Source organism: Myotis daubentonii, chromosome 8 (genome assembly GCF_963259705.1).
Source record: "Myotis daubentonii chromosome 8, mMyoDau2.1, whole genome shotgun sequence".
Lineage (NCBI taxonomy): Eukaryota > Metazoa > Chordata > Mammalia > Chiroptera > Vespertilionidae > Myotis > Myotis daubentonii.
The window spans coordinates 72,996,070-73,140,248 of NC_081847.1; the positions used below are offsets into that span (position 1 = coordinate 72,996,070).

The 144,179-nt window shown below is 44.7% G+C and overlaps 1 protein-coding gene, 1 long non-coding RNA gene and 1 pseudogene across 3 annotated transcripts; all 3 read right to left on the reverse strand.

Annotated features, from left to right (window-relative positions):
- Positions 1–36,832: 36,832 nt before the first annotated feature.
- LOC132239052 (uncharacterized) lies at positions 36,833–98,154 on the reverse strand. Of its 2 annotated transcripts, none has more exons than XR_009453967.1 (3): positions 96,941–98,154; positions 96,095–96,260; positions 36,833–36,894 (listed from the first exon to the last, which is right to left on the reverse strand). It is a non-coding gene; the product is annotated as an uncharacterized LOC132239052 (long non-coding RNA). The 2 variants fall into 2 exon arrangements; XR_009453966.1 differs by lacking the exon at positions 36,833–36,894 and adding an exon at positions 85,776–85,924.
- LOC132239946 (large ribosomal subunit protein eL6-like) lies at positions 66,811–67,749 on the reverse strand (annotated as a pseudogene).
- Positions 98,155–103,117: 4,963 nt separating the features above from the next.
- Positions 103,118–103,688, reverse strand: LOC132239053 (RNA-binding motif protein, X-linked 2-like). Its single transcript, XM_059704921.1, has one exon. The coding sequence runs from the start codon at positions 103,603–103,605 to the stop codon at positions 103,225–103,227; it is 381 nt and encodes a 126-aa protein (XP_059560904.1). The 5' UTR covers positions 103,606–103,688; the 3' UTR covers positions 103,118–103,224.
- Positions 103,689–144,179: the final 40,491 nt, after the last annotated feature.

Sequence of the window (144,179 nt, forward strand, 5' to 3'; positions counted from 1 at the left end):
TGCAGCCTCTGAACAGAAACACATGGTACCAGAGCCCATGGAGCCAAGCCTAAGGAAAGTTTCTCCATCCAAAACATGGATGCCTAGATCCCACTCCAGAGTGTCCAGTGTAACCCATCAGGGATGCTGGGCATGGAGCAAGAACCACTGACCTACTAGCTTGATGGGGAGTGGTAAAAGGGGTTCTGGACCTAGAAAGGGGATCCCTGGTTTATACCATTTTGTTGTTGTTGTTTATTGAGATATTCCCTTACCATACAACTTACTCATTTAAAGCATACAATTCAATAGCTTTTTCTATGTTCACAGAGTTGTGCAACCATCACAATCCATTTTAGAACATTTAATTACACCAAAGAGAAACCCCACATCCCTGAGCTTTCACTCTCCCTCAATTTCCCCATCACTGATCTAGCCTTAGGGAACCACTAATCCACTTTCTGTGTCTATAGATTTGCCTATTCTGGACATTTCCTACCAATTAAACCATACAATATATGGTCCCTGTTGACTGGCTTCTTTCATTTAACATTGTTTTCAAGGTTCATCCATGTTGTATCATATATCAGTATTTTATTCCTTTCCATGGCTGAATAATATTCCATTTATGGACATGCCACTGTTTATTTAGCCACTCATCAGTTGATGGATGTTTGGGTTGTTTTTCATTTTTTGGCTACTGTGAATCATCTTGCTACGAGCATTCATGTACAAGTGTTTGTGTGGATATATGTTTTCATTTCCTTGGACTGGAACTGCTAAATCATGTGGTATCTCTACCGATAACTATTTGAAATACTGCCAGATTGTTTTCCAAGGTAACTGCATCATTTTACATTCACACCAATGGAATGTGAGGGTTCTAATTTCTCCACATCCTCTCCAACACTTGTTATTTATCTGTCATTTTTATTACAGCTGCCCTATTGGGCACTCCCCACCTACTTCCTGTGAGATCACTAATTTCTTTTCTTTCTGACAGCTCTCAGTTTCCTTGTCTGTAAGATGAAATATGGAGAGTACTTAGTTTAACCTACGCATGGTGGGCACAGGTGAGGTCATTAATGAAATCCCAGTAGCTATGATCAGGTGAGGAGTTAAAAAGAGCAAGACCAGAGAAAGGGGAAAAACTCGTCAAGTCAGTTATTTCTGTCCAATGGAGGAGACATTGTCAAGGTCTACCACCTAGACCAGTGATGGTGAACCTATGACAGGCGTGTCAGAGGTGACATGCGAACTCATTTTTTTGGGTTGATTTTTCTTTGTTAAATGGCATTTAAATATATAAAATAAATATCAAAAATATACATCTTTGTTTTACTATGGTTTCAAATACCAAAAAATTTCTATATGTGACACGGCACCAGAGTTAAGTTAGGGTTTTTCAAAATGCTGACACGCCGAGCTCAAGAGGTTTGCCATCACTGAGTCCTAGACCAACCAGCATCTGCTCACTTAAATATGATTGGGCAAGTTACATAGTTTTTGAACCCCAATCTTTTTCAAGTCTTTAAAGGGGTGTGATAAGGTTTACCCTACACAGTGGAAGGTAACGTTTAGGTGAGATCACATGAATAAAGCACCTGGTACTTGACAAAGCAGGTAACCATCAGTTTTATTCTCGTTCACTTTCTTTTCCATAAGAGAAAAGGAAAGGCTCTAACGGAACAGCATCATGGGGTTGGGAAAGCTTGAACAAGTTGTGAATGATAAAGCCACAATTTCTTCAAACTTTAAGGTCATTAAAGGAGGAACTGTCACAGGCTGTTGGGATTCCTGCCTTAACACTAGAAAGACTGAAATTTAGTATATACCTATATTGCCCAAAAGCAGTCAAAATGACTGCATTGTGAAAGAATAATATCGGAGCACTCTTCACTTATGTTCCTTAGCTTTTCCAATAACTCACTTCTATTCGACATTTCTTTCATGAATTTAGGGCGCAAAAGAAATAAAATAAACAACTTATTAGAACAAGTATCACTGCATAAAGATTCGAATAACAAGTACTACTTTAGCTTATTGAGCAACTGCAACTTATCAAGTATCGACAATTTATCATGTACTTGTATGTTATGTGACGGTAATCGAAAAAAAAATGAAAACTGTTATTTCAATACAAAGCCGAACTGGTCATATAAGAAATTTACTCAATTCAATAATAAGAGTCACCCTAACCGGTTTGGCTCAGTGGATAGAGCGTTGGCCTGCAGACTGAAAGGTCCTAGGTTCGATTCTGGTCAAGGGCATGTACCTTGGTTGCGGGCACATCCCCAGTAGGGAGTGTGCAGGAGGCAGCTGGTCGATGTTTCTAACTCTCTATCCCTCTCCCTTCCTCTCTGTAAAAAATCAATAAAATATATTTTTAAAAAAATAAAAAAAATAAGAGTCATTTGATTATTTAAAATTTCCCAAGCAGTCAAAATGACTGCTTTTGGGCAATATAGGTATAACACATATATATACCGGAAATGAAGGAGGGGGAGGTAACTACAATTATTAATAAACGCATTTATATGCCGTACAAAAAGTCACAAAATTCTAAGACATTGTGTCCTTATATACATAATTGTTTTTCTAATTGAAATTAAAAAGCAGTCAAAATGACTTCCTTGGGCAATCTAGTGTTAATTACCCCTTCAGAGACAGAGCCACAGGCTCAGTAGCATATGGATCCATCCCAAGGAGGGAACTCTTTACCTTTACATTCCCTGGGCTCAATGAGGGGAGAGAAGTCAGGTAGAGATGGTGGTAATCACAGTCTACTGACTCTAGGCCCCACACACAGCTTGTCATAGCTCCTGTGGCAAGGAGGTGTTCAGAACTGCAGGTAAACCTCTTCAGAGGCCCACGGGAAGGACCTTTCTGGCTTAGAAGATTGTCCAATAATCTATTACACCAAAAGTTCTCAAACTTTAAAATGCATATGAATCAACTGGGGAGCTTGTTATGGTACAAATTCTGATTCAGTAGGGCTGGGTAGAGCTTAGGATTTTTTCTTTCTTTTTTTAAAATATGTATTTTTATTTAGAGAGTAAGGAAAAGGGGGAGAGAGATAGAAACTCAATGATGAGAGAGAATCACTAATCAGCCCCACACTGTGGACCAATTCCGCAACCCAAGCATGTGCCCTGACAGGGAATCGAACTGTGACCTCCTGGTTCATAGGTCAATGCTCAACCACTGAGCCACACCATCCGGGCTTTTTCTTTTTTATCTTTATTGTTGAAAGTATTACCTATGTCCCCTTTTTCCCCCCACTGGTCTCTTCTAGCTCACCCCCACGCCCCACCCCAGGCCTTCACCACTCTATTGTCTGTATCCATGTGAGAATTTTTGCTTTTGTAACAAAGTCTGTGGTGATGCCCATGCTATCAACTAGTTCAAAAACCATGCTTTTGAGGAGCAAGATATTACTCCTGCCTTGTTGTTGTTTTTATTATTCTATTCAAGCAAGGAAAAACTCAGCTCTGGAAGTGCCAGGAAGAGAAAAGGTAGGTACAGATTTAAAGAGAAACAGGGGTTTGCTGGGGCCTGGTATTTGCTCTGGGCCCAATCACTGCTTCCTTAACCATAATAGGTGAAAGGTATACCCATCCCTTCATACCCAAAACCATGAAATCTTAAATATTTGGTTGAAAAATTTAAAATGCACTAAAATGTATCAATTTCAATATCTTTGTTATGATACTGTACTATAGTTTTATGAGATGATACCTCTATATTACTCTTATAATTTTAATTCTTTGTATTATTTCTTATGATTGAATGTGAATCTATAATTATCTCAGAATTAAAGGTTTTTTAAAATCTACAATAAAAAAAATAAATGATTCTAATGAGAAAGTAACCACAATTGGTATATCACAATTTCCAATTCTGTGCTTTTAACAAAATTGAAGAACAACTTAATAGATTTGTTAATTAGCAGTTTATTAAAAGTAGTTTTTGGTGGTTAAAAAAATACTAGGAATAAAAAGTGATTCAAAGTTGTACTTAAGTGAAAATCAATTTTAGGTGTAGTAGAGGAAAGGAATGGGTTTGCTTTTTAAATATTTAGACTTAAAAACATGTCATTTTCATTTTATAATCAGAAAGAAAAGTCTGGCATATAACCATAGAAAATGTATTTGTTTCTAAATTTTGTAACATGGTTATTGAAAGAAATAGCTGAGGAGAAGGGAAAACATCAGAAAGGAAGACTGAAGAAAGTGGAGAAGAAGATGACATGCAAGAGACCCATAGAAACAGAATAGAAAAATGAGTGAGTGAGGCTAATGGGTCTCTGAGGTGATGTCTCACTGCCCTTTGAAACTCTGGTTCATAAAATTGAAATGATAGTTTCAGAGGCTTTTAACACTGAAAGGCCTCTCAGACAGTGGTAAATGTTTAACAGTCTGCTTGGGAAGGAGGTGAGTGGGAAGGCCCTGATTCACAGCATCTGCCAATTTCCATGGTGTAAATACTCCCCCTGAGGCCAATTTCAGGCTACCAACATGGTATTTGAACACTGGAGCCGCCTGTCAGCTACGCTGAGTTGCCTGGGAGGCGGCCAAGGCTAGGGTCCTCTGCTCCCCCTCTCTGAGCCTCAGTTTTGGTATCTAGAATCTGGGCACAAAAACCCAGTTGCTGGCCTCTGTCAACCCAGGTGCTTCAGAAAGGGGAGCCCCAGGCTGGACTCATTAGGGGAAAGGCCTGGGAGGTAAGGGCAGGGCTTTGGAGTACCCTGCATCATCCTACAGCCTGGGGCTCAGCAAGCAGAGGAGTCCCTGAGCCAAGTTAACCGCACTTCCCACCAAGTGGCCTGCCCTGGTGTGCCCACTGAACTGTCACTGCCGAGGAGCCCCGGGGGGTAGGCAGGGCAGGAGACAGGGCCAAGGCACAGACACAGGGGTGGATCTCCCTGTGAGCCCTGCTGTCCCCAGAACCCGGTCATGCCCCAAAAGGAGGGGCAAGAAGGTGTAAATTCCTTGAGGTTGCTGCTACCATGCATACAGACTGGCTTAAACAAACAGGAACACAGGCTCTCCCCGTTCTGGGTCCAGAATCTGAAATCAGGGTTTCTGGGGCTGTGCTCCCTCCAAGGGCTTCAGGGGAGGGTCCTTCCTACCTCTTCAGCTTCCGGGGCTCCTGGCCACATCCCTTCAATCTTCATGTGGGCCCTCCTCCATCCTGGCAGATCTTCTCTTGCATAATCACCTGCCCCCACCCCACTGTTCACCTGCCCACTTCCTGGTGATCAGGAGCCCCTACTCCTCTGTTCCGGTGCCCACTTCCGGCTGCTCACATGCCCCTGCCTGCCGCTTCAGGTGCCCACTTCCGGCTGTGCCCACTTCTGTCAGAACACGTGGTTCCACCCCTCTGCTCAGGTGCCCATTTTCAGCTGTGCCCACTTCTGGCAGAACACGTGACCCCGCCCCTCTGCACAGGTGCTCACCTCCAGCTGAGCCCATTTCTGGCTGACCACAGCCCCGCCCCCATGTTCCCTTGCCCACATCTGGCTGTAACCACTTCCAGCTGATCACAAGCCCCGACCCCTGTTCACTTGCCCACCTCCAGCTGTGCCCAATTCCGGCTGCTCACTTGCCCCTGTCCCCTTGTTCGGGTGCCCACTTCCGCCTGATCATGTGGCCCCGCACCCTTGGCAGCTGGTGGAGCCGCCTGTCAGCTGGGCTGAGTTGACTGGGAGGTGGGCCAAGGCTAGGGTCCTCCGCTCCCCCTCTCTGAGCCTCAGTTTTGGCATCTAGAATCTGGGCACAAAAACCCATTGCTGGCTCCTGTCTATCTGGGTGCTTCAGAAAGGGGGCCCCAGGCTGGACTCATTAGGGGAAAGGCCTGGGAGGTAAGGGCAGGGCTTTGGAGTCTGAGGCAATAACATGGAAACGGATTAGTATATCTCTAATCAAAAAGAATATAATTATCCTGCACACAGCTTTAGCTTTTCCCTATCTTCTTGCCACCCTGCAACCCAGAGGATATAATTTTCATAACGATGGTAGACAAAGCAGTTAGTAGGTGTTTGGATTCCTGGTAACTTCTTCAAGCAGCTCCATCAACTCTGGGCTTCTTATTATGTGAAAGAAATCAACTTCAGCTTCTTTAAACCACTACAGTCAGGTTTCTGTTACATGGAACCAACTGCAATCCCAGCTGCTGGACAATCCTTTGTCGTTGTTGGTGGTCAGGTGAACAACTTAGAAACATCTGAGTTTGATGGCTAAAATAAGAATTTGTTTCCCCATAGAATTCTATAGTTTGTATGTGTGTAAGGAAGAGATTTACATTTTAGCAACTCACTTTGCAACTTTAGAAGAATCAGTTCCTTTGACTGTCAGCAGCTGTCTGATTGCCTTATATTCATTCTTTGAAAGATTGAGCCTACTATATTTAGTTGGAATCAGTGTTATTCTGTATCTTTTTTTTAAATATATTTTATTGATTTTTTACAGAGAGGAAGGGAGAGAAATAGAGAGTCAGAAACATCGATCAGCTGCCTCCTGCACACTCCCCACCGGGGATGTGCCCACAACCAAGGTACATGCCCTTGACCGGAATCGAACCCGGGACCTTTCAGTCCGCAGGCCGACGCTCTATCCACTGAGCCAAACCGGTGAGGCAGTGTTATTCTGTATCTTTTGCAAAAATAATAAAATATCAGATTCCAGACTGGAGAATCCAGCCTCAAGAACCCAAAAACTGAGAAGAGAGAAGATGGCATAGGTAAATGCCTGTACTCACCACCTCCCACTACCACATCAAAATTACAAATAAAATACAGAACAACCATCACCCAGAACCGCTGGAAAACTGGCTGGATGGAAGTCCTACAACTAGAGAAGTAAAGAATAAAACACACTGAGACTGGTAGGAGGTGCAGAGGCACGGAACGGGCTAATCTGGCACCCACGGGTGCAGTTTTGTTAATCAGGAGGGAGATCATCTCTATGGAGGCCACCCAGAGAAGCAAGGGGTCCTTACCCCATACCAGATCCCCAGCCCAGGGTCCCAGAACTGGGAAAATAAATCCCTATGGGCAGTAAGAACTATGGGCTGTAAAAAACAGTGTGGATTGAGGCTCAGTGACACAGAGGCTGCTGGAGACCCAGCTGTTCTGCTTAAAAGGGGAGCACCATGGAGTGAACTTATAAAGTCCTGCTTCATCTGAGCTCCAGCACCAGGGCAAGGTTCTGGGGAACACAGACATATACGAGGAGGAACTGGATTGTCCGGCATCAGGACAGGAACTCTGGGGCAGCTTTCTCCCAGATGGAGATGCTCTTAGGGATCGTTGTTCCTATGCTGGCACCTCCCCAGTCTCAGGGCTGACTGGCAACCATTTCTATTTGCTCCACCAAGGGATTCCCTAAGACCCCACCTCATCCAATTTACAACCCCACCCAAGCTGCATGCAGCGGCTTTTCCATATGAATAGCCTGTCATTGTTCAGGGTAAAATCTCTCAAACAAGCTGCAGCTGGGTCAGGGAGCCCCAAACCTATAAATAAAAGGCCCAAGACCTGGAACCAGCACCAGCACCAGTTTGCTTTGCTTCATAGCTGGGCCTCATCTGGGCACTTCCAAACCCAATACAAAGAGGAGGAATTTGCAGATCTCTCTGTAGCTCCTGCTGGGCGGCCCAGGCAGTGGCTGACTTTGTACCTCCCTAGAGACCCAAGAGCCAGTGTACCCAGTGATCAGTGTCAGACCATAAGAGATTACAACTGTACACATCCATAAATCACACACTCAAGGGGCAGACTCAGTGAGCACCAAAGTCCCACTGAAGCTTAAGTCCTGCTCCATAGGGGTGTCTCCTGAGCAGCAACTCCTCCACATTAGTCGCAGCTGGTCCTCACAGACAGTTGGCCTGGAGGTCAATTCTTCCCAGTGACACCAACAGCAATCAAGTCTCAACTACTACAAGACTGTGCTCATAGCCCACAAAGGGATGCACCTAGAACTCTAAGCTCAGGTAACTGAGGAGGCTGAACCACTGGGCCCTACAGCACACCTACCACACAAGGCCATTCTATCAACTCAAGGAGACATAGCAGCTCTACCCAATACATAGAAACAAACACAGGGGAGCAGCCAAAATGTGGAGACAAAGAAACATGTCACAAATGAAAGAAATGGAAGAAAGCAAACTACTGGATATAGAGTTCAAAACCATGGTTATAAAGTTACTCAAAAATCTTCTAGAAACCTCCAAAAAAATGAAAAAAGACCAATCAGAAATTAAGCATACACTGACTGAAATAAAAAATAGTATACACAGATTCAACAATAGAGAATTCTGAGAATCAAATCAATAAATTTAAATATGAGGAAGCAAAAAACACCCAACCAGAAGAGCAAAAAGAAAAAAAGAATCACAAAATATTAAGATAGTATAAGGAGCCTCTGAGACAAATTCAAGCGTACCAACATTTGCATTATGGAGGTGCCAGAAGAAAAGAGATAGCAAGATATTGAAAACCTATTTGAAGAAATAATGACAGAAAACTTCCCCTACCTGGTGAAAGAAATAGACTTACAAGTCCAGGAAGCACAGAGAATCCCAAACAAGAGGAACCCAAAGAGTCCCGCCCCAAGACACATCATAATTAAAATGCCAAGGGCAAAAGACAATGAGAAAATTTTAAAAGCAGCAAGAGAAAAACAGTTAGTTACCTACAAGGTAATGCCCATACAACTGTCAGCTGATTTCTCAACAGAAACTATGCAGGCCAGAAGGAAATGGCAAGAAATATTCAAAGTGATGAATAGCAAGGACCTACAACCAAGAATACTCTACCTAGCAAATCTATCATTTAAAATTGAAGGTCATATAAAGAGCTTCACAGATAAGAAAAAGCTAAAGGAGTTCATCACCACCAAACCAGTATTATATGAAATGCTGAAGGGTATTCTTTAAGAAGACGGACAAGAAGAAAAAGAAAAAAATCAAAAATATGAACAAAATGGCAAGAAATACATACCTATCAACAATTGAATCTAAAAATCAAAATAAATGAATAAGAAATCTAATGAACAGAACAAAACTAGTGAATAAAATAGAATCACAGGCATGGAAATGGAACAGACTGTGGATTCTCAGAGAGAAAGGGATAGGGGAGGAGAGATTAAACAAAGATCTTATATGCATATATGCATTACCTATGGACACAGACAATAGGGTGGTGAAAGGCCTGGGGCGGATTGGAAACCAGGTGAAGGGGTGCAATGTGGAGGGGAAAAAGAGGACACCTGTAATTATCTCAACAATAAAGATTTTCAAAAAACAAAGAAGAACCCAAAAACTATCCGAGCTGATTCTATTACAAATACAACCAGAAATTATTACCTGCTTTGAGTAAAATTTATCAGATATTTCAAAATTAATCAGATATTTCAAAATTTATCAGATATTTCAAAATTTATCAGATATTTCAATGTCTTAGGTAAATTTTTCAGGTTACTTCCTCAAAGCCCCTAGGATCTGGGGCATAAGTTTGAAGTACATATCATTGCAAATTACATATGTTAGTTAAGTGTCCATTTTCTAAAGCTCCCACAGGCTTTTTTTTCTTTAAAGAAATAAACTTTATTAAAATTAGTCTAAAATAATAAAGATATTATATGCTAAGTAAAGTTGAAAAAACAATACATATTTAAAACAAGAATTTTACACTAGGTATTTAGTCTCTGCTTTTTGAAATATAAAATAGTACCGTTAAAATGGCACAATCTTGTGAAGTGCAATTTGCAAACAAATATCAAAAGTGTTGCCTAGCCTTAGTTGGTTTGGCTCAGTGGATGGAGTGTCGGCCTGTGGACTGAAGGGTCCCAGGTTTGATTCCTGTCAAAGACACATGCCCAGGTTGTGGGCTTGATCCCCAGTGTGGGTGTGCAGGAGGCAACTGATCAATGAGTCTCTCTCATCATTGGTGTTTCTACCTCTCTCTCTCCCTCTCCCTCTCTTAAATCAATAAAAATATTTTTTTAAAAAAAAGTTTTGCCTAAACAAAATAGAACTCCAGAGACATGGATACATAGAACGGACTGACAGATGTCAGAGGGGAGAGGGTGGGGCGGCCTGGATGAAAGAAGGTGAAAAGATTAGCTAAAAAAACATATATGCATAGCCAGTGGACATAGACAACAGTGTGGTGATGGCCAGAGAGAGGGGAGTGGGGGCTGTGTGGAGGTGGGTAAAGCAGAGGAAGATGGTTGACATCTGTAATAGTATCAACAATAAAAATAAAGTTTTTTAAAAAAAGTTTTGCCTACCCATTGCCCTCAGCAATTCTGTTTCTAGGACTTTATCATGGCTGAGTACAAAAACATAGCAGCACATTTACAGCAGCAAAAACTTAGAAAACAACAACAGGGAATTAAGTTGTAGTACACCATATGATGGGGGCATTAAAAATGGTTTTGTAGATGACTGCTTAACAATATGGGAAAATATTCATAATAACTGAAAAAGCAATATATATATATATATATATATGAAACCATTAGATAAATATGTTATGGAAGGACATGCACAAAAGTGGCTTTTTATAGCTAACTAGAGGCCCAGTGCACAAAATTCGTGCACGGGTAGGGTCCCTAGGCCTGGCCGGCAATCAGGGCCAATCGGGGCCTTCTGGCTGCCAGCTGGGGCCTTCCTTCCAGCTGCTGGCTGGGGCCTCCCTTCCCCAGCTGCCAGCTGCTGGCCAGGGCCTTCCTTTGTTCCGCACTGCCCCCTGGTGGTCAGTGCACATCATAGAGAGCAATCAAACTCCTGGTCTCCTGGTTGAACTCCTGCAGGGACAATTTGCATATATATATTTAGAGAGAGAGAGAGAGAGAGAGGGGCCTGGTGCACAAAAATTCGTGCACTCGGGGGGAGGGGTCCCTCAGCCTGGCCTGCACCCTCGTGCAGTCCAGGAGCCCTCAGGGGATGTCTGACTGATGGCTTAGACCTGCTCCCCACGCCACCACTGGTTGCCACTACCCCCCCGATCACCGTCCCCTCCCTCTGCCCACTGGCATGTCCCTTGGCTGACCTGGTGCCACCTGCTCGCCAGCCTCACCCCCCACCGACCAGTCATTCTGCCATTCGGTCAATTTACATATTACACTTTTATTATATAGGATTATTTTCTTTGTGTTTATGTTTTCAATAAATATGTATGATTTCTAAAAGAAGGACGGTTTGGGAGTTTTTCAATAGCTGCTGCTACTGCCGCCACCTCTTGCTACCGTGTAAATTATCCTTAATGTCTTTTCATATTGCATCAGAGGCTGGCAGGAAGAAAAATTATCAAATATGAGGATGGCACATTGCTGGGAGGGATGGTAGACACACAGGATAGCAGAGAATGATGACCAGAACAGACCAAATCAAATTTAAGAGGTCTAAGGACAAAGTCCTACTGGGGAGACCATGAGAGCCTGTCTGCACTGCCCCAGAATGGACAGGCTAATAGATGAGAGATAATCTCTCCCAAAGCCAGGCTACCTTTAGAGAAATTATATTAACTACATTTTAAAAGGACATAAACAAGCTGGAATTATGTCCTAAGAAAAAAGGGCCAGGACCCAGAGACAGCTTGAAGACGTGTAGGGAGAGAGACAGCTGAAGGAAGAGGATGTGTTTATTTAGCCGGGAGAGGAGATGATGAGTAGGGGATGAAATAGGGGACATGGGAGTGGCCCTCAAACATGGGAAGGACTGACATTCAGGAGACATTTTATCTGGAGTGCAGAACTAGATCTAATAGGTGGAAATTTCAGGCAGGGAGACCGATTTTCATTGAAAACAAGTTGGAATTATTTTTTAAAATCAAAACTACCCAATAATTGGGACAGAATTCCTTATAATACAGTGAGTTCTCCATCACTGAAGCATTTAAGCAAAGAGTGAGTACCTATTCAAGTATTCTGTAATGGAATGTCTGGATTCTGTAGGAAATTCAACTAGAAAACCTGTTTCCTTCCAGCTCAAAAATGTTATAATTCTAGACAGCAGCCCCATGAATACAGCATCAAGTCCCTACTCACCAATTCGTGCCAAAAATTCCCTAGTTAGCAATTAATTCCTTTGATACTAAAGTACTATTTAAGACAAAAACTATACTTTAAGCTGTTTTCAGTTATGATCACATCCATGTGAATAAGTCTATGTGGTCCTTTCCCAAGAATAGGTTTCCATGTTGGTTGACAAGAGGGATAATATGGTCCTGACCTATGAACACAGCCATATTTGGAAGTCACTGAGAAGGAGAGAGAAAAGGATGCTCCAAGGACCAAGTTCACAATCTTGTATACCAACACACCAACTTGGGTTTGAAACTCCATTTTAATTTCCACCCCATGGTCCAGTTCATGTGCCAATTACTCTCAGTGTTTCTTTAATCCAAGGGTGGTTAATGAGCACCAGACCAGGCTCTCGACAACTACATCTGAGAGTGCCCACTCCACAATTGCCAGCCAGCTGTGCTGATGAAATTAACTTGCTCAGCTGGCCCTCCAAATAAAGCCATTTAAAGAGCGCAATGTACCATAGAAAGCAATTTGTTTCTTTAAGATTTAGTACCCCACGTGAAGATTGATTTTGATTTGAAAGACAGAAGCTACTGCAAGGTGAATAATTTTAAGTTTAACATATTCCTCCTCTCAGGAGCCAAATGCATTAAAATTAGGTGCAAAGTGCTTCTAATTTGTCAATCACTCCTTGGATAATTCTGTTGTTGCATTGTCAGGGAAATTGCCCAAGAGACCTGGCTTTCGGCTCCTTTTATCTCCACTATTCTTTTACCTTGATTTTGGCTGTAGTATGCAAATGTGGCTCTACTGCTAGGGGTTGGGTAAAGAGGGACCTAGGATAAAGACAGCCTGAAGCCTACATTACATTTGTTAGGAGGTCAGAGGTGTGACAGGCCTCTTAAGTTTTGTCACACATTGGGTTGTAGGACAGGACACTCAATGGAACAGCTGACAGAAGGCATTCCTCCTCAACCCAGAGATCTTACTTGTCCTTTCTGTCCTCTGAAAAGCACATAGCGCCAAGGGTCTGTTCCGTATCAGACTCTGCTCAGCCCCTGGGCACACAGATGACCAAGGACAGATCCTGCCCTTGAGGAATTCAACATCAGAGATAGGAGAAAACCACAATTACTCCTGCAGGGAGACAAGTGCTGTGTTGGGGGTAAGCAAAGGACACTCTGAGCCCATTGTGAAGGAACCTCTCCCAGCCTGAGAGAGTCATGCAAGGCCTCTGAGGAAAAGATGATCTTAAATTATAACTGTATTGTAAAGTGGAAAATGCGGCGTCTTAAATAAAACTATTTAAAATTGGCACCATAAAAAAAAAAAAAAAAAAGAATGAGCAGTGAGCCAGACTACCCAGTTGACGTGGGACACTTCCAGAGGAAGAACATCTATAAAGAGCATGTGGAGTCATACCTGGCATTTGTTGGGTACCCCTGGCATTCCACTCACTATACTAGGCACTTCACAGGTATTTTCTCATTCAGTTCTCACAGTGACACCATGCTCTATTACAAAATAGGGACTATCATTACCCCTATTATACAGATGAGGAAACTGAGGCATGGAAAGGTTAAATAATATGCCCAAGGTAACCCAGCTTCTAAGTGTAAAAGTCAGGATTCAAACCCGAAAATTCCATTATAAAGTCTGTGTAAATGTATTGTTTTCCAAAAGTCGTGGGTTGTTGGTGGAGAGAAGGGAAGTGGTTCCATGTGGTGGTCAAAGCACAGGCAGACCTAGAGGTGATATAGGTGAGATAATGTAGGTAGAGTTCCCAGCACAGGACCCAACATGTAATAAGTGCTCAATATGTTTTAGCGGTGATATGGAGGAGTGCTTGTGGGAAAGTAGGGGGAGATGGAGCCAGATACACCAGCAACTCATGGAGGGTCTCATAAGGTCTAGACATTACCCTGAAGGTAGCAAGGATTCATTCTTGGTGAGGAAGTGACCTGCTTAAGGTTTGAGCATGGAAAGGTGACCACAGGGAAGGTAGATTTGCACAAGAAAGAGCAGAAGTGGAATCTTGGAGGCCAGGCAATCTAGGGGAGAAACACTAGAGCAGAGAGGGCAAGAGATGTTTTCAAAGAATACTTAGGAGAGAAACAGAGAGATCACAAGTGGTAAGGAAGGTTTCTGTGTGAAGGGTCAGGTGAATGGTAGTGCCATTCCCAGGACAAGCAATATGAGGAAGGAAATAATATATTCTATTAAGATATAAGATTGAATGACAGTGGGATGTGCATATGGGGATATCCAATAGATCTTTGGAAACATAGAATGGAACTCAACTGATTGGCATGGAATAAAAGTGCCCATCCCTACATGGCTCCAATAACCATTCAGGTTGACCCAGACTCCTGCCCAGAGTGTGAAAGGAGGTCTCAAACACAACCTTATCCCCCTCAATGGCTCAGTACTGACTACTTGCCCTGACCCACTGTGCATGTCACAGTGCAACCTGCTCTCAATTCTGCCAAATTATGACCACTTTATCTGCACCCCATCTCCCAATCACAGGCTCTGCTTCCTCTCTGTATAACCTTCAAATACCTTCTCTGACCTCCCCACCTTAGGACCCCCCTGAAAAAGCCCCAAAGCCTCCCAACCCAGCACCAGCCCCTATGGTCAGCGCCTCTGGGAGTCTTGACCTGGTACTTCAGGAGGAACATGAACAGCAATAGAGTGAGATGGAGTAGAGTTGGACATGAGGCCATTAGACTCCTTGCCTGGAGTCAACAATGCCCAAAATGGCCCACTCGTGCCCATAGCACAGTCCAGGGCCATGTCTTCCATGAAGTCAATAATCTCTTCAATCTCTTGGGATGATTCTGGCCCACACTTTAACATCATTCTTGCTGAAATCAGATTTGGAAACTGCCATGGTTTCCAAAGAAAGTGAAGAAAATGAACTTACCTTTTCCAAATATTCCATCTGCTGCCTTTGCTGGGAACAAGGTAAGCTGGAGCTACCAAGTGTGTGAGCCCACCCTGTCCTCCATGCTGCTCCAATCTCATGCCCACCTCTTGTTCTCAGGCTTCCTTCCACCTTTCATCCTGTCCATATCCCAGCATCTAGAATATCTCACACTGGACCTGGCACATGGGACTAAGGCTACCATGTTGGCTATGACTTATTAAGTACCTACTACGTTAAGCACTCTACTAGGTACTGTACTTGATACCACAGTATCCAGTCTACTCCAGGGCTAACACTCAATTGCTTCTTGTGAGTGGAGCTTAGACCGTATTCCATCCTGTCCAAGACTATACTTGGCCAAGTCTTTTGCATAGTGGCTTTGTTCTGACTGAATAAAAAAATTTTGTTTAGTTGGGGCAAAGGAAAGATGTGGGCAAAGGTGAGTTGGTTATGGGCCAGAAGCCCTGTGGAGAGAAGGATCAAGGCCAGAAGACAAACGAGATGCTCCTATTGAAAACATTGTAATATTGGGCATAGGCAGTGCATCTTTAAGAAGCAAATAACGAAGCACAGCACAGCTATGGGAATAGGGTCACTCTCCCCAATACCCACACACAGCCCAGCCCTTCTGGGCAGTTTGGGGGAGGAGAGGGTAGAGGCCTACTTCACCTGCTCCACAGTTCCCGCTTGGTCAGCCCTGATTGGTTCTAATTTGTGGACATGTTACAATCCTGGGAGGATTCTGCAAGGAACTGCCTTCCTGAGATGGACAAGATGTAACTACTCATATTAGTGAAACTGGAAATAAAGTTACTAATACAGTCAACATCCAATAACTAAAGGAATAAATAAACTCCATTTCATGTTTGATATTCAGACTTTTTGGCTCTCAATGTAGGCTCCTCTAAAAAGGTAATGAGTGCTCCAGTCCTGTAAACATCCAAGTAGAGATAGAATGGATGCACAAGCAAAGCTGATGCAGGGCTGATGCAGAGGAGGTGTGTTGCTCCAACTCCATGAATGTGTCCTCTGACTTGTCCAAGGTTGAAAGGCTAGAAAATGGTAGAGCTGGGACTGGAACCAGGTCTCTTCCAGCCAGGCCCAGCACCATAGTATCTTGGTAACAGGGAACAGATGACTGCCTGGATACAAGAATTGACCACACCTCCAAGAAAGAATAGCTATGCACAGCCAGCATCCTGCCGTACATAAAGTTTACTTCTTACCCTGCATAACCGATAACCATTCTGTCTTAAACACTTGATTCACCAATATTAACTCCGGAGGAGCCCTCTGCTGTTTTTTTCCAGAAATACCGCATTGATTGCAGGTTGGTGAAGAAATGGAAACTGGTCAAGGGCAACTGGCTAATAAGCCACTCCTTATTCTCTTCCCATATGAAAGAAAAGCAATTAAGAACAAGGAACCTGGGCCCACCAGCCTAGAGACTGCTGGGCGAGCACACAAATGAATCCAGCTGGTACTTTGTCAGAGACAGCTGGCACATGGGCACATCTGTTTCAGGAACAAAGCGCCTGATGTTGCCTGCCAACTACCAAAGCTCCCATCCCACCTCTTAGCCAAGCCTGAGAATGCTTTGCGCCCACATGGAGCTCTTGTCTCTGAACTGCTGAATCATTCTTGAATTTGTATAGTAATGGGCTGTCAGTGGGTCATCTTCCAGCTCTCTGTTCCAGTGGAGGCTTTGCAAGAAAAGATTTGATCATTTCAGGCAGCAAAGTCAGTGCTCCAAGCAAAGCGTAAAATGACAAATAGGCACATTTGCAGCAAAATCTCCCAGGTGGATTCACAAGCACCAATGATGCTCATCTTCCTTGTACCACCCAGGAAACAGCACCTTTCAAATCAGGGAGGCTCATTAGAGGGGAAGTTGGAGGGGACATGAGAGGGACTGTCTCAGCTCTCAACTGTACTTAAGACGGAGACTGCAGCTCTGCAAAGTGTCATAAAGAGGTGTTTATAATCATCTAGCAGGGCATCCTGCACTGGTGTGTAAAGAGACTAGGCTGGGAGGGTTCAGAAGCAGAGATAAAGAACAGAGATGGTAGGAGCAGTAAGATGAGTTGGGGGCCTTAAGCAAGAGGTCAAGTGCCCCAGATGGTCTGTGCAAGTAGTGATTGCTGATGAGCCCACTTCTGGGGCTGGAATTGACAGCAGACCTCTCCAACAGAAAAAAATACCCGTGGTCAAAAAGGAGCAAACAGGTTATCCATGAAGCACTGACCAGGAATGCAGCCCAGCAAATGACTGGACGTAGAGACAAAGACCCTCCCCAGGAAGGGGTGGTAGTGGGGGCTGAGTATCTGAGTCCAACTATACAGACACTCAGATCCAGCAAGGAATTACAATGCGAAAGGGAAACTGAGACAGGTGCCCTATGCTTTGATGAGAGAAGACTGCAGCTAAGAAGGTAACAGTGTCTGGCAAAAAGTAATTAATAATATTGCTCAAGTCAGAATCTGTCATGTATTATATTTTTTTACATTTTTATTAAGATACAACATACATAAAAGTAAAAATCTTAAGGGTCAATAAATTTTTAACCTATGTGTCACCCATGTAATCACCATTCAGATCAAAATATAGTACATTTCTAGCCCTGGCTGATGTTGTTCAGAGGTTAGAGCATTGGCCCATGCACCAAAGGGTCATGGGTTCGATTCCCAGTCAAAGGCACATACCTGGGTTGCAAGTTCGATCCCTAGCCCTGGTTGGGGCACTTGCAGGAGGCAACCAATCAATGTGGCTCTCTCATAATGATGTTTCTCTCTCTCTCTCTTTCTCTCTCCCCCTCCCTCCCTTCCTTCCATTCTCTAAAAATCAATGGAAAAAATATCCTTTGGGGATTAACAAAACAAAAAGAAAGTACATTTCTAGATATAGTACCATACTCCAGAAGGTTTCTTATGCCCATTCCCAATCACAAAAGAACCACTATACTGACACCACAGATTTCCCTCCTTGTTTTTGAAGTTCATATAAACAGCCTCATTTAGTATATGCTCTTCAATACTAGCTTTTTTCACTCAACATAACATCTGATAGTCACCCATGTCATTGTCTGTAACAGTAGTTCATTCTTTTTCGTTAATTTGTAGATTCCAAAGAATGAGTACCCTATAGTCTATATATCCATTCTAACTTGATAGACATGTGGGTTGTTTTCTAGTTTCTGGCTCTTGGGAATAATGCTGCTATGAACATACTCATACTTGCCTTTGCCATTGGTATATGGTGGACATATGCGCTCATTTCTCGGGTATGTACCCAGGACTCTGTTGGCTCACATGGTAGACATATGTTTAGCCTTAGTAAATACAGTTTTGCTGTTGTACTTTATATCTTTACTAGAGGCCAGGTGCACAAAATTTGTGCACGGGTGTGGTCCCTAGGCCTGGCCAGCAATCCGCATGAGCATCTGGCATGGAAGGGCAGGTCCCAGCTGGCATCTGGGCCCTGGGCAGCACCTGGGTCCCCCAGACCCCTGCATGCCCCTCTCTGCCTGAGTCACCAGGCCCCCACTGGTTCCCTCAGTGCCTGAGAGCCAGGCGATGGCCCCACCCCCTGCCACTGCCATTGGTCGCCGTCTGCGGGGCAATCGGTGGAGCCATTGGGCCCCACTCACACCCACCTTGGCCTGGCACCGCCCACTCACCTGCTCCACCATCCCGCTGCAGTCCCGCTCTTGTCAGGGCCCATTGGGGCCGGCAGCACCTCCACTGCCACCTGCTGCCAGCGCCACATTGCTGACGCCTGCCATGTTCCGCACCGCCCCCTGGTGGTCAGCACATGTCATAGCGAGCAGTCGAACTCCTGGTGGAGGGTTCAATTTGCATATTAGGCTTTTATTATATAGGACTAGAGGCCCGGTGCACAAAAATTTGTGCACTCGGGGGGGAGGGAGGTCCCTCAGCACGGCCTGTGCCCTCTCGCAGTCTGGGACCCCTCAGGAGATAACGACCTGCTGGCTTAGGCCTGCTCCCGGGTGGCAGAGGGCAGGCCCAATCCCTAGATGCAGCCCCTGGTTGGGCTCAGAGCAGGGCCGATTGGGGAGTTGGGGCGCCGCCCCCTGTCACACACAGAGCAGGGCCAATCAGGGGGTTGGGGAGCTCCCCCCTGTCACACACAGAGCAGGGCCCATCAGGGGGTTGAGGAGCTCCCCCCTGTCATGCACAGAGCAGGGGCCATCAGGGGGTTGAGGAGCTCCCCCCTGTCACTCACAGAGTAGGGCCGATAGGGGAGTTGGGGCACCGCCCCCTGTCACACACAGAGCAGGGCAGATCAGGGGGTTGGGGCGCTGCCACTCTCACACTCAGGGCAGGGCCGATGGGGAGGTTATGGCTCTACCCCGTCACACACAGAGCAGGACCCGTGGGGTGGGGGGGTTGGGGCGCCGCACCCTGTCACACACAGAGCCGCAGGGTGATCAGGGGGTTTGGGCGCTGCCCCGTCACGCTGATCCCGGTGCCGGCAGGCCTCGCGGCTCCGCTGATCCCGGTGCTGGGAGGCATATTACCCTTTTACTATATAGAATAGAGGCCTGGTGCATGGGTGGGGGCTGGCTGGTTTGCCCTGAAGGGTGTCCTGGATCAGGGTGGGGGTCCCCACTGGTGTGCCTGGCCAGCCTGGGTGAGGGGATGATGGCTGTTTGCAGCTGGTCACACACCCTTCAGGGTGGGGGTCCCCACTGGGGTGCCTGGCCAGTCTGGGTGAGGAGCTGAGGGCTGTTTTCAGGCTGGGACTGAAGCTCCCAACTGCTCCTTTTTTTCTTTTTTTTTTCTTTTATTCTGGGCCACCTTTAGCTCTGAGGCTCCAGCTCTTAGGCCTCCGCTCCTGAAAGCAGGTATCTGGTTTGTTTCGGTTCTATAATCGAAACTCTGTATCAACTCCAGCTCTGAGATCCCAGCTGACTGAAAGCTGGTTTCTGGGGTTTTGTTTAGCTCCTATATGTTACAATGTTTCTTAAACTGCAGGCTCAGAGGCCAGCAAGGCAGGCGGGGAATGTTGCAGTCCTCCGTCACTGAAGCAAGCAAGCCTCATGTTCAGTTTAAGCTGCCTGGCTGCCGGCCACTATCTTGGCTGGCAGTTAATTTGCATATCGCCCTGATTAGCCAATGGGAAGGGTAGCGGTCGTACACTAATTACCATGTTTCTCTTTTATTAGATAGGATAGCCATGCATACTATACATTGTAACTGTGCCCTCTGCTGTTTTTTCTCCATGGATTCTTTTAGCATTCTATGATGTCCCTCTCTGTGCCTGGTAATTTTCTTTATTCTGAAGTCTACTTTGTCTTATATTAATATAGCAATGTCAACCTGGCCAAAAAAAAAAATTAAATTTTCATTTGTAACAATTACAAGGAAAGGGCACTCACACACTGTGGTGAAGATATATGATAATAAAACTTTTTAGGTGACATTTGGCAGTATCTACTGAAAATGTAGATAGATGCCCATGGACCCAGTGATTTTAATTACAGGAATCTATCCCTCAAAAAAAATAATTACACATGTGCAAAAAATACTAAATGTGCAAGGATGCTGATTGCAGCATTGTTCATAACAGTGAAAAAATAGAAGCAACCTAAATGGCCATCAATAAGGAAATGACTCAATAGTCTATGTTGTATTCATACTACGGAGAAGCATTGCAGCAAGTAAAAGAACAAGGTCAATCCTTGTATATGACCATGACCTTAGAGAGGGAAAGAATGTTGAAGAATGGGCATGAGAATGCTATTTATATTTTTAAGCCACAAAACAGTGTTACACTTTCAATATAGCCTGTGTGTTAGTGTATGTAGTGACTACTTGTAGAAAAGCCTTGAAGGATAATACCAGAGCAGGGAAAGAACTGGGTAAGGCCCTGAGATTAAGATAGAAGGTCAAAGAAAACTTTACCCTAATCTACACTGTTTTATTTTTATATGAAGGTATTTTAATTCATTACTGGTATAAATAAAAATTAATTACTAGTACCAATGTTGATGTCTTATATACCATGGTAATGGAAAGATGTTAATGTTAGGGGAAACAGGGTGACAAGTATATTAAGAACTCTTTGCATTTTCTTTGTAACTCTTCTGTAAACATGAAATTATGTCAAAATAAAGTTTATTTAGAAAAACTAGTGAAGGTGATTGATGAAAATATTTAAAAAGAGAGCATAAGTAAATTACAAGGTATTTTTATTATAGATTACTATGTATCCACACTGTAATACTAACAACAATAAAGATAAATTTAAAATAATAATAATAATCTGCTATGAAATAATCTGCAAGACATCTAATCAAGAGGAAAAAAAGTCAAGTCTCAGAACAATGCAAATAGTACAATCTCAACTATATGCAAATTAAATAGAGTTATGAACATGCCAGTATATAAACGAATAGAAAAAGGTATGAGAGTCCATATTCTGAACCAGGGATCAGCAAACTTCTATAAGGGCCAGATAGCAACTATTTTCATATTTGTGGGATATTCACTCTTTGTCACAACTACTCAACTCTGACATGTAGCATGAAGCTGCCATGGACAATATGTAATTGAAAGGGCATGGCTGTTTCAATAAAACTTTATTTACAAAAACAATCTGCAGAATAGATTTGGCACATGGGTCACAGTTTGCTAACTCTTGTCCTAAACTGTTATCAGAGCAGTGAACTGCTTATTCTTAAAATAGTTTACAGAAAAAAACAACTTAATATTATTTGTATTAAAAGTAATAACAGAGGGTCCTAATGTAGCCCCAGGCATAAAGAACTGTTCAATATATGTTGTGCCCTATCCCCTTTTCTGTCCACCACCCTCTGCAGCTGAAATCACAGACTGCCACGCTGTTATAATAACTTGATCCATGCCATTCAGTTTTGAGGCTATGAGCTAGCCACCCATGGAGGGAAATAAAGATATGCCAGTTACGACAGGTTGGCCCTGAAATGAGCTCTGACTCCCCAGCAGCTTCCCTCCCCTCAGAGGCTTCACGGGAGGCCCAGCCAGGCAAAGGAATCTTCCAGAAGTCTCCAGGCCCTCTCAGGAAAACAGCTGAGGAATATGGTAACTGGCAACCAGGCTGAGTAACAATTATATTTGGAAGTGATTTGCAAATCGCATTCCCCTGGAGGTTATTAGTGGACTCATTAACAGTACAACAGTACATTACTTTCTGAAATTCTGATCTAAGCAGAAAATTAAAATTATTCGCTAAATGACCTAATAAAATTGAATAAAATGTGCTGAGAAAATGAAAACCGCAATAGATCATCCTGCAGAATTTGGCTAAAAAATAACATCTATTTTCTGTCACTGAGAGGAAGCTCGGTGCCCTTTGTACAGACCTGAATGGACCTGGTACACGAGCCTCGGTTACCCCACCTGCAGAATGACTCTCTAGGCCAGTGGTTCTCAACCTTCCTAATGCCGCGACCCTTTAATACAATTCTTCATGTTGTGGTGACCCCCAATTTCACTGTTAAAAATTGAACATAATTAAAGCATAGTGATTAATCACAAAACAATATGTAATTATATATGTGTTTTCCGATGGTCTTAGGCGACCCCTGTGAAAGGGTCGTTCGACCACCAAAGGGGTTGCGACCCACAGGTTGAGAACCGCTGCTCTAGGCAAAGGGGACTGAACCGGATGCCAACAGGAGGCTGAGGACATGGAGCCTGTAGTCCAGACTGAAAGCCCAGCACCTCCTTCCACCGCCCACATGTCCATCCCCCTAAACCCACCTAGTTCAGGCCTCACCTATCCTCTGGTCAACTATTTCCGCTACCATCTTACTAACCTCTTGTCCCCTGACTACCCACTCCAACGCAGTCTCCACTCTGTCAAATGCTCCTTCCAACGTGCAAGTTGAATTTTGTCACGCTCCTTAGAACATTTTCAGATGCACTCTCTTGCTCAAAGATCCAAACTCTTGCAGTGATTCTCAAAATGTGGCCCCTGGACCAGGAGCATCCCCTGGGCACTTGTTAGAAATGTAAGTTTCTGAGCCCCACCCAGACCTACTGAATCAGAAACTCTGGAAGAGGGAGGGGCCCAGCCATCTGAGTTTTAACAGCCTTCTAGGAGACTCTGACTCACGCTCAAGTTGGAGAACCACTCACTGCTCTATAGCATGGCACAATATCCTATCTAATAAAAGAGAAAAATGGTAATTGGCGTACGACGATACCCTTTTCATTGGCTAATCAGGGCTATAAGCAAATTAACTGCCAACTATGATTGGCAGTTAACTGCCAACTAAGATTGGCAGTTAACTGCCAACAAGATGGCGGTTAATTTGCATATGTAGGCACAATGCAGGGAGGCGAAAGGGAAAGCAGGAAGAAGCCCCCTGCCACTGACAGTGATCGGAAACCCAGGGGGGAGCTAAGAGCTGGGGGGCAGGGCAAAGGCGGCCCTGGGGCCGCCTTTGCCCTGCCCCCCAGCCATGATCGGAGAATCAGGCGCCTTTGCCGCCCTGGCCAGTGATAGCAGGAAGTAGGGGTGGAGCCAGCGATGGGAGCTGGGCACGGTCGAAGCTGGCAGTCCCGGGAGCTAGGGGTCCCTTGCCTGGGCCTAAAGCGGAGCCCACGATCGCGGGGCCGCTGCAGCTGCGGGTCCCCGCTGCCCGGGCTGGACGCCTAGGCCAGAGGCGTTAGGCGTGGGCAGGGGCGGAGCCTGCAACCGCGGGGAGCTGAGGGTCCCCTGCCTAGGCCTGACACCTCTGCCAGAGGCCTCAGGCATGGTCAAGGGGCTGATCCGGTGATTGGTGATCGGAGGGTGATGAGGGTCAACTCCTCTGGCCAAGGCGTCAGGCCTGGGCGGGGGGCGCAGCCGGGGATTGGGGGGATATGATGGTCCCCTTGCCCAGGCCTGAAGCCTGGGTCAGAGGCGTCAGGCTTGGGCGGGGGGTGGAGCAAGCGATCAGAGGGAGATGGGGGTCCCCTGCCCAGGCATGATTCCTGGGCCAGAGGCCTCAGGCCTGGGCGGGGGCCAGAGCCAGTGATCGGGGGGGAGATGGGGGTCCCCTGTCCAAGCCTGACACCTCTGGCGGAGGCGTCAGTCCTGGGCAAGGGGCCGATCAGGTGATCGGAGGGTGATGGGGGTCTACGCCTCTGGCCGAGGCATCAGGCCTGGACAAGGGGCCAATCCTGCGATTGGAGGGTGATGTGGGTCAACGCCTGAGGGCTCCCAGTATGTGAGAGGGGGCAGGCTGGGCTGAGGGACACTCCCCTCCCCACACACACCCAGTGCACGAATTTCGTGCACCGGGCCCCTAGTTATAAAATACTGATCTTCCTGATTTCCTACTCCTACTCCCACTCCCACCTACTTCACCTTCTATCTGTCCTCACAAAAGAAGCCTTTCGACCTCTCCAGAGAGACTGCATATTTGCTCCTGCTGCTCCCTGTTGGGAAGGTTTCCCCCTTTTGCTGAGCACCACTACCCTTCAAAGATCCTGCACTAAAACATCAATTCATTTTCCCATTTGAAAGGCCTACCCTAGACCTTGTTTGCATCTTCCTCCAAGTTAGCGGTTCAGCGGGTCTCAAAAGCAGCCTTGCCTGAGAGCCCCCAGGTCATTTACTTCCTTACCTGTCCCTACTTAGCTTTCTGTGTTCCCTTTAATGTCTGTAGACTCGCTGCCCTGCTCAACTATGAGGAACCAGCGGTCAAAACAGGGTCTTCTCAGGACCTGGCATGGGGCCTGGGAGAGAGTTACTGCTTAGAAAACACTTGCAAAGAAAAGAATCTTATTAACGTATGGTAAAAACCTCTAAAAATAAGTCTAATTCACAGACACTTTTGATTTTACCTGCCCCTAAAGAGACAGCGATATTCAAAACAGCAAGCCCCCTCCCAAACATCAAAAGGAAGCAGAGCTTTGTTCCATGCATTGTATGCAAGTGATTGAGCTCATCAGTGTTTTCAGCATAAGTTAACAGTTCACTCAGCTGGAAAAGATGTGGGTGTAAAGGTGTTGCCAAGCAGTAGAGGCAGAGTTTACAGCAGCTTTCTGAGGCCTCATTGTTCAGCAGCCATCCCTGCAGGGTGTGTGAGGCATAGGTGATATACTTATCAACCTAAGACACGTCTGCACTCAATCAGTTTAGTGAATATCAAAATCGACTCTAACCAGAAATATCTAAGCCCACTTAGTTCATTAATCTCCTGAAAACTAACAGATCTACTAGAGAACATGCCTGGGCCATGAACCCTAAAACCCAGGTATTGTACCAGTCCCAAACTCTGAATTCTGGGGCCCCAGGAGATGACCTATGAGAGGCCCTGGGGACCTAAAACCACAGTCTAAGAACTGAGGAAGCAGCTTTCAAAGCCATGCACTCAAACTTCCCATTGATGTGGGAAAGCTCCCTGGCTACATCCTATAAAAGCTGTGGACCAACGGTAGGAGCCCAGGCTCAGCACCTTTCCATAAGGTAACTCAAGGTTTGGCACTGTGTCCCGAATATCTAGAATATCACATCTTCAAGCTATGAGGAGAAACCTTAAATATCACTTAACTTAGTGGCTATGAACCCAAAGATCCCTGAGCTACTGTCCGAGAATTATAGTCTTCGGTCAAAAAGGCCAAAGAAAATTAGATATTTGCCAAAAATAAGGCTAACCAGGTTGTTACCAAATTACACATTATATTTTGGCAATGGGGGTAATAATCTCTTAAAACATTCCCACAAAAAAAGGAGAGTTGATTGAAGAAGGCCCCTTGTATAGACAAGATGAACACCAATGATCTAGTTTAGCCTGTCTCTTTTAGGGCTGAGGAAAGTGATGCCCAGAGAGAGTTGGTTATAAAGACCCACAGCTAGACGGCATAGCAAGTAGCAAGAAATCAGGTCTCTTATCTCCTAGTTTGATGGTTTTTCAACAATACACCACTTATTCATAAAATTACTGAACCCATGGAGAGCAGTTCTCAAATGATGCTTTCTAGTCCAGCAGCAGCATGCTCTGAGTACTTGAGTTCTGGGACCCATCCCAGACTTGCTGAATCCAAAACTATGGGCATGTGGTCTAATAATTTCTGGTTTTAGCAAGTCCTCCAGATGACTCTGACACACCTAGGAGTTTGGGAACCACTGCCATAAGGAAACAACACCTTTACCACCTGATGTTCTTCTCCATCCAACTTGAAAGGAGGCCTTGGCCCAGCAGAGATGAACAAACCATAAACCATAATTTCAAGACAAAACCAGCTTAGCCCAAACTGCCCCCCTGCATGTAAGTCTCCTCTATTGTACCCTGATAGATGGCTATCCATCTTTGGCTGGATGCCCGCAGCACTGGAAACTGGCCACCCTCTAAGATGTCATTGCCTTTATTGTAAAGCTCTTACGTTAGAAGTTTCTTCCTTATGGACAGCAAAGATCTGCTCCCTTAACCTCCACCCTCCACCTGTCTCAGCCCTGTGATCTCTGGGTGGCCACGCCAACCCTGCAAACATCACCTTCACTGAGGCCTCCATGGCTGCCCCAGTCACTGGGAAACGTTGTTGAGTCTGTGCCCAAATAACCTCCCTTTCTGGAGGGTTTCTTAAAAGGAATGTCAAGGAGCAGCCTCAGTTAAATGAGGAAGGAGGAGTGCTGTTAGCAATGGAAGAGAGAACCAGAGCTGGAGAAACAGAAAAAATAAAGACTTCTACTACCCTTGGGTTATGGGGAAATGACCTGAACAGAAAGAACTCCCATAAATGCAATGAATGTCTCCTTCTCTTTAAAAAGTCATATATGTAAACACACTGCATTGAATTATTAAAGTATAATAGTAATAATTAAGAATGAGCTAGGAAGGGAAGGTCTAGAACAGTGCGAATTCTTAGACCCACAACCTGATCTCAGGTGCCAGGATCACTCTGTTCTGTTCACACGGGTGGGTTAGGATCTGCCAGGGTTCTTGTCCCAGCATCAAGAAGGGTTCAGGAATCTGGAGAAGGGGCTATGCATAGATTAAAGAGTTCATGGATGAATAAAGAGTCCGGAAACGAAATATAATTTTGAAAGGCACTGGGGGTCAGCGGAGCTTAGCTAAAGGAGCTAAGATCTAAGGCAGTGATGGAGAACCTTTTGAGCTCGGCGTGTCAGCATTTTCAAAAACCCTAACTTAACTCTGGTGCTGTGTCACATATAGAAATGTTTTGATATTTGCAACCATAGTAAAACAAAAATTTATATTTTTGATATTTATTTTATGTATTTAAATGCCATTGAACAAAGAAAAATCAACCAAAAAAATGAGTTCGCGTGTCACCTCTGACATGTGTGTCATAGGTTCGTCGTCACTGATCTAAGGTCTTAAGTAAGGTCTTAGGTTCTCTTGTCGTCCCCAGGACCCCATGCTTTTTATTTTTTTTATTTTTTTAATTAAATGTTTATTGTTCAGATTATTACAGTTGTTCCTCTTTTTTCCCCCTATAGCTCCCCTCCACCCGGTTCCCACCCCACCCTCTGCCCTTACTTCCCCCCTTCCCCCGTCCTCATCCATAGGTGTATGATTTTTGTCTAGTCTCTTTCCGCACCCCCCACACTCCTTTCCCCCTGAGAATAGTCAGTCCACTCCCTTTCTATGCCCCTGATTCTATTATATTCACCAGTTTATTCTGTTCATCAGATTATTTATTCACTTGATTGATTTTTAGATTCACTTGTTGATATATGTGTATTTGTTGTTCATAATTTGTATCTTTACCTTCTTTTTCTTCTTCCTCTTCTTAAAGGATACCTTTCAGCATTTCATATAATACTGGTTTGGTGGTGATGAACTCCTTTAGCTTTTCCTTATCTGTGAAGCTCTTCATCTGACCTTCAATTCTGAATGATAGCTTTGCTGGGTAAAGCAATCTTGGTTGTAGGTTCTTGGCATTCATTACTTTGAATATTTCTTGCCACTCCCTTCTGGCCTGCATAGTTTCTATTGAGAAATCAGCTGACAGTCGTATGGGTACTCCCTTGTAGGTAACTGACTGTTTTTCTCTTGCTGCTTTTAAGATTCTCTTTGTCTTTTGCCCTTAGCATTTTAATTATGATGTGTCTTGGTGTGGTCCTCTTTGGATTCCTTTTGTTTGGTGTTCTCTGCACTTCCTGGACTTGTAAGTCTATTTCTTTCACCAGGTAGGGGAAGTTTTTTGTCATTATTTCTTCAAATAGGTTTTCAATATCTTGCTCTCTCTCTTCTTCTGGCACCCCCATAATTCAGATGTTGGTATGCTTGAAGTTGTCCCAGAGGCTCCTTACACTATCTTCATATTTTTGGATTCTTTTTTCTTTTTGTTTTTCCGGTTGGGTGGTTTTTGTTTCTTCGTATTTCAAATCTTTGACTTTATTCTTGCGATCCTCTAGTCTGCTGTTGGATCTCTGCATAATATTATTTCAGTCAGTGTATGCTTAATTTCTAGTTGGTCCTTTTTCATAACCTCGAGGGTCTTACTAGATTTCTTCAGGGTCTCACTAATTTTATCGGCGGTTTCTAGAAAATTCTTGAAAAACCTTATAAGTGTGGTTTTGAACTCTATATCCAGTAGTTTGCTTTCCTCAATTTCTGTCATTTGTGACTTGTTTCATTGTCTCCGCATTTTTTATGCTTCCCTGTGTTGATAGGGTGTCTTTCTCTGCTAGGTGTCCTATAGGGTCCAGTGGCTCAGCCTCTCCAATTACCTGAGGTGGACACTCTTGGTGCACCCCTTTGTGGGCTTTGTGCACAGTCTTGTTGTAGTTAAGCCTTGATTGTTGTAGGTATCACTGGGAGGAATTGACCTCCAGGCCAATTGGCTGTGAGAATCAGCTGTGTCTGCAGTGGGAGAACTTCTGTGCTGGATACACCCTTCTGGGGCAAGACTTGCTTCAGTGGGGCTTTGGTGCTCACTGAGTCTACCTCCTGAGTGTGTCCCTTATGGATCTGAGGAGTTGTAATCTGGATGGTCCCACTCAGACCACTGGGTACACTGGCTCTTGGATCACTAAGGAGGTGCTAATTTAGCCTCTGCCTGAGGCTACCCAGCAGGAGCCCAGCTGTGAAGCAATGCAAGCTGCTGTGGGGCCTTGGGTCTTCTTTTGGAAGTTCTGGGTTTCTCTGACCCAGCTGTAGTTTTTTAGGTAATTTTCAGATTGCAAAGGACCAGGCCTTTCATATGCAAAAGCCTCTGCGCACAGCTTGGGTGGGGCGGGGTCTCAAGGGATCAACAGGGTGGGGCAAGCAGCTATGGCTGCTCCTCAGTCCTACCCTAAGAGGCCTCGCTTCTCAGTGTCCCGGAAATCGCTTCAAGTACCTCTGAGAGAAAGCCGCCCTCGAGTTCTGACCGATGCCAGACAGTCCAGTTTCTCCCATATGAGTCTGGGTCTCCAGAGACTCGCCCGGAAGTGGAGTTCAGAGCAGTCCGGAGCTTGAGACTCCCTCCCATTGAAAAAGACAACCGTGTCCTCAGTTGTCAGCCCTTTCTGCATACGCAGTGTCCTCAGTTGCCAGCTCTTTCCGCATGCGCCTCCATACCTCTGCACTTTACTTCTGCACCTCCTCTGAGTCTCAGTGTGCTTTTCTCTTTCCTTCTAGTTGTAGAATTTCCACTCAGCCAGCCTTCCTATGGTTCTGGATGATGTCCGTTTTGTCTTTTAGTTATATTTTTGAAGTGGTTGTGCGAGGCAGCAATTTCCGGTGTTTACCTATGCTGCCATCTTGGTTTCTCTCCCCATGCTTTTTATTAACACAACTTGCCCTGAGGTGAGGCAGAGATATACACTTCAAAGGGTCAGGGTTTAGTACAGAGTCCATTGTCAGAAAGGGGGAATTAGCCTACAGCTGTTCAGGTGTTTGGCCAGGAGGAGGCAATAACGTAGATTAAGATGCCCTTTAACTGTCTGGCAGCCACAATCAATTTAATGTATCCTATTCAGGTTTGGGGAAATGCCTTTAGCTATTCCCAACAGGTGACTACATATGTGTGACTCAACTTTGTTGAGTCCCCAAGTCTCATCAACCTTTTGATGAAACTCTTGAAATTATGACATGCTGGAATTGCTTTCCGGCAAGACACATCTATCCAGGAGGAAGGTCAGCCTTTGCAGATCTTTCCTATTTATTCTTCCCATGTACATAATAACTCTTTGAAGCACTTTTTTTTTTATTTCTAAGATATCTCCACGTTGCTTCATTGGTTAAAGCTCATTGATGTCACTTGTTCCCAGGATACTCAACATTAACTCATCTATGGCCTCCAGCCCAGTCAGTATTTCACAGGAGGTGCTACTATTCTACCTTCACAAAGAACGCATAGCCAAAAATACATTCTACACACACTGCCAATCCTACCCCAATTTCAAGTAGCCATATATAGTTACCATATAGTTAAAAAGTAAATCACAACTTAGCACATTTAAAAGCACACAATTCTTAGTATAATGAACACATTTTTACTAACTTTCAACTATGAACAAGCATGCTTAATCTAATCTTAAAATTCCCTCTGGGCTTAAATAAAAAGCAACTTTATAGTTCTGAATTCATTCTTAGGTTTTAGAAACCATTGGCATATTTGAGTTCTGGGCCTAGCATTTCATGGCTTCATAACAGATTGACAACTTAAACCCTTATAGGATATTTCTGTGTAATCTTTCCTTTCACTAAAATCAGAAGCTTTTAAAATTCCTACTTAAAATGTAGACAAGAGAGAGCATCAAATACCTTCTGATTACTCCCTCTCAATTTTCTTGCCCATATTTTCTTTGGACAAATTCAGAGAAGTGAAGACAAAGGAGAATGCACAACATTCATTCATTCATTCATTCATTCAACAAATTTTTTTTTTGAGTGGCCACTGGGTATCAGGCACTGTGCTGAGTGCCAAATGCTGAGAGAGCAAAACAGATTCCCTCTGCCCTCATGAGATTTATAGTCTAGTACAGGGGTCAGCAAACAACAGCCTGTAGGCCAAATCTGGCCCACCACTTCATTTTGTATAGCCTGCAAGCTAAGAATGGGGTTTTTGTTATGTTTTTATTGGTTTTAGAGAGAGAAGAAAGGAGAAGGAAAGAGAGAAACATCAATGAGAGCTGCCTCCTGCAAACCCCTTACTGGGGATCAAGCCCACAACCTGGGTATGTGCCCTGATGGGGAATTGAACCAGCAACTTCACTTGGTGCATGGGACGATACCCAATCAACTGAGCCACAGTGGCTACAGCAAGAATGTTTTTTATACTTTTAAATTGTTGGGGGGAAAAATCAATAGAAGAATATTTTGTGATACATGAAAATTATGTTAAGTTCAAATTTTGGTGTCCATAAAGTTTTATTGGAACACAGCCATGCCCATTCACTTAAGCATCATCTTTGGTTGCTTTCACACAGTGGCAGAGTTGCAGAGTTACAACAGAGGCCATATAAATGGCAAAGACTAAAATATTTACTGCCTGGCCCTTTCAGAAAACATTTACCAACGCTTGGTCTAGCGTGAGAAGGGCATGGCTACCTCCTCGCTGTGGATGGAGTAAGTGTCCCAGCTAACAGATGGAGATGCCATCCACTACCCTCATTCTTGCAGTATAAGGTCCCATACCACTCATTTTTCAGTCAAGGACTTTACTGGCTTTAACCTGACTTGACCATCTGATCAGACTTTTTTTTCTTGCTATTGTGTTGTATGAGTTATTTATATTATTAACCCCTTATCAGACATATGATTTGCAAATATTTTCTCCCATTCCACAGGCTGCATCTTTATTTTGTTGACTGTTTCTTTTGCTGTGCAGACGCTGTTTAGTTTGATGTAGTCCCACTTATTAATTTTGGCTTTTATTGCTTGTGCTTTTGGTGTCATATCCAAAAAATTATTGGCAAGGACAGTGTCAAGGAGCTTTTTCCCTATGTTTTCTTCCAGGGGTTTACAGTTTCAGGTCTTATGCTTAAGTATTTAATCCATTTTGGGTTCATTTCACCATTTGAAAGCCACTCCCTTCTTGTCCCTTTGCTAATCAAACACTGACCATCTCTGCCCCCAGCCATACTTATCCCCATTGTCCTGACAGGCCTAAGAGCCACCTATTTCTGGAGATATCTGATCAGAGTTTTAGCAACCTGAGGCACTTTGAACAACTCCAGAGAGCACAGTTCACAAGGAGTCCAGTGCACACTCAGCTCTTTCTTCTCTGAAATCCTATAACATTGATCATGATGTCACTTGACACTTAATTGCTACTGTTTCCTGCCTTATCTTCTTAAGAGAGTAAGTTCAGGAAGCTTATCTTACCTGTTGGCATGTCTTCTACAAAAGCACAGAGTGGAAGCACAGTGTCTTGGTTCATTAGTTATATGGATGAGCCAGAATGATGTCTGGAATAAGTATTTGTCCTCAAGACAGAATAATTCAATCCATGGTCTTGCTATTTCACAACTGTGTAACATCCTCTCAGCCTCTGTTTCCATAGCTCTCAAGTGGGGACAAGGGCTCCTATTTCACTGGTTTATGCTATGGTTAAGAGCAATGGTTCTCATTCTAAAGGGCATGTTAAAACACAGATCACTGGGCTCCACGCCCAGAATTTCTGACTCTATTGTTTTGGGGTAAGGCCTGAGAATTTATGTTTGCCAAGGCTGCTGGTTCATGGGCCACATGCTAAAAAAAAAACAAAAACCCTGTCTCAGATAGTGTAGCAAGAACATGTGGAGGATGCATTATGGCCCCTCATAAAGAGATGATGGGATAACAATAATGATAGCAATACGTACAATGAATCTAGAACTTAAATTTTACACCACAGGCAAGTTTTCTATCAAAATAGTTTCAAATTCATTCAGGCACTGGGAAGATGGTATGCTTTCTGCATAACCACATGAAAAAAAATTTGATGTACTTAATTCTGTCACATGAGTCAGGAACCATTTTACTAGCAGAAAATATGACTCTATTATATGCATACAGGTTTCTGCATCTCAAAAAAGTAACAATACATAAAATGCTCCTTTAAAAAAATCACATTTTTAATTTTTTATTATTTTTCTTAATCATCACCCAAGGACATGCTTAGCTAGAGGAAAGGAGGAAGGGAGGGGAGAGAAGGAAGGAAGGATAGAGCGAGAGAGAGAGAGAGAGAGAGAGGGAGAGAGAAACATCAATGTGTGAGAGAAACATTGATTAGTTGCCTTCTGTATATGTCCTGATCAGGGATCAGACCCACAACCCAGGTATGTGCCCTGACTGGGAATTGAACTGGCAACCTTTCAGTGCACAGGACGACACTCAACCAACTGGGCCACTTCGGCAGGTCAAAAATCACATTTTTAATTTCTCATTAATATTTATTGTTCACTATTTTGGGCTCAGTTTAAAGAAAATTTATGGGAGGAAAAAAACCTAAAATTGAGACTGTTCTATGCCGAGACCTTGATGTAATTGATGAGTTTGGAAAAGGCCACTATGATGTGATTTTGTGGTGTAAGAATTTGAACAGCTCAGGGAGCTCAGGGTTCCCTGTGGGCATCGTTTGAGAACTACCAGCACAGTGTCGCTATGCCAGACCAGTACTGCAGGTTGAGCTCTGTGGGACATAGCACCTTAGCAGGTCCCTCCATATTGCTTGTCTGAAGTTCTATTCCGCTGCCAGTCCTGTCCCCGTAGCTCTCTGCCTACAGGTTGTGATAACCAACCCCTCTTTCCTTTCTCCTCCTAATTCCCTCACCCACCTCCCCATTACTAACCCCAGAATATTGCCTATTCCTTGTGATTTCTCTATGCACTGCACATGCCTCAGGCTCTATTCAAATTACCCACTTTGAGTGTATCGTTTGTTTCCCACTAGCACCTGACTGATACATTATTCAGATGTTCTCAAACTTTTTGTCTCCGGAACTCTTAGTGACTCCATAATTTTTTCATGGAAGTACCAGGCCAATAGAATACCTACCAATTATATTTATCGAGTAGTTAAGTCCAAATAATTTAATAATTATTTATGTCCCAATGTAACTGTTTTTAAAATAATGCACATAAATTGAAAGGAAAAATAACATTAATTTCATTCTCAAACAACTACAATTACTCAGTAATGGGGTGCAGGTCCCTGTTGGGCACTGCACAACTTCTCAAACCTTGGGACCCGACTGGACACCACCACCTGCACATTGTGCCCCACAGTGAATACAAACCCTACCTGATTTTTATCACAGCAATGACTAAAAACCCAGCTTGGCAAAGATATGACATCATCAAAAGAAATGTAGCACAATCTAACGTTGAAACTCTGAATTACCTTGAGCTACTAGTTAGCACAACGTCCAGAGGATGTCAAGTTTCCCTCGAAACATTTAAAATATCTCAAGGGGCCCCTCTGAGTTGGCTGTGGTGCTCTGTGGCATCTTGGCACACAGTTTGGGAACCATGGACATAGCATCATTCTCATTCTCTTGGGTTCTGGTATGCGGTTTTGAGTAAGGAGAAAAAAACAACGAAGAGTTGTGGCCAGCCTGACAAGAATGGAATCTAGAAAGGTGTCTCAGCAAGGGTTGCGAAGAGTCACCGATATAAAGGAGCCACCCCATGGCTGATTGACCTCTTCACCGAATTCAGTTTCTCATAGTCCTCCTGCATCTGACCTTGGCTCCCAATCCTGGAAGTAACCCTCCCTCACACGTGGGGCCAGTAAGGCCCTCTCCTCTATCTGCAGAGAAGTCTGAAATGGCTGCATCCGTGTCCTTCCTCGATACGTCTTCTGTCTATGAGAAGAGCCAAGCAACACTTTGGCTCTCATATTCACTGTTCTGAACCTTATTTTTCTCTTGGTTTCTTATCTCCTCTGTTCAAAGCCAGTGTCTATTACCACTTTGCAGCCAACATGGCCAAAGATGAAAGATTCTGTCATTATTTTCCCTACATAACAAATCACAAAGCTGCTTTATCCCATTCCTTGATTGCCTCTGCTTCAAGACTCATTGTTTCTAACCATCAGAGGCACATATGAATTTCCTCTTTATGCCTTTTCTCTTCCATCCCAGCAAACATTTGGCCATTTATTCATTTTTATCAACACAAACATCGGTAACACTTTGGAATAATCGGCACCGCTATGATAGCTCATTTATTATTCATAGCAATAACCTTCAACTCACTCGACATCAATAAAGCGGAGAGGGAACCAGCTCAGCCCTCCCACGTGTGGGCTGGGTGTGCACTCTCAGAGCTGCCATGGGGAGCCCTCTGCACACAACACAGGCAGGATGCCTGGACCCTGCCTCGGATCTCACACCAAAGTGGCTGAAATTAATCAGACGATCTGGGGCTCATGCCGAACCTCCCCACAAGTTCCCCACAGTTTCCACTAAATGAGGCTGAAAGAGAGTGGACAGCCAGCCTGAGTTTGAATTCCAACTGTGCTCTTCACTGCGCGGTGACTCTGAGCAAGTGACAACCTCTTGGAGTCTTAGTTTCTTCATCTGCAATATAAGGCTATCACTACCTTCCTCTGAGCCTGCGTATAATGATTAAACACACTATGTGAACTGCACGATGCTGGCACACAGTAGGTGCACGCTGTCCTTAGAGCCCATGGGTCCATCACACACGGAATCCAGCTGGCAGGCTTCACAGTAACAGAGGCAGCAAAGCAGCTGCACACATGGACTTTCCAGCCAGATTCTGGGTTTACCAGGACATTTCCTCACTTCCTGGGTCAGTGGCCTTGTATAAGTTACTTAAACCTCTCTAAGCCTCTATAAAAGGAGGCTGATAATAACCGTCCCCATAGACTTGTTAGGAGGATTAAATATCTTAGTGTATGGGAAACAGTAACACATTGCCTGGGGCATGCTAAGTACATAGCAAATGTTCAGTGAACTGTTTTACAACCATTATTAATATTTGACAAAATTCCAGGCCATACCAGTCTGGGAGTAAAATGGGTAGCAATCCCACCGCCTAGGATATTTCTCTTGCAAAGACTCTATGCACTACTAAAGAGTATTTCAACCTTCAGAGTCTCCTCTGTATTGGAGGTGTAACTGGAAATTACACCTAGTCATCTCAGCTAGCCCCTCCCTCAGCTCTGTTTCTAGCTTCAGGATGGGGTACTGACTTCCAAGGCTGGCAAAGCCATTGGCACTGACCTCTGCCCTTGGCTTAGAAGCCACAGTGTCAGAGCTCAAGGTTATAGAAGGTGCTTTGCAGGACTAAAGCCACCAGCATAGCACTTTCCACAGATGGAGGAAGACTCCTGTAACCTAACTACTGGGCTACATGCCAACATGCAGACTTGTGAGGCCCACTTCTTGCTCCTAGAATTTCCCAGAGTTCAGGGGAAGCTTCCCCTTCAAGCAGCTTGCCCATGATCTGTTTACTCCTCCATCCCTACTGCTGTTGGGTTCTACTGACTCCCTGCCAATGTGCCTCCCAAAAAAATGGGTCTCCATGTCAACAGCGCAGACAGTCAGGGGCAGGCACTGTGGAATGTGGAGAGGAAGGAGGCCTGGAGGCCAGGACTAGCATGGATCACCACCGAAGGTCAAGAATTGACTCCCTTCCCAGGTGCCCTCAACCCCTGCTCTAGCCGGACTTGGTGGGTGAGACAGAGGACACCCTGAAAACCTCACAGGCCACTCCCATGATAAACCTAAAAGGTGTTCAGAAAAAAACAAATTGCAGCTTCTTCAGTCCCATTAGGAGATTTGAAAGAAAGGGCGTGCATTGGTTATCTATTGCTCCATAACAAATTACCCAAACACCTAGCATCTCAAAGTAACAAAACCTTCTTATCATTTTATAACCTAATCTTAGGAGACAACCCATCACTTTAGCCATATTCTATCTGTTAGAAGCAAGTCAATAGGTCAGTAGGTATGACTCACACTCAAGGGTTCGAGAGAATTACCTGGGCTTGAATACAGAAGGCAGAGATCCTCACGGGTCATCTTAAAGGTTGCCCCCACAACAGTGATCTAAAAAAGACCAGAAAATTAGAGCCAATAGGAGGCTTTCTCTAGGTGGCCCCATGAAAGGAAAACAAAGTCACACAGACAGGACAACTGAAGGGAATTGTTTGTGGGGAGCAGGAGAGATGTCTCAGGCTTCTCCAAAGTCCAGGTGACATAGCCATTGATCAGCCAGGACTCTGGCCTCAAACAAAGCTGGGTTCCAGCACCAGCCCTGCCACTCCCAACTGCAGGTTCTGTGGGCATGCTACTTAACCTGTCTAAGCTTTAACTGCCCCCTGCACAAATCAGGGCTCTCAATAGAGCCTGCCTCATTGATTTCTATTAAGGTGAAACAGACAATGCTCATGAAGAGAGGGGCACAGTGCTCTGCACAGAGAAAATAGTGAATGAACAATTACTAACTCGCTGCACAAGCAAGAAATTGCTAATTTTGCCTCCCAGATACACTCCACCACAAGAGGGCACCATGAACGAAGGGTCTGGGTGTTCTGGCCACTGGAAAAATCTTTCCTCAACCAAAACTTAATCTGGTGGCCCCTGGCTCCTAAATTTTAGCATTTTAGGAGACTGACTCACCTGCCCACAGAGAAATAAACAAAATATGTGTGTATTTGTCTACTAGGTCTGCCATAAGAAAGTATTATAGACTGAGAGAAATTTATTTTCAACCAGTTGTGGACACCAGAAGTCTGAGATCAAGGAGTTGGCAGGTTTGATTTCTTCTGAGGTCTCTCTCCCTGACTTGCAGGTGTATCTTCACATGGTCTTCCCTCTGGGCTGTTTGTGTCTTAATCTCCTCTTCTTATAACAACACCAGTTGTTGGATTGGGGCCCGTCCTCATGAACCACATTTTAACTTAATCTCCTCTTTCAAGACCCTATCTCCAAATACAGGCACATTCTAAGGTCCTCCAGGTCAGGGCTTCAGCAGATGAACTTGGGGGAGACACAGTCCAGCCCATAATAACAGGCAAAGCACTTCAAGATGCAGAGTCCCTGGAGGTCACAACACTGTCTGCCCAATCCTGTGAACTGTTGGCACAGAGCATGTTATGTTCCCCTGGCCACAGGGATCTCACCTCCACACTGCCTTGGAGGGAGCCCTCCCTGCCAACAGCCCTGTCTCGTCTCTCACTGTCACAGTCAGCACTCGCGTTCAAAACAGCAGGAGAAATGCCTAAAGAGCATCACAGAAGGACGTGAGAAAAACTGTCATCCTGACGTGACACTATCTATATTCCTCGGCGCAGCCCCCCCCCCCCCCCAAGGACAGAGAGCAGAGCAGCAGGTTTAAGGCAGAGGTGGTTTGAACAAAGGAGGTGTCTCTGGGGGTGCAGGACAAGACTCCATGACCACCACCACCCCGGGGTGGAGAGGTGAGACAGACAGGCCTCCCAGAACTGGGCCCCTTAGGCCAGTGACCATGATCTCACACTCCTCTGCAGGGGGCTAAGAAGTTGGACATGATTGCAGAAGTGGTTTTAATTATAATGACCTTTGGAGAGAGCTGGAAAGGGTTTTATAATAAAGACTTGATGAGGCTGATAAAGAGTGAAGGGCAGGGAGAGAGCCTCCGAGGGTGGGCAGGAGCATATGTGTCTGGGAGGTGGCGTTAGAGACATGCTTCTTGCCCAAGGACATTTCTCCTGCAGAGTCAGCCCTTCAAAGAACAGAAAGAAGCTCACGGGGAGCCATATGGCATTCCCTGACAAGAAACAAGAAGCTAAGCCTGGTTAGATATCCTGGGACTGTCAACCTCACCTCAGGGCCTCAGGCCAGCCAGACTGAAGGGGAAGAAAAACAGACATCATTCTTACCAAGCAGCAGGCACTATTGTACTTTAATACACTCCAGCTCAGTTTGACCCTACAACCGGTAATGTAGATATGAGCCCACTTTACAGGTAGGAAACTGAAGCACAGAGAGGTTACTCGCCCAAAGCTGTACCATTAGTAAGAGGCAGCGTGGCTTTGAAGGTCCACAGCCCTAGCCTATATTGTCTTCCCTGACTGAGAAACAAGAATGAGTTAGGATTCATGGCATGTGGAGGTCAGGTAACCAGGTATCAGGTCCCATGCTGGGTGAGAGGTCCACAAGGCCTCCAGGACCACAAGAAGAGGTCTGGGCTAGACTTCAAATCCCCAGAGGTGGCAGCTGCTGGAGAAGAGGAGCTGAGGAGGCTTGGAGGGTGAACTATAGTGAGGACCCTAGGGAGGCTCCCCAAGAGCCCTCTTTGGCCCATTTACAGCACTTCTGTCTTCAAGTATATCCCCCTTCCTCCACTCTGCCCTGGCCCTGGCTTAGCCAGACTCACGTCCTCTACTCTCAGGGCAGGGCTGCTGTTTACAGCCTTATAGCCTCTACACTGCTCAACTCCAGGGAGCGCCACTCACATCATAATTTATGTTGTGCCTGTCAACCCTGCTCAGAAGAAGAAAGGAGAACTCTTTATGATGCCTAGAGTTGGAGGAGACTCCAGGGGAAGCCTCTTAGCTTTTGCATCAGGGGTTCATTTTACCTGTTTTACCACTGTTTAAAAAGCAAAAAAATCATGGGACACTCTCAAATGATGTATAAAAATAGTATTCATTCATGTATTCATTCACCAACACTTTTATCAAGCGCCTACTAGGTGTCAGGATACAACAGAGAACTAAACAGCACAATTCTTGCCCTCATGGAGCTTGCTGTCTAGTAGGTGAGACTGACATTAGACAATCATACAAATAAGTGCCGAATCATAACTGTAGTTAGGAGCAAAGATGGAGGGTTACACAATAAAATGAGAGCCTGAGAGAGGGCACTCTAGTCGAGTCAGAGGAATAAGGACCAGAATGAGAGTGAGGCAAGTGGGGCGGGTCTTATAAGCGCAGGGTTTGATTCCATTTTTGTTTTAAATTTTACTATTTTGTTCAACATAGATTTATCACATTCAGTTTTATTCTTTCAAATATTTAAATATTCTCTACCTTGACTACTGAGTTTTTGACACCCCCTTAAATTTTGCCCCTGAAGGCAGTGCCTCACATGCCTCACCCTAGTCACAAATGGGGGCAGTGCCCAGTCACCACACGGAGGAAGGCAATTATCTCTACCTGAATAGGCCCAGGAACTCTGTAGGGAAGGAAAAGCTTGGGGTGGCTCCTGAGAGCTCAGTAGGAAATGGGCAAGTGGACAAGGCAGGGCTCAGCGTACCAGGCAAAGGGGACAGCATGTGCCAAGACTCAGAGATATGGAACAGCTGAGTCATAAAATGAAAAGGCACTGAAAGGTTGTTTTTTAAAAGAGAAGTGTAGGCCAATTACCCAGGGCCTTCAGTGCCTGGCTGGCCAGCTCAGACTCTTCCCTGTGGATGGTTGGGAGGGATGGAGGCTTTGAGGCAAAGAGAAGCTATCATTATCAGATTCCATTTATTTAACAAATTCAGTAAGCACTCTGTGCCAGGTGGTGTTCTAAGCGCATTACAGATGCTTACTCACTTAATCACTGCAACAACCCTATGAGGTAGAACCTGAGGAAACTGAGACACAGAAAGGGTAAGTGGCTTGCCTAAGTTCTCATAGTTAATAGTGGCAGATACAGGATTTAAACCAAGACTGCCTGTTTCTGGAGTTCCCATTCTTAATCTCTATGCTCTGCTATTTCTCTACCCACTCATGATTAAGAGAGTTTGCTTTGGCCAAAGTATAGATAAATGGATATATAGGCAGAAATTGAGGCCCGGGGAAGGGGGGCAGGGGGGTGAGCGGGGGGGAGTGTAGTGAAAGAGGAGACTTTTAACAAGTCTGTTTTAGTTGTCCTGGAGGGAGAAGTGGGTGGCCTGAACTAGACAAGGACATCAGTGCAAGAACTCTAGGTAAAGAATGCATCAACCTTACAAAGGCGTGGCCCAGGGTGATGGCTCAGAGAGGGAATGCATGCAGGGAGACAGCCTTAAGTGAATGGAGCTCGGTGGAGGCTGGGAATATGCTTAAAGGAGGATGAGAAAAAGGGGGTGGCAGAGTGCTGTGGATAGGGCTTCAAAGCAACAAGGGCATTTTATGTACTACTAGAGGCCCGGTGCATGAATTTGTGCACTACTGGGTTCCTTTGGCCTGGCCTGCAGTGATCGGGTCGAAACCAGCTCTCCGACATCCCCCAAGGGGTCCCAGATTGTGAGAGGGTGCAGGCCAGGCCAAGGGACCCCACCAGTGCACAAATCCATGCACTGGGCCTCTAGTATGTATATAAGATCTTTGGTTAATCTCCTCCCGCCCGCCCTCCTCCCCCTTCCCCTCTGAGATTCATCAGCCTGTTCCATGTTTCCATGCTGTGGTTTCCGCTCCTGCATTGAGCGTCTGTCCCCTGGTGGTCAGTGCATGTCTTAGCTACTGGACAGTCAGATGGTTGACCAGTCAGTTAGGCTTTAATTTATATAGATGGGAGAGACTGGTTGGCAGGTGGCAGTGGGAAACAAGCATATCATTGATGCTGCCTCCTTGTGACCATTCAAACATGGTCTATGGGAGAAGAGCACCCTCCACTCAAGCAGGCAGTAGGAACTGCAGCATCCTGGGGCAGAGCCAGGGCTGTGAAACGCAAGAGACAGACAGAGCATCCTGCAAAGCAAAGAAGAAAGAGATGGGTCAGGAAATGCAAATGACTATTATTCCCACCTTCATCCAGATTACTGATATGTAGGACAGTGCCAAGCAACACGGCCAGGCATAGGTGACAAAACGTAGAAGAGCTTCAGCCCTGGCTGGTGTGGCTCCCTGTTTAGAGCATTGGCCCACACACCCAAGGGTTGTGGGTTCGATTCCTGGTCAAGGACACATCCTTGAGTGGCAGGTTCGATCCCTGGCCCCAGTCAGGGTGCATGCTGGAGGCAACCAATTGATGTATCTCCCTCACATCGATGTTTCTCTCTCTCTCTCTCTCTCTCTCTCTCTCTCTCTCTCTCTCTCTCTCTCTCCTCCTTCCCTCCCACCTTCCTCCCTTCCATTCTCTCTAAAAATCAATGGAAAAAATATCCTTGGGTGAAGATTAGCAAAAACAAAAACAAAAAAAGGAAGAGCCCTTAAAGCTTTCCTACTCTACACTGCTCACTGGACAGATGGGAACTTCACTGGCTAAGGATGCTTACTGCAAACATGTAACTGCCCGGGGACTTCTTCTGACTGCAGGAGACTCATTATCCCCAGAAATACTCTCAACTAATGATGGCCTGGGAGTTGGGGAATAAATACCCCAGCATCCTCACCTCGCAGGTGAGATAACTCAGGTGTGTATCCCCCAAAGTTTCTGGGCAAAATTGTGCCCCAGTTGCTCTGAGGGTAACCTGTTTGAGAACACACACTTCATTGACTTCCTTTCCCTCCCCTATCTTACTTACCCAGTCCTTACAGGAGAGGCTTCCTGGGATCACCTCCCAAATAAATTACTTGCACTCAAATCTTTGTCTCTGGGTTGGCTTCTAGGGTTACTAACTAAGACAGGGACAAAGGGGGCCAGAGAGGGGAAGAGATTTGCCCTTAGTCACACAGCTTCTCAGTGCAGAGCCACAACCCAGACCCAGGTCTCCCAACTCCAAATCCACAAAGGCAGAGAATAAAAGCACAAAATAAATCATCACAAAGATCTGGGTTCTACACCTGTGCAGATTTTATAGTTGATCCTTGAACAACACAGGTTTGAAATATGCAGATCCACTTATACACAAATTTTTTTCAATGCTGTAAATGTATTTTTTATTTTCTTAATAACATTTTCTTTTCTCTAGCTTACTTTATTGTAAGAGTACAGTATATAATACATATAACATACAAAATACGTGTCCATTGACTATTTATGCTATTGGTAAGGTTTCTAGTCAACAGTGAGTTATTAGTAGTTTGGGGGGAGTCAAAAGCTACTCGCAGATTTTCACTGTGTAGGGGTCGGTGCCCCTTTGTTATTCAAGGGTCAACTGTATTATTATTATTCCCCATTTTCTGCCCTCCCTACAAGACAATTAAATAACTTTCCCCGTTGTTATTAATTACAGTAATTCCCTGTGGGAGGAGTAAACTTCCTCATTGAAAGAAGGCTAGGTCATGTGACCTCCTTTGGCCAACGAAATGGGAGCAGAAGTGATATATGCCAACTCTGAGCAGAAACCTTAACAACCACAGCTGGTTTTTCCAGTTTTCTTGCTTAGCTTTTCTTCTGCCATGATAATAGCATGTCCCTAATAAAAGTACCCTTGCAGCTGGAATAAAGATGGATGGAATGGGGCAACTGACCCATGAGTGGCATAAGAGAGGAGTGATAAAAACCTTATTTTTAACACTAAGATTTCAGGCTCATTTGTTACCACCATATAACAAAAGATCACTAATACACTCACCACATAGTGGCTATGTTACCTGAATCAAGGAACTACGCCTCTGTGAGCCTTGGTTTCTTTCTTTATAAAACTAGGATGAGTAATAATAGCATCTGTTTAATGGGACTCTGTGGGAAGTACCTGAGCTAATCCGTGAGAAAACTTCGTAGAGTGTCTGGCCCAGAGTAAGTACCCAATAAACGTTCGCTGTTGTTATTATGATGTTTTTCTCTACCCCACAAAGAGACCTCCTCAGAGGCAGAGAATTCTCTGGAGAAAATATATTGTTCCTGCAGGCCTCACCCCTGGCTTGTTTGCTAAAAGGTACTTACTTTCCCCTCCTAATGGCCCTTCTCAGAAGTGTGCTGCCCCCAGCCCAGTGCCAAGAGAAGTGCCACACTAGGTGCCCACGTCCCAGCAGGCCTGCGTGCGGGAGACCCGTAGCAGTTAATGAATCCCCACGGAGAGGTCCGTATTAGACCTGGTTTAATACCCCGAAATGGCAGGGAGTCATTTATCCATGAGCTACGGCCTCTCTCTGGTGCCTGAGCATTACAAGTTATTTATGAGGCAATTTGCACAGTTTCACACTGGCTGGCCATTATGCTGCTGTCTGCTAACCACTGCTGAACCCAGAGACAAAACGGTCCTCCCCCTCCCTCGCTTTGCCAGTGACAATGAGCCAATGATGCTCCCCAGTGACACATGTTTGCTCTTTGCAAAGAGAGCAGGGCCCAAGGCCGGGGGAAGAGAACTCCTGCTCTCCAACCCAGCACTCAGAGTGCACCTGGGAGCTAGTGATGAAAGGCGAGACTCTAGAGAAAGTCTGCTGGGAAAGCCACTGGTTGACAGAGAGGTTATTTGAACAGGCACTAACTATGGAAGGAGGGTATGCAGGCTGTCAAGGCAGAGACACTCCCTTTGACTCTTGGGATAGGGAAATGGCATAATCTTATGAAGAGTTTTTTGTTTGTTTGTTTGTTTGTTTGTTAATCCTCACCTGAGGATATTTTTCCATTGATTTTTAGAGAGAATGAAAGAGAGGGGGAGAAACACAGAAAGAGAAACATCGATGTGAGAGAGACATATCAATTGGTTGCCTCCCACTGGGGCTGGGGATCGAGCCTGCAACCGAAGTACATGCCCTTGATCGAAATCAAACCTGCAGGCTGATGCTCTATCCACTAAGCCATACTAGCTAGGGCTTAGCACATCAGAAAACCTCACTAAAGGTTACCTATTGCTATCATGGTTCTGACCTGCACCCCAGCTGGCTCCCATAATTTTGGACATCCTGCTCTAGCACACTGGTCAGCCTGCTACTCCCCCGAGGTCAGTCCACAGGTACAGAAGCATCTGATCCAAGCTACATGGGCATCAGCAACTGTACATAAGATCCTTCTACAAACAAGCCAAGATCTGGAAGACAGCTTGACAGTCTACATGTTCATACCAGCCCAGAGCGACACTATATACGCAATGCTGTCTGCTGCTGACAAATTGTTATCTGTGAAGTTCAGCTTCATATCTTTGAAGTCCTTGCATAGAATGGCTTCAGTGTTCCCATCACTACTGCAAAGTCTGTCCCTAATTACCAGGGTGGCTCCCTGCAACACAGGAGGTTCTGGGAATGGTGTTCTGCAATGGGACTCCACTCTCCCTGTCAGAAGTGTTTCCAGAGTTCCGTGTTTTAGGTGGGAAAAGAATATATTTGAGCTGAATGTGGCCTGATTCCCATGCCCTTTCTTCCAGGGCTACTTCCTGTCCTCCATCCTCAAAACACCCCACTTTCTGCAAGGACTGGCTTTATTTATTAATCATTTCCTTCTATGTCACACAGCTCCTTGGGTCACTTTTTCTTGTCCCTTTTCCCCCACATCATCTCCTATGTCTGAATGTTCCCCATTCCATTTCAGTAGAATGAATACATTAACAAAAATAGCTAAACTCTGTTGAATGGTTGCCTTGTGCCAAGTAGCCTGCAAGTGTCTTGTGTGCCTTATCTCTTTTAATCTTCACAGTCACCAGGTAAATTCTGTACTATCATATTTCTTATCCAACAGATCAGAATAGAGAGGTTCAGTAGCTTGCCCAAGGTCATACAGCAAACAGGAGGGCGAATCTGAGGTCAGCGTCCAGCCTCACCATTTCAGGGCATTCCATGGAAGCAAACTAAAAATGCCGGGACTGCTGGAAATCGGTGTGTAAATGCCCCAGCTCCCTCATCCTTTGAGGGAAGTGTGTGTACTGTTCTGACTCCACAAATTTCCTAGTAGAATTAACCTTCATTTGCCTACAGTGGTCATCTGCTTGAGAACACATTCCTTCCCTTCCCTGTCTCACTTCCCAGTGTTTCCCACCAGTTTCCCTGGAATCCAATCCCCAAATAGAGTGCTTGCTTTCCAATCTGTTCCTCAATGTCTGCTTCCAGGGAAACCCAAACTAAGACAATGATCTTTCCCCAGTCAACTCAATTCATGTCCCTTCTCCTAGAACCGAAATTCTTTCATCGTTGAATCTACAAAAATTCCTGAGCAGTTTTCAGGAATCCTACTCATTGCACCTATCACTGTCCACATGGTTAAGGGGCAGCTGGTGGGTAGAGGTGGCTTTGTCTGCCTGGTGCAGGCAGAGTGACCACTTCTTCCTGCATAACCAAAATCACCAGAGCCACAACTAGAAAAGTTTTTCAAACATGCTTGCTGTCTGGCTCACGCGTGGCTCAGACTCACTCAAATGGACCCAAACTACACGTGATTCCCATAATTATGACTTCCAAGTGTTCGCCTGTCTGAGGCAGTTAATCTTTGTTTCACTCACGCACATCAACAAGAAGATGATGGGTTTGCTGACAATTCCAGTCACTAGATGATGCAGGGGGAATTGAAAAGAATAGAATAGGATCTGATTCAATTGTGGAATTTCCACCAAGGAGGAGAAGCTGAGAGGAAGCAATCTTTACTACATTCCATGGAAACCAGCCCCAAAGACCACAGATCTTCCCAGCAGGAGAAAAACCCTACTCCCAACAGAAGAACATTGCCCTTCATAATCTTTGGCCCCTCATGCTTGTCCTGAACCCAATAGTATATACCATCATAGGCAGCCAAGCTCTAAGTTGCTTCACTTTTCTGAGCCTCAGTTTCCTCATCTGAGAAATAGGAATAACAATACTTATTTCATTCATTCAACTTCTCACTGAATGTCTACTCTGCGCCAGACACCTGTGAGGATCAAAAAAGATAATGTCTGTCCACACATACTTGGCATATAGTAAGCACTCAATAACCTTTAACTAAAATCATTAGTTATCATTGTTGCTTTATTTGATCCTCAAAACAAAACTACACTGTGGTTGTTCTTGTCTCTATTTTATAGATTAATAAACCAAGGCTAAGAGAGGATGAATGGCTTTGACTAGGGTTTAACGGCCAGAATTCATATCAGGATCTTTCCACCCCTCAGTGTCTTGGGGACCCCAGACTATAAAAAAAGAATACTCCCCAAGGGAGTAAAGTATAGACCAGGGGCTGGCAAATGTTTGTTGTAAAAGTCCAGATAGCAAATACTTTAAGCTTTGTAAGCCATATGGTCTCAGACCTACTCAGCTCTACCGCTGTAGCACACAAGCAGCCATAATGTAAATGATGAACACCTCTGTGTTCTAATAAAATTTTATTGACAAAAACAGGCAGGATTTCGCTTGTACTTTTCCAACCTCTGGTGTGGATGAAAAAGCCTGGCCTTTGGAGCCAGACTATCCAAGGTCCCAGTCCCAACTCAAACAACACTGTGTCCTCAGGCCTCTAAATTTCCTAAACCTAGCAAGTTCCTCATAATGAAGTTTTCTGTTAGTCAAATGAGTATGAGAATCGTAACATTTACTTTGTAGGGTTTGTCATGGATTCAAGGTAGGGCTTTGGTGCTTAAAACCGACCACTCATTCCTCTTCGCCCTCTGGGCTTCTGTGAGGAACCAGTCACTTGAGGATCCACAGACAGACAAGGAACAGAGTCCTGGCTTTATTAATGGCTGGCACGTGTACAATATCCAAGAGCAAAAGTCTCTAGAAAAAGGGACACTGAAGCACACACCAGTCCCGAGGTCTAAGTGAGCCCTCCTACCTCCCACCCCAAAAGCTAAATCTTGAGATGGACATGCCCACCTATGTGAAGAAAGCTATGTGACCAGGTCTTCAGAGCAAACCCAGAGTCCATGGACCCCACCAGCCATGTGGACCAGGATGGCCAGCTCCTGGCTCTGTGACATGCAGTGACCTCGCTCACAAGCAAGATGTAACCCAGTTAACATTCAGCTCTGGCAGATTGTGCTACCAACCATTGAGGAGTCCTGAAACCCGCTCTGTGGCCAGGGAAGCAGTGTGGGGCTTCCCTCCCCAGGGCTTGGTTGTGAGGTGGTACCTTGGCACCTGGCACAGAGAAGATGTCTAGAGGCCCCTGGAGGCAGAGCTTGAGACAAAGATTCAGATGCACATGATGTATTGAGGGGATGCTCTTATGAGGAACCTACGAGGGAGGGAGGTCAGGAGAAGGAAGGAAAGAGCCCAGGAACGATGGGGTTGGGTGAAGTCTAGCCTTGACCTATGCATGGGGCTCTGGAGTACAAATTCCCCTGCACTGTTGATCTGCCTGGTGCAAGGGGCTGACATTCTATACACCTGGGGCTTTTTACACATAGGAGTGCTCACCAAACAGGAGCTCTCTTCTCTTGCTCCCTCCCTTCCTGCAACAGGTTCCCCAGGGAATGACACCCAAATGACCTTTGCCATAAACAAGAAGACTTTTCTCAAATGTTGTCTAACCTTCACCCAGGCATCAGTGGCTGCCAGGCTGACAAGAGTGTGATGAAGGGAGATCAAAGTCAAGGTCTTCAGGGAGAGAACTCATCACATCCTACCCTTACCCCAAACCCTCACATCCCCCTTAGAGAGGACCTGGTGGGCTTTTTTGTCAACCTGAGGAGGTGTTGTCAGGCTCACGAGGAGTAGCGAGGGTATGTTTTGCCAACAGGTTAAAAAAAAAGAAAGAAAGAAAACAGAGATTCTGCCTTTGTCTGAGAAATATGAGTATTTATGCACATACTAATTGAAATTGGCTCAGTCACCATATGCACACAGTTAAAGGGGCTGGTGTTCTAGACACGAGACAAAACAAAAGCCATTTGCAAAACATGATGCATTATGCAGGCTCCTGACAGAAGCAAATAATCATTTCTGGTGGTTTTATATTCAAATTAACTCCACAAATATTCTGTGCCCAGCACTGTGCAACTATAAAATACAAAAATGAATAAGAGGTCACAGGCTGCTGGGGGAAATTGATACATAAAGAAGCATGCAGGCTACAGCAGAGCTGGCTATGGCTAAGGCATGCACACAAACAGAAGGGGGGCCCTCCCCGCGGCTGCTGCTGAGGAGCTGGGTCCTCAAGGAGATGCAATTCACAGAAAGAGAAAGGTGCTCCAATAGCTGAGGGCAGAAAGGTGCATTACCTAGGAAAGCAAGGAATTTGATGTGGCTGAAGCATCCCCACTTGGGAAGAGAGGAGTTTGATGATTATCATCAGCCAGGCCCCAGCTGGAATGTCACCTCCTCAAATAAGCCTTTCTGACCATTTTACCAAAATATTGTCATTATCTATCACCTCACCCTTTTTGCTTTCTTTGTAGCACTTAGCATTCTCCAAGTTACCTTAATGATCAGTTTATTTGTATTCTCTTCAACCAGAATATAAAATCCCTATAAGAGCAGGGCCCTGCGTGTATCCGCAGCTCTTAGAACAGAGCCTCAGAGATATTCAATAAGTATTTGTTTTTAAACATGAACAGATGAATAAATCAATGAGTAGAAGATTTGCAACCTGGGTTTGTGGAGCACTTCAAACCAGTATACCATTCTACATATGATGGCTTTATTAGTGAGAATAACACCAGCTGCTGTAACAAATAAACCCAACATTTTCACTATCATTACCCAAAAGAAATTTGTTTCTCACTCACTTAGATGACCCACATAAGTGTTTCTGGGTGACAGGTGGCTTTCTTTTGCATGTTGATTAGGGACCCAGGTACCTTCCATGTTGTGGTCCAACCATCCTCTTGGGCCTCAAAGTCCTTTGTTTCCACCAGTGGAAACAGAAAGAGCGCCTGGGGAAACCCCACCAGCTTCTTAAAAGCCTCCGCTGAGAAATGACACACATCACTGCCACTCACATCCCTTTGGGGAGAACTAGTCACATGGACCCATTTCGATGCACATGTAGCTGGGATAAGGAATTTCTGGCTACACTGGCACCTCTCAATGACAGCAACACACTGTGGAGTAGGAGAATGAGTTTGCGGTGGATAAACAGTTATCTCAGCCACCACCGCCCTGAGCTCACCAAGGTTAAGCCATGCACCCAAGAACATGCCACCCACAAATGGTGCAACAGTCCCTTCAATTTAAGAAGTGGCCATTTGCTTCCCCTTCCCTGCTCTCACTTATGCTAATTTTCCAAGCACTGAGGTCAGAAGGTGGCATTTCCTGACCTGCCCCAAGATTCTGAAGAACTTCCCTATCAGAATCCTATAGTCCCTATGAGCAGAGGTTCATTTGTTCTGTTCTTGGGGGGAATGCAAGCCAAGTTTTCTAACTGAAGGGCCAAGTAAGATTGTGCTAGAATTTTGCCATGAATAGAGAGGGCGTCAACAAGTGCAGCAGACAGGAGGCCAGAGAAGAAGGGAGAAGGAACAGCAACACAACCAGGTATGGCCTAATGAGTGTGCTTCCTCCCACAGCAAGCCTCCAATAGCAATAATAACAGTAATGATAACTAACATTTATTTAGCACCGAGCCAAGTGCTTTATAATCATTCTCTCATTCAACCTTCCGAACACCTGATACCATAGTTATTGTTATCCCCATTTTTGCAGATAAAGAAACAGACTCAGAGAGACCAAGACACTAGCCCAGGATGAGCCAGGAGTTTAATGCCAGAACCAAAACTTTTCAGCATAACATTCAGTGGTTTCTGCATCTAGTGGGGCTGGTGGCCAAGGCTTGAAGGTAGACAATATAAAGGCTGTGGTCCAGCAAAAGTTGTCATCTTCACTGATGGCCTAGTCTCTTGTCTGCAGGAGGCCTCCACCTGGGCGAGGTGAACTCTATTGGTTCTTAGGATCAGGGTGCCTGCATTGTTCTACCAAAAAAAAACAGGTATCTTTAAGCCTTGGAGTACCTTCTGGATCACAGCAGTGGTTTCCCTACTTGCTCTAATATTCATGCTTTGTGTCCGACACATGAACGTTTTTTTTCCTTTGTCCTTCTTGCAACAAACTGTGCTGTACTTCTAAACCAAACAGTGTGACGTACAAATTATAATCCTCACTTATGATTATTCAGACCTCTTAACCAATCATTGTGACTTTGAATGAGTTTAATTATCAGGGTACTTGAGTACATAAATAAACACATGCACCCTGTTAGCCTGGCTGATAGCTCTAATTGATCCAGCAGTCTGGGCTCTTCTGATAGAAACCACTGGAATTTGGTCCTGACACTTTACACTGCATTGTCAGGGTGATGGAAGGATCAGCCCAGTGGAGCTGCAAACCCCCAAAGCTATGCCCTTTTTGCAAAGACGCAAGTCTCTTTTCTTCAAAGGGCAACTTGACTAAGGAACATAAAAAGATGGATAATTTTTTTAAAAGAAACACTTCTTCAATGAGAGCATCCATTTTCAGAGTGTTTTCAGATACAGCATTTCATGTAATCCACTCAGTGACTGTAGCAGCAGCGTCCTCCCGCTCAGTGCTAGGAGCTTAATGAGTATTAGTTGAATGAATGGCGATTCATGGATGAGGAAACTGTCCAAGCTGTTAAAGTCAGTCCGGGGCAAAGCCTGGCTCTTGATCTCATATCTGCCAACCCAATTATCAGATGGAAATCTGGGAGCAATGACGCAGCCAGCATCCCTGCCCCAGCACATCCTCCAGACCCAGGTCTAGCAACCTGCACAACAGCCCCTGGGACCCAGGTCCTTCCAGTTCCATCTTCTGCCCTGGGGGGCAAGGCAAATCTGGGGACCACCCTGAAGCAGTATTGGGTGGTCAAGAGTCCAGACACCTGGGTCTTAGCACCTCCCAGAGCATCCTCTCACTTTTCTCTTTGACCAAACTCTTCCCCTAGGCTCAGAGGGTAAGAGTATCTCCAGCTATCTGTCCCCTTCCATGCCACCTAAAATTTCTTGACTTTTTTAACCAAGGACTACTTTGGCAATTTGTTGATGCCTATAAATTGCTTCTCAGAATAATATTTTTAAAAGCATAAAATAAAACACAATGGATTACAAAGGAAACCAAAGATAATGAAATAGTTATCAAAGTGTTTTAATGTGATATAGAAATATATGTGCTCTTTTATTAATGCATAAAAAGGAGATTTATCAGAGGATCTAATAACTTCCATAATTCATAGTAGTGATGAGCATGAGTGATGTTTGAGATATCTGCCATACTATAATGGGAAATAAAATTAATATAATGGTGATTTTTATTGGTAACAAAGTCACAGGTACGTACTGCTAATACTATTACAACCTGTTGCCTATATTCAATAATTGAAATGAATGGTAAGTTTCAATTAGATGCTAATAAAAATATAATATTTTCCCATTTAAATTTATAGACTCCCAGAATTCTATTCAAGACCCTCAGTGGACCCCAAGTTAAGAACCTGCTCTCATTCCAGATTAAACCAGTATTTGTCCCCTTCTGGACATGAAGAAGGAAGAAATGAAGAGCTTCCTAAGTAAGCATCCTTGACCCAGGCTACCCGTGAACCTATATCCACACAGAGTCCCTGAGCCTCCTCTTCCCTGCCTCTACGTGAAAACAGCAACCTCAGCTATTTTCTAGAACCTTGGCTTCCTACTGCCATCACGTTTATTCTTTCTTGTATCATTTCCCTTTTTACCAACTTTTCTATTTGTTTGTGCATGAACCACATCCCACATTACTTTCCAGCTCCAGCTCACATCACACCGCTTCGCAGCATCTTTCCTTAGGGCCTCACAGTGCATGTTAGATTTCACACAGCACAACACACATGGGTGAGAGAATGCCAGCTCCCACTCATTACAACAGGCACCTCCAGTCCCAGGTGGGGCAGCCTCCACTGCACAATCTCCATCCCTGTCCCAACTGGGGGAAACCCAGCTCCTGCCTTGGAATTACCATGTAACATGCTATGAAGACCAGTGCCTTCTCCCTGAGATGGCCTTACACCATGGTAAGAAGCATGGACTCTGCATTAATATAAATGTGATGTTAACATGGACATGACAGATTCAGCTCCCTTTAAGGCAGAAAGTATGAGTTCACACACTGATTGGGGGACACTTATAAATGAAAGGAAGCCAATAGGAAGTGTTGGAGAATTTATTATTAAACAGTCAAGAGGTCAAGTGTGTGCAAAAGAGGAGAGAGCGATGCCAAGCTGGTGTGGCTCAGTGGTTGAGCATCGACCTATGAACCAGGAGGTCATGGTTCAATTCCCAATCAGGGCACATGCCAAGGTTGTGGGCTCCATCTCCAGTGTGGGACATGCAGGAGGCAGCTGATAAATGATTCTCTCTCATCATTGATGTTTCTGTTCCCTCTTCCACTCCCTTCTTCTCTGAAATCAATGAAAATATTATTTTAAAAAAGAAAAGAGGAGAGATACCTCCAATCCCTAAAGACACACCTTTCTCCCAACCCTACCCTTTAAAGGTACTTGCTCTCCTGACAAAGCTCTGTTCTTTGGAATTGAGACTGAAAAACTTTGGAAATGATCTGAGCATATGCTTGAGAGTTTTCCAATCCTGCTACGTTTTCAATTAGCATTTGGGATTGAGCAAGGAGTGGTGTTGACTGGATTTGTTCAAGAGTTCTCCTGGCTTTTGCAATTTGTCATCAAAGAAACAGTGCAGATCCACATCTCTTGCTCCTGGTATTTCCAGATGGGTATGCAAAATAGCCAGTGTCTGTTGTTTGTTTCGAGGGGATTCAAAGTTATACAAATGTCAATTTTTAATTAGGGAATTCTTCAGACCATCAAAATTGCACAGCAACGGGCAGGAGGAAGGCAGGATCTCATATTGCTGTATGCAACATACACAGAACCACGTAATAAAAATAGGCAGCACATCATGTAGGCGGTGTTCTAAGGGCCTTACCTGTAGTTTCTGCCATTACCCTCACATCAACACTAGAAGGTAAGTGCAGTTTTGTCCTTATTTGACAGATAAGGAAATGGGGCTCCTGAAAGAGACGTAACAAGTTCACGCAGCTAGAAAGCAGCAAGGCTGGGATATGAACCCGGCCACTCTTATTCTAGGATGTGTGCTCATAGCCACATAGATGTGTAACATGGTAAAAGAAACCTGTGATTTAGAATTAAGGCACCCATGCTTTTGCCCTAGCTCTTACAGGAGTTTAGGCATCTAAACTTCCTGTGGGGCCATGGGTAAGTCACCTCCCCTCTCTGGGTGTTACCCAGCTCACTGTATTTAAGAGCATAACACTCCTATAGTTTGAGGCAGAGAGATGGTGTTATCAGGCTATGTGAGCCTTGATGGAGGTCAGGAAGGATGTGGAGGAAAGATGTGAGATCTATGGCATTGCAAGAGGCAGAAAAAATACTGATGTAGAAAAGAAATTTAAAAAGCAGGGTGCAGACAAACCTCTCTGAAAATTACAAGTGACCCCTAGCCTCATCTCATCTGATGCAAGTGGAGAGGAAGCAGGATGCTGATGGACCTCCTGCCACTTGCCCAGTGAACCCCAAGGGCTCTAGAAGGTCCACCTAACCTTGGTGCACCCTCGTGAAAAATTATACTGTCACCCAAGCAGAGAGCTGGGGGCGTGTAGACTTCTGGTGCACACCAGTCTGCATTTGGGTGGGTCCTCAGGTCCCAAGATGCAGGAAGGAGCACCCAGAAATGAGCTGAGGCTGCAACCATCATATGACTGAGATGCAGGAAAAGATGAAGGAAACCAACCTCACTAGATCCCCCCAACTAACTAGTACTTTGCGGGGGGGGCGGGGGGGGGCGTGGATTAAGCTGAATGCCTATCTCACTCCCTACACCAAAATAGAGTCCAGGAGAATCACAGATGGAAATACAAAAAGGGTATGCAGAAGAATACCACAAGGACATTTAAGTAAAGAATTTTATAATTCCAGGATGGTGAGGGCATTTTTCTAAACATTAAGTCAAGAAGAGAAACCAAACAGGAAAGACTGGCAGATTGTACTACATAAAAATGCAAACCTTGTTTGACCAATAAATAAACTTGGAAAAACATGTTCAACATATGTTACAGATAAAAGGTTACCATTATTCATAGAAAAGGAAAGCTCTTACCAAAAAGTAAAGGAAAAAAATGGACACCAAAAGAAAAAGAAGTTACCTTATGACCTAGCCCAGTGGGCGGCAAACTCATCAGTCAACAGAGCCAAATATCAACAGTACAACGACTGAAATTTCTTTTGAGAGCCAAATTTTTTAAACTTAAACTATATAGGTAGGTACATTGTTATTAACTTAATTAGGGTACTCCTAAGGCTTAGGAAGAGCCACACTCAAGGAGCCAAAGAGCCGCATGTGGCTCGTGAGCCACAGTTTGCCGAACACGGACCTAGCCAATTCCATTCTTAGGTATATATCCAAGAGAAATGAAATCATATGTCCACATAAAAACTTGTACGTGAATGCTCTAGCAGGATTATTTATAACTAGAGGCCCGTGCATGAAATTCATGCACTTGGGGGTGGGGGGATCCCTCAGCCCAGCCTGCGCCCTCTTGCAGTTCGGGAGCCCTCGGAGGATGTCCGACTGATGGCTTAGGACAGGGAGAGGGCCTAAGGCAGGGGTGGGCAAACTTTTTGACTCGAGGGCCACAATGGGTTCTTAAACTGGACCGGAGGGCCGGAACAAAAGCATGGATGGAGTGTTTGTGTGAACTAATATAAATTCAAAGTAAACATCATTACATAAAAGGGTACGGTCTTTTTTTTTTTTAGTTTTATTCATTTCAAACAGGCCGGATCGGGCCCGCGGGCCGTAGTTTGCCCACGGCTGGCCTAAGCCATCAGGCGGACATCCTTAGCGCTGCCACGGAGGCCGGAGAGGCTTCCACCATCGCCACAGCACTCACCAGCCATGAGCCGGCTTCTGGCTGAGCGGCACTCCCCCTGTGGGAGTGCACTGACCAACAGGGGGGCAGCTCCTGCATTGAGCATCTGCCCCCTGGTGGTCAATGCATGTCAGAGCGACCAGTCATTCCACCGCTAGGTCGATTGGCATATTAGCCTTTTATTATATAGGACTAGAAGCCTGGTGCACGAATCCATGCACCAGTGGGGTCCCTTGGCCTGGCCTGCGGGATCGGGCTGAAACCGGCTCTCCGACATCCCTCAAGGGGTCCCAGATTGCGAGAGGGTGCAGGCCAGGCCAAGGGACCCCACCGATGCAAGATCAGGGCCAGGGAGGAATGTGGGAGGTTGGCCATCCAGGGAGGGACTGCGGGAGGGCTCCAGGGAATGTCCAGCCTATCTTGTTCAGTCCTGATCAATCGGCCAGATCCCAGGAGCAAGCTAACCTACCAGTCAGAACATCTTCCCCCTGGTGGTCAGTGCACATCATAGCAAGCAGTTGAGCGGCCTTAGCATATCATTAGCATATTACACTTTGATTGGTTAAATGGACGACCAGATGACCAGACACTTAGTATATTAGGCTTTTATTATATAGGATAGCCCCAAAGTGGAAACAAACTAAAATGTGGGATATGCATGCAATGAAATATTGTTCAGCAGTAAAATGGAATAAAGTACTGCTTGTTCATGGATACAACATAAATGACTCTTAAAAACATACTAAGTAGGAGAAGCTAAACACAAAAGACCACATCTTATATGATTACATTTATATGAAATGTCCAGAAGAGGCAAATCTACAGAGACAGAAAGTCATAAGGCTCAGAGAATTAGGGAAAATGAAGAGTAACTGCTAATTAGGGTGAAGGGTTTGTTCTGGGGGTAATGAAAATATTCTAAAATTGAATCAAACTGTATGCTTTAGTGGGTGGATTATACGGTATGTGAATTATATCTCAAAAAAGCTGCTATATAAAAATACAATGTTCTTGCCTGGCTGGTGTGGCTCAGTGGATGAGCGTCAACCTATGAATCGAACCACTGGTCGATTCCTAGTCAAGGCACATGCCCCAGTTGCATGCTTGATCCCCAGTAGGGGGCGTGTGCTAGGCAGCCCATATATGTTTCCACCTCTCCTCCCTTCTTCTCTCTCTAAAATCAATAAAAATATTTTCTTAAAAAAATATTAATTAATTAAAATACCATGTTCTTGATAATAAGATCAAAATTTAATTCAAATTAAAGAATATTAAACTGGAAGAACAGGACCAATTGTAAAGAATGCTTTATTCCACAATGAATATGTAGACACCTTGAGCCTTTACTAGTGAGTACTAAGTAGCATGTGTCATCAAAATACGTAATATAGAAACTGTTGTAAATACAAGGAGAACTTAAAAAAAAAAAAGACTCAGTTCTGATCCTATGACAGATCAAGGGAACTAAACATAAGCAGGACTGCCCTGGGCAATTCCAGGCAAGGACATGTACCTCAGTTACCGGCTCCATCCCCAACCCCGGTCAGGGTGCATGTAGGGGGCAGCCAATCGATGTGTCTCTCTCACATCCATGTTTCTCTTTCTCTGTTTCTCCCTTTCCCTTTCACTTCTTCTTAAAAAATCAATGGAAAGGGTACCCTCAGGTAAGGATTTTTTTAAAATAATAAAAAAATAAAAGAATAAGGGGGACTATAGAGAACCTGATTAATAAAATTGATAATATAAATCAAACAGATACATCTCAAACTCGATACCCTCCAAAAAATCATATTCTTTTTAAGTATCCATGGAGCATTTACAGAACTTAACTCTAAAGAAAAGCTTAGTAAATTCACATAAGTAGAAACATAGCACATTTTTCAAACACAATACAATGAAACCTAGTAATAAAAACCTAAACAAAAAGTTGATACAAACAAACAAAAAGAGAGCCAAATTACTGAAAAACAAACTACACTAAAGAAATCAAAACTGAAATTGTGCTAGACTATGTGCTCCACAAATTCTAAGACCTGGTTGCTCCTTTCAAGTGTTTTGAAAACAATATTTTTCCACAGAAGCATAACTAGATAAAGATGCCAGATTTCCTTACCCATTATATGTTGCTGGCTCCACTAACCTGTGTCCTTTAATTTGTCCTTGCACATTGAATTGTGTTTTTATTACTTTTTACTTAAATAGCATGTGTCAACAAAATATGTAATGTAGAAACTGTTGTAAATACAAGAAGAACTTAAAAAAAAAAAGACTCAGCTCTGATCCTATCACAGATCAAGGGAACTAAACATAAACAGGACTGCCGTAAACTACTGTGAAACCTAGAAATTGTTTTCATTCTTTCTGTTTAGTAATTCTAGTATGAAAGGTAATGAATTTTCTACCAATAATAGCTTTAGCTGCATCCCAGAAGATAAAAATATAAAACTTTTCTTCTGACTATAAAAGTAGCTCATTATTTTGGTAAATAAAACACTAAACATTCAGTAATGCATGACTTAGATGAGAAAATCCTGTTTTCTGTAATTCTAACCCCTACTGTACCTCAACTCCTTTAACTAATGTTACAGTTTGGATATTACTCCAAAATTTTTCTAGGCGCCGAAACCGGTTTGGCTCAGTGGATAGAGCCTTGGCCTGCGGACTGAAAGGTCCCAGGTTCGATTCCGGTCAAGGGCATGTACCTGGGTTGCGGGCATATCCCCAGTAGGAGATGTGCAGGAGGCAGCTGGTTGATGTTTCTCTCTCATCGATGTTTCTAACTCTCTATCTCTCTCCCTTCCTCTCTGTAAAAAATCAATAAAATATATTAAAAAAAAAATTTTTCTAGGCTATTTATGAGAGTATATATGTATATAATCATCTTTTTTAACTGAAATAGAATCATATTTTCATACTTTACATAAAATTAGTCATCTTCATTTAAACATATAAAGGGCAACTTTCCATATTAGTACATATAGGCTTCTCTCAATGGTGACATAATGTTCATTTTTATGGGTATAATCATATGTATTTAACAAGTCCACTACTGACTGATGTTTCAGTTTCCAATTTTAGATATTACACATACTGCTGCAGTGAACATTCTTACTCATGCATCCCTACACACTTATACAGGCATTACTGCTGTAGGATTTGTCATTTTCTCATTATTATTCCACAGGTACCAAACAAAGTTGCCTAGGATCCCAAATCCCATTTTAAAATAGCATGATTAAAGAAACTACAAGAAGTGCCTGCCTAATATGGTTTCAGTATAGATAGCAACAGATTACATCCCACCCCCCACAGAGATACAAATAGGGATCTGAATGGAGAAAAAATAAGAGGATTTCAGGTTTTATAAATGTCTGAAGCCAAATTTGTAGGCTTCAAAACTTTGGAGACACTATAGACTGACTTCTTTCTACTGACTCTTGGCAGTCAATGAAGGTAAAAATTCACACACACACACACTGACTACTCTGACGGTTCTACCAGTCAATGTGGGAGATGTAAACATGCACCAGAGATGCAAATTCTAAGATCAAAAACGAGCAAAGAAAACTTCTGCTCAGATGCTCTTCCCACTCTTACTGTTGCCAAGGGAGACTGAGCCCACCTGCAGTGAGGGGCAGAACAGGGAGCGAACACAGCCAAGAAATCCTAACTGGAGCAGACAGGAGGAATAACTAAGATAACAGGAATTAATTCATTTGAAAACAGAAAAGAGCTGAATTGAACTCATTTTTAAAATATGGTTTTAGAAAGAGAGGAAGGAAGAGGGAGAGAGAAATATCGATTGGTTGCCTCCCATACTCACCCTGACCGGGGATCAAACCCAAAACCTAGGTATGTGCCCTGACCAGGAATCAAACTGGCAACCTTTTGGTGCATGGAACAACACTCAACCAACTAAGCCACACTGGTCAGAGCTGCACTTGTTATTTTTCAAAAGCTCATAGAATAAAATCGATAAACCAGGACACCCTGAGGCAACGCAGAGTCTATCCTGGCAGAGAAGAAATGCTAGTGGAGTGCAAGGCCAAGCATGATAAGAGAGAATGCTGCAAAGGCAGACAGCTGCCAGATGATGGAGAGCCTGGTGTGTCACACTAAAGAAAGTGGACTGTGTCCCGGGGGTGGGGGGACATTTGGACAGAAAAAATATTCAAACTGTAACACTAGTTGAGGGAGTTGGGGGTGTGGTGAGGAATGCAATGACAGAAAATAGAGGACTTCCTTGGCCTTTCTAAACAGAGGAATAGCAGGATTACTCTTCGCTCTTCCAGCAGTTGCTGTGGACAGACAGTAGGATGGAGGGAGGCGAATTTGAGGCCCAGAGAACAGGGACATTGCTGCAAAGGAGGGGTGAGGACTGACAGTGGCAATGGGAGTGGGGGGAGCTGGTTCTTAGAGAAACGAAGAGGGAAGTATAAGATCACACCCAGGTTTATGGCCGGGTAAAGGTTTCTTATCTACAAAATGAGGATAATAAACGAATCAGGTTATTGTAAAGATGCTGCAAGTGGGTTGGCTTTAAAGTTAACTGACACCCCATCTTTGTTCCAGAAAAGACTTAGTGCTGCTTAAATTAAGGCAACAGATGTGGAAACTCTGTGAAAGGCCCAGGAATGTGAGACATTACCATTTTTTACCGGCACTGACACGGTCATGAACACCTGTGCGTTTAGAGACTGAGCTTGCATGCAGGGCGGGGCAGGCAGAAAGGCAGCTGAGCTGACGCAGCCAGCAGGCGACTCCAAGTGTGACCTTGGAGCCTGGAAGAATGGCCAAGGCTTACGAAACCAATCTGGGAGTTGTGTGCTCAGTGGGTCTGGAATTGGGGCGCTCACTGTGACCCAGGCACCGTTTATCTCATTTAATCCTCAGAGCAAACTTGCAAGAAAATTGTTATTTTTTAAAAAAGAAAAGACTACAGATGAGAAAATGTGAGGCTTTCAGAGGTTAATTAGCCACTTCTGTGGGAATCCGAGGCCCCCATGGACTTTCTGTCCTTTCCCAGCGATGCTGAACACTGTGTCTGAAAGGGCAGGGCTCCGGTTCCACAGAAATGTGTCTGCCCTGGCTGCGGCCCACACAGAGGTCTCAGGCTGCCTGCCAGGGTGGGCCTGGCTAGTCATGATTCTTCTAAGGAAGAGCAAGCCCTGTCTCCTCTCTCTGTGGTTCTTCATTCTCACTTTCATTCAACACTAAGCAGCCCCCGGAGCCCTCCTTTCCCCTGGCAACTCTCATGCGAACCTCGGTGTGCAGCCTGATCTTCTGTCCATGTGGTGCTGCGCCTGCTGTCCCTGCCAGGGCCTCCTCAGCTGCCACATCCCAGCTCAGTTTCTTAGCTGCAGTGGGACCCCCTCCACTGAGGCCACAGCTCTCTCCTTAGGCCGCAAAGCAAGGGTTTTGAATTGCTCTTTCCCTACAGGTGGGTCAGGTAAGTATTTGGACTTCGCATCACTCACTGTCCCTCCAGCAGCATGTCCAAAGAAAAAGATGCTCTTGAACCAATAAAAACATTTGACAAAATTCCCCAGTGTCACTTTTAACAAGTCACCTGCTCTCACTTGACAGCCAGAGCCCTCCCTGGTTCCCACCTTGGCTTCACCCTAAACTTGGGGTTTCTGGTTGCCCCAGGAGGGGTCCTGTTGGGTAAATCCTGATAGGACCCCCCTCTCCAGCTCCCCACTCACCCCTGGGCTGACTCTCAGAGATCAGGAATAGCTTGGCTCGATACTAGGAGCCCTCACACTAACCTGGCCCAACCCTGGTTCTGCTTTGACCAAGTCCTGTAGTGGCCACACCAGCACCCGCTCCATGCACACGCACACCCTGCACATGAGACTGGCTGTCCTGGGTGACCACCAGCCACCAGGAATGGTATTCATTAGGGACAAATATTGGGCTGCAGGAGGGATAAAAGTCAGAATTGGGGACAGCAAGTGTAAACCTCTGTTCTGCAATAAGGTCAGGGTCATAGAAACAAAGAGGAGGAGGAGGGGGGGGGGGGGGGGGGAACAGCCAGGTGAGAGCAGGGAAAGAGTTAGGGAGGCTGAGCACAGGCCATGATCTGGAATCTCGCTGAAGCTTAGGGGGTGGGGTACAGGATGCATGGGAGAGTCAGCTGAAAGGGCAGGGCCAGGATTTGGTGCCAACAGTCAGGGAGGATGGATGCCAGGGACAGGGTCCACGACCCTTGACTCTATCTGGAGTGTGTAAATGTATCCATGCCCCTTCCCAAGGCGGGGACTGCCCTCCACCCACCTCAGTCCCCAGGCCTGACCCAGGACCAAGTCCTAGAGCATAGATCAGCATCAAGAACTTGGAAGAACAGGGCCAAGAAGCAAAGGGAGGAGAGGTTCCAGGGATCAGGATCAAGGCATATGCTCAGAGCTCACCTGGTGTAGAGAAACTAGTTTGGGGAGGCAAGGAAACCAAGATATAACTCCAGTCCAAATCCTGGCTGACTTATTTGCAGTTGTAAGCCTCTGTTTCTAGCACATAGAGAGCTCAGTGCAATGGAAGCATGCATGCCTGAGCCATCACAATTAAATACCAGTCCTTACGCAGCTAGAACAGATCCCCACACCAATGGGACCCAGCTCAGTGGTATAACTGCTAACCCACAGGTTGGATCCATGGCAGAAGCGAGGGGCCAGGGTGGACAAACCCATGTCAGACAGGTTTAAGCTGGAGAGAACACCCAATGGGTGCTTGCTGCTGATGATGGTTCTGGGGAAAGAGGCTGACCTTTCAGGATCCAGCCATTTCTCCACTGAGGGGAGACCCAGGCAAACATAGCCAAGAAGACGAGCCTTTCCCTGAGGCCTTCTCCAAAAGTCATCTTTGTGAGGAAGTCTCCATCATTAGCCAAAATTCAAGGCCAGTCAAGCAGGGTTTTCATTAGGCAATCACTTCTAACTTGTACAGCAGTTTTTACAGTACTTATGCAGCTGCTACTTGCCGGGTCCCTATGGTCAGGCTCGGGAAGCAGCAGCAGCGCCACCTTCTGGTGTTCTTGAGAATGTCACAGGGCTGTTTCAACCCCTTCACCTGTCTGGGTGTGTACAGCACACACTTTCTGAGAAGTCACAACTTTGGATAGCTTAATGACATCTGCCCTGCTATTTAACAATCTGAACCACTGATAACCCTTTATGAAGATTAAAAAGCAAAAAATAAATCCCCAAATCATTCTGGATTCAAGAACATGTAACCTTTGTGTTTTCAGAAAACTCAGAATTTCCTACAGTGAACCCACATTTGCTGAGCTAACTGGCATGCTTTACCCAGGTGCAAATTAGAGAAAGACTACACTTCCCAAGTCTCCCATTCTCTACCCATGCAGGCACACCTTTCTTGCTCATAAAAGGAAATATGGTAGTTGTCCGCCATGTTGCTAAGACATCAAGCATAAGTCAAATAATTACTGAAATAATGCTGCTCTGGGAAGAGAGCTATGAAGGAACACACAGGTGCCGTGAGCCACTGTAATGAGGCAGGGAGTGGTAAGTAGTCCAGGAGGTCAAATAAGGCTTCCTCTGAAATGCCAAGAAGTAAAAGTCTGAATTATCTTCCAGGAAATTCAGAGGACATGAGCTTTCAGCGCATTAAAGCTATAAGCCTAATGGGAGATGACTGCTGGGAACAATGGGATTTGAATTGACCTCCAGTAATGGGGGTGTTTTATCTGGTTCCTATTCATTCCCCCACCCCGCCACCACACAATACACATACATTTCACACACGTACCTGCACATGTGTGCACACATTCACACATGTACCACGCACAATTGATTTCTCGCCTTTTTGTGTTGAACAGGAATTAAATGACCTGCAGACTGGAACTGCAGTCAGATGGAGTCATGCTCAGGTGGAGAGCTGGAAGGATTTGAAAAAAAACAACAACCTTATCTCCGAGGTTCAGACAAGGTGAGTCTGTAGAACAGCAGCTGAGGCTGCCCCTGGGCCGTGAGTCTCCAGTCTGAGTTCCCCACGGAAGAGAAGATGAGGTTATAGCTTAACACAGTTGGGAGACTTCATAGATGCAGAAATTCAGGGACCTTCAAGCTCACTTCCTTCTAATGTTTGAAGGAGGATAGTGAGTCTTGGAATCAGACAGATATGTGTTCTAATCCCAGTTCCATATGATTTATCGAGTTAACCTCTCTGAGCCATTTCATCATCTATAAAATGAAATTCAGAATCTCTATGCTGCTGGGAGGCTCAGGCTCTCTTCTGGTCCCCAAGGCTAGACTCCTACCCCCGGAAACCCCTGCTCTCTCTTGCTTTGCATGATAGGGAGTTGTTTTGCCAGATATTATTGGTTCTTTCTTTCTGGAGGAAAAAAAAAAAGATCCAAATTCAAGATTTTTAATTTGTAGTAACGTTGTAAAGAATCAATTTTTTAAACATCTTTATTTTCCATGCTGGCATAAATAAATCATTGAATAAATAGATCAGAGGAGACAGCTCTTCCATACAAAAGAATATCAATTAATAAGTATAGAAGAAATGATGGAATAAGGAAATCACCAGTGGACAAACTCCACGGTAAGAACTGTCACAAGCAAATACCAGTGAAAGTACAATAAGAAACAGGATATTTGCATAACCTCAAAGTACCTTCCCTACAAGACACTTATTAAATCCAAACAGAAAAAATAGTAACTTACAGTGAAGAAACCTAACAGGCACATGTTAATATCACAAGTAATAAGACAGATCAACATGAGTGATATAATGGCCCGAGAAGGACAGCATGTCACTTCTGTGGCATTCTTGCCAAAAATGCATAACCTCAATTGAATCATGAGGGAACACCAGACAAACTCAAATTAAGGGTCTTTCTACAAAATAATTGGCCAGTACTTGCTTCAAAAATATCAAGGTTATGAAAGACAGGAAAAAAAAACCACGAAGATATTTTCATAGATTAGAAAAGATTAAGAAAACATAACAACTTCTAGGAATATATCCTAAGAAACTCAAACACCAATCAGGAAGAATATATGCACCCCTATGTTCATAGCAGCATTATTTACAATAGCTAAGATCTGGAAACAGACCAAGTGCCCTTCAGTAGATGAGTAGATAAAAAAACGGTGGCACATTTACATAATGGAATACTATACAGCTATAAAAAAGAAGGATCTCTTACCCTTTGAGACAGCATGGAGGGACCTAGACAGTCTTATGCTAAGCAAATATAAGCCAGTCAGAGAAAGACAAGTATCACATGATCTCACTTATATGTGGAACCTAATGAACAAAATAAACTGATGAACAAAACAGACCCAGAGACATTGAAAACATGCAACAGACTGATGTATTGCAGAATGGGGGTGGGGAGGAAGGAAGAGATTAAACAGAGAATTTATATGCATATATCCATAGCCCATGGATAAACAATAGTGCGGGGAAGGCCTGGGGAAGGGGTGAGAGTTGGGGGAAGGGGGTCAACAGGGATGTATATATATTGTTCTATGACATGATATATTTAATCAACAATATATCTTGTACTCTGTATCTGTCTTGTTTTTGTGACTGTATAATATTCCATTATAATGATAAATATTTACTTAACCAATCTCAGATTTTTCTTCAATTTTTCCCTATTATAAATGACTAGAGGCCTGGTGCACAAAATTCGTGCACTCAGGGGGGATGGGGGTCCCTCAGCCCAGCTTGCGCCCTCTCATAGTCCAGGAGCCCTCGGGGGATGTTCAACTGACGGACACCCTTAGCACTGCCACGGAGGCGGGAGAGGCTCCCACCACTGCTGCTGCGCTCACCAGCCATGAACCCGGCTTCTGGCTGAGCGGCGCTCCCCTTGTAGGAGCGCACTGACCACCAGGGAGCAGCTCCTGTGTTGAGCGTCTGCCCCCTGGTGATCAGTGCGCATCACAGCAACTGTTTGTTCTGCCATTTGGTCAATTTGCATATTAGTCTTTTATTATATAGGATAGTGCTGTAAAGCCTTGTTTATGTGTTGTATGTGTTTGAGTGTGTGTGAATATATATAGAATATAAATAATATATGCAATAGTCTTAGATGGCAAATGGTTGAGTCAAAGTGTAAGCCAAGTTTAAATTTTGATCATACCACTAACAGCGAATGAAAATGACCATTTCTCCGTGGCCTGAAAAATAATTATTATTGCCTTTTTCCATTTTTTTCAATACAGTGAAAAAACATAAACCATTGGATTATCAGCCTATCTGAATATCACTCCCAGACCTCTGACCATATACCCAAAGGAGCTGTGGGTGCCTTGAGTGAAGTTCAGTCTCTCCATTTGATGGCCAAGTTACTTGAGCTCTCTGTGATGGGAAGCCTCCAGGATGGCCCCCAATGATCCCTGTCTACTGGCATGGGTGTCGTTGTGCAGTCCCCTTCCTCATTCTATCAGAGTTGGTCTGTGTGGCCAATAGAATATGGCAGCAGTGATGATATGTGGTTTCTGAGGCTAGTCATAAACAGGCATGTGGTTTCCCCTTTGTCTCTCTCTGATTAGTAGTCCTGAGGAAACAACTGACACGCAGGCCCCCTGTGGAGGCCTCATCAGTGATGTATGGTGAGGAACGGAGGCCTCCTGACGACAGCCATGTGAGCCATCTTGAAAGCAGATTACCCAGCCCCAGTCAAGCAGTCAGATGATTGCAGCCCAAGCCAACATCGATTTCAATCTAATGAGGAACCACCCAACTAAGTAAGCCACCCTCAAAGTCCTGATGCTCAGAAACTGCATGAGATAATAAATGATTGTTATTTTAAGCTGCTAAATTCTGGAGTAATTTGTTATGCAGCAATAGATAACTAATACACTCTCAGCCTCACTTTCCTCATCTGTAACATAGGAATCCTATATAATAAAAGGCTAATATGCAAATCATCCCCTCGGGAGTTTGACCGACCAGGAATTCAACCAACCAGGAGTTTGACTGCTCACTACGACATGCACTGACCACCAGGGGGCGGCGCGGAATGAAGGAAGGCCCCGGCCCGCAGCCAGCAGCCAGCAGCCAGGGGAAAGAAGGCCCTGGCTGGCCCAGATTGCCGGCCAGGCTTAGGGACTCTACCCACGCACAATTTTCGTGCGCCAGGCCTCTAGTGATCACTTCACTAATAGTAATGCTCACTTCACAGACACAAAGTTAGGAAAGCACCTGCCAGCTACCTGGCCCAGGAGCACTAGTCTTTTCCTCTCTCCTCGGGAGGCACTGTCAGGACTGACTAAACAGAGAGGAGTGTTTTGAGTTGCAACACTTTTGACCTTTTCATTCAAGACCCATGTCAGATCAGTTTCTAATTCATTTCCAGACACATTATCCTGAGAATGAAGCAGGGAGTGAACTTCATTGCCATGCATCCCCTACCTTTTCTTTCTTTTTTTTTTTTTTTTTTTTAGTTATTTAATTGGGTTCTTATAAGAAATTCAGAACACCAGTTTGTGAGGATAAAGCCCATTGGTGAGAGCGAACAGAGAGCAGAGGTAGCCCTGGAGCTGAGGAACAGCTTTGATTTTTGGCAGAATTTGTGAGTCCACAGCTTTCTGGTCAACCTTGTGCTGTTCTGTAATCTCATATTTCTCTTTCTCTGTGTCGAAGATCTCACCCTCCTGGTGTCTGGGCTTATGCAGCTTCTTCTTCTTGAAGTAAGCATCAGTGAGATGTTTGGGGATTTTCACACCATTGATAACAATTTTGGTGGAGGTGGCGATGACAGATTTCTGGTGTGTTCTACGAAGAGGAACTCGATTGAGGGACAGAGGTCCAGTCACAAGTAGCAAGCCACTGCCCAGCTGCTTCAGGAAAACCACCCTCTTGCCTCTGTGGCACCCAGTGAGGATGATCAGAATGGTCCCAGGAGTGATGCTGGCCCACAGTCTCCGCACATGCTGACTGAAGGGTTTCTTGCCATGGCTCAGCAGCTTTTGAGACAAATCTTCAGTAGGATAATATCTAGGCATTTTGCAGAGTTTAACCACTGGGGTACCACCATTCTTGTCGCCACCAACTGGTTTTGTGACAGTAGCAAGAACTTTCTCCTTCTTTTTCTTTTCAATCCTAGATTTAGGGGCCGAATACTTCCTCTTGTACATGGCCTTTTGCAAATACATAGCCGACCGGGAGTATCTGCCAATTCCTCTGACGAGGACGGGGTTTCGGCTGCAGAGGGGCCTTAACCTTGCTGCCGGCATCAGCCTTCTTCTTGGCTTCAGGTTTCTTCTCCTTAGTATCAGGTTTCTTCTCCTTAGTATCCGGCTTCTCGGTTTTCTTTTCACCCGCCATCTTGCAAGATGGGAAAGAGAACTAAGGTCCTCCATCCCCTACCCTTTTATTTGATGAAATTATAAAAACAAACAGTCAAGTTTCTCTGGTCTTTGGAGAGCTTCCAAACCCCTCTCTCAGTGATCAGGGAGTGGCTGCTTGGGGCCCGGCCAGTGAGGAGCTAGTGTGGAGGGCTGAGGGCTAAGAAAAGAGAGTCTGCCCTAATGCCAGTACAGGAGGCACACCTTTGTTTCCAAGTAGTGTGGGCACACATATACAAAAGATAAATTGTTCCTCCATTCTCATGTGATGGCAGTTCTCATTGATGGACTTGAGCCCAGTGCTGGAAGGGGAGCGGGGGAAGCCAGGGAATACCAGGAACCACTTAATCCCCAGGGATGCTGGTCTCCTAGCAGCCCACCCAATGAACTCTGAGACCAATCCCTGAGCTAGCGACATAGGAATGACTGCTCCTCTCCCCTTCAGCAGCCCATACTGCCAGGCCAGCTTGAACCTCACTGGAGCATCCCTGGAAACCCAGGCACCTCCTGCTTCCCTCTCACAGGTCAAGTTCCACCCACACTGTAATTAGTGCTGCTCTCCACTCTGCCATCTGGTGGCCATAGTAAGCAATTGCAGCTTTCCCACAGGACAGTTACCTTCAGCGGGATGGGGATGTCACCTTCCATCTGTTTCAACAATTTATCCCCACCCAGAGGAGTGACCAGGCTCTTGTGTTTGGTCCTCTATGCCAAGAAACTGGGTGGATTGCCAGGAAAGGAGTGAGAACGTTTTAAACAGACAACATTCTGAGTCCTTCACAAAATGATTCCTCAGCCAGCTGCCAACCAGAGCCTTTCTCTTGCCTCCAGCCAAGCCTTCTATGCCCGCAGGACACTTTTCCTGGAGTGAACCCGGTCCTTGTCTTTGTTCCTTTGTTAATACCAGTCCTGAGCCATTAATCCCCACAGTCCCTCCCTCCTTCCCCAGGAGGCTCCTAGCTAAAATTCTCCAGGTGGGCAGGAAGAAGACTCAGCTGACCGTATGCATTATGAAACCTGTGCCCAGATAGGACCTAGCGGTAGACAGAATCATGGTCCTCACAAAGACATCCACATCCTAATCCCAGAACCTATGAATGTACCTTGCATAAGGTGGGTCCCCCTGTATTCCTCATTTTATAGAAAATGAAAATGAAATACAGAGTAAGCGACTTGCCCAAGGTCAAGCAGCTAAAAACTTCATCATTTGCTGAAAACCAGCCCTGGAAATAGCCCATCCTTATCTGAAGAAGGAGGAAGAGGAGGCAGGGCAGAGGTAGAAAAGAGGGGAAGGAGTGGGGGAGGAGAAGAAAGACATACAAATTTTCGATGGAAGAAACTTTCTCATCAAGGAAACGAGCCTGTGTTGGCTTTAGGGTCTGGGGTCTGGGATGCTGGCGCTCTCTCAACAGTATCCATCCAATGTGTGGCCAAGCGTGACGGCCCTCCCTTCTGAGACTTTCACTGAAGGTTGGGAAGATAAAGTAACAGGCCTGAGTGTGTATACATAGCAAGTGCGGGAGTCAGGACCTAACTCCAGCTCAACCCGCTGCAGGAACTGGAGAAGGTCTGACTCCGGGACCCTGTGGCCTGGGGAGGAGGGAGTGGGAGCCACTGGTGGGGGTGGTGTACATGGCAGGCCAGAGCCCAGAAGTCATGTCCTGGGGAAGAGGTGGGTGAGGTCAATCAAGCCAAGCATCAGGGAACAGGCTGAAGGCTGGATGGGTGTGGAGCTAACATGAGAATATAGGGACTGAGGGTCCCTAAAACCGAGGGCCAGACAGAGCATCAGGCAAAGGAGAGCGGCCTGGAGGAATCTGGAGGCACCCGGAGGCGGAGGCATGGGTGGAGAGCAGCTGCTGTTTACCCTGGCTGAGAGGAGTCGCCCTGCCTAGCCCACACAGAGCATGTCAGCCCTCAGCAAACCCTGCCAGCTCCATGCACAGGAGGACATGGAAGGAGGACATTCTTCTGTGGCTCTACGCCGTGGGAAGCGCTCATTCCTTCCTTCATTCCTTCCTCGGGTCGTTTTATTTTTTAGGTCAGCTCTGCAGAGGCCTTTTGTTGGACGCTGGAGTATTGAAAAGGTTGCAGAAAGCTCAGATGCCACACCCGAAGGAAGGCAAGGAGGAAGGAGCAAGGGGGCCCAGGTGGGCTGGGAGTGAGGGGGATGCCCAGCGGGGCTCTCCTGAGCTCCTCATCCACTATTGTCCCAGGAACGGCCCAGCAGACAGATTTGTGATGGGGAATGGAGCAGGAGGCACTGTGCTCACCTGCTGAGGCTTTTGGAACCACACAATATGCTTGATTGAAAGGCTCTTTTAGAAGCTTAATTTTTTAACATTAAAGAATTAAATCAATAATGTCCCCATTTCAGCTTCTCTGTGATTATGTCCTTTGTGTCCTGTTTGCTATTTAGTAACAAGCTTTCTAAAAATTAAAATCTATGTCATCTGTACCAAAAGAAATCAGGAAGGAGGAAAGAGGAAGACAAAGAAATTAGCATAAGATGAACCCCTACTATGTGCCGGGCACTCTTCTATTTTAGGTCACCCTCACTAGGACCCCAAAAGGAATTTGTGGCTATAATCCTCACTTTATGAGTTCGGAATCTGAAGCTCAGAGAGGTAGAGACTTGTCAGGTCACACAAAAGAGCAGAGCCTGGGCTGGAAATTCTGGGCTGTTAGATTCCAAACCCACCCTCCACCACTGCCTTCTTAGTTCACTCCACTCAGAGGCCCACCCAATAACAGGACCCCTTGTGCCCAGGACCTTCCTGTAGCAGGCAGCTCCCGTTTTCAGGCATGGCTCACGGAGCCAATGGGAAGGCTTTCCTGGCCCACCTGGCTGGGCCCCTCAGGTGGTGCTGGGCCCCCGTGAATGGCCCCAGGGATGGGAGGAGGAACCCCGGATCTCCTGTCCACAGAGGTCAGGGCATTAGGCTAAGTAGCAGGATTTTAATGTGCAGGGTCCCCAGTTTGGGACTGGGAGTGGGGTGGCTGCCAGATGCACCTTTGCTGCCCTCCAGCTGGGAGATTTCAGGTGGGCCTCTTTCCTTTTCTGAGCCTGTTTCCTCGTCAATAAAAGGAGACCAGCACTACCCTTCATGGGAGTGGGAGTGATTAAACTAGAGGTCGTACAGGTAAGTTTCTGGAGTTTTTCCTACATGGTGTCCACAGAAGCGACCAATGTTGTAATGCTCTGTGATGGGGACTGGCTGTCACAGGGGGCAGAAGAGGAGCTCATGGCCAGTGTCCTGGGTGAGGCTGTGCCCTTGAATCAGCTCAGTCGCAGTGGGGCTCAGAACCATAATGCACCCTCACCATGTTCTGATGACTCCATCTGGCCAAAGTCAGGCTTCCCTTCCATCATCTTCAGGTGAACTGTTCCCACTGTCACAATAGGAGGGTGGGCCTGGGCCTCCAGGCCGTCTTGAATGTCAGGTCCCACCCCCTTCCGATCACAGCCAAGGCAGTTGCAGGCACTGTGGCTCCCATTCTGGGAGACCCACAGAGATTATTCTGTTCTCTACGGGCTCAATACAAACTCTGTGCATGGAGAGAGGTGGTCAGGCTTGTAGGCCCCACTGGGCAACCTCAGGCAAACCCTTCACTCCTCATTTATTGTCATTCATTCAAGGGATGAACATCTATTGAGATCACTGTGTCCAGCCCTGGAGACATGTAGTAGGTGGACCTGGTCCCTTCCTACGTGGTGTGGCTGCCTCATCTCACTTTGGTTCCCCCATCTGTAATCTAAGAATTGGGTGCCTGCCATGCAGTGTTGTGGTGAGAATTAGGAGATAGTGTGTGTGGATATGCCTTATAAGCTTCAAATAGCCACAAATGTTCTTGGCAGGTTTATTCACAAGAGCCAAAAACTGGCAACAACCCAAATGTCTATCAACAAGTGAACAGACAAAAACAAACTGTGTTAGCAACTAGTTCTCTACATCCCTACAACGGAATATTACTCAGCAATAAAAAGAAACAAATGATTATGTGCACAGCAGGGATGAATCTCATAATAATTATGCAGAGTGAAAGAAGTCAGGAAAAAAAAACATGTTGTATGAATCCATTTACATAAAATTCTAGGGGAAATGCAAACTAATCTGGTGTGACAGAATAAATCAGGGGTTGTCTGGGTGTGGGGGAGTCAGGAGGGATGGAGGGGCTGAAGAGTCAACAGGAAAATTATGGAAGTGACAGGTTGTTGTGGGCTGAATTGTAGCCCCCCCCCCACCCCCACCCCCGCGCCCATATAATCCATATGCTGAAGTCCTACCCCAGTCCCTCAGCATGTTGCTGTCCCTAAAGCCCTGTGGTTGGAGTCACCTGTCTGTGGCACTTAGTATGGCAGCCCCAGGACACTAATCCAGACAGGCTCCTTGTCTAAATGGTGGTGATGGTTTTGTGCGTGTATATGTATGGCAAACTCATCAAATTACACATTTTAAATATATAGAGTTTATTGTGTGTCAATCATCCCTCAATAAAGCTGTTTTTAAAACCCACTATTAAGATACTGTTTTAGTTTAATGAATTAAGCATACACGCAGCTTCCAGGCCAACTGTTGTCTCTGGTTGTGCCCCAGCAGAGAGGACCCAAGACTAGAGGCCCAAAGAGACGCCTCCAGCCCAGTCCTGTGCCCCTCAACCTTGCTTGTACCTTTGAATCACCTGGGAAGTTTTTCAACTCCCCATGCCCACCCTGTCCCTTAGACCAATTAAATGAAAATACTTGAGGGGGGGTGGGGGCTGGACATGAATAGTTTTTAAAGCTCCCAGGTGATTGCAAAGTGTGTCCTAGGCTAAGCAGTAGCTGCTTCAACCCTCCCCCATGCCCCCCACCCCACGCCCCCATCCCCAGGAAGCCTACCTTAGAGAAACCAGCTCCTTCCAGCACCTAGCTGAGCCCAGCCTGGCACCAGGATGCACTCGCCTGCACTGATTAGAAAACCTAATTGCCTAAGGTTCTATGCAGAGCCAGGCATTCCACTCACATCAAAATGTTTATTCCAAGTGGTCATTTCCATCTGGAAGGGGCTTGCAGGTAGCCAGGGAAGAGGGGAGGAGGCCCGAGTTCAGCACAGCCAGTAAGAGAAGCAGACTATCTGCAGAGGCTGCCAACCCCCATCATCCAATACACAACTATCCCCCCCCCCCCCCCAGAGATTTCTTAAGTGCACTTTAGTGTTCCAAGGCCTGAATCATTTGATTCTGCCTGGTGCAGGTGCTGGGGCTTGGGAACACACAGTAGATGATTTGCATAAAGTGAGTTATTTGCATAGAATGGAAAATTTGTATGCAGTAAATAGCTAAGGGGAAGATAAAACAATGGTCCAGAAATGGCCTAAAATAATGTGTTAATTTGTAGCCCCAGTGTATTCTGAATGTTTCTCTGGAAAGTGAGCATTTGCCTTCAGAGAGAGAGAGAGAGAGAGAGAGAGAGAGAGAGAGAGAGAGAGAGCGCGAGACCCAGGTCCTGGCAATCGCTATCAAAAGGTAAGAGGATTGGAGCTGGGCACATTGCTATCCAAACATAATCAAGACATCTCTGGTAGGGAAGGTGTTGGAGGGGGCTGGTGAGGGGGAAAAAAAGAGAAAGAACTCATGAACACAGGCAACAGTGTGGTGACTGGTGGGGGTGGGGGGTGGAAGAGGGTATAGAGGGTATAAATGGTAATGGGAAAAAATAAAAAAGATTCTGCTAGCTGAGAAGAATCAGAGAAAGTCTGCTGGGCAGAAAACCAATGATCTCAACCAGTAGCAATAAATGTCTGTTAATGAAGAGATGATGCAGTTATTTATGGGACCTAAGTAGGGTCTTCTCTCTCTTCCTAAGCCCAAATCCAAATATTGGGATCTTATCGATACATGATACAGGTACACAAGCATGAGGAAGCATTACCTACTGACAGTCTGAAAGCATTGTCATTAGCCAAGATAATCATGACAATGTTGACAATTAACATTTACAGAGCTCTTATTGTGTGGCAAGCACTTCTTCCAGATCATCAACTTTCTATTTTAATTTTTCAAGTTGTCTTCAATTTTTTTCTAGACTTAAGTAGATTTCCATTCAAACTACCAAAGCAATTCTGGTCATTATGACAAGCCAATTAATACAGAGGTGTATAAATTAATAGCCAACAATATCCCTCTCCCCATAAAAATAACCAATTCAGCAGAACACTATGTCAAGAAGAGCACAGACAAATCAGAACAGATTCCAGCAACTGACCTGCTCTAGACACACAACAAAAAAGAGGTTTCTGCCTAGCCACAGTGGCTCAGTGGTTGAGCGTTGACCTAGGAACCAGGAGGTCATGATTCAATTCCCAGTCAGGGCATATGCCCAGGTTTCGGCCTCAATCCCCAATCGGGCAGAAGGCAGCTGATCAATGATTCTCTCTCATCATTGATGTTTCTATCTCTCGCTTTCCTCCCTTCCTCTCTGAAATCAATAAAAAATATATTTAAAAAAAAAAAAAAAGAAGTCTAGAGTCCCTGGAAGAGTTGGATTCTCAATACGTTTTGCATCTCCACAGTGCTCAGAAAAACTAGTTTTATTCCCATCTCCACCAATAACTTATTAGACAAGTTACTTAACCTCCCTGTATTTGTGTTTTCCTGTATGTGAAATGGAAATAATGATAGCACTTGCTTCATAGGACTGCTGTGAGGGCTAAAGAGATAAGACCTAGCAATTTTACTTTTAGGAACTTATTCTACAGATAAATTCATGTCTGTATACAAAGAAATACACAGAAGGATTTTCACTGCCCTGTTCTCTATAAGAGCAAGGGCCTGGGAACAACCTAAATGTTCCTCAATAGAAAAGTGGTTTAATAAGTGATGACACATCTGTAAAATAGAAAAGAATAAATACCATGTGGCTGTAAAAATAAACAAACAGATCTTATTATGCTAATGGGAAAATTACCAAGATACATTATTACATGTAGAAAAGCAAGGAGCCGTGCAAAATATATAAAAATGCAACCATTTTAATTAAAGGACATGCCCATATATGATGGTTCATGGATTTTAAAAAATTCAGAATAATGTGACATAAACAATGTTTGCTTCTAGGAGGGAAAGTGGAAGCCTGCAGGGGGAGGGGGACTTACATGTTACAGCATATCTTCTTGTACTCTTTCAATCTTACACTTGTTATTTTTAATTCAATAATGTAAATAAAGTGCTTAGTAGTCTATGGCAATGAGTGTTAAGTATTGTAATGTTATTGTAATGGATTACTATCAGTTTCCATTATTATAATGTTGGTGGTGGTGTTATTGTAATGGATTACTATCAATTTCTTTTGGCTAACATGACATTTCAGGGGACTGTGCCTCTGGCTCCCTTGAAAGGCCTGTCCCCTGCCTCCTTGCCTTCTCCCCTTTTCCTCTAAGGAAAATGAGAAACAGAAAACTGTGGAGACTAAATTCCTATTTTCGGTCTTCTCTAGAAGAAACAATTCTACCTGGACACATCTACACACCAACACAGTCCCAGCTGCCTCTCGGAAAAGGTGTGAGTTTCAGCTAGAGGTGCTGGGGTGTGGGGAGATTACGCCAGCAGATGGAATCCTGCTGCTGCACCCCAGGAGAGGGTTCTCTGAGAAACACCGTCTTTGAGCAGGAGCCCCCACTTCAGAGTTTGTAGCTGAAGGTGCTGCTGTATGTCCCGCCACCTGGGGCTGGCACAAGGAGGGGAGGCTGGGTAAGAACACTTCCTCCCCAGTGGTGCCACCCTGGCAGCCCGACAGGGAGTTTCTGGATGAGATTAACACCTGAATCGGTAGACGGGGTAAAGCAGATTGCCCTCCCGGGATGGTGGGCCTCTTACAATCAGTGGAAGGCCTGACAGAACAAAAAGTCTGACCCTCTGCCAGAGAGAGAACTCTTCCTGCCTGACTGCTCTCAGCATGAGACAGTGTGCTTTTTCTGCCTTCAGGCTCAAACTGAAACATCAGCTTTTCCTAAGTCTCAAGCCACCCGGCCTTTAGACTAGAACTATACCATCAGCTGTCCTGTGTCTCTCTTGCCAATACGCCCTGCAGATCTTGGGACTTCTCAGCCTTCATAATCATGTGAGCCAATTCCTTATAACTGATTGATTGGTTGATCTCCCTTATTGGTTCCATATCTTGGAGAACCCAGACTAATACAGGACCCAATAAATGTTTGTGGAATGAATGAATGAACAAGCCACTTACAAATCCTCTTTCTGAGACAAAGTCTATGTTAGACAGCCAAGTTCAAAAACCACAACGCGAACCCAAGGGAGTTTCCTGGAGTCACTGCCAGCAACCTGCATGTGATCTGCAGGTTTCTGGGTAAAGGACAAAGGGTGGCCCTCCCTGTGAAAGGAAGACTAGCTCCTAGTCATGGCTTGAGCCTGAACTCCTTCATCTTAACTTCTCTCCACTCCTCTGGCCTATCAGGAATAGCTTTCCTCAGCTGCCCAGCACTTCCCACCATGACTGCTTGACCCACTGGCCTATGGTGGGTCTTCTCTGATTCATCCTTGTTCGAGATGACAATAGCTCACTGGCCCTGGGGTCAGCCAGACTGGGATCTGAGAGCCAGCTCAGCCAGGATGTCAATAAAACTTCAAAAGCTGTCCTGCACTAGCCGGTTTGGCTCAGCAGATAGAGCTTTGGACTGAGGACCGAAGGGTCCCAGGTTCGATTTTGGTCAAGGGCACGTACCTCAGTTTCAGGCTCCTCCCTGGCCTGGTCCTGATCAGGGCACATGCAGGAGGCAACCAATTGATGTGTCTCTCTGTCTTTCCCTCTCTCTTCCGCTCCCTCTGAAAATCAATGGAAAAATATCCTCGAGTAAGGATTAACAACAACAAAAATGCTGTCCTATAAAGTCTGTCCCCTTCATATTTTTCCTTGAACACGGTTCACAAAGTTGCAAAAGCACAAGTCTGACCCACCTTCTCAAGCTGCCATCTCCATGAAGCTGTTTGTCACAGCACATCCCTCTGCAGCATTCCCCACACAGCATCCTCATGCAGTGTCCCCACTCAATGCCTCATGGATTGTCCCTACCCAGTGTCCCCATATAGTGTCCCCAGCATTCCCACACATTGTCGCTATGCATTGTCCCCACTCAGCGTTCCCATAAACAGTCCCTTTCCTAATTTACTTAAAAATTACTACCTTTTCTTGTTATTGCTACAGGCCAGTGACAAAGATTCTCTCCTTGACTGAGCTCTAGACCAAGCTCCTCTGAACCCTCAGGACTATGCCCCAAGCTTGACCTATAATGACTTTCACAGTCCTAGTGGGTGGCTCAGTTAGTTGGAGTGTCATCCCGTATACCAAAAGGTTGTGGATTCAATCCCCAGAGTACATAAGGGAGGCAACCAATCGATGTCTCTCTTCTCTCTTTCTCTTTCTCTTTCTCTTTCTCTTTCTCTCTCTCTCTCTCTCTCTCTCTCTCTCTCTCTCTCTCTCTCTCTCTCCTGCTCACTCACTCTCTCTTCCTCTCTCTCTCTTCCACTCTCTCTCACTCTAAGATCAATGAACATATCCTCAAATGAGGATAAAAAATAAATTTAAAAAAAAAAGACTTGAGCAAACACAGTTTCTAACATCTCAAGGCCACATTCCTAGGATGGCCCTAGCCTAGCCCCTTTAAAGTGCCTGCCTGAGAAAACGCAAAGCTGCCAAAATAATCAACTATTTGTTCCAGCCGACACCTGAGGATAGAGCCCAGCCTCTGTGGGAGGGGAGTCAAATTGGACAGTTGCCAGTTAGCAAGTCCTGATGGGTTTCACATATTTTTGTAATTTTTCACTTTCCTGACTCCAAGCACCCCCTCGCTCCCCTCCCTATTGCTTCATCCGCCCTTTAAAACACCCAGCCGCCTCTGTACAAATTGCAGTTGAGTCCAGTTCACTCTGGACTCCTTTCCCTATTGCAGTAGTATGCTACTGATTAGAATCTGTCCTCACCACTGTAACCAGTGTCTGGCACCCAGCTAAGTGTTTCTCATTATAGTCCCTCGTTTGATCCTTACAAGAGCCCTACGAGATGGGGTCTGTTATCACAGATGGAAAAACTGAGGGTCAGAGAAGTCACTTCCTTAAGACCACAGAGTTGGTGCGCACTGGAGTCTGCAATCCTACCCACTGCATACTTCCTACCGTGGCCTGTTACAGAGAAGAAAGGAACCATTTGAATCAAAGAACCAACATTCTAATCCCAAAGGCAACATGGTCACGGGTTCAAAGCAGAGATCGGAGCTGTCCACAGCTGGCCCATCCTCCATCAGCAGTAGGAGCTGGCGTTGGCCACCAGGGCTGAGGTTAGCAGGGAGCCAGGCTCTGGGCTTCAGCATCACATCCCTTTCCTGAGGTCATCACAGAAGCTCTGCTCCTCTGCCTCTCAAGTCCTCAAGTCTGGCCCTGGCACCCAGCCTCCCAAGTATTTTACAGCACCGTGGAGCTTTCGTGTGTAAACGGGTTCAGTGGCGGGACAAAGGGCTCCCTGCCCTCTTGCTGGACGGAATTTGTTTTGCCTCTTTTTTGTGAGATTATAGAGATATATTCATTACAAAGTTCCTGTGAAATCTAGTGGGCAAAGAGTGGGCATAAGCAACACTGGCAGCTCTAGTCTCTACTCTAGAGGGAATCATAGTCCTTTGAGGGATGTGACCAGTTAAAACAGTATTGAGAAAGGAGCCCTGCCTTTGGAATCTGAAGACTTGGGTTTGAGTTGAATATATTATATGATCCCTCTGGATCTCGGTTTCCATAACTCAAAAATGGTAGCAGTGATACCACTGTAAATTAACCCAGTTATTCATGCACTAGAAAGGAGCAGGGAAGAACAGACGTGAGCCCAGTAAAGTCTGGATGACATAGGCAAGGCCTATCAGTCACACCTAGAAACAGGTCATTGGCCAGAATAGGTGTGACCACTGATAGCTCGGGAAGATTTGATACTTAAACGCCTGAGCAAAGGAGTTTCTCTCTCTCTCTCTCTCTCTCTCTCTCTCTCTCTCTCTCTCTCTCTTTCTCTCTCTCTCTCTCATTGGGCTCCTGGCTCTCTTGTTGCACGGAGTGAGCACCCCTGCATTCACCCACATGGCTCACGGCCATATAGACCCCACACAAATGGACTGACGGACTGGAACAAGCCTGATGCTACATCGGACCAAGCTCCACCACAGAACAGAAACTCTGGACACTGGCTTTGCTTTTTGCTCTGCCAAATCCCCAGCTGCACCTTTTCCAGGACTGGTTTAAAGGAAATGGGACTTTTGAAACCGAGAAATATAATTCCATGGAAATAAAAATCACTCATTCTCCTGTTCGAGTCCTAGAAAATTCTTTTTCTCAAGATATTGTTAAGAATCTGATGCCCAGCACACCCAGTGGAGAAAGGGATTCCCCACATCCCCTGGTGGACATCCCCCTTCCACCGATAACAGCAGTATCTCCGGCAGCACCTTAACTGCTTCCCACAAGGAAACTACATACCACAGGGAACCTATAGCAGCAAGTCCAAGGTCAAGAGTGTCTATCCTTAACAGCCCAGTACCCTTTCATAAGCCAAATAACCTAATTGTTGAAGGACAGATAGCACTCTTCCCCCAAAACAGCAATGTGTTGTATTGAAAACTCTTTCTTTTTTTTTTCTTTTTTTTTTAATAGTAGTAGTGCTTTAATTTCTATGCATTTTTGCTTTGGAGAATAATTTCAAGTTTAGGAGATTCTTTTTTTTCTCATGCAAATTGACTTTGATTTGGAAAGAACTGTGACAGAGCTCTGGGGTGGGGCCTCCGATCTTAATGACCACATTTGCATATCAATGGCCTCACTTCATTTGCTGCCTCCCCCACCCTCAGACCTTAGATGGCTCAAGACAGAATGGAAAGAAGGGAGAAATGGTGGTTATTCTTCCTTTTTAAAAAGTTTAAATATAGAAACTGCTTTGAAATAAAAGTTTTCCCATGTACTTCTGAAGTTAGACTAAGCAGATAAAATAGATATTTTATCAAACTTACTATGAACAAAAAGGGGCCACATACTAAACCTGACAAGCTCAGGGGAGGCCTGCATGGAGGCAAACTCAGAGACCTAAAATAACCACAAAGGATGCTCTGAAACTAAAACTTTTTAACTAAAAGCAGTTTATGGTCGGTAGTCAAGTCCTAGGCTGTAATATTCCCTGATAAAAGTCAATCTTTACCTTAACTAAGGCTGTCTATTGTCTTTTTGCATCTACAATAACATACCTTTGGGATGTCAAAGTAATTTCCTTTTTCCAGACCCCTGAAAGCACAGGTGTTGTAGTAAAATATAGAAACGTTTAAAATGCTTAAAGAATGTTAGAAAAGTTTTAAAATGTTTAAGATAACTTTCTTAAAACCTAAAGTATAATATTAAAGACACATTCCCCACTGCCTTGAAGCGTGTGTACCCCAGAGATAAGGATTTGAACTGACGAAGAGTGACTTGTCAAGATAAACACTTGCGTGAGTGATGTACTCTCCTGAGCCCCCTCGCCCTGTTTGAGATTAACATATGTGCATTGACATAAATCATTAATAGCCACCTGAGCTGCTACGGGTACGTACAAGCTTTAAATATGGACCCCGGCCAGCTAACGATGCTCGCCTGTCAAGACAGCTACAAAGGCCCGTCCCTTTGTCGGTCTGACAAGCAATGCCACTCCATGTTCCTCTCCCTGCCAGACGACAGAAGAACGGTTAACAACCCCTGATTGAGACGCGGCCAAGCTCTTGGGTGAGGAACGCCGGCCCCCTGCACCCAGACCAGACCAGCCTAACTGCCAGACCCCAGAGGACAGCACCATGGGGATGACTAACTAAGTTTGTACCCACAGCTCAGGAATTGTGTAATAAAAAAGCTGTGTGATTTGCAACTGCATATGTTTCATGTGGTGTAATTCCTCCAGCAGTTAATTGAATTTTTATTTGCATACGCTTAAAAGTTAAATTAAAGCTTCTGGTCTCTTTTTGGTCCTAAAGCCTGCCACTCTGGTCCTGCTTGCGTAAAAGCAGACTCTTCGCTAGCAACTGCTTGAATGTCCCGCACCTGCATGGTTAAAGTTTATCTCAAGGGACACCTTAGATCAGGGGTCCTCAAACTTTTTAAACAGGGGGCCAGTTCACTGTCCCTCAGACCGTTGGAGGGCCGGACTATAGTTTAAAAAAAAACTATGAACAAATTCCTATGCACACTGCACATATCTTATTTTGAAGTAAAAAAAACAAAACGGGAACAAATACAATATTTGTATTTGCATGTGGCCCGCGGGCCGTAGTTTGAGGACCCCTGCCTTAGATAAACACCCCAGGTCCTTTCCCAGGATCTACTCAGGACAACAGGCACCACTCTGCAGAGACCACAAATCACCCCATTGCTACGAGTTGTTGACTGTTAACTATCCTATACCCACCTAGGTAAAAGAAGTATGTCTATCATTTTACAATCCCAGAGCTTTCCCCACTTTGCTTTCTCCCACCTCTCTAGTCTATCACCAATGGATTTCGTGTAACCCACTTATATTTCCTCTTTAGATTAGTAATGTATAAAAATAAAGTGCAAAACTGCCATCCTCTGGAGCATTTTCTCAATCTGTTGAGACTCTGCTTCAATTGTAGTGAGTTTGGCTCAAATATACAAAAATTCTCTACAGGTTTCAATGTTTCTTTTGTTGACATTACCAAGACTACAAAACCTCTGAGACCCCTTTGAGATGAAAATAACAACTGGGAAAAAGGTCTGAGGTGGAGATGGACATGTGAGATCCTGCTAAGCCTTGGGTGGGGCTTGAATGAGATGATGTCAAAAGAGTGAGAAGAGGAGCTGTGGGAAATTCCAGCATCCTGCTCTGTAAAACTGTCTCCACCACACGCAAGCCCTTGGCCCCAGCAGTTTGTCCACATGCCATATACCTTCATGCCATGGGTACCTCATTCTTGATGTGCTTTTTTCCCTTTTCCAATCCAAACCTTCCATTAATGCACCATCTATGTAGTTTGAATTCTTGTCAAACATATATAATCTGAATCTAATAATGAGGGAACAATCAGACAAATCCAGATCAAGAAAATATACAAGACAAGTACCCTGGCCCCTTCAAAGGTGTCAATGATGAATGACAAGAAAATATAATAAATCAAGGGGACAGTTCTAGAATCTAGATTAAAAGCAATGAGAAAACATGACAAACAAAGGCAATGAGTGATCCTTGATTAGATTATAAAGGACTAGAGGCCCGGTGCACAAAAATTTGTGCACTCGGTGGGAAGAGGGGTCCCTCAGCCCGGCCTGTGCCCTCTCGCAGTCTGGGACCCCTCGGGAGATAATGACCTGCTGGCTTAGGCCTGCTCCCAGGTGGCAGAGGGCAGGCCCAATCCCTAGGTGCAGCCCCTGTCCGGGCTCAGAGCAGGGCTGATTGGGGAGTTGGGGTGCCGCCCCCTGTCATGCACAGAGCAGGGCGGATTGGGAGGTTGCGATGCCACCCTCAGTCACGCTCAGGGTAGGGCCGATTGGGGGATTGGGGCACCGCCCCGTGTCACACTCAAGGCAGGGTCCATGGGGAGGTTGCGGCGCCCCCCTCTGTCACGCACAGAGCAGGGCCAATCAGGGGGTTGGGGCGCTGCCCCCTGTTACGTACAGAGCAGGGCCGATCAGGGGGTTGGGGAGCTCCCCCCTGTCACGCACAGAGCAGGGTCAATCAGGGGGTTGGGGAGCTCCCCCCTGTCATGCACAGAGCAAGGTCGATCAGGGGGTTGGGGAGCTCTCCCTTGTCACTCATAGAGCAGGGCCCATCAGGGGGTTGGGGAGCTCCCCCCTGTCACGCACAGAGCAGGGCCCATCAGGGGGTTGAGGAGCTCCCCCCTGTCACTCACAGAGTAGGGCCAATAGGGGAGTTGGGGCACTGCCCCCTGTCACACACAGAGCAGGGCGGATCAGGGAGTAGGGGCGCCGCCCTCTATCACCCACAGAGCAGGGCCCATCAGGGGGTTGGGATGCCGCCACTCTCACACTCAGGGCAGGGCCGATGGGGAGGTTATGGCTCTACCCCATCACACACAGAGCAGGGCCCGTGGGGTGGGAGGATTGGGGCGCCGCACCCTGTCACACACAGAGCCGCAGGGCGATCAGGGGGTTGGGGAGCTCCCCCATCAGGCACAAAGCAGGGCCGATCAGGGGGTTGGGGCGCCTTCGCCTGTCACACACAGAGCCGCAGGGCTGATCCTGGTGCCGGGAGGCCTCGCGGCTCCGCTGATCCCGGTGCTGGGAGGCATATTACCCTTTTACTATATAGAATAGAGGCCTGGTGCAATGGTGGGGGCTGGCTGGTTTGCCCTGAAGGGTGTCCCGGATCAGGGTGGGGGTCCCCACTGGGGTGCCTGGCCAGCCTGGGTGAGGGGATGATGGCTGTTTGCAACTGGTCACACACCCTTCAGGGTGGGGGTCCCCACTGGGGTGCCTGGCCAGTCTGGGTGAGGGGCTGAGGGCTGTTTTCAGGCTGGCGGGTGACTGAAGCTCCCAACTGCTCCTTTTTTTCTTTTCTTTTTTTTATTCTGGGCCAGCTTTAGTTCTGGCTCCAGCTCTGAGGCTTCAGCTGCTGAAAGCAGGTATCTGGTTTGTTTGGGTTCTATAATCAAAACAATGTATAACTCCAGCTCTGAGATCCCTGCCAGCTAAAAGCCGGTTTCTGGGGTTTTATTTAGCTTCTATATTTGTTACAATGTTTCTTAAACTGCAGGCTCAGAGGCCGGCAAGGCAGGCGGGGAACGTTGTAGTCCTCCGTCACTGAAGCAAGCAAGCCTCATGTTCAGTTTAAGCTGCCTGGCTGCCGGCCACCATCTTGGCTGGCAGTTAATTTGCGTATCTCGCTGATTAGCCAATGGGAAGGGTAGCGGTCGTACGCTAATTACCATGTTTCTCTTTTATTAGATAGGATATTTTGAAGACAACTGGGAAAACTTAAATATGGCATATTAAAGAATATTTATTGAATCAAGGCTAAATGCCTTGGGTGTGATCGGGATATTGGGGTTACGTAGGAGAAGTCCTGACCCTCAGGAAGTAAATGCTGAAGAGTTTAAAAGAATGACATGTCTGCAACTTTCAACTGGTTCAGGAAAAAAAATTTTATATACATAAAAAGAAAGAGAAGTAAAACAAATATTGGAATATGTTAACAAATTGTAGACTAAGTGATGGTTACATGAGTGTTCATTATACTACTCTTTTAAGTTTTCTTTAAGTTTTAAATTTCTCAAAATAATTAGCAAAACTGCAATGGACCAACCTTTTTTTTTTAGACCAAATTTCTAACTAGCCAGAGTTAGGTCAAACGTCACAGGTTAAGGGTAAAGCCCCCCAGAAGACTGCCTTTACTTCAAACACCAGCCACAAGTCTGGGGGTCTTCAGGCCACCCACATGTCTGACCAGATGGCTATAAATACTGAAGTTTCCACTACCCCCTCAGATTCTGTATTTACTTGAATGACTCCCAGGAGAGTGCTGTAATTACAATCACAGTTTTGGTTGTGTGTGTGTGTGTGTGTGTGTGTGTGTGTGTGTGTGTGTGTTTAAATATGTTCTTACTGATTTCACAAAGAGGGAGAGAATCACTGATCAGCTGCCTCCTGCACACCACCTACTGAGAATCAAGCCCCCAACCCCGGCATGTGCCCTGTCCTGTGTCCTGACCGAAATCAAACTGTGACCTCCTGGTTCATGGGTCACCCACTGAGCAACACCAGCCAGGCTACAATTACAGTTTTACATAGTGAAAGAATACAAATCAGAGCCAGCCAAAGGCAGAAACACGCAGGACAAAATCTGGAAAGGTCCCAAGTACAAAATTTTCATTGTTCTATCCACAACCTGTTACCCTCTCCTCATGCTGGTGTGTGACAATACAGAGTACTGAAACAGAGAAGTTCACCCAAGCTCCTGTGTCCCTAATTTTTACTGAGGTCTCATTACATAGGCATGATTGGTTGAATCATTGGCCACGCCCCTCATCTTTTCCCCAGAGGTCTCCTCACACCATTGGTCTTTCTCAGAGTGGCCACTCCCCATCCTGACTCATCTCATTAGCATAAACTCTCAGGACCCACCATAAATAGCAAAGACACACCTATCATTCAGAATATTTCAAGGGTTTACTGGTTACCTCCCAGGAACCAGGGACCAAGGCCAGCCACATTCTTTATTACACAGAAATAAGACAAAATAAATTTTCAAACACAAATTTTAAAAAACATCTTTCATCAAGAACCATAGTAAGGAGGCCTAGAGCATTTGAATCAAAAACTACCAGACTCCAGGGACACTGTCTCAACTCCATGCAGCCCCCAACAGCACACCGCATCTTGAGTTTAAAGAGGCCACTTGGCCCTAACCGGTTTGGCTCAGTGGATAGAGCATCAGCCTGCAGACTCAACGATCCCAGGTTCGATTCTGGTCAAGGGCATGTACCTTGATTGTGGGCACAACCCCAGTAGGGAGTGTGCAGGAGGCAGCTGATGGATGTTTCTCTCTCATCGATGTTTCTAACTCTCTATCCCTCTCCCTTCCTCTCTGTAAAAAATCAATAAAATATATTTAAAAATTAAAATAAAATAACGAGGCCACTTAGATCTCTCAACAGTTCCCGTTTCAAAGGCATTAGGATAAGTCATTTCACTCACTGCAGCAGGTCAGAGCAAACAGTAAATACACAGTTGTGTAGGAGTGAAGAATAGAAGAAAATAATTTACATTTGCTGTCCAATACTTCCCAATTCAATTTAATATGCCAAATTCTTATGATAATCACAGTATGTGTTACTTTAATCAAATCAGATCCTTCTAACTCTCCAACTCAAACAGGGAGGAAGTCCGGCTTCCACGAGCAGTGCGGAAAATCACTGTGTAATTGTAAATTAGAACCGCAATCAGCCCTCTGGCCCCTGGGCCCTCTTCATCAGTAGGCTGAGGACCGAAGTGACTTACCGTGAACTGAACGTATCTGCAGAAGAGCTCCAGGCACAGGACCGAGAAATGCATTGTTCCCAGACCTCGTTGAAAGAATAGCAGGGAGAAATGGTCATGAAAAATGAAGAGCGGAGGCTTGTTATCCAGTAAACAGAGGCTCTGGAAGCATCAATATTCTCTCTGCAATGAATTTGTTTTTAAATATGAAAATGATACATGAGTATTAAAAAAAAAAAGGTTCAACAGTAAAAATGTTAAGAGGATGTGTTACACTTAAACACTTAAAACATTTGACAACTCTGTCAAAAAGGGCACCGATCAATTAGAACAGATTCCAGCAACTGACCTGCTCTGGACACACAACAAAAAAGAAGTTTCTCCCCCGAGACTTCCTGCCGTACTCCCCAGAGGTAACCACTGTCCATTTCTTAGGACTTGGTCTAGAAATGTTTTATGCCTCTACCAGCATATCTGTGGACTTAGACATCCTTTCTTGTGTAGCCCTGTTTTTGAGCCATACTGTTATATTGCATCCTTTTTTTAACAATGTATTTTACAATCTTTCTGCATTTGCACAGGTGGAGCTACCTCATTTTTGAGAAGCTGGAGCGGTGCTACTCAAAAATGTGATCTGTGTACCAGCGCTGGTCTGGGAGCTGACTCCAGCTCCATCTCTACCAGCAGACTGGTAGCCAACAGCAGACTGCCTACTTTGAGCAGCACTGCAATAGCATAGGTACCCACAAGGTATTTAACCAATCCCCCTCTTTTGTTGTTGCTGCTGTTAATCCTCACTGGAGGATATTTTTCCATTGATTTTTAGGGAGCGTGGAAGAGAGAAGGAAAGATAGAGAGAAACATCGATGTGAAAGAAACACATCGATTGGTTGCCTCCTGCACAAGCCCTGACCAGGGCCGGGGCCAGGGAGGATCCTGCAACCAAGGTCGTGCCCTTGACCAGAATCGAATCCAGGATCCTTTGGTCCGCAGGCCAACGCTCTATCCATCAAGCTAAACCAGCTAGGGCTCAATGGCCCTCTTGATGTACACTTAGGTTCCTGAAGGTGAGCATTCTGGTATGTGGTTGGGAGAGTATTTCTATAGGATAGATTCCCAGGAGTGGAATCAAGGGTTGTGCAATTGATGACAAAGCTGATCATGATGGTGCCAGTGGTTAGAAACCTCAGAGAGCACTAGTCCAACTCCTATATTTCATTGATGAGAAAAGTGAAACCAGAAAGGTTAGAGCAAAGTCCGAAGTCAAACAGGTCTATGGCATTCATAGGAATGGCCCAACTCCCCGAAAAGGCACTGGGTGTCAGTGGAGTAACAGTTTGGACAAGCTCCTTAGAGTCCAAGGGAAGGAGGTCGATGCATACACTTATCCCACTGAATGAGTCTATCTTCAAGGTCAGCATAAACTGGAACAACTTAGAGTATCTCAGAGGTCCTGGTTGGTATTGCTACACGGTTAGAGCATCAGCTCATGCATGCAAGGGTCGTGGGTTCAATTCCCAGTCAAGGACAGATACCTGGGTCGCAGGTTCAATCCCTGGCCTTGGTCTGGTGCATTCAGGAGGCAACCAATCCATGTGTCTCTCTCACCTCAATGTTTCTCTCTCTCTCCCTCCCCCTCCTTTCCACTCTCTAAAAATCCATGGGAAAATATTCTGGGGTGAGGATTAACAAACAAAGAAAGAAGGAGTATCTCGGAGGCACCACAGGGCCTGGTCAGCAAGAAATCCAGGTCATGTTTCCACGGGTATTGCTAGGGCTCCTAGGAAGGCTAGTGAAGGAGACTGAGGAGCACACTGCTTGGGGCTGATTTAAGCCAGCCCACAGAGCAGCGGTTCTCAACCTTCTGGCCCTTTAAATACAGTTCCTCATGTTGTGACCCAACCATAAAATTATTTTCGTTGCTACTTCATAACTGTAATGTTGCTACTGTTATGAATCATAATGTAAATATCTGATATGCAGGATGGTCTCAGGCGACCCCTGTGAAAGGGTCATTCGACCGCCAAAGGGGTCGCGACCCACAGGTTGAGAACCGCTGCCATAGACGAAGGAAGAAAAAGGCTGTGTTAGATCAGGATATCTTTTTTTTTTTTTTTAACACAGAAGATATTTATTGCTCACTTACGATACATATCTGGCATGGGCTGGCAGGGGGCTCTTCGCTTCCTGGTGACTCCATATCTGTATGTGCTTCCACAACAACCTAAGTACTGGCTCTTAAACCTTCTGCTCAGGTGTGACACAGATGGTTTCTGTTCACATTTCATTGGCCAAGACAAGTCACATGGTCACATCCAACTTCGAAGGAGGCAAGAAAGTGTAATCCTGCCATGTGCCTTTTTCTTCTTCTTCCTCTTCTTAAAGGATACCTTTCAGCATTTCATATAATACTGGTTTGGTGGTGATGAACTCCTTTAGCTTTTCCTTATCTGTGAAGCTCTTTATCTGACCTTCCGTTCTGAATGATAGCTTTGCTGGATAAAGTAATCTTGGTTGTAGGTTCTTGGTATTCATCACTTTGAATATTTCTTGCCATTCCCTTCTGGCCTGCAAAGTTTCTGTTGAGAAATCAGCTGACAGTCGTATGGGTACTCCCTTGTAGGTAACTGAGTTTCTTTCTCTTGCTGCTCTTAAGAGTCTCTCTTTGTCTTTTTCTCTTGGCATTTTAATTATGATGTGTCTTGGTGTGGTCCTCTTTGGATTCCTTTTGTTTGGGGTTCTCCGTGCTTCCTGGACTTGTAAGTCTATTTCTTTCACCAGGTGGGGGAAGTTTTCTGTCATTATTTCTTCAAATAGGTTTTCAATATCTTGCTCTCTCGCATCTTCTGGCACCCCTATAATTCTGATGTTGGTACGCTTGAAGCTGTCCCAGAGGCTCCTTACACTATCTTCGTATTTTCGGATTCTTTTTTCATTTTGCTTTTCCAGTTGGGTGTTTTTAGCTTCTTCGCATTTCAAATCTTTGCCTTGATTCTTGCGGTCCTCTGGTCTGCTGTTGGGAGTCTGTATAATATTCGTTATTTCAGTCCGGGTATGTTTAATTTCTAGTTGGTTCTTTATCATAACATCGAGGGTCTCATTAGATTTGTTGACGATCTCATTAAGTTTATCAGCGGCTTCTAGACAGTTCTTGAGAGACCTTAAAAGTGTGGTTCTGAACTCAATATCCTCCATTGACAGTTTTGTCCTGTTTCTTTGTCTCCGCATTTTTTATGCTTTCTTGGTGCACCCCCTAGTGGTCTTTGTGTGCAGTCCTCCTGTAGTTAAGCCTTGATTGTTGTAGTTAATACTAGGGGGATTTGACCTCCAGGCCAGCTGGCTGTGAGAATCAGCTGTGTCTGCAGTGGGAAAACTTCTGTCCTCTAGGGAGGTGCTAATCTAACCTTTGCCTGAGGCTATCTGGCAAATGGCTCTGTGCAGGGCTTGGGCGGGGCGGGTGGGTCGCTCGGACTTGGGATCAACAGGGTGGGCCGGAGAGAGCAGTTATGGCGGCTCTCAGTTCCATCCCTAGGGGCTCTGCCTCACAGAGTCCCAGCAACCGCTGCAAACCTCGGAGAGAAAGCTGCCTTCGAGTTCCGACTGAAGCCAGACAGTCTCGCTTCTCCCGTTTGAATCTGGGTCCCTAGAGACTAGCCCGGATCTGGAGCTCAGAATCTGAGACTCCCTCCCGATTGAAAGCACCAACCGCGCCCGCCGCCGCCAGCCCGCTCCGCACGCACTCCGTACCTGAGTATTTCACTTCAGCACTGCGCCTCCTCTGAGTCTGGGTATGATATTCTCTTTCCTCCTAGTTGTAGAATTTCCACTCAGCCAGCCTTCCTGTGGTTCTGGATGATGTCCGTTCCGTCTTTTAGGTGTGTTTTGATTGGTTGTTCAAGGCAGCAATCTCCGATGTTAACCTATGCCGCCATCTTGGTTCTCCCAAGAGAAGTGGCTAGATCAGGATATCTTAAGAAGGCAGATAAATCACTTGGAACTTAGAAGAGTTAAATGATAGTGGGCTCTGATCAGAGTAAGAAAAAGAAAGTGAAAATGAATTGGAGGCAAATGAAGGATTAATAAGACAGAGAACAGAGCGGAGTAAGACAAGGACAGAGGCAAAGGTCTGGCAGTGTCTAGAGGAAGTGATCCAAGTTAGAACAGCAGTGGAGTCTTGGAAGCCAAGAGAAGAAAGTTCCAAGAAGGAATAAGTAGACAGCAGCATCAAATGTTGTAGCCGGCTCAAATGAGAAGACTTTAAAAGATAATCTGGCCCTGGCCTAGTTCAGTTGGTTAGAGTGTCATCCCTATACACCAAGGTTGTGGGTTCAATCGATCCCCAGTCATTGATATAAGAATCACCAATGAATGCATAAATAAGTGGAACAACAGATCAATATTTCTCTCTCTCCCCCCCCACCCCTCCCTCCCTCCATCCTGCCCTTCCTCCTCTCCCTCTCTAAAAATCCATAAGTAAACAAATAAAATATTCTTTGGATGTGGCAACATGGTGACCTCGCTGAGTCACTTCAGAAAAGTAATGAGAGCAGAATCCAGATTGCAGTGGGCTGAGGAGGGAATTAGAAGTGAGAAAATGGAGCCACTGAGCATAAATGAAAATGGTTGGGAAGGAGAGAGGGGGCGGGGAGGTGGTAGGGGGGCGGTGGGGGACAACAACACAGAAGCATGTCTTAGATCTTTACTCAAATTCAGCATGCACAGGCTAGAGACCAGAAGTAGCTGAAGAAAGAAAGGGGGAGTCCCAGCTTCCTGGGTCAGCCTCTGCTGAATCATAGTTCCTGGGGATTTGTATAAATTATCCATAGTAACAAAACTCCGTGCCCATACCGTTTGAAAGAAGTATGGATGGGGTATGATAATAACAATAGCCACTGTTTACTGAGAGCTTATGTATGCAAAGCGAAGAGCTTTGCATAAATTATCTCATTTAATCCTCACAACAATTCTGTAAGGTAGGCCTTATTTTCTTCAATTTGAAAATGATGCAACCTGAGACGAGAGCTTAATTAGCCTGTTTACCGGTTATCCAGTCAAAAAATGGCAACGTCAGGATTCAAAACCAGGCTCATCCTCCTCCAACGCTGGTCCTCCTAACTGCTAACCTGGGGTCTCTCAAGCTGGACTTTATGACTTGCAGGCCTCAGGGTCACCTGGGCAGCATTTGAAAAATGCAAATCCCCAGGTTCCACCAAAGGGCTAACTGAATCTGTAAAAGCAGAGCCCAGATCTGTACTCCCATCGAGCTCCACAAATGATTCCCATGCTCACAGAAGTCTTCTTATGTGGAATATTTACCTCCTTACTGTTTGAGCTGCCTGTCATCGGTCTTCATCCACACTGGGAGCCTGGACTGCTAGTTTGCGATAAAGTACTGTCTCAGGGCTTACCCTGGACCCGTTGAATGAGGAAGCCCTCCAGGCAATTCTTATCTTCAGAGAAGATTGGAAACCACTGTTCTGTGACTCCTAGCTGAAAGTATCCTTAGCACTACCCTAGGCCAGTGGTTGGCAAACTCATTAGTCAACAGAGCCAAATATCAACAGTACTTCATCAAAATAGACTCACCCAAGCCGAAAACCGACATCTGGGCATGGGCCACGAAGTTTTAATCGCCCTGTACGCGCGCCCGCACGTGGTATTTTGTGGAAGAGCCACACTCAAGGGGCCAAAGAGCCGCATGTGGCTCGCGAGCCGCAGTTTGCCAACCACGGCCCTAGGCTAATGTAGGTTCTAACTCTTAATCATTCCTCATCTGTAAAACGGATATAAATATGCCTGCCTGATAGAGCCATCATGAAAATTAGTATTCCACCAATTAGGATTAGATTTGCCTGTTTATAACAAAAACAAAGTTATCAATGGCTTAAACAAAAGGGCGTATGAGGTCCCTAATAATTAGGGGCTAAGACCCTTGCTACCTATCTGTCCAAGGCTGCAGCCATTTTGTCTCTAGACCCGTCATAGGGGAGGGAGAAGGGACCAACCTCAGTAGCTGAGCCCGTTGCCCTTAAGGAGCCTTTCTGGCAGGTCTTCATTTATAGTTCATGACCAAAACTCAGTCACAGAGCCACACCTACTTGCAAGGAAGGCCGAGAACTAAAATCTTTCAGTTCAGCATGAGGCCTTTGCCCCTCCAAATAAAGGAGGTTTCTGTTACTGAACAAGAAAAATAAATAAATATTGGTGTGGCGGCCACAAAAATGTGCTTCTGCAGCCTTCCAACTGCAGGGAGCTGAGGGCCCCAGCTGCTGTGCTTTGAAGTCCATTGGCCACGCCTCCCATGGGCAGCACCCCACCAATGACTGAGTGTGGAAGGGTACAAAGTCAGACCCAGTCAGTCCTTCCAGACAAGGGACTCCTTTGTTAACTAACTTTGGCTCGAGGACTTGCTGACAAAGCGGAACCTTTGTTAGACTGAGTCTTCCTTAAACTGTGAGGCCATCTGGGGCACTTGCACCCAATTTCTCTCTCTCTCTCTCTCTCTCTTTCTCTTTCTCCTTCTCTCTCTCTCTCTCTCTCTCTCTCTCTCTCTCTCTCCCTCCCTCCCTCCCTCCCTCCCTCCCTCCTGCACTTGGAGTCTGATGGCCTTCCTGGTGTTCTCTAGCTCCTTCCCTTCTTCAGCTCTCGCCCTATTTCCTTTCCCACTGATATTTCCACCCCTACCCCCACCCCCCATAAAATTCTTGCACATTTTCTCCCATCTTGGTAACTGCTTCTCCAAGGACCGGGACTAACAAAATTGGTGAGGCAAGTCAGTCTCTAGCACAGATTCAATAATCCATGCAACACTCGCATAACACAGGGATGGGTATGTAGTAATAAGCACCCAATAAACAGTAGCTGTATGGTGATGATGGTGGTGGTGATGGAGGAGGAGGAGGAGGAGGAGGAGGAGGAGGAGGAGGAGGCGGCAGGAGGAGTACAGAGCCAGTCATGGAGAGAGGAGTGTCCAAAAATTGAAGGACACAAGTTCTGAAGCAAATCACTCTGTTTGATTCTCCTTCACCCCCAGAATATTTCTATTACAGTAAAATCTGGTTAAAATCAGCTCCAAAGGCAGTATGAAAGAGGAAAAACAGACTCTAGCTGTCATCACAGGAAAATCGAACTGCCATTACTTAGCATCAGTCATTTCAAGTCATTTTTTTCAGCAAAAAGAAAGGGGAAAAATAAAGAAATAGGTCAGGCGGAGACAAAATTGCACAAAATAAACCCAATGTCCTGAACAACTCTGGTTCTTATATTATAAGAAACAGCCACCGGAAATTACTTCTCATGATGACCTAAGAACACTATTTCCATGAGAAAGTTTTCAGCATGGACGTTAAAGCACATGGAAATCTCTAGAAAAATAATAAAAAGAACTCCAAGGAAAAAACACAGAATGAGGGAAGGCAAAAGGTGGATGTAATCTGTATGATACAAAAGTTCCATGGAACTTAACCAACATTATGTACTTGGTACATGATAGGAGCTTAATGAACTGTGGTCACCCAGATAACTGAATGGCTCTCTCAAGGTCGTACTTCACCATTAGTTTATTAACGAAAGATTTGTAGAAAGCCTACTATGTGCTAGGCACTGAAGGTGCCACAAGGAACAAGACAGTTGAGGTTGTTCTTAACCTTGCCCTTACCATCCTTTTACAAAGAAATCTCCTTTGTAGACATTTTATGTGGGACCCTCTACATCCATTTGTCCACAGACACAGCCTGAATTGGCACCCTCATCATCTATCAGATTTAATGCCCAAATATTGCTTCTGAAATATTTTCTTGGTTTCTCAGACCAAGTTGATCCACTCATGTACTCGATGTAACCTTGGATTTCCATTGGCCTCTATATTCATTATCTATTGCTGCATAACAAATTACCCCCAAAACTTAGCAGCTTAAGATAACAAACATTTATTATCTCACAGAGCTAAGGAGTGACTTGGTTGGATGGTCTAGTTCTGGGTCTCTCATAAGGTGTCAGTTGGGGCTATAATTATCTGAAGGCTTGACTGGGCTGGAGGACCTGCTTCTAAGGTGACTCACACATGACTGACTAGCAAGTTGATGCTGGGTGTTGCCAGGAGGCCTCAGTTCTTTGCTATATGAGTCTCTCCATCGTTGCTCCTGACATGGCAGCTCCCTTTCTTCAGAGCAAATGATCTGACAGACAGAGACAGACATATCAAGAGACAAGCTGCAATATCTTTTATAACCTAATCTCAGAAGGAGCATACCATCACTTCTGTATCCTGTTGGTCACACAGACCACCTCTTGGGACAATGTGAGAGGGTCTCCAGGCGGGTGTGAAAACCAGGAGGCGGGGTTCATTGGGGTCATCTTGGACACTGGTTACCACAGCCTCTAAGGAGAGCTTCCTCTCCCCAAACCCCACCCAAACCCCAGTGGGGACGAGGGTGTGTGCGCAAATTCCTCCGTTTGGAAATACAGTAGTCCCCTTTATCCGTGGTTCCACTTTCTGCAATTTCACTTACTCATGATAACATGGTCCAAAAATATCAAATGGAAAATTCCAGAAATAAGTTTTAAATTGTGTGCCATTCTGAAACATGATGAAATCTTGCACCACCCCACATGGGACATGAATCATCCCTTTGTCCATTGTATCCGTACTGTATATACAGTACAATAAGATATTTTGAGAGAGAGACAACATTCACATAACTTTTATGGCAGTATATTGTTATAATTGTTCTACTTTATTATTATTGCTGTTAATCTGCCCAATTTATAAATTAAACATTATCATACGTATGCATGTACAGAAAAAAATATAGTACATATAGGGTTTGGTAGCTGCAGTTTCAGGCATCCACTAGGGTCTTGGAACATATCCCCCATGGAGAAGCAGGAACTACTGTACAAAGGCACACAGCAGTGAATTTACTGTCCTAGAAACCCAGTGTTGGAGCCCCACAGAACTACTCTCCCTCAACTGTACTTTAGCGTCATGCCACAGGCCTTCATAGAAGGACGTCATAGAAGCAGCTCCAATAAAGTTACTGGTGTTTGTTTCACTGCTCAGTGTCCTCTTTCTGAAGACACACTGGAAAAAATCTCTCTCTGGTCTCGGGATCAGGAAAAGTGTGTTTCTCCTAAATAACTACTTTGTTTTCCCCATGTAAAATCTGGCATTTTATTACCACTCATGTTTCCTTCTTTACTAAGGCTGTCTAGAAGCTCAGAGCCAACCGCATGCTGGCATCCATCTCCTTGAGCTACTGTCATACTAGAGCTATTTCTTCCACTTGTTGCCTATTTTTTCCAATTCCCTCGACTTTTAATTAGTTAATTAATTAATTTACTTGTTTATTGTTAATCCTTACCTGAGGATACTTTTTCCATTGATTTTTAGAGAGAGTGGAAGGGAAAAGGAGAGACAGAGAGAGAAACATCAACGTGAGAGAGACACATTGATTGGATGCCTCCTGCACGTGCCCTGAGAAAAACCAGCGAGGGCTCTCAACTTTGAATTTTAACCATTTGTACATTTTGTGCTTTTATAATTCCTTTCAAAGCTTTTGTGGACTGGAGTATAAATACATAATAAAATTAAAGTTTTTGTCCAAAGACTGATGACTTGCACACATGTGCCATCTAGTGGTGAGAGTGGTATCTGCCAGAATAGAAACCCCTGATTTTTCAGATAATGTTTTTGCAGGAAAGTGAAGAGTGGGAGGGCTGGAAGATGAGGGAGACGGGGACCTTTCTTTGGCTTTGTCAGGAAATTGAGACTGCTGGGGATTAAAGAGACTCCAGGCAGGGCTTGGAAGGTGAATCAATGGCTAGAATCCAACATGATTTACTGGAATCTGAACAAGCAGCCAAAAGATCAGTAAAGACCTTGCAAGTGAGGAAGACATTGGCAGCGGAAGAGTTAAGTGAAAAGGTGTTTAAAAAAAAACAACACACACACACACACACACACACACAAAAAGCCTAACAGTAAAAATAGACCAGATTCAAACAAATGATCACTTGAAAGGTACTTAATGTGTTTTGATTGCAGATGTGACTAGCCATTTTTAAAGCATTTGCATTACCTTAGGAAGAGGCTCAGAGTCTAATGTTTTCATTTTACTCATGAGAAAACAGGGGCCCAGAGACAGAGCACCTTGTCCAAGGTCATAGAGTCTGTTAGTCACAGGTTCGGGTGACACTGGGACTAGTACTCTTTCCCCAGAACCACACTGCCCCTAATCAAATGTAGCAGATGCTCATCTGGGCTTTCATTTTGCACACGGAGTTTCAAAATAAAAATCCGGTTATCACATAAAAGTGCTGGATCGAGCATGTTTCCAAAGAATGATTACTCACTGGTTTTGCAGCTGTCCCTGGGCACACCCCCAAAGGGTCAGGATGGAGGAGGTGGTTATAAAGCACTGGTTCCAGTAATCTCCACTGAGTGGCATAAGCCATTATTTGTCCACAATGAAAAGGAGGGATTCTAGAAGCCAACTGCAGTAGCTGAGGAAGCCCGAGGCTGAGAAAGAGAAAGTAAGTTCATTTATAGCACCTGCTCTGGGCCAGGCTCCAGGCAGGAATGCTGGGGAGGCAAGCTCTGCAATGCACTGGTCATATCCAGGAGCCACATACATTCCATCTGTCTGTGCCCTGGCATGTTTCGGGGCACAGCTTGAGCTATAGCTAAGGTATAGCTTGGATCTGCAGACCCTTGAAGACCTAACCCAGGGGTCTACAGTCTCAGGGTGAACTGTCTTGGAAACAGCCTGTAGTCAGGGACCACTGGGGTGGGGTGGGTGGGGCTACCGTCTAAAGTGGAACTTGAGACATTACTGTATTGAACAGCACAGACATAGAACCGTTTAATCAGCAAGAACATGGGAGAGGGCACGCCAAGCAGAACTAACAGCACATGGGAAAAAGTCAGAGAGTGGGAGACAGCTGGAAAGCAGGGTAAAACCACTGAAGGTCCTTGAGCACTGGGCTGAGTTTGGCTTACAGGGGACACAAAGGCTCTAAAAAGGAGTCAAGTCATCGTATTTGAGTTTTGAAAAGATTTCTCTATTGCCAGTGTGGGACGGCCTCGAAGAGGCATGACTGGAGAAAAGGAGGCCGGTCTCCATTTGTTCCACCCTCTCCCAGACTCACTGTGCTCCAGTCCCAAAGAACTCCTCAGCTCCTTGAATACCAAATTCTTACCAGCTGCAGGGCCCTTAAACGGGATGTTCCCTCTGTCTGGATCACTCTCTTCTTTGCTGTTACAAAGTTTCTATTTTCTCTGCTTTCAGGTCTCAGGACAAGCCTTCTTCCTTTCCTTCATCTCCCAACCTATTTATAGCTCCCTCCGTTACTCTCTCCTGTAGCACCGTTTCTTTTTTCTGTTTAGCACAGCTTGAAATTCCACTCTTGTTTGTGTTGTGTAATCAATGTCTGTCTCCCCTATTAGATTATAAATTCCGTGAGGGTGGGGTTGTGTCTGCCCCATTCAAAACCGTGTCCCCAGCATCCAGCACACACAACGCCAGGCATTTAGCAAACCCTCAATAAATACTGGATGATAAAACTGTTAGGATAGCCAGGGTGTCCGTGGTTTAAAACTAGGGCGGCAGCAGCACACCGGAGAAAAGGCGATTAACACCATAAGAAGTGGACAGGACAGGTCTGAGACCATCGGAATTCGTTCCGACAGTACAGAGTTCTGACTTTACAGCTGTCGGTATAAGCTGGGCAGGTGGACAACCCTTTATCCGCCACACGCTCAGTTTCCTCTCCGTGAAATGAGAACGACGCCGCTGCAGCCGGGCAGAACAAATGTCCTCCAGGGCAGACATAAGATTTGGGCTGGGGCGCAGGGTCGTGATACCTCACTTGAGGCCAGTTATGGTGGAGAACACCCGCAAGAACTCCCGACACTCCCTGCGGCGAAAGTGACTTCCGGAAGGAAGTCCTGACATAAAATGGATCCCCCATATGCGCAGCGCCACAGTTCTCTGTACCCTCATAAAGCGTCCGATGAGCAGCAGAGCAGGGGGGCTAACTTAGGGCCGTTGTCTTTTATTTCTTTTTAAAATATTTTCCCCATTTTTCAGCAGCTCTCTAAAAACTCCTTCATTGAAATCTAAAGAATTCTCGGGACTGTAGGGTAGAAGGGAGATTCCAGCATGGGATAAGCAAGAGGTAGGTGGGTAAATGCTCCTGCGCAGCGCCACCTGTTCCAGTGGAGAAGCCAAGGCCCTCCTCTTCCCCACCGATCCCGCTCCACCCGCGACCAACAGAGCCGGAGAAACGCGAGCGCCAGCTGTCCCGGAGCCCTGCATGTTCCTACATTTCCCACAGGTCTCTGTGCAAAGGCAGGAGCCGAGCCGCTCTCCCCGCCTCGAGAGACGCTTTAATCCTCACCAGCCAGTCATATACCACAGGACAGGGCTGGGATGGGGGGAAGGGGAGGGGAGGCGGGGGCGCAAACCCGACACCATCCCCCATCTAATTAACCTGGAGGAAATAAGCGCCGCAAGGCTATCTGGGGAATGTAGTTTCCAAGAAGACTTCTGGGAAACAGAGGACAGCCTCGCCAGGTTCGGTCACGTGGCCTGTGCGGTGCGCTGTCCTGGCGTCTTGCCTTTACTTCCCTACGGAAGGAGGGGTTCCCCGCTGTGGGGAGTAGCTGCTGCCGCTTTCTGGACTCGATTTCTGGACTGGCCCGCTTGGCCCCTGAGCGTCCCTGTTGGCCAGCGCTGATCGTATATGTGTATGGCTTCTATGGCCTCAAGTTAACGTGCTATTATAGGTCTTCATGCTCTATCTCTGCCTTGGCCAGTGCAGCGGCCAAATCACCCCAGTTGCTTCGAAGCTTTACTAAATAAATGTAGAGCAAAGCCATTAATCAATTATTGAGTTGCCTCATCTTTGGGGACCTTTTCCCACTCCTGTTCACACTCCACCACCTTGACCTCACCCATGTCTCCTTAGAAACTTGAGTCTGGGGCGGGACCTTTCTCACTATCAGCCCCTCCTAGTTTCATTTATTTCCCTACCCAGCCTGGTTCCTAAGAATCCTGTCCTACCTCACAGTCTTCTGTAACAACCCCAAACCATAGGTAAATACAGTTACTTTCTTTGGATTTACTAGGTGCTCCTGGAGGTTGGTGCCACTAGAATCAAAGGCTGAAGAGGATAATAAATAGAGGCAGGGAGTCTGCTGCCCAGGCCTCTGGAAGGCTTTGGAAGGGCTATCTTCGTTGCCTTATACCCCATGTTTGTCCTATAAGAGCATGAGAATGAAATGTAGAGCAAAGCAAAATATTAGTTATGAGAATATCCTCAAATGGCATGTTGGTAACAAAGTAGAGAGTCCTGTAAAGAATGGAGCAGAAATGTAAAGTAACATATAAACAATGAAATGAGAACTAGCAAGAAAGCATAGCAAAGATGCTAAATTGGTATACATTAAATGAGCCCAGCATGCAAATTCTTTAAAAAGCATTATGCTGGAAAGAGATTGGATGTTTCTGATGGAAAGCCAGGCATAGGCAATGTTTTGTTAGCTTTACAGAACGATTAAAAGATTATAGACCAAAAAAAAAAAAAAAAAAAAAACAACTTGAGAAGTGACAGGTGTAAGAAGACCTTGGAAATCAGTAACTAAACTAGCTTCAGAAAAATAATTTTAAAAAATGGGTCTTTGAGGAAAAAAGGAGATCTAAAACAAATATGTTTGGACATTTCGGAGTTCTCTACTATGCTGTATCTCAGAGGTGGAATATCGTGTAGACCGGGCTCCTGCTGTCACACAGGCCATTAAGCAAGCTTTGGAGTCCCCAGGTGGAGACCACACACAGCATGGAACTTCTCAGGAAGAATGCTACTGTTATGGCTGAAAGAGCCCCTTGTTCCCACCGGTTGCCGGGGGAAGTGGGGTTCTTGGAGTGCCACTAGAATAAGAATTTCCGGAAACTCCCTCGGGAGTATCAGATATTGTAGAAAACTTTATTTCTGTGGAATTACACCCCTGAGTTTCCAAGATCCCATTGTCTTTGCCCTGCCGTAGAAGAAGTGATTCAGCAGAGCTAGGATCAAAGCCAGTGTCCAGAGTTTCCGCTCCATGTTGGAGCACAGATCCAGTCCAGGATCAGGCTAGCTTAGTTTGTGTTCTCCACTGCCATCCATCAGTCCATGGTGTGTGGGGTCCGCAGGGCTATGGAGGAACACAGATGAGCTCAAGAGAGCCTTGAGAGCACCAGGAGCAACAAGAGAGAGAACTGTGTCTGGGGAGATTATGTATTCTAAATTTGCACATTTGGAATGTAACCCTTCCCCCTTTAGCCAGTGATCTCTATTCCCAGGTTTGACTGACAGGCATCTTCCCTGTGTCACCCCGATTTTACTGAGCTTGCATCTGTCTCACCTTTGTTGGATCCTTCCCCCAGTGATCTGTAGGGAATGGGCCAGTGGTTCCATGTGGAGTGTGAAATTGCATCTTTCTGGTGAAGCTGCTCAGGGGGCCATGCTTATGATGTCTGGCCTCTCTTTGTTCCTTTCTAGCTAATGACAATGGTAACACTACCAAACACTGGAGAAGAGGTTTGGTTTAATTTTGTCCTCTTAACAATGGTAATGTTTTTTTAAGATATATCTTCCGTTCCTCTATAGCATGAGGTCCATTTGTCATGCAAAAAGGTCCATGAGATACTTTAAACTCCATCTATAGTGTTTTCACATACCATGTGATACTTGGTATAATTTAGTAAAGAAGCAAACTGTGAGTTAACAGTTAACTGGAAAAGGTATTGCTTTGAAAGCAATCCAATTTATTACACTTCTACATACTAACCTTGCTACCTGGTTCTAAATTTAAAGACTTGCTGTTTACCAAACAGGAAATTACAGCTACGTTTACATGTCTCTCTGGGGGAAATGCATGCAAAGAATAGCCACATCTTTATATGCAAGGCAAATATCCGGAAACAAATAGAACAATTCGGAAATCCCACATAGGACATTAATATTTTAGGACTGGACCACAAGATCCTCAATGAACAAGAAAACTTAAGCATTGTAGGGAGAAAAAAATCACAAAGATATCAATTTTCATCAAGATAAAGCAGCAATTTTCAACCTTTTTCATCTCATGGCACACGAAACTAATGACTAAAATTCTGCGGCAGAGCAAAAAATATATATTATGCTCATCTGACAAAAAAAGGTATAATTTTACCCAGCTGGCATGGCTCAATGTTGAGTGTTGATCTATGAATCTGGAGGTCATGCTTCCATTCCCAGTCAGGGCACATGCCCAGGTTTTGGGCTTGATCCCCAGTGGGGGGCGTGCAGGAGGCAACAGATCAATGATTCTCACCATTGATGTTTCTCTCTCTCCCTCCCTCTCCCTTCCTCTCTGCAATCAATAAAAATGTATTTTTATTGTCTCAAGGTTTGGCAAGATAAAATTGCCAGGTGCTTTTCATGAATTCTGGGAAGGCCACAACAGAGTAAAAACAGGGACCTTGAAAATTAATCTGTACCAAAATAGTCAGCAGAGGAATTTTGAAGTCAATAGACAGGAGGGTATATAACACCTCAGACCCCCACCTAACTTGCTCTTCAGATTAGCTGAGAGCTGGTCTGTGCTTCATAAGCCAGATGTATAGGTTTGCTTGCTTGCTTTGCTTTTTTCAATAAAGGTGCATGCTTTAATTGCTTTAATAAACTGGCTTTTCACAATGCAGTCAAGGTCTCTAGTATAAATTCATTTATATGAGAAAACAAGGGTCGAGGTTGGGGACAGCCCTGTTCCACTGGCTCAGGGGGCTATACTGTCCGGTAACACCTCTCCAGTGTCAGTGAGAGGTGCCTATAACAATACTGACTTTTATTGAAGGCATAATTAAGTATAGTTTAAAGGTCATCCAGAAGTACAGGTTTTATTTATTTTTAATTTTTTTTACTGATTTCAGAGAGGAAGAGAGAACGAGAAAGAGAGAGAGAAACATCAATGATGCAAGAGAAACATTGATCTGCTATTTCCTGCACGGCCCCCACTGGGATCAAGCCCATAACCCGGGCTTGTGCCCTGACTGCGAATCGAATTGAACCGTGACCTCCTGGTTCATAGGTCAACATTCAACCACTGAGCCACACCGGCCTGGCAGAAGTACACGTTTTAAAAAATAAGAGTCCACTGCACCTTCCTTCATCTCCCCACTCACTTTTTTTCTTTTTTCTCTTTCCTTCCATTTTTCTGAACAACAAGCATATAATGCTAAGTGGCATATTTCATTCCAAGGTATAAATAATGATAAATATCCATCACCCATCTTAAAAAATAAAGCATTACATTTATAGCTGCAGCTCTGTATTACCCTCCCTGGTTTCATTCCCCCTGCCAAAAGTAAACCACATTTGATTTTTATTGGTGTTTATTATTCTCATGCATGTCCTTTTATACTTTTACTAGCTATGTCTATATTCCCAAACCAAGTATATGTTGTTTTATGTTAAGTTTTTAAAAAATAGCACAATACTTTCTGAAACCCTTTTTCCCCTTAATAAGATGTTTTTGAGAATTATTCACAATGATATATATAGCTGTGGCCCATTAATTTCCTCTGTTGTGCAGTATCTCATTATATGAATAAAGCACAATTTACTTACCCATTCTCTGTTGATGAACATTTGGATTGCTTCCCACTTTGTATTATTACAAACAATGTTGCAGTGAACATTCTTTTTTTGACCTCATCATGATTTATTTTTTGATTCTTACTTTGGAGTTGTAATTCATAGGAAGATATCTTACCACCCATAATTTCACTTGAAAATTTTCCATTAGGTTTATCTCTTCCTCCAATTCTTTCTTTCTAATCCTCAGCCATTGTCTTCCTCTTAAATTTATGCCAATAATGCATCTGACCCCGTTCTCCTTCGATTTCCTTATTATCCAGAAGGAGGTGCTTCTTCTACAAGAAACCTGGGTGCCAGTCTCTCTTATTTTTTAAATATATTTTATTGATTTTTTACAGAGAGGAAGGGAGAGGGATAGAGAGTTAGAAACCCCCTATTGGGGATGTGCCCGCAACCAAGGTACATGCCCTTAATCGGGATTGAACCTGGGACCCTTCAGCCTGCAGGCCGATGCTCTATCCACTGAGCCAAACCGGTCAGGTCATGGGTGCCAGTCTCTTGCTCTCTTCCTTATCACGACTGGTTTATCAAAGCATTTCTCGTTAGAACCAATTCTCTTAACAGCTCTGAGTTTTTGCTGCTGTGCTTTTTAGAGCAGGGGCCCTCCTTTTCCATTGTTGTCTTGTTTCTGGGAGGTGAAGTGGAGGCTGGCTGCTCTGCGGGTACTTCCAGATCAGTCCTCGCTTTTTCTTTTCTTTATTTTCTGTGTCTCTGTGTGTTGGTGGGGTTGTCACCTTTAGAGCCCCCAGGTGAATTCAGGGAAGGGGTTTGCGTCCCACAGCCCTTATCCTGGACCTCTCTGGTCACATGTCCACTTCTCCTGAGTCCTTAGGGGCCCGAAAATGAGACACGTGATCTACTCGGATGGTTCTCCCTTTGATCCTGATCCCGTTAAAGTTGTCCACGGCCAGAATGGTGCTCCTCTGGTCTTCATAGCAGAGGAAACAGAATCCTCTGGATCTCCCGGTCGTCTTGTCCCGCACCAGATGGATGTTCACGACCTCCCCATACTGCGAGAACACACAGATGACGTCCCCTTCCGTCAGTTCGTACGGAAGCCCGCCCAGGAAGATCCAGGCGCTGTCTCTGTACTGGGAGTGCCAGGACACCGCCGGGGCCACGCCGAGCTGGGCCTCGCGGTCGTTCAGCTCGCGGATCAGCTTGACTTTAGTTAAAGGGTTCATCTCCGCGGGGTGGGATTTCTTCAACAAACCCTTTTCTTCCGGGGCTGCACCCAGGCCTCTCCCAGGCCGGCCAGCCCTCGATGGGTGGCCCTGCGCCCGAGGCTGAAGGAAATGGGGGCCGCGGAAGGTCCCGCAGCCGCACAACACCCTCTTCGTCCTCCGCCCACTGGCCGGCGCGCTGCACGCTGGGAAGGTCAGTCTGGGCTCAGTGGGCGGGGCCCACGACCAGCGCTGGAACTACTTTCCCATGAAGCACTGCGGCGGCGCCGGGCGAAGGCGGATGCTGAGTGGGAGGTAATTGTCCCTGTTTCACTTCCTAGAAGCTCCTGGAGTCCTGCGCACAGGGACCTGTAACTCTTCAGGGAGGTGGGCGTGGGAGGACCTGGCCTCATTCCCTCGCGTAGACCCGATGCCAGGTTTAATACTTGACAAGCTCTGGGTTCAAATATTAATAAGTAGAGGTCCTCCGCTGTAGAGGCTCCCAGTCCAGTGGGAACAAGGGCGGACACCGTCCTTGGGGCGCAGGTGCTTGTGGGGCGGGCCCTGCACACCAGCCCCACCGAGTCGCTGGGAGTGCGGTGGCCTGGCGGCCGGCCAGGAGGCCTGGCTCCGGAGATCTTCGTAAAAACATCCTGCATCCTTGCCACGGCTGGTTTGGCTCAGCGGATGGAGCTGTGGACTGCAGGGTCCTTGGTTCAGTTCTGGTCAAGGGCACATCGCAATGAACATTCTTTTAAATGTGTCTTCACGCACAAAGGAAAAACCCAGAGTGTATACACGCATGTGGTTCTGTGTGATTTAGATACCCATGAGTGAAATTGCTGGGTTGGAGGGCATATGCACCCTCATGCGTCTTCACCTTGAGATATTGTCTACTTGGTCTCCAAAATGCTTGAACCAATGTACACTTAATTCAGCAGTGTAGGGGAGTTCTCATTTCTCCATTGGACCACAAAATTTGAAACTGTCAAACTTTTTAATTTTCCCAAGCTGTGGATAGTAAATGGTACCTCATTAAGGTTTAATTTGCATTCCTCTGATTAATAATGAGGTTGAGCATCTTTTCATACATTTATTAACCATTCTGGCTTTTTATTCTGTGATTTACCTCTTTATCATTTACTCGTTTTTCTATTGAGCTTTTATAAGTATTGATTTATGAGTTATTTCTATATTCTGGGTTTGAGTCCTTTGTCAATTCTATCTTTTGTTAGATTTATTGTGAGGTACTTTGTAATTTATTTCCTAATGTTATAAATGACATCTTTTTTAAGTTTTATTTTTCAACTCTTTGTGTCTGAATATAGGAAAGCAATTGAATCACCTTGCTAAACTCTCCTATTAATTCTAATAATCTGTAAGTTATCTTGGCTCTTTCTATGTAAATAATCATATAACCTATGAATAATTGCATGGAAGTAATAGGTAATAGATTGAATAATGCCTCTCCCCAAAAATGTCCACAATCCAATTCCCAAAACCTGATAATATGTTACCTTGCATGACAAAATGAACTTTGTAGATGTGACTCCATTAAGGGTTTTGAGATGGGGAAATTTTCCTGGATTATCCAAATGGGCCCAATATAATCACGAGGTCCGTTTAAGATGGAGGCAGAAGGTTCAGAGACAGTGAAGGTTATATGATGACAAGTAGCACAGAGAGACGATATGATGACAGAAGCAAAGATTGGAGTGATGTGCTTTGATTATAGAGGAAGGGGCCACAAGTCAAGGATTGGGAGCTGCCTCTAGAACAGGGGTGGGCAAACTTTTTGACTCGAGGGCGACAATGGGTTCTTACACTGGACCCAAGGGCCAGAACAAAAGCATGGATGGAGTGTTTGTGTGAACTAATATAAATTCAAAGTACACATCATTACATAAAAGGGTACGGTCTTTTTTTTTTTTTAGTTTTATTCATTTCAAACGGGCTGGATCCGGCCCGCGGGCTGTAGTTTGCCCACGGCTGCTCTAGAAGTTGGAAAAGACAAGAGAACATAGTCTCTCCCAGAGCCTCCAGAAGGAACACAGCCCTGCTGACACCTAGATTTTAGAACCATGGACTAGACTAATTTCCGACCTCAAGAACTGTAAGAGAATACATTTGCATTGTTTAAGCCACTAAATTTGTGGCAATTTGTTTTAGCAGCAATGAAAAACTAATACAAAGTACATGTAAGATAAACTTTTTGAGACCTATTTTGTCTGAACTTGTCATAATTCTGCTCTCTCATTTGCAAGTTTCGTGGCTCTAGAATTCTAGGTTGGAATCCTGTTCTCAGAATGAGATAGGTCATTTTTTCTCCCCTTACAGTTTTTATGTCATTTATTTCTTTTTCTTGTCTTACTATGCTGGCCAGCCTCTGCAAGTACAATGTTGAGTAGAACGGTGTTAAAAGATGCCTTTGTCATTTTCCTGATTTTAAAGGGAATGTTGCTAATACTCTACCATTTAAGTATTCTAATTGCTATAAATTATTGGTAAAGTGTTTTCAGTCAAGTTAAAGAAATTTCCTTATTCTCCTCTTTGGCTAAGATTATTTTTAACATGAATGAGTACTGATTTTTATCAAATGCGTTTTCTGTGCCTATCAAGATAGATTTTTCTCCATTAATCTATTATAGTGATGATTTATATGAATACTTTTTGTTTAAGTTGGACCAACTTTGTATTACTGCAATATGACCAGCTTAGTTCCGCTACATTAAGCTTTCTAACATTGTAATTAAAACTTTGACTTACATGCTTATGAGTGAAACTGGCTCTAAGTTCCTGTCTTCTGCTGTCCTCATCTAGTTTTGGTTCAGGTTTATGTAATTGAATTGGGGAGTTTTCTCCTCTAATCCTATTTTGTTTCTTTTGTGTGTGTGTGTGTGTGTGTGTGTGTGTTTCATTTTAGAAATTAATCATTTATTTATAGCTACAGAAAATACAGATTTAATTTTCTTAATTTCATACACTCTGATCCACAAACACACTTCCATTGCCTTCATTCTCCCTATATAGTTATATAATACTAGAGGCCCAGTGCACGAAATTTATGCACACGGGGGTGTCCCTCAGCCCAGCCTGCACCCTCTCCAATCTGGGACTGCTGGCTCCCAACCGCTCGCCTGCCTGTCTGCCTGCCTGCCCTTAACCACTCCTTTGTCAGCCTGATTGACGCCGAACTGCTCCCCTGCCAGCCTGGTCACCCCTAACTGTCCTCCCCTGCCAACCCAGTCACCCCCAACTGCCCTCCCTTTCAGGCCTGGTCCCTCTCAACTGCCCTCCCCTGCTGGCCTGATCGCCCACAACTGCCCTTCTCTGCCGGCCATCTTGTGGCAGCCATCTTGTGTCCACATAGGGGTGGCCATCTTTGACCGCATGGGGGCGGCCATCTTGTGTGTTGGAGTGATGGTCAATTTGCATATTACTCTTTTATTAGATAAGACTAGAGGCCCGGTGCACAAAAATTTGTGCACTCGGGGGGAAAGGGGGGTCCCTCAGCCCGGCCTGTGCCCTCTCGCAGTCTGGGACCCCTCGGGAGATAACGACCTGCTGGCTTAGGCCTGTTCCCAGGTGGCAGAGGGCAGGCCCAATCCCTAGGTGCAGCCCCTGGTCGGACTCAGAGCAGGGCCAATTGGGGAGTTGGGGCGCCGCCCCGTCATGCACAGAGCAGGGCAGATTGGGAGGTTGTGATGCCACCCTCAGTCACGCTCAGGGTAGGGCAAATTGGGGGGTTGGGGCACCGTCCCCTGTCACACTCAAGGCAGGGTTGATGGGGAGGTTGCGGCGCCACCCCCTGTCACGCACAGAGCAGGGCCAATCAAGGGGGTTGGGGCACTGCCCCCGTCACACACAGAGCAGGGCCCATCAGGGGGTTGGGGCGCCGCCCTCTATCACCCACAGAGCAGGGCCAATCAGGGGGTTGGGGTGCCGCCACTGTCACACTCAGGGCAGGGCCGATGGGGAGGTTATGGCTCTACCCCATCACACACAGAGCAGGGCCCATCGGGGGGGGCGGTTGGGGAGCTCCCCCCTATCAGGCACAGAGCAGGGCTGCTCAGGGGGTTGGGGCCCCACCCCCTGTCATGCTGATCCCAGTGCCGGGAGGCATATTACCCTTTTACTATATAGGGTAGAGGCCTGGTGCATGGGTGGGGCCGGCTGGTTTGCCCTGAAGGGTGTCCTGGATCAGGGTGGGGGTCCCCACTGGGGTGCCTGGCCAGTCTGGGTGAGGGGCTGAGGGCTGTTTTCAGGCTGGGAGTGACTGAAGTTCCCAACCGCTCCTTTTTTTCTTTTTTCTTTTTTTTTTTTTTTTTAATATATTTTATTGATTTTTTACAGAGAGGAAGGGAGAGAGATAGAGAGTTAGAAACATCGATGAGAGAGAAACATCGATCAGCCGCCTCCTGCACACCTCCTACTGGAGATGTGCCCGCAACCCAGGTACATGCCCTTGACCGGAATTGAACCCGGGACCACTCAGTCCGCAGGCCGATGCTCTATCCACTGAGCCAAACCGGTTTTGGCTCTTTTTTCTTTTTTATTCTGGGCCAGCTTTACCTTGAGGCTTGGCTCCAGCTCTTAGGCCTCCAGCTGAAAGTAGGTTTCTGGCCTTTGCTTACAATGTTGCGAATCTGTTGGCTGAAGTCCGGCGGTATTTGTTACAATGTTTCTTAAACTGCCTGCTCAGAGGCCTGCAGCCGCAGGCGGAGAACATTGGTTTCCTCCAACGATCCTCTGTCACTGAGGCAAGCAAGCCTCATGTTAGTTTCATGCTGCCTGGCTGCTGGCGGCCATCTTGGCTGACAGTTAATTTGCATGTCTCGCTGATTAGCCAATGAAAAGGGTAGCGGTCGTACGCCAATTACCATGTTTCTCTTTTATTAGTGTAGATGAGCCACATAATATATTACTTTTACATATCCCTTCCTGTACAACTTTGGTTTTTCCCTGGAGTAAATAAATGGCCTCTTTTTATTTGGTTGGATTTTTTACTTAGTTTTCTATGTGCCAATCAGTAATTCTTCCTGAAACTCTCGCATAGAACTATAACTCAGTTCACTTCAGTATTAGGCAGCTGATACTGTTGTTTTACATGGAGAAATCTCTCCGGGAGTTTTCTTGTTCTCTCCTTCCAAATTGGATTGTACTGTGCCTGTTCCTGCTATTTGGGGATTATTTCCCTCTACTAACACCTTTTATATTCCTTTTGTCTCTTTTCTATTTTGGGAAACCTTGTTTCCAGGGTTTTCTCTTTCTTGGTTTACTAGTTCATTTTGGTGGAGCACATTCTTGCATTTTGAGGAGGGGAGTATGGAAGGTGACATTTTTGAGGCCTAACTGCTTAGAGTTTACCTTCCTTCTGCTGTCCCACTTGCTTCTTTGATGGGTCCCGAGTTCTAGATAGGAACCTTGTTCTTTCAGAATGTAAAGGCATGTTGTCTTCTACTTCCAGTCTTGATGGTGAGAGACCAATACTCTTCTATTCTCTGTTTTTTGTACATGAGGTATTTTTCCTCTCTTCTGCTTGTAAAATATCCTTTTTATCTCTGGTGTTCTGAAATTTCATAAGGATATGTTTTGGAATAGATTTACCCCTACTGCATTGGACTTTTAATCTAGAAGTACACACCCCCAATTCAGGGAAATTTTCTTATACTATTTCTGTGTGTGTGTGTGTGTGTGTGTGTGTGTGTGAGAGAGAGAGAGAGAGAGAGAGAGAGAGAGCATTTCACATATATAAAAGAATGAGTAATATAAGTTATGAAAAATAGTAGTAAAACAAACATCTCTGAAGCCACCAACCTACTTAGGAAATAGGATATTATCAATACCTTGACCTTCCCTATATGTTCTTTCTGATCTCATTCCCTGCCTTCCCATGCTGCCCCCCTTCCCGCACCCTCCACCAGCCACATGATCACTCTCATGGCTTTTTCCCCAATTTGATTGCCTTTTAAATTGTTTAACTACATATGTATGTATTGCTAAATGACAGCTTGTTTACTTGTACTTGCTTTGAATATTGTAGAAATAGCATCATATGAAGAAATGGCATTCTTCTGTGGCTCACATTTCATTTAACATTGTTCATAAGAGTCATCTATGCACATAGCCATAGTTCATTAACTTTTCATTGCAGTATAGCATTCTGTTGTATGAAGAAATTACAATTTCTTTATTCTCCCAATAACAGGCATTAAGTTTTTTCTTCCTATCATGCCTATTAGTGTGATCATTTCTTCCCCTAATTTTCTCTCTCTCCCCGAAACTTTTATTAGTTGTTGGGTCTTCTGGAATGAGCCTTGAATTATCTTTCCCCTTCTCTTCTGCTTTCTGTTTCTTTGTATTTTTTCTACTATCAGAGAATTTCTCAAATTATGCTCTAATGCATCTATTGCATTTTTTATTTCTGCTATCGTATTTTGAATTTTTAAAAGTTCCTAGTCTCTTGATTTCCCTTTTTCTAGCTTACTGTTTTGTTTTCATATTTTCTTTTGCTTTGTGCATTTTCTGCTTTCCCCTAGGATAGCTGAATGGGTGGGTGGTGGATTTGTCTCTGTATTTTATATTAGAAGCTCCCCTCTGATATCATGGGATGCTTAGCTATCTGCTCAGATGTTTGAGCCCTGGGTGCATGAGAGGGGCTCATATTCCAGTGGGCTTCACAATAGGGTGATCAAGTGGGGACCCAGCTGTTCCATTGAGGGAACACCAAATGCCAGTAGGTCTTTTCTCTCGGCCTAGTCAGTTTCTCCAGAGAGGAATCTTCCATTCTTCCTCCCAGAGGATGTAAGCTTGTCTACCATCATTCTGGCTGCTCAGAAGGGAGAGTGAGTGTGTGGGGGTAGAGAGGGTGGGAAGGGAGGTTGACTCACAGGTAGACTTTCACTTAATGCCTTTTTTTAGTGTAGTTCTCTGTTCTCCTTCAGTTAAGCAGGGTGGGAGTGGAGATCTGGTGTCTCACTGCTGCTCAAACACGGCCAAGATGCAGCTCCTATTTTCAGCCCCCCCCCCTCCCATCCCCATCTCGAGCAGATATTTCAGTTTGAGTCCCCAGAGTAAAAAAATCCACTTGCTTCTTGTTGTGCATCACCCTCCTTTTCAGGTTTAAAACTCAGCTCTTTCTGCTCTGACTCTCCAGATTCCAAAAGTTTCTGGACATCTGTCATCTGTTCCTGTATCCTCTTCAATTCACTTTGTCCTTGTGCATATCTGGTTTCTTGTTGTTGTAATTTTTCTTCTCTCATTTTGAGGCTTTGGGGAGGAGGCGGAAATGAATGCACGTGTTTTCAATGTCATTATCCCATAAAGCAGAGATGTTAGAATGTGGGCAGTACCTGAGGGGAGGGTCATTAGAAACTGCAAGAAGTCCACAGGGCCTTGCTTGGATGTCTGCGCAGCCTCTGGTTTGCAGAGGCCTCTGGGTACTGACTGGCCCACTGCCTGCACCGTATTCAGTTATGTAGTGAGTAGAGAGGAATACTGTGTGTGTGTGTGTGTAGACCAGTGATGCTTTTGCAAAGAGCAGTAGCGGAAATTGCTATTGAACTGAGGAAACACATTCAGACTCAGGGCCGACCCGTAGTGTGTGGGTTCTTGACTTCATGCAGAAAAGATGTCACAACACAAGTCCAGGTAATTGTGAGAGTACGTTTATTAAAGCTGGGGACAATGAAACAAGGAAGGGCCTAGGTTAGAAGAAGCAACGGGAGCCTAGGTGGGGCTGCTTTGCTCTCTAGATGTTAGGAAAGAAATGGGCCAAGGAGAGGCTGCTGTCAGCTCCCTGGAAAGTCAGAGGAAAGGGGGGCCTTCGGGACACATTCAGGGGCTTAGCCTGGGATGAGCTGCTGCTATCCATTGCTCCCCTGGTTACAAGTCTCATGGGGACCCTTAGAGTTTACGAGATCCACATCTGTGGGGGAAGAAGAAGGGGAAGGAATAGGCACAGGCATTATGTTGGGAGGGAGAGCTTGCGCTGGGTCCTTTGGCTTGAGGGTTTTAAAGGCAGGAAGTTTAGCCCGGTCTGTGTGGGGGGAAAGGGGTGTAGGAGGCAGTCAATCAATGATTCTCTGTTATCATTGATGTTTCTATCTCTCCATCTCTGTTTCTTTCTCTGAAATCAATGGAAACATATTTAGGAAAAATTTTTTTTAGAAGGGCAGGGAATTTAGGGGAGCTAATGGGAGAATCTCAATAGAATATCCATCTTTCATGGTCATGGTCTCCACTGATTGGTCAGTGCCAGGGCAGGGGTCACCACAGCTAGTCCCAGTGTCACCCATCTGGTTTTGCTGCTTTTCTGGGCTTGGAGTTGAAATATATCCAAGGCCTGGATGTTATCTCGACAGAGGAAAGGTCAGAGGGGTCTAAATTGCATGGCCAGCAATATGCCAGAGGAGGGAAGGCCACCCTGGGGGCGAGGAGGTCCAGTACCAGTTTTGCCGGTTGCTAGGCACCCAGTGCTTTCCACCCTGGTGACCCTCTGTATCTGGCCAGTTTGTTCAGCTATCTGTCTCAGTTTCCCCATTCCACTTGCCATGGAATTTTTCGTAGCTTCTTACTATCCTGCATCAGTCATAACAAACAAAAGTCTACAGGAAAAGCACTGATGGCCAAGATCCAGATGAATGTCACCCACCCCATTCTCCCATTAAGAGACTTCATTCAGGGGGAGGCAATATCTGGTGCTTTTGAGGAGCAGCTCAGAGTAGCAGTGTTCACTAAGAGCACCTGCTCAGACTCCAGGAGGCAGTGTGCGATGTGCGATGTAGGATGTACGATGTACTTAGAACTCATGACTCCAACACCTGAGACTGACTTCCTGACTTGGGGAAAACAGCAGATTTCTCACCCTCAGTCAGAAGCCCTTCACCTCTCCCCCTGCAAAAGGCCAGGACTTAGATAACACCAGCTTCCTTGCTTCCATTGTGGGCCAGAAAGCCACAAACAGGAGAGCTATGTCTCAAACAGGATGTTAACTTACCTCTCCCATCTAACAAACCAAAGTCAGATGGGGCAGGTTCTGAAAGAGGACAGTGCAGTCACCATCTGTGCACCTAGGGCTCAGTGGGGCATTGTCTCAGAGATAGCCCCACATGACCTGTTTGATTTCTGAGATGTGAGTACTGTTGATGTAAGAGATGTACAAACCTGTAGATAACTTTTATGAGTTTATGTGAGCCAAAACAGATGGCAGTTGCTGGAAAGCAATATCCAAAATGCTCAAGAGAATAATAGTTTTGAGGTTTCTTTTATGCATTTGAGATTAAGGAGGGAAAATAAGGAAGATTGCCTAAGAGTGGGAGAAAACGAGACAGGGATTGGATTACAAGATTATGTGCTTTCTTAATGGTGGTTATGCCTTTGATGTGTATTACTTTTGGTATTTCCAAGGTATGTTAACCTAGATGCACAAGAACAATGAACAGGACTGGCTTAAACCCTTTCAGTAAAGAAGTTATAGGCTTGAGGTGTGACTACCCACCATGACCTGCCCAGTTAGGAATTTATGATCTATTACAGCAACATTTTTCATCCACAGTACTTATCCTTTTCTTCTGATAGTGAGCCCCTCCATCCTCATAAGGAGCTAAGACAGGCCTGAGAGGAGTGGGAAGTGGGAGAAGGGCCTGGAAGAAAAGCTTCTGCTCTGATAGGTAAACAGGTTCTACTGTTTTCAACACCACCAAGCCATTCTCAGCAGATACTGACTGGTGTCTGCTGCTCTGATACAATTGAACTCCAATCGGACACTATCTACCTTGAGATAGCAGCAGATCCTACAGGTTAAGGGCTCAATCCCACAAGACTGCCCCCACTTCAGATGCCAATTCTAAATTCAAGTTGTCACCGTGTTCCTCATCCGTAGGCTGTAAATTGGAGGTCCCCAACAATCCTCCCCAAACCCCCACACCCCCTAGGTTCGATCATTTGTTAGAACAGCTCACAAAGCTCAGGGATGTACTTGCTTCCACTTAAAAGTTTATTATAAAATTTATTATGATAAAGGATCCAGATGGACAGCCAAATGAAGCGATACATAGGACAAGGTGAGGAAGCATCCTGAGCTTCTGTTCCCGTAGATCTGGGGTGTGCCACCCCTCCCGGCACGGGGATGCCTTCACCATCCCAGAAGCTCATCACATCTCCTTGTTCAAGAGTTTTTATAGAACTTAAGCTGCAGCACTGAAGCACCCATTCCCTCTTTCCTTAGATCGGTGCGTAGGACCGAAAATTCCAATCCTGACATCACTTGGTCTTTCGGGGTGACCAACCCCGTCCTGAGACTATGTAGGGACCCCACTCTGGGTCACCTCGTTGCCATAAACTCGGGGGAGATTGAAAGGGCTTGTTATGAATAACAAAAGATATTCCTATTATTTAGGAAATGCCATGGATTTTAGGATCTTGGCGCCAGGAACCAAAGAGGGAAACCAAATATATTTCTTAGGATACCGACAGCCACCCTCAGTGATAGCTGCTCTGCTTCCTCCGGGGGCACTACTCACTTTGGTGAGGAAATGATCCTGCACGCAGCTCCCTTCCCCTCAAAGAGTGGGTAAGGAGGGGGGAAGGAATGGCTGCAGCAGATGCTGTTGGTGCTTTGCCCACAGCCCCTAGGATCCCTGGACTGGTTTTCATGCCCCCCTCGCTCTCCTCTTCATGTGATTTCACTCCAAACAGCCTACACCTGCATCTCTTGATAGACAGCCTGGGATGGTATGTGCCCTTAGGGCCAGCCCTTTAACAAATGACAGACAAACATGGGGGAACAGTCCTCCAGCTCTCTTGCTCCCTGTCGGAGGCAATGGTCAGGTGTTTCCAGAATTCCCACAAGGGATTGAGCCAGAGCTGCTCTCCTTGGGACTCTGCTTTCTGTCATATCTTTGCTTGGCCTCGTTTTTCCAGGCCCCACTTCCCCACCCAACCCCCCACCAGTTTTTTCTGGAAACACTTCTTAAATAAATAATTTTTGCATGAATCCTCTTTTCCAAATCTGCTCCTAGAACTCAACCTCTTATTTCAGAGCCCTTGCTGGTTCTTTGCTACTAAAAATGGAAAGAATGGATAGCCCTTTATTTATAAAGCATGATAAGGATGCTGCAGGTATGAAAAGGGTGGAACCTGACATGAGGAAAGAGTGGAGACTTAAATTATTTTTTCAAATGAAGGAGAGAGAATTGGGCTTCTGAAGGGAACCTGGAGTGGTGAGAAGGGGAGGAAGCCGGGAGTTTGGGGGGAGAAGGGGCTAAGCAGCATGGCAGGATGAAGCCACGCCTTTAGTAAAGACTGCTACTCACACAACCACTGAGGGGTGTGACGTTTGGGGCACAGGGGTTCCAGTGAAAAGGCTGCTTGTGCGATGCTGCAGTGCAGACCAGAAGACAGGGTGATCCTGGAACTGTGCGCATTCAGTGGAAGCAGAAACTTAGAGAAGAGTAAGGAAAATGTAATCCAGCATGCATGCGACACACACACACACACACACACACACACACACACACACACAGGAACCCACCAAGAGGTAGAAAAGGAAAAAGTAACTTCCTCTGAGATCTGAGTTAGACATGCAATGAGAAACTTGAAATAATTGAAGGATAAATTCTAAATTCATTCCAAGAATACCCAAGGCATCTACAATGTCAGAACAGCATTTATCAATTAAAATCTCTAAGTTGACTCCAGGATTGCTGGAAGGTGAAGGCTACAATTAGAAAGGACAAGCTAAGCAAGCATGTCAAACTCAAAGGCTAACATGGGACAAATAAACGAGGCATGCAGCCTTTGACATGATTGAGCTAAGGCAATGTCATCCAAACCCACAATGGGGGTCCTAGAACATGGCATCCCTCTCTCCACTCCCATATGACCTCAGCCCTTTCCCTAGTCCTCCATGCCCATGGCAGAGCCTGTTCATCCCTGGGATGCCCTCCCTCTACCCTGCTCCCCTAGGGGCTCAGCAGCCTATGCTGATAGCCCTGCCCCTTCCTTACCCTCCCTGTTCGCCCTGATGTCAGCCTCCTCCCTGTGTGCCAGGGCCTCACGGTGGGTGCACCAGGGAGAATAAGGTCTAATGCAGTCAGGGAGCTGGGGACCTGCCTCTGGATCCACTCCTACCTCTGACTCTTTCTCCTTTTAAGTCTTTATTCCACAAACATTTATTCACCACATGCTACTCACCAGGAACTGATATTTTTGTTCTGCCTCTATTCCTATTTCTGTTTCTTTTTCTCTTCCCCTCTGACACCATTCCTGCCTCTTTCCTCCTCTTTTTCCCTCTTTCTCTCTTGACGCTTCACCCATTCCCTCTCTCTATTCCTTGTCTCAGTCCTGATCTCTTCTGAGTTACATTGGCCTGTAGCTCTGAAGAGAGATGACACAGCAAGTTTGACAGTGCCCACAAAGCAGTTTGTGCAAACAAGTTCCATTGTCTTTTGCTACGAGGAATAACTGTGTAATGAACACGATTGTAGATCTTTTTCTACCTCTCAGATTAATTACTTCAGAAGAGCACCCTAGGTATAGTATTTTTAGGTCAAAGGGTAGAGACATTGTTAAGGCTTGTGATATATTGGAAAATTATTTTCACAGCAATGTGTATCTGTAACTAGATTTATTTAAGTTCATACCAACCTCATATTTAAGATGGGTTGGGGGGGGGGCGGATCACACATGTTTTCCCAGGGTTCCTGATGACACATTCTGGAATATCACTGCAGAGAGGTTGGTTTGTAGAAGATATGCCTAGTAACCTTTCTGCATACTTGTTTGTTGATTTGTTCAATACACACTAATATCAAGCATGAGCCAATTGAGACAGTTAATCGAGACTCCTCCTTTTTTCAAACATCTAAACAGCTTTATGTCCTATAATTTTTAGTCACACTTGCTCTAGACTGAATGTTTGTGTTTGTTATGTTTTTTTTTTATTGATTTTAGAGAAAGGAAGGAGAGAGAGAGAAACATTGATGTGAGAGAGAAACATCAATTGGTTGCCTCCCTTATGCACCCCAGCCAGAGGCTGAACCATCAACCTAGGTATGTGCCCTGACCGAAAATCAAACCCATACGCTTTCAGTGCACAGGATGACACTCCAACCAAGTGAGCCACGTTCCATGCTTGGATCTCTTTGCACCAGTGGGCTACTTGGTTATCATGACAAGACAGGCATGTGAGAGACCAAGCCTAACATGCAAGCATATTTTAAGCCTCTGCTCATATCATGTGTACTAATATCCAATTGGCCAAAGTAGGTCATATGGCAAAGCCCAAAGCTAAGGTGCAAGGAAATTTATTCCTCCCATAGAGGTGTAGTGAGAAGTAGTAAATATTTGTTGACTCATCATCGAATCTTCCACAAGCTGGATCTTAGATAACCAAGGGATGCTGTTCTAGGGAGCAGTGGGAGGAATGAGTGTTCCAGACTAACCACATCAGGAAGGGCTGGGAGACACTGGAGGTATGGTATATTTAGGGACTTGTGAGTGGTTTGAAGGACAGAATCCCAGGACACTGTGAGAGATGTTGAGTAGTTGAGTATGTACAGGAAACTGAGTCAGGAGAGGGAGCCAGGAGCCAGTATTTCAGGGTTGAAGGAAACCCAAAAGTTCTGAACAGATTGAGGCAAGGTAAGAGGCCTGCCCTCCCTGTTAGATTTTCAGGGGACTCCTGCCCTGTTCATTTTTTAAAATTGATTTTTAGAGAGAGAGGAAGAGAGGGGGAGAGAGCGAAACATCAATGAGAGAGGAACATCATTGATCAGCTAGGGGATCAAGCCAGCAACCTGGGCATGTGCCCTGACTAGGAATTGAACCAGCAACCCTTCAGTGCACGGGATGATGTCCAACCAACTGAGCCACATTGGCCAGGGCTCCTGCCATGTTCTTGAAGTCTCTACTTGATGGGATAGGGAAGACTTCCATCAACCATCTGTGCTTTCTAGGCAATGAATATTACCTTCTCTTCACCATTCAAGGAAAGAATTGCACTGACTCTTCTTTTCCTCCTGTGTCCAGCATGGCATCAAATCAAGTTTATTGTATATATACCCTAGAATGTGTGAACACCTGGGAGTTCTTTTTTCAAAATAATTTTTTTTCTGGTCAGGAATACTTTTTGAAAGAATGGTACAAAATGGTGAATGTGAAAGATACACTGCCTGTGGGCAGAAATAACCAATCTTCACACTTTGATCAATAGCCTTCCAGATTACATGCAATGTAATTACATAACGAGAACCATATTCTATTATACTTAACCAGTTTTTTAATATCAACTCAAAACATAAACTCATCACATTCTTTTTAATGCTCCATTGTACTTCATTGTGTGGCTAAGTCATCATTTATTCACTCTCTTATTTTTCACTGCTTATAACTAATACTCTGAAAAATAGCCTTTTAAATAAATATTTGCCTCCTGGTCTAGTTATTTGTCTAAGAATAAATTGCTGAAAGTAGAATAGTTTGTTCATATGCATACCCACTTAAACTTTTCACACATATTGTCAAATTGCCTGCCAGAATATTCCGACTAGTAGTGTCTGAAAGTGACTTTTTCTCACACATTTGATAACATTGGGTATTTTACACATTGCTAATATGAAAAATTTTATCTCATTGCTATAATGGAGCAATACTTTTTTTATTTCTTTGTCAAAACATATTTTGAACTAGAATTCTCACAGCAGAACTATCAACAAATGTGAAGATAAAACACAGATAATAGGAGAGAGGAATTATTAAATATAGAAGCAGAAACTAATAAGTTAGGAAGCAAAAAATAATTAGGGTAGATAAATAAAACTAAAAACTTACTCTTTTAAAAAGAAGGGTGGCTCTAGCCGGTTTGACTCATTGGCCCATGAACTGAAGGGTCCCGGCTTCTATTCTTGTCAAGGGCACATACCTTGGTTGCAGACTTGATTCCCTGCCCTGGTTGGGGCACATGTAGGAAGCACCAATCGATGTGTCTCTCTCACACTGATGTTTCTCTCTCTCTGTCTCTCCTCCCCCTTCCTTTTGCTCTCTCTAAAAGTCAATGGAAAAATATCCTCGGGTGAGGATTAACAAAATAATAGATAGATAGATAGATACATAGATAGATAGATAGATAGATAGATAGATAGATAAAAAGATGGGTAGAGGAATAAGAAAAGAAAAAACCCAAGCACAAGCAAAAAAAAAAGAGAGAGAGAGAGAGAAAGATAAAACAAAATGCACACAGTGCCAGGTATAAGGAATAGAGTGCACTCCACATATAAAGAACTAAAAAACTATTTAAAATTTTATGTTAATATTTATGTTAATACACCTGAAATTTTATTTGAAATGACTGGTTTCCCTTGAAAATATAATTTCCCAAATCTTATTCTACAGAACCTATATACCAGAATATACAAAAATCCACTGATACAATGGAAAAGGTCGTAAATAATTTATGCCCCCAAGTGACAGCGCCCCAGATGGTTTTATGAATGAGTTCTAGGAAATCTCATTTTAAAATACCATTTCTCTGTGTTATTTAAACTAGGTATTTAAACTAGCATGGGAAAAGATGTAATTTATAACACAAAAATGCAATGCATTTTATAATACAAAAGTCTAACTGGGCACTTACAGATATGAAAGTCTTAAATAAAATATTAGTAAGTAATACCCAGCAGTGTATTAAAAGAATTGTGCACCATGACCGAGTAGTGTTTATTCCCAGAAGAATGATTGGTTCAACATTAAGAAATCTGTGTTGAATCAAGCATTCTGTAATACATCAGATGGTGAAAGAAAAAAGCATATGATCATCTCAATATATGCCAGAAATGCATTAATTAAAGTATGACATTTATTTCATGCCATGACCAGTGTGGCTCAGTTGGTTGGAGTGTCGTCTGGTATACCAAAAGGTAGTGGATTCTACTAGTATTCCTGGTCAGCGCACTTACCCAGGTTTCAGGTTCCATCCCTGGTCGGAGGCTGCTGATCAGTGTTTCTCTCTCTCTCTACAAATAGGCCAAGGATACTTTTTTAAAAATTTAAAACTGAAGCCACAAATAGCAAACTTAATGGTAAAACATTAAACACTGGAAGTGTCTCTATTAAATGAGATGCTCACTATTATTATTAATCAATATGTTTTTGAAGTTTGAGAACAATACCATTACTTTAGAAGAAGAAATAGAAAGGGGCCTGGCCAGGTGGCTTAGTTGGTGGGAGCATTGTCCTGTACACTAAAAAGTTTGTGGTTCAATTCCCAGTCAGGGCATATACCTAGGTTGCGGGTTCAATCCCTGGTCAGGGAGCATGCAAGAGGCAACCGATGTTTCTTTCTCACATCAATGTTTCTCTTTCCTTCCTTTCTCTATAAAATCAATTAAAAAAAAAAAAAACAACCCACACAGCATATCCTCTGGTGAGGTTTTAAAAATAATCTATATAAATAAAAAGGTAAATGTTCGTTTGTTCAAAATCTTAAATCTCTGAAAGTTCTTCACCGATTGCTTAGAAATTTTGACACAACGTTGCATTCGAATACGCACGTGTTTTTATATACCTAGATAGACTATTATATTGATGTCACACCTATGACTGGTAAAAACATGCTTTTTTGAAAAACAGCGCCATCTGTTGGACGTAAAAGCAACACACGCTATACTAAATATTTTATGGTTCCATTTCAATGTTTCTGTTTACAATTATAAATTGTAGATAAAATTAACTACAAATATGCGTGTCCAGCTGCAAAATGATTGATCAGCTGAGATATTCTCACATCAATTGCTGGAAATTGGGAACAGAAAGGTGCCGGTTGATCTGACCTCAGGACGAATTTCATTGCCTCATAACTTCTGCAATTTAGTGACATCAAAAGAAGAATTGATTGAAAAAGTATTTCCCAATATTCAAACCAATTATAAGAATCACGATTGGCTGAGTGAACGAGCCATTCTTGCAGCCAAGAACAAAGACATCTACCAACTTAACAATATTATTCAGTCTAACATTCAAAGCGAGGCAGTCACATACAAGTCCGTCGACACTGTTGTGGAAGCAGATGAAGCGGTTAATTATCCAACAGAATTTTTTAATTCCCTCGATCTGCCAGGGATGCCACCGCACGTACTGCAATTGAAAATCGGTGTGCCAATTATCATGTTGCGAAATATCAACCAGCCAAAGCTTTACAACTTGCAGTAAAAAAATTAGTGAGCAACGTTGTAGAAGCAACAATCTTGACAGGACCTTTCAAAGGTGAAGATGTCCTCATTCCTCGCATTCCTATGATTCCAACGGATATGCCATTTCAATTTAAGAGATTGCAATTTCCAATCTGATTGGTGTTTGCAATCACCATCAACAAAGCTCAGGGCCAATCTTTAGAATTGTGCGGTTTAGATCTAGACACGGATTGCTCCTCACATGGACAATTATATGTTGTGTGTTCTAGAGTCAGCAAACCAGACAATCTCTATATCTGCACAGACAATAGAACAACAAAAAATATTGTATAACCACAAGCATTGTGAAATTAAACATATTAGAAACGTGCGCTTTCTCTTTTCTTTCTTTTCCATTTAACCAGACTGAGCCACAGCAACGCGTGGCCGGGTACAGCTAGTAATAAATAAAAAGAGATAAATATTAAAAGAAATAGAAAGTTATCTTTATTTCCTGACTATATTATTTTCTTCCTGGAAAACCAACTGAAATATTATTGAAACTAATGAGAGATTAATGAAGTGGTTCAATGTAAGAAATATATAGATGAATCTTACATACTATCAATAAGTAGTTAGTAAATGTAATGAAAAAAAGGAGATTCCATTCATAATTGCAGTGATAACTACAGAATACCTGTGTATGACTGATCAAAAATATGATTTATATGAAGAAAACTGTATATTACTTCTAAAGAAAAAGAACTTAAGAAGTTGGAGATACCACATTTCATGATATAAAGATATTTGTTTTCCCTGAATTATTTTATGAAATTAAAACAGTTCTAATCAAAATCCCTATGGGATTATTTTTTGAACTTGAAAAATTGATTCTAAAGTTGTCTGGAAGAAGGTATGCATAAAGCCAAGAAATTTTGGATGGGCTCATAGCCACACAGAATAAAGACTACATTTCCCATTCTTTTCTGCAGCCAGATGTGTTCCTGTGACTAAGTTTTGACCAGTGTGTTTTGTTGATACATCTAGGAAACTTTTTTGTTTTTTAATCCTCACCCAAGGATATGTTTTTTATTGATTCTAGAGAGAGAAACATTGCTTGGTTGCCTCAGGCATGCTCCCTGACCTAGGATCAAACCCATGACCCTTTGGAGCACAGGATCACGCTCTGACCACTGAGCAACACCAGCCATGGCTAGAAACCTTTTTAAAGAAACAATTTACTTGCATCATTTCCCCTTATCTCACTCCTTTATCCATCCTGCTGCTTGGAACATGAAGTCTGAAGGTGAGGATGTGTAGGCTGGACTTTAAGGAAGAAGGTCACATTCTAGTAGTGACAGAAGCCTGGTTTCCAATACTCAATATTTGGTTTCATGAAGGAGAGAAACCACCTCAGCTCCAGATCGCCTGCATCTGGACTTAAACATGAGGGAGAACAGAACTATCTTGTTTAAGCCACTGATATTTTAGGTTTTCTTCATTCATAGGTGAATCTAATCCTATTATAATAACCTTTCATATTTTCCAAATTATATAATTATATAGTTACGAGTGGCCCATTGTGCATGGGGGGGTGGGGGCGTGTCCCTCAGCCCAGCTTGCACCCTCTCCAATCAGGGACCTCTAGGGGGATGTCCAACTGCTGGTTTAGGGATTGGGCCTAAACCGGCAGCCGGACATCCCTCTCACAATCCAGGACTGCTGGCTCCTAACCGCTCACCTGCCTGCCTGCCTGATCACCCCTAACCACTTCTGCCTGCCAGCCTTCTCACCCCCAAATGCCCCCCCCCCTTGCTGGCCTGATTGCCCCCAACTGCCCCCCCCCACCAGCCTGCCTGCCCCCAACTGCCCTCCCCCCTCTCCCCCCCCCCCCCCCGCTGGCCTGCTAGCCCCCAACTGCCCCTCCTTGCTGGCCTGCTGTCCCCCAACTGACCCCTCCTGGCCTGATCACCCCCAACTGTCCCCCACTGCAGGCCTGCTCACCCCCAATTGCCCCCCTCTGCTGGCCTGCTCACCCCCAACTGCCCTCCCCTCCTGGCCTGATCACCCCTAACCGCCTCTGCCTTGGCCCTGCCACCATGGCTTTGTCCAAAAGGTCTCCTGATCTAATTAGCATATTACCCTTTTATTAGTATAGATATTCAGACCTATTTAGCATACACATTTTATATAGGTTTTTGTTCACTGAGGGAGGAAAAACTATCTTCAGCTTGTTTTCCTTGGCCCATACAACCTTGTGAAATGTTATCCATGTCAATTAATATAGCTCTACTTCATTTTTTTTTTCAAATTATAAAAGAAAGTCTATTTAGAAAGTTACAGAGGTAGTAGAAGTGAGCCAGCTGGGCTGTTTAGGCTTCAGGAAACAAGTTACTGAAGCAAAAGAGGGGCCCTTGGAGTTTAGGGGCGAAAAGGCAGAGGTAACGCACCTGGTGGGGAGAGGAGGTAGGGATGGTGTGGGCGCACTCCAGACATTACTTCATTTTTTTTTTTTTTTTAAAAAGGATCCAAATGTATTTCTTCATCCTCTCATTATTGGGCATTTGCTTTGTTTCCGATTTCTCTCTCACTGTTGACAATGAAGTAATAAACAAATGTTCCTGTGCACTGGTGCTCTTGTTTCGAAGGGATAGACTCCTAGGAATAAGTTAGCTGGATGAAGGTGTATGTGTTTTAAATTTTAATAGAAGTTACTAGATTGCTTTCCAGAAAGCCTGCAACACTTAAATTTCCATCAGCAATGTATGAGAGCACCATTTCTCCATATCCCCACCAGCAATAGCTCCTTTTTATATTTCAACTGTCTAGTGGATGGAAAATGTTACCTCATGTTGCTTTTCCTGACTATTAATCAATATCTGGTAATGTAAGACTCCTATCTCTTCTTTTCATAGTTTTATGGCATTCTTTCATATAACAAGATCACTTTATTCAATTCAAGCAAACCCCTATGGGATTCTAAATGGAATTATAATAAATTGATATATAAATTTTGAGAAAATTAAAATTTTGTATTAAGCCTTCTACCCAAGAACATGGTAAACTTTTTATTGATTCAGTTCTTTTATGCCTTTTAATAAACTTTATAGTTTTTTATATAGCTTTTCCTATGCCTTTCTTGTTAAATTTATTCTTAAATATTCTGTAGTTTTTGAAGTTATTATAAATATTTTCCTATTTCCATTTCTAGGTATTTATTGGTAAAATAGAGAAACATTATGGATTTTTGTATATTTATCATATAACGAGATACCTTATCAAATTATCTATTCATATACTCTTTTTTTAATACTGGAACCACTTGCATTTTCTTGTTAAATAACATCAGAAAAAAAGAAATAGTTTTAGCTATCTCTTTTTCATTTCCTTTTTTTTTTTTGGCATTTTCTAGAACCTCCAAGACTATGACTAATAATAGCAGGCCAAATTCATTGGTTTTTAAATTTGTTTTCTTCAGTTGCTAGCATTCTTTCATTTCTAACATTGATTGGACCCCTTAACATCTTGCTTGAGGACAAGAATAATGTCTGATTATCCCAATACTCTATACATACTATAAAAATGAAAAATATATATTTATTTTAAGAAGAAGAAAGTAGCCAATGTTGAGTTCACTAAGATCAAATAAGAATTCAAAATGTATTTTAGATTTAATAATAGGAAGGTTATTGATGAATTTAGTGATAGTATTTTAATGATAGGAACAGAAGCCACAGGACAGAAATTTTGGAAGTCAGACAAGCCAGGCATGAGGGAACTTTTTGTACAAACATTGAGGGTCTGAGTTCCCTAATGCTTATGGGACACTGAATATATTTCAGGATGGCAGAGCTTGGTGCACATGGAGATGAGCAAGAGCCATGATAAGGACTTCAGAGGCCAGGCTTCAGCTTGGGGCTGTGGGTATCTATGGAAGAACTTTACAGAGTTATAGCATGAGACTTGCTTTTTAGAAAGATCACTCTTTCTAACAGAGTACTATTTTTTTTAACTCATCCATTTCTCTTGGTAGTTATTTGCATTGCCTTAGATCACCCTCCCCAACCCTCCCCACATAGGGATTATTGCAACAACTTCCTGGTCTCTTTTCATCCATCTTTGCTCCTCATCAATTCATTTTTCACACCAGCTTCCAAGGTAATCCTTTTGTTTTATTTTTCAGAGTAATCTTTTTCAGATTACAAATTTAATCATTGAGGATCTAGCGACCATCCTTTGAGGTGTGGGGATGCAGATTTCTTCAAACCTGTTTATTCTCCCACCCTAGAGCCAGTTCATATTGTGCTAAAAGCTCAGGTTATCTCATTCCTCTGCTGAATGTTGCCTATAGGAGGTCCTGATGCCATTATGTCTGTTGGAATGGGAGAATGAGTTCCTGGAAACAGTCTGCACTGTAGATATGTGTCTGAGGAGAGAACTAGGAGGGTTTGGATGGGGTTTAGGGAAAAGTTCTTAGAAAACTTCACATTCAAACCAGTTCAAGGCTAGGATTCAGTAATAATAATGGTGATGATAATGTGGCAGGATGGTTTAACTGCCACATCTCTCCCCCCTTCTCCTTAAAGCCTGGCATCTCCTGAGGCCAAGATAGTAGAGGTAATGAGACTTGGTCAAATTCTAAATACATCATGATGATAAATCTGATGGGAATTGCTGGCAAATTAAATGTGGATGAGAGAAAAAGAGATAGATCAAGGATGACTGGACGGCTTTTAGCCTGGACAATTGGAAGCATGGAATTGCTACTTATTGACATGGAGGAAATGATAACATGAGAAAGTTTTTTTGTGTGTGGTTTTTGTTTTTTTTGTTTTTTATAATATTTTTTTTTATTGATTTTAGAGAGGAAGGGGGAGGAATAGAGAGAAACATTGATGAGATCAATCAGCTGCCTCTGGCACACTCCCTACTGGGGAGCCACCCCTCAACCTGAGCATGTGCCGTGTCCGGGAATCAACTGGTGACCTCTTGATTCAGGGGTCGACACTCAACCAGTGAGCTACACCATCTAGGCAAGATGAGAAAGTTTTGAAGAGGTCTGGAATTTAATTTTAGACATATTATATTTGAGATGCTACTAGACAACTAAAGGAGGATATCAAACAGTTAGTTGGATATACAAGCAAAGAGTTTTGGGAGAAGTCTGGATTGGAGATTCAAATTTGGGAGTGTTTAAAGTCATGGGACTGGATGAGGTCATCAGGAAGTAAGTGAAAATAAAGAAGAGGATCAAGGACTGAACCTGGGGAAATCCAACATTTAGATGGGAAAATGAAGAAGAACCAGCAAAAACGACTAAGAAAGAACAATCATGGAAGTAGAAGGAAAACTGGAAGAATGCAGTGTCATGAAAGCTGAGCACAGACATTGTTTTCAGGAGGAGAGAATCATCAACTGTGCCAAATGATAGGTTGTATTAGTCCCAGTAGAACTAGCTGCTGTAATCAAGACATCCTCATATATCAGTGGCATAGACAATATAAGTTTCTTTCTCACTCACATAAAGTATATTCAGCAGCAGAGAGAAAGGATAAAAGGAGGAGAAAAGCATTTCTCTGCTCCATGATGATAATCAGGGCCCCATGTTGACAGAGGCTGAGTCATTTTCAACTTGTGGCTTTCAAGGTCGATCAGGGTGTCATTGTCCCCCAGTAAATGGGCGTGGGAGGTGAGGATGGTTCATGGGAAATGTATTGGTAAGAGACTGACAAGAAAGGCACACTCAAGCCGGGTAATTTGAGAAAGGTTTATTTAACAAAGAGACTATCTATAAAGGCATGAGCAGGGGCAGGAAAACTATCAAACGATTTTAATAACCTTGAGGTTGTTGATAGTAGGAGCTGTTACCACCCCAAATCTGAAGAGACAGAGAAAGTTATGGTTAGTGGAATTGGGAGAGAGACACAACTGTGTGGGGAGGCATGCCTCAGTGAAGTGTTGGTATAAGAAAACAGCCAACTCAGAGCAACCCCACAGCAGGGAGGCAGGGGAACAAATACCCTACCTCACCCTTTCCCTCCCTCCAGTCATCTGCCATGGACTTAACTCAACCAAAATCCAGAGTCTCATTGATAAAGTTCCTGATAGGTAGGCTCCTGATACACAGAGCAGGTTGGGAAAGGTGAAGAGTGGATCTAGAGAAGCAGATATCCAGTAAAGGACATTTCTGTGAATCAGACTTGGAAGTTGCATACATGCCTCACATTCCATTGACCAGATCCCAATTATATGTTCACATCTAACTACAGATAAATTTGGGGCATATGGTCCAGCTGGTACCCAGGTGGGAGAAGAGAGAGATTTGGTGAGCAGCTGCTAACCCCGCTCTACCTCATGATCAAGCAAGGTGATAACTGAGAATTAACATTGGATTTAGTTAGCAATATGGAGGCAATTGACGATCATGATCATCACGTCTTGGTAGACTGGTGCATGTGAAATTGGAGTGGATTCAAGACAAAATGGGAGGAGGATAATTGGAGCAATTGTTAACAACAACTTCTTTCAATAAAGTTTCTGTGAAAAGAAGACAAGCAAAAAGGCAGTAGCTGGAAGGTTGTGCAAGCAAGTGGGTTTTGCTTTGTTTTTTACAATGAAGAACTAAAAGCATGTTTTTATGCTGATGGGAATGTTCCAGTAGAGAGAAAAAATTGATGATGCAGTAAAGAGAGAGAGTATTGCTGGAGCGATGTCCTTGAGTAAGCAAGAAAGGATGGAATCTAGCGATAAGCAAAAGGTCGACCTTGGAAAAGCATACAGGCAGTTCATCTACAGTAACAGTGAGGAAAGCAGAATATATGAGCAGAGTCCTGGCAGGGAGTAAATTCAGTGGAGGGAGCTTGTTGAAGTTTTTTTTCCAATTACTTATATTTTCTCAGTGAAACAAGAAGCAAGATTCTCAGCTGAGAGTGAGTCTGGAGGAGGAATTGGGGGTTTCAGCAGAAATGAGAGAGTACGACACAGTTATCTCAGAGAATGTGAGATATTATATCCAGAATTTAATCTTCCCAGCGGAGATGGTCCATTTGTCTCTGAGATGTTCTACCCTGAGTTCACACCCAGGTGAAATCTCTAGCCCTGCTTTTCTCTACGCTATCTGTAGATCTCTCCTTGCCCTAATCCAGTATCAGAACTGGTATAGAAATAGATAGCATTTACTTTCTGAGCATTTACAAGGTCCAAACACTGCTCTAAACACATGTAGTTAGTCATAGTAACTCAATATTAAGTTGAAACTACCAATTTTTATTTTATTTATTTCTATTAAATTATTGGGGTACTGGGATAACATTGGTTAATAAAATTATGTAGACTTCAAGTGTACAATTCTGTGATACATCATCTGTGTATTGCATTGTGTGCCCACCACCCAAAGTCAAATCTCCTTTTGTCACCATAAGTAGGTACTACTATCATCAACCCATTTTATAATGAGATATAAGGTAATTAAGATAGTAGATGTGTGAACTGAATTCAAACTTGGGCAGTTTGGCTCCAGAGCACTTGCCCTTGACTCCTATGTATCTATCTGTACATACTAGAAGTGTCAGAGTGAGAAACACTAGCAGGGGCTGGAGCTTGGGAGAAGTAATTTAAAATTTAAAAGGTCAAAGGTCTGTGGCTGTGTAAGTGAGGATAAGATGCTGCACTTAGGAGATGGTTGGTAGGGACTTGCTGCTGAGAGAGGGGTGGCTACACGTGACTCAGAGAGCTGAGGACCAAAGGGCAGAACCAATGTCAGGAGCACAGGGAAAAGCTGAGTCAGCTGGAGGAGACCCTGGTGTTTTCTCCATCTTGTGTAGGTTCTGCATCTTCACCATATAATGCTTCATTTAATCTTAATTTAACATACCCCTTGTTTCCGTGTGTGTTTCCCTGGCTGACGAAATCGGTTCTGTTTCCATGACAGGGGCACATAGTGCTGTGATTGTAGCAGTAATGATGCTGATATGGTAAAATAGCTCCCAGTCAATGAACACTTCATCGGGGAACAATGAACTTCATGTAGAACTTTATTAATGAAAAATCCATCAATAAGCAAAGATGAAAGTATTTATTTACATTATATCATTCAACGCTTATAATACCGCTGTGATGGATATACCATTATTCCCATTTTAAGATGAGGAAAGGGAGATCCAGAGAGGTTGTATCACATGGTCAAGGTCACTAGGTAATACGTGGTGGAGCTAGGGCTTGAGCCCCAGCCTGTGAGAGTCAGAAGCCTGCACTGGCTACACGGTACCAGCTGCCTCTCTGTCTTGGGATGAAGCACCAGGAGCATTAAGGAACCCTACAGAGCCCCGAGGGTGAGAGGGACTCCCTTTAATGAAGTCAATTGAGAAACAATCCTCCTCTTTATTTGCCTGTAACAGGGGCTCAGAAAAGCTAATTATCTTCCTGTGAACCAGTTAACTATTCAATTTTCTCCATTTGGGTAATTAATTATCAGAGGCAAATGCAGGATCCAGCTAATTGGAGAAAGATGCAGCTGTAGGGTCATCTGGGGAACAAGCTGGGCTGAAAAAGGAGGAAGCGAGGGCACCAGCCTCTGCAGTGGCTTGCGGGGAGCCAGCACGTCGAGGAGCCTCAGGTTGGCTGGAGTGGAGAAGCAGGCAGAAGGCAGGCTGGCTGGGATTCCCTCAGCACCACAGAGCCGCAGTCAGAGTCCCGAGCCCGGGAGAGCAAAGCTGCCATTGCCGCTGCCAGCACCACTTGAGGGTAGAGACAGGGACATTTCAACCACCAGCTGCCTTAACTCTCCTTTCACCCTTTGAGGGATCAGTGGAATCTGCCATCCCCTTGGTCCTGTCTCTGGCTATCAATACATGTTAACACTGCTAATAGTACTTATCAAGGGCCAGGTATATCTCATACGGAGGAGGCTAGGTACTATTACTTTCCTGTATTACAGATGAGAAAACTGAGGCTCAGGGAGGTGAGCTTCATGGTCTCATGATTAGGACATGGCAGAAGCTGGGATTTGAACCCAACTCCTGAATCGATCCTCTCACTGGCTCTTAAAGTGACATGCTGCTTTTATAATTTTCTGGACAGCACCAAGATGAAGAGTTGGGATATTTGGGGCAGCAAGGGTTGGAGGAGAACTTGGTTCATTAAACAAAGTCAGTGGGTCACGGATAGTGAAACCCTCAGCAAGCTCCTCAGGGGAAGTCGTCATGTTTCCATCTGCAAAAGTAGAAAGTCTAGGCTGCATGGCACTGTCTACTTTCATGTGCTCTGGGGGCATTAAGAGAAAGGCCTGGCCATAGAGTCTGTCTTCTGGGCAAGTTGCGGAGAGTGAGAGTTAGGTAGAGATGATGATAGTTTTACTGAGCACTTACTATATGTCAGAAAGTGTGATATTACTTTTATGTGGGTTAACTCATTGAGTCCTTACAATGACCCATGAGGTGGTCATTCTTATCATTCTTATTATACAGATAAACTGAAACACAAATTTTAGTCCTTTGTCCTTGGGTGAGGAAGCTGAATTCAAATCTCAGCAGTTTGACCTTAAGCCTACTTCCTGGTCACCTGGGCCCTGGCACAGGGTCAGAAAGAGAGCTGGTGGGGAGGCCACCCAAAATCATGGACAGCTCCCATGGCCTATAGTTGAGTAGCCAGTTTCCAGAGGCTGGCTTGTTGTATCTTCTGATACCAACTAATGTCCACCCATTTTGAAGAGCTCTGCTTTCTTGCAGAGGAGAATGCTTCTTGGACTGACTCCCAGGGACCAGATGCTCTGACTTGATTTGAGCCCTTAGAAGTCCTTAGTTCGGTCCTAAGCCAGGACTCTCCTCTGAAGACCCTCCTCTGAAGAAACATCTCTCTGAACTCTGGCGCAGCCCTGCCCCTACACCTGCCATTACTTCTCACATCCCATTACATTGGGCCCTGCCAAAGCCCAGGGCCCAAGCTGGACCTGCCCAAATTAGGTCTTCCTCCTTTTTATGCCAGCCCTGATGGGGTTTCCAAGTTCAAAACCAGGCTCCCTGGCCCAAGCTGCGGACTCAGAGCCCCAGCAGGTGCAGCAAAGTTGCTAAGCAACATTTCTGGAGCTCTGTGTGTTCCTGTCACATGATTATTGTTGCTAAGGAAACAAGTCCTCTGGCATCCCAGGACACCGCAAAGCCTAGACAGTGGTGTGTTACCTGAAGCCTAACAAAAATCTTCCTGTCACATATTTGTGATGAGTTGTGAGTCCCTAATTGCTGTAAGGTTGGTCCTTGTCTTTTACCTAGACACTGGCTCTTAGAAGGGTGTGCCTACATTGGAATCGTGGTCTCTCACTGGGCACTCCTGGAGTCTAGTTCTTTGGGAGTGGGCCGTAGTAAGAGAGGCTACAGAGGGATGTATTAATATGCTAGGAGTTAGAAGATCATCTTATATCCCTGATTCCTCCACTCTTTTTTTTTTTTTAAATCTTCATGCAAGGGATGTTTTTTCCATTGATTTTTAGAGAGAGTGGAATGGAGAGGGAGAGACAGAGAGGAACACCAATGTGAAAGAGAGACATCGATTGGTTGCCTCCCCTATGCCCCCGACCAGGGCCAGGAGCCTGCAACTGAGGTTGGTGCCCTTGACAGGAATCGAACCTGGGACCCTTCAGTCTGAAGGCTGACACTCTATCCACTGAGCCAAACCAGCTAGGGCCCAAATTCCTCCACTCTTTATCCACAGACTCAGCTGTAGAAGCAGGATGGGAAAGATTTGGATTGGAGGATGGGAAAGCCAATGAGGGGCTGTGGACAGAGGTCTAGCACTATACCAGCAAGAGAGCCAAAGGAGGTTTTCCCCCAATACTATCTCCCACACCCACAGCTCAAACATCGCAGGAGGATGGATGCCATATCAGGGGATGTCAGTCTCCCTGGAAGGTAGGCCTCCCTGGATTCTCCAATAGAGACTTTCTGGGTTACCCAGTCCAGGACTGACCCAGAAATGAGGTGGAAATGAGGAAATATCTCTGAGGGCAAATTGATAAAGAGACGGCCAATAGGAGAGGAAATATGAGATAATTTGAGGAGACAGATTGACTGAATAATATGAATTCCCAAAATAAAGAATGGAGAAAACAGATGGAAGTAAATTATCAAAGAAATAATATAAGTATAAAGAAAAGATAATCATGAGTTTGCAGAGTGCCAAAACAAACACTAAAACTATTTCTATCCTAAGTCACATCTTTGGGAAGTATCAGATCATTGGGGACAAAGAGGAGACCCTAAAAGCTTCCAGAGAGTCAACATTTTTTCAAAAATCATAATGATATCAGATTTCTCAAGTAGAAGATGGAAGACAATGCAGCAACATCCTCTAAATATCCAAGGAAAATAATATCATCCTGGCTATTAGAGCTGTTTTCATTTCCAAGACTTATTTTTTTGATCTGATTGTTTCCCTTTTTATAATACTGTTATTTTTTTCATGGGTGCAGTATCTAATCTTCCCTCTATGTCATCTCAAATTCCTTCAAATTACACCTATTAGTTTGTGTGTCTATTTTCACAATGGAGGCTTTCCTCAAATATTTGAGAATGTTTAGTGGTTGTTTGGATATTTAGATTAGGCTTAGGTTTAGACATTTAGATTGCCTTATCACCCTCAGAATAAAGCACCAAAAACTGATCAGGAGCTCACTCGGTCGGTGTTGCTAAGTGGTTGAGCGTCAACCCAGGAACCAAGAGATCAAGGTTCAATTTCTGGTCAGGGCACATGCCCAGGTTGCGGGCTCAATCCCCAGGAGGGGGCATAGAGGAGGCAGCTGATCAATGATGTTTCTTTCTCATCAATGTTTCTATCTCTATCCCTCTCCTATCCTCGCTCTCTAAAAAAACAATAAAAACATATTATAAAAAAAAGAAACCAAGGAAAGAATTAAAAAAGCAATAACTGATCAGAAGCTTTTTGCACTTGGGTTGGACATGTAGTTTGTGAACTTTACTGTAAGGTGATCTCCAGGACCCATGTGTTAGAACCTTCTTCTTAGGCTGCTTAGATTCCACGGAGAAAAGGGTTGCCCACTCTCCTGTCTAGAGGGAATGATCCTAGCTACCAGCATCTAGCAGGGGTGAGATAACAGGAAGGTGGGAGTTTTAACTTTTAGTATGCAAATTTACATCCAAGTTCCCTATTTTCATCAGGGACCACCCCTGCCTTCAATTGAAACTGGCATCCCCCAATCCAGAAAGCCCTCTTTTACCTTCTCTGGAAAACAAACCTGCAATCTTCTGCTGGGGCTATGGAGAATTGGGGGGTCTGCATCTTAGACTTGTTGACCAAGAAAGAAGATACCTACTTAAAAGGGCTCCCATGGTTAACTGGGGTCTACTCTAAAACGAACCAAATTAAAAAACAGCCTAGCAGCCATTTCTACACAGGGGTCTCTCATACAAATTGTACTTCGGGGGAAGCCTACACTGAACTGCCTACATGCACAGTTTCTACCTGTCGACCCCCCTTATAAAGGAGTTCCTGGTATCCTATTTCAACCAATAGGACATAGCCTTTCCTCATCCAATTAGAGCTGAGCAGCTATATTCACCCACCCCCTCTTTAGCTTCTTCACAGAAAAATCAGGGCAGTGCCTTTTGGACCAACCAAACTTCAAGGATTTGGAATCCTCATTTGCATGAGAATGGACCAATCAGGGACCACAGGGAGGTACTTCTGTCTATATATGTCAGCTCCCAACTGGCTCTGGGAACATACATTCCCTTTCAACCAAAAACTGTGTTTCCTCAGCTGAGCAGAAGCACCAAAGTTGTCACACCAGGGCAAAGCCCACCAGCACTGAGCAGAGCAGAGCTGTCTCTGTCTAGCCAGAGTGGGGCCTGCCCCCAGGGTAGCCTCACAGCCTAGCTGTTTTCACCGCCATTACAATAGAGCTGTTTTGCACTGAATGAAGTTTCCTTCTTCACCACACCTCAAATTGGGGATTCCTGTTGGTGTTGAATTGGCACCAATGACTGAGCATAGGTTGACAACTTTAAACCAATCTTACTGTCTTAAACCATCCAGGGGTGCTACCAGTCCCTGAGCTTTAGGAGTTTGTGCTGTGAAATAGGTTGATTTTTCTCGGCTTTTTCCACAGCCAGTCTAGGATTTAGCTTTCTGGGTCTCCTAAGTCACTCACCATTCATTCATCTGTCTTCCAGCTTCTAATATTATATTGCTACTTGGGGCTATTGTCTCCTCTCCCACCTTCTTTGTCTTCATAGATTAAAACTTTAAAAAAAATTCCTGCACTATTATTTTAGTAGGACTTTAGGGAAAAAGGTTAGTAATCAGTCGCACTTACTGAATCTTCCGTCTTGAACTGAAGTCTTCATGTTGAATAACAACCAGGACTGAAACACACATCCAGACTGCCTGGGTTTGAATGCTGGCTTTAGCATCCTGGCTCTTAGCACATAGTAGCTGCTTAACCATGGGTAAGTTACAGAAACTCTCTATGCCTCAGTTTCTTCATCTAAAATGAGGGTAATAATACATACTTCACTTGACTATTGTGAGCTCTTAGAATAGTGCTTAGCACATAGTAAACCATTCCATCAAAGTTGTTGTTTTTATTATAATATGTTTACTATGTGCCAGTTCCTGTGGCAAGAATAGTGGGTCTGGTAAAACCAAGAACACTTCATGTGAATTTCCACTCTTTCCAGCCTTAAACTGGTATGACCAGTTTTCCCACTCTGATCTATACCATATAAATACAGTATGTGCCCTAAGTAAATTACAAGCAGGGGAAAGTTCTAGTTGTGCAAATATATCTAGCAACAATGTAAATAGAGTATTTAAATGAACTGGAGGCCAGGGACACAGGGCGGTTGTTTTCAAATATGGTTGAATTTCTTCTGTTTAAGTATAATGTTGCGGGCATCATTTTTCCAAATGACTGACTCACACATTTATTTCTGAGCATTCAAGTCATGTTGTCTGTTGCTTGTTTTGCAGAGCAAATGACACCATCTGGCCACGGGAAACAGCCCTTGCTTGGGGCAGTGTCCTCCTCCCACCCCAATGGCTTCAGCAAAGTCTCCTCCCACTTTCACTGAGCTTCTCTGGTGTTGCCTTTCTTCTGGTCGGCTTGGCTTTTCATCTTCCTCCCTCTGCTCTCTGTCCCGCTGAGCAGGCAGCAAACCTGCAGTTTCTGTGTTCCTGCTGCTCAGCTCTAAACCAAACCAAACCAAACCAAAACAAACAAAAACCTCTTTTGTAATTTGTGAACTTCCCCTCCTGGAAGGCATAAGCCATCAGCCTTTGTCAAAGTAGCTACGACAGTGTCTTAAAAATATGGAGAAAGAGACAGAGGAAAGAAGAGAAGCATGGAGAAGAGGGAAGGAAGGAGAGAGAAAGAGAAGGGGGTAGGCCAGCCAGCCCCCAGGTGGAACAGTGTACTCAACCGTTAAGAAACAGGTACACATGGTATACATGAATGCGTATACCAGCCACAGTATTTCCACTGCAGATTCAGTACCAAGCTGAAGATGACTAGACATTTTTAAAGTGATAGCAGCTGGGCCAGTCATGGAAGATGCAGCGATGCAGGTTATTATTGTCTCCACGCCTCCCACTCCCTCTGCTTGGAATGGTCTTCAACCAGTAATCTGTATTTCGGTGGCTTTTGCTCCCAGTTTCAAACACAAAATTCCCGCTTCCAGGAGAGAATCTCACACCAGATCACTCAGGGGCCCAAGGGTTATCCTGGGAGCTTATCCTGACACATCTGCAGGTATAGTCTTCTTTGGCTCCTGCCACCCTCCAGTGGGTACAGCTATATTGCTGGGCAATGGTCTCCTCCTCCAGACATTGTCACTGATACTGATATGCACTGGGGTAGCAGGGTATCATGCTGTGGGAACCAACAAGACCAACAGCTTGAGGAAAGGGCTTTGTAAAGTCTCTAATGTAGCAAATAGAAAACATTTACAGTATGTTTTCACTTTGCAGAGTTCAGTATTTCCTTCTCTCTATCTCCCCCTCCCCCCCCTTAGCATTCAGATATGTGCCAATTGGACACAAATCTAAGTGGAAGAGACCTTTCTGAACTCAGAATTACCCAGGATGAGAACCTCTCTCACTAGGTCATCTTGCTCTTGGGGCCCCTCTTTGTTTAGGGTGAGTTTTCTCCCAAGAAGTCCCCCATACCCTCAGACCAAGAGATGTCTGGTTTTATCGAGACAAAACCAAATGTGTCTACATCCCATGCGTGGACACAGCTTAGACCAAGTCAAGCTGACTTTCCTGCCTCCCTGCTGATCTCAGTAAATCTTTAGTCCCTTTCATGAGCCTCTGCTTTCACCTACCAATGTCTCCTTAAAAAGTGAAGATATGATGATTCTTCTATTAACCAAGACCCTTGAGTGCTTCTTCAGGGCTTAGCTCCCAGGAACAATGATGCCTTATGCTAAATGACTCTGTGCTAAATTCTAAGTACAACAGTAGCTGTTCTAACATACCTTAGGAACAGAGTAAGTAGGCTCTATTCCTGCCCTATGTTGTGGCCTCCTGTCTGGGAATCTGCCTCCACCACCTCTCGCCCACCCCCAGAAGTGATTGGTTTGGGGATCACCCCGCCAGTCCCTGAGTTACATGGAAGCAGGCAGCTGTCTTTGGCTCAAAGGTGGAAGCAAGTCCATAAGGATCATCTGGTCCCCAGCCAGTCTCTAGCAATAGCTACTTCATCCTCAGATTGGCCTCCATTTTTGTTCTTGGTCAGTTTCTTGGCTGAAGAAGATTCTCCTGTCCTTTTGGGGCCACTTTTTCATGCCTTGCCCTTTACTTTTACTGTGGACCCAGTGGCAAATAACACAGCTTTCTGCCTGCTGTCTCTTTGGGGGGCAAACTTTTCTGCCTAGCCTTTGGCCTTAGGGTCCTGCTCTCCCTGGGAATGTTGAGCACTTAACTCATGCTGAGCCAATTGGCTCCCTTTCTCTCCCTTCCTAGATTTTGAATCTTGAGCAGAATGATCCAAGGACAAAGCTACTTCAATCAAGCTTTAAAAAGAGATGGCTAATTTCTGCTCCCTAGATCCTGGAGCTACCCTTGTTCCTGATCATTCCAAAAGCTGAGTAGTCTGATTTCTCTACAATTCTGAGACTGTTCCTAGTCTCCCAATAAATCCCTCTTATCCTTACGTTAGCCCAAGTGTGTAGCTGTTGCTCGATGCCACAGGGATGGCCCTCTCTCCATTGCCCACTGTCACCTCAGTGTCCTTGCCCTGAGCTCATTCAGTCCAGGGCTGGGAAAGCCCAGGCTCATTCCCTTACCACATGTCCACTACTCCCAGGCAAACTTCAGCTTCTGGTTCTTTGTTACCCTCATTCAGAAAGTTGTCATCTTCAGTTTAAAAAACAAAAATGTTCCATCCATGACCCCTGTCCATTGATGTAACATTTATCAGGCAGGACTCAACCAGGAAAACAGAATCACGCTAAAGATTTAAAGGAGAGATAATTCAACTTGGAGAATTGGTTGTGTAAGTGATGAGAGAACTGATATGCCAAATAGAGGATGAAGCAGCAACGCAGTTTAGCAACAATAGGAAGGCACCACCGCACATTAGACAGCTGCTGTTGAAAATGCTGCCTGTGCCAGAGCGGGAAAGAAACACCCTGGGTTCTCCTTTCCTCTTGCTCTCAATCTCACGTCAGTACCTCCCATGCTATAACCCAGCTGACAGAGGAGCCTGAGAAAGGAGCCTGTGGGATCAGTCCCTCTGTGACACAGAGCAAAGCAGGGGAAGCACCAGGAGTGGATCTGAGAGCAAACAGACCTTGGACAGCACATTCTTCCATATTTAAATTACATTTGTTAAGAGTATTATTCAATTTTTAGAAGTAAATTAATTTAAATAGCACTTAATTAGTATGTATCAATGTTCAGAATGTATGCACTATTTTAATTCCTTATTACGTACAGATATTATTACACAAAACAAGAAAGTCTTTTTTTTTTAATTGGAAAACTTGATATCATTAAGATGAGGCTTCTATCCAAATTGGTCTACAGATTTAATCCAGTCCTAATCAGAATTTCAGCATGAATTTTTGCATAACTTAACAACCAAGCTCTGAAATTTATTCAGAAACACAAATGATCATATAAACAAATAGGAAAGTCTTTTCTACTAGAAAAAGCTCTGTACTTGACATAATCAAGGAACCTGTTCCTTTGTTTACTGTTCATATTAACAACACTTCCTTTGACTCATAAGTCTGTAGGGTGAAGGGATGCAGTGACCCCTCAACAGAAGTTTCACTGCAGAAGCCGCATCCCAGATCCCCACACCTCCAGGCCCCGGAGAAGCAGAGAACAGGGCGGTTACTATTTGGTGACTTAGTTACACAAATCTCTCAATTGCTCCCCACCCTCCCCTGCCTTCTCCAGGCTTATTTCCGGCTCTCAATGACTGCAGGGCAGGCTGGCCTCACATCAGAGCCGGAGAAATGGGGGCGGCACAATGAGAAAACAGGATTCTGTTTCTTACATACATAAGGAGTTGTCAGAATATGTACATACATTTTGTTAGGTGACTTGTTTTAATTTAGTTTTGCAATTTTAACTATAAAAGCAATGCAAGTACTATGTGATTTGCGCAGTCCATTTCACGGTCTGTGCTGGCTGAAATGGAGGCTCCCACATGCTGCAGTAGCTTACATAATTCTGAGAGAGGCTCTGCTGCAGTGTTTGGGCTCATTCTCCCTAAGAGAAGTGCTGACCTTCCTTCTTGCAGTTGTAACAAAACAGTGAGCCTGGGGATGTGATATGGAAGGGAAGACATCAGGCAAAGGCACAAAGCAGGCCCTCAATGTTTATTACATAAATGTTTAATGGCAAAGATGGGGGCAGAGTCTGGGCCACGGGACTTCAGAGTCCCAGCATCCTCGGCTCCAGTGTCCCAGCTGGCACAGACTCTAGCACTGCTCTCAGGGATTGCTAAATTTTCACATGTAATCCATATGTGTGTGGGTGGGTTTCCCCAGGGACCTCTCTTGTAATGAACTTCCCAGTGGAATTCTCTACCTGAATGTTCATTCCATAGATGCCTAAAACAATGGGTCAACACATTAATTTGCTCATCTCTACCCCAGACCTATTCTTCTGGTTCCCTTTCTCAGGTGATAGTACCCCCAGCCATTCATTTGTCTATGGAAGGAATCAGGATATTGTCCTTGATACTTTGCTACCCCTGCCAGCATCACTATACCCCAAGCAGTATCTAATTTATTCTGTCACCCAAATATCCCATGAATCTGGCCACTTCTTTCCATCCCCACAGCCATCACTAAAGGTCAGACCACCTATTACTTAATATTTGGACTACATAGTCACCTTCTAACTGATGACCATTCCACAGTGGTCATTCATTCACCATTTAAAATATATATTTTTATTGATTTCAGAGAGGAAGAGAGAGAGAGAGAGAGAGAGAGAGAGAGAGAAACATCAATGATGAGAAGAATCAGCTGCCTCCTGCATGTCACCCACTGGGGATCAAGCCTGCAACCTGGGCATGTGCCCTAACTGGGAATCAAACTGTGACCTCTTGGTTCATAGGTCAATGCTTAACCACTGAGCCAAGCTAGCCGGGCATTCATTCATTTTATAATTGTTATGACAAGCTCCTACTATGTCTTAGGTGTTGGTCATACGGTGATAAGCAAAACAAAGTCCTCATCCGCATGGAACTAACATTCTTACAGAAGTCAGTTGTCCTTCCTAAAGCACAAATGTTGTCATGTCTTTTCCCAACTTAAAATATATCAATAGTACCCCACTGCCCTCATGATAAAATCCAAACCCACTAATATTCTTTCTTCTCCTGTGCATCTCACTCCACCATCCCCTTTGCTTATCTTCCCAGCCATGTGGAATTATGTCAGTTATACCTAAACACACCAACTCTTTGCACATCCTGGAATAAGCCTTTGCATAGCCTTCCCCTATATCCTACTCACTCTTCAGGTCTCAGCTTAGAGCTCTCTTGGCCACAATCACCAACTGTAATGAGTTAAGTCATGCTCAAAATAACAGAATTTGGAGGATGCCCAGAATTTCCTGAGACCTGAGACCCATTCTGCCACAACCACTACTGTCCATCCCTTCTCCCCAAGTCTTTCAAAGAGAACAAGGCCAGAAAGTCTTTCTCTGGGGTTGTGGCCTATTGTTGTACTTAATTGAACAATGTGAGGATTTCTTTGACCTGGGCTGGAGGGAGAACAAACTGACCTCAGAAGAGAACATTTACCATTTTTTGGCTGCTCAGCATCTGAGCACCCATTCTATTTGGAGGAAACCAGAGCCCAGCACAATGGAGGTATTTTTTCAGTGGCAGCAGAACTGGCAAAAATAACCTAACAGGACTGTCTCTTTCAGAGGAGCTTATCTGTCTTTTCTGAGGCCAGTTTTCCAGCATTCCTATCATTTTCATACGCTATTTACGATTCTTCCAATAAATTCCTTTCTCTTTAGGATCACTGGGCATGCTGTCTATTGTTGGACACCAGAAACCCCAAATGATTCAACAGCATTTTTATTCTATTCCCACGATGGGGCGCATCCTCACTCCCCACTCCAGTGGCAAATCCAAGGACAAATATACTGAGCAAGATAGAGATCTTAAGTTCCACAGCCGATCTTTTTTAAAAAATATATTTTTATTGATTTCAGAGAGGAGGGGAGGGGGAGAGAGAGATAGAAACATCAATGATGAGAGATTATCATTGATCGCTGCCTCCTGCACACCCCATGCTAGGGATTGAGCCCACAACCCAGCCTGGGCATGTGCCCTGACCGGGAATCGAACCATGACCTCCTGGTTCATAGATTGATGTTCAGCCACTAAGCCATGCTGGCTGGCCAGGCATCCACAGTAGATCTTGACTTACCCACCCACTCCAGGCTTTCCTTGACGGGCTGGAAACACAGACTCAGGCCATTTCCCTTCGCAGCCACATGAGAGGAAGAAAGGGAGAATTTCACAAAAGAGCTCATTGCAAAAGAGGGAGATTAACCCGTAGCCATGTGGCCCTAAAAGAGGGAGCTTAACCCGTAGCCATGTGGCCCTAAAAGAGGGAGATTAACCCGTAGCCATGTGGCCCTAAAAGAGGGAGAGTAACTCTTAGCCATGTGGCCCCATTAGCGTCCTGGCCTTGGCCCATCCGTATTGGCACGCCTTCTGCTTAGAGGCAGAGTCAGGGAGAGTGGACTTGCATCTCTCCCCGAAGGCCAGCAGTTGTGGAGGAACAGAAAATACTTGTCTTTCCAGGCATCCCGTGACCCCCTGAGAAATGAGCACTATTGCTCTCCGCCTTTTTCACTTCACCATGCTCATGATTTCATGCCGTTCTATCTCTACTTCTAGCTCATGGCTTCTCCTTCTGGTGGGTGTATTGATTTCTCTCCCCCCTCCCAACCATTTTCCCTCACAGGGTCATAGCTTCATGCCAGGCTCCTTCTGTCTGCCCTACGGGCTCTTCGGCTTGGTGACTTTGCTGCCTCACTGCTTCTACTTGCAGCCTTCTCTTTGTGGTTCTCAAAACTTGAAGGCCACTTTGCTGTTTTAGTTGATCTCTTGGATCCCATCTTCCCAAAAGATGGTGTGATTAGATCTCTTAATCAGGACTCATGCAGAGAGTCCTGCAAGGCCTAAGCTCTGTAGCCACTTTGCTCAGGGAGGCTAAAGATGTAGCAAGTACACAGATCCAATGGATTCCACTCTAACTCAGCATTCCAGACTCAACTTGTATAAGCCTAGCACGTCATCTTCACTCCCAGGTGTGTTCCTTCTCCTGTGTTCCCGAGCTCAGTGAATATTCTGCTGTTCTGCTATAGCGATCTGGTCTTCAAAATGAAGTCCTCTTCTTTAACCTAGCTTTTAAGCTTCATCTACCTCACTTCCTCTGTACCACAGCTATCTGATTCTCAAAAGGTAATTCTTAAAGTGAAATCTGCTCTCCCAGCCCTCTGGCCACTGCTCTCTCCTTTCAACCACATTGCACACAAGGGAGCTTTGTTTGGACTTCTTTGTCTCTACTTGTATTTTCTCTACAAGAGCCCAATCTGGTATGCTTTAAAACATCCTCATCTGAGGGACCATGAACCCTCAGGGGCAGGAATGATGACGTAGTAATGTTTGAGGCTGATTTATCATGGGTGTCAGTGAGTATTTAGAGACTAACTCAGTTATGACTCTCACACATCCTCACCCTAGAGCTCAGAACACACATCCCCCGTTATCTAATCCAGCAGCTCATCTTGAGGAGGTGTGCAAAAATGAAGGTCCTAGAGACAGGCAGGGGAGGAGGGGGACATGGTCCTTCCCCAATGCCAGGGACTGCTTGTGTGTGAATGGATCTATAAGGATTGGCACAGAGAGCACTTCTCTTCAAAGAATAGCAACAGCTGAGAGGACACAGTTGTGTCTAGCTGGTTCTTTGCCTGGCCTGCCTGGAACTTTAGGCTGCTTGCCTGCTCTAAGTGCCTCTCTGCGGAATGAGCTAATTTCCTTTTCCGTTGATTTTGCTCATGATGGTGATGCTGGCCCAGGCATAACTCAGCTCATCTGCTTTCTGACATGCTTGAAGTAGTGTAGGAGGTGGGAAGAATGGTAGAAGGTCAAGTTGGAACCAACATTTGAATCCTATGGTCATGAGGAGGCCTGGCCTTATGTTTATAAGACAGTGGGGATGGCTAGAAGGTTTAGGACCTGGTCCTGAACTTATCCTGGGAATATGGCCGGATTGGGGAAACTGCCAGCTCAGGTAGGATTTAAGAGGTTGCAGGATTCTCAGTAAAGTCCAGGCTCCGAGATTCTCCCACCAAGCAGCCGGAATTAGCTGGCAGGTAATACAAAGCAAAAGATATATCAGGCCCTCATAGCAAGATTGAATGGGAACCAATCTTCACAGGAAGTTGGAGAAGGAAGCAAATTATTCAAAGAAACGAATCAGAGTGAGAGCTAAAGCAGGTCTGTGTGATCCGTGCATTTTCTCCCTTGGCTCACATGTATGTGGGAAGCCAAGTTTTCATAGGAAGATACATAATAAGAAACTTAGAGACAGAGCAGTGAGACTCAGTGGATGTAAATGTAAAGTGGTTTTAGTCCATGCTACCCCAAGCCAGCAATTTCATGTTAGGGATAGCTCTGTGAGAATGGGTACAGGCTGTATGGGGAGAAGAGACCTCAGGTTCAGGAGCACCGTCATCCATTCATCAGTCTGTGCTGGGCACTGGAGACACAAAGATGACTGAGCATGGTTTCTGCTCTGGAGGACACCCCTGTTTGAGCTTGGTGGAGAACCCAGATATACAATGTAAGTGGTCAAATTCATCGATGAATGTTTTCCTTTTTAAAAATATTTTTATTGATTTCAGAGAGGAAGGAAGAGGGAGAGGGAGATAAAAACATCAATGATGAGAGAGAATCATTGATCAGCTGCCTCTTACACACCCCTTACTGGGGATTGAGCCTGCAACTGGGGCATGTGCCTTGATCGGGAATGGAACTGTGACCTTCTGGTTCATAGGTCGATGCTCAACCACTGAGCCACGCTGGTCGGCGAATGTTTTCCTTTTTAGCTGAGTCAAGAGGATTAAGTTTCACAATACACAGCATGGGAAAGGCTATCCCTAATATGAAATTGCTGCCTTGGGGTTACATTTAGATCCTCTGAGTCTCACTGCTCTGCCTCTAAGTTTCTCATACATGTGAGGCCAGGTAGAAAATGCACAAGTCACACATACCTGAGCATTCTAGTCTTTTCAAAAGCTCAATTTCTCATTGAAAATTAATTAACTGGGTTCCTGAGTTGTAAGGTTGAGAGTCGGACTTTAGGCTGAGTTAATTCATACAGACCTTTTTAAATATATATACACACACACACACACACACACACACACATATATATATATATATATATATATATATATATATATATATATATACATACACACACACATACTTTAAATTAATTTCAGAGCAGAAGAGAGAGGGAGAGAGATACAAGCATCAATGATGAGAAAGAATGCATTTTGCCTCAGGAAGAAACAAGAGGGGAAACAAGATCGGCTGCCTCCTGAAGCCCCACACGGAGGATGGAATCTGCACAACCTAACCTGGGCATGTGCCCTGACTGTTGGGGAGCACATAAGACTTGGTTGGAAAGTTTGTAAGGAGGACATTCTGAGAAAAGGAAATGTGTGGAAGGCCACCTGGCCTGTTTATCAGAATTCCGACTTAGGGAAGAATTAGGGGAGCATCAAAGGCAGTGCCCCAAATTATTCCTTGACCTTTCCAAACAAGTCTGTGCACGTGCAGAACCCTAGGTTGCCGGGAGCCGGTCCATCCTTGCTGTTTCAAGGGACCTGGCATATATGGCATACGGTTCTTAATATGTT

What these genes read in the sequence shown, in the direction of transcription:
- LOC132239053 (XM_059704921.1), bottom strand. Translation starts at nt 103,605, where the DNA reads ATGAACCCTTTAACTAAAGTCAAGCTGATCCGCGAGCTGAACGACCGC.